General features: G+C 41.2%; 2 protein-coding genes across 2 annotated transcripts; one reads left to right on the top strand and one right to left on the bottom strand.

Annotated features, from left to right (window-relative positions):
- The first annotated feature begins 34015 nt into the window (after positions 1 to 34015).
- On the top strand, positions 34016 to 77861 carry GDI2 (GDP dissociation inhibitor 2). The gene is made up of 11 exons (XM_065873046.1): positions 34016 to 34297; positions 45390 to 45497; positions 49437 to 49536; positions 54709 to 54843; positions 60341 to 60539; positions 60802 to 60933; positions 73072 to 73171; positions 74732 to 74903; positions 76435 to 76579; positions 76764 to 76818; positions 76907 to 77861. Exons 1-11 carry the CDS (start codon positions 34253 to 34255, stop codon positions 77051 to 77053), a joined length of 1338 nt encoding a protein of 445 aa, XP_065729118.1. The 5' UTR covers positions 34016 to 34252; the 3' UTR covers positions 77054 to 77861.
- A 2996-nt stretch (positions 77862 to 80857) lies between these two features.
- On the bottom strand, positions 80858 to 130613 carry TASOR2 (transcription activation suppressor family member 2). The gene is made up of 23 exons (XM_065871787.1): positions 130594 to 130613; positions 128492 to 128625; positions 124207 to 124352; positions 123815 to 123910; positions 122660 to 122732; positions 119632 to 119723; positions 117777 to 117907; positions 117675 to 117694; positions 117475 to 117574; positions 115538 to 115638; positions 111850 to 111953; positions 108635 to 108707; positions 108475 to 108537; positions 104511 to 105215; positions 101336 to 101578; positions 96696 to 97569; positions 95940 to 96369; positions 88946 to 92755; positions 85638 to 85763; positions 84690 to 84843; positions 83627 to 83732; positions 81401 to 81582; positions 80858 to 80976 (listed from the first exon to the last, which is right to left on the bottom strand). The coding sequence occupies exons 1-23, from the start codon at positions 130611 to 130613 to the stop codon at positions 80858 to 80860; spliced, it is 7902 nt and encodes a 2633-aa protein (XP_065727859.1).
- Between the last annotated feature and the right edge of the window lie 4543 nt (positions 130614 to 135156).

Raw genomic sequence — 135156 nt, 5'->3', positions numbered from 1 at the left:
CAAGGCTGCCCCACACTCAACTTGCTCAAAACCTAGCCTCCCCCTAAAATAAAAAATTTTTTTTAAAAATTGTAAATCAATTATACCCTAATATAAAGTAAAAAATTGTAAAAAAAAAAAAAACCCAAAAAACCCTAGCCTCCCCCAAACTGTGTACATTCATTCTGTGCCTGCTGTCTGAGCTGTGACACCGCCCTTCATCCCGCCTCCCTGGGTCCCTTCCTTCTACAGGAGGCCCGGCCAGTCTGGTCAGCTCCATCCTTACGGTGACTCCCTGGTTCAGGCTTCGCATCCAGACCGCTGCTGCCACAGCCCAAGTTCTCCTCCTGCGCCCCCTCAGATGCATTCCCCGCACAGCCGTCGGGGCTCTGATGTGACCAAGGGCGCTGACCGCCGATGCTGGCCGCCACCTTCACCAGGGTTCCCAGCGCCTCATCCATGACCCACGTCCAGAGACCGTGGCCGGTCCTTCCGAGAGCGCAGCTGATCCACGTGAGAGGTCAGAGCAGAAGCCGGAAGGGATACAAAGAATTGCTGTCATTTGAAAATAGCTGGGACCCAACACACATTACCAAAAAAAGTTATACAAGAAAGTATTTACAAGACAAAAGTAGAAAAGGGATTGCAACATGGAAAAGAAAGCACAAAGCTCACACTCGGAAAATGAGAGCTCTGCTGTTGCGGGGCGAGGGGAGCAACACTTTATCCAGCCTGCTGTTCCTAGGTCCGCCAGCAGGTGGCGGCACAGAGCAATGTTCCTTTTATTCGCCCAGGCTTTTTTTTTTTTTATAGAGCCCATTGTAAAATATAAAAAAGTAAAGGAGAAAACAAAACCGATCATTCCGCTGCCCTGAAATGACCACCCTTACTTCTTCCTAGTCTTTGTAAATGTACATAGTTGAGATGATGCTGTATGTGCGGTTTACCCCAACTTTACCTCTCAAGCACATCCTAATACTCTTCAGAATTCTGAGACCTTTTACTTTAATGGCTGTCTAATGCCCCATCGTATGACTGTCCACACTTATTCCTTTATGTTGTCATTTTGGGGTTGTTTTGTCTCGTTAAGATGAGATGTAGATGGGACAACCAGTGAAGCTTTGTCAAATTCGACTGAAAGCAGGTTTAGGGAGCGGGTCCTGCGGCAGGTGGGGGAGGGGGACCGGAAGCCTGTGGAGGCCAAGCTCCAGGTGCACAGGAGAGCGGAGGGAGGGCAAGGAGACAGCTTCAGGTGGACCCACACAAACACCTCAACTGACATCGGTATTTAGAGGGAGTGGTGTTGGTGGAACACGTGTGTTACATTTTCTACCATCGCGAATAGCAATGTGAACTTACATTTGACGGTCTGTAGACTTGTTAAAATTGCTTTCATAAGCCGGCAAGGGTGTGGAGGGTTCAAGACCCAGTTTGAAAGAGGGATGTGATGTTCATCGAGAAAAACGAGGTAGAAGTGGGGCCTGGCCTTTGACCTGAGCCATGACAGTAGGATTTGCTTGGCCTGCATGAGGAAGGCCTATGGGAAAGCATTTGTAACATCCCCCAGAAAGGTGATTGACTTTGTAACATGGACAGGCCAAGGGCTTCCTGAGAAGAGCACTGGGGAATATTTACACTCATCAGCCACCCAGGAGCTGCCACAGGGCCTTTTCTGGCCTGAGAACGTCAACCTCAGGGTGAACGCAGACATTTCAGCCAGCCTCGTGGTGTGAGCTAAACCCCTTTTTCCTTCGTCCCCGTCTCTGGAAGACTCAGAGCATACTTAAGGGTGGGTGGCATCCCGGGGGGCACATGAAACAACATGAAAAACACCGCAGAGTGGTGATTACCTCTTGTTCAGGGTTCACTGCTCCAGGCGTTCCTCGCCCGGTTGCCAGGATGGCCTGAGGACCAGTGGTACTGCTGGCAGGATCAGGGCGCCTCTCCAGGCTCTGCAGTTAGCAGAATCCAACTCACATCCAGAAGTGTGGCTGGAAGGGAGCCCAGGAAACGTGGTTTATAATCTTCCTGGTACTGCAGTGTAGGAAATCCCATAAAGAGGAGGTGGCGTTCGAGTCCACACACCCACCACACTCGGTGTTGCTGGAATACCTTAGCAAATCTACCACCTGGGACCTCCACAGCCCCAGGGGCTAGTCACTAATGCCTGTAAAATAATCCCCCCAAAGGAGAATCATTTCAGTGTTCTTTGGACTTCAAAAGTAGCCAAAGAATTCAAGTGACAGCTTATGGCAGAAAATCTTTTTCAGTTATTGAAATTAGGGCATAACTAAGAACATTCAGAACACCACACACACAGTTTAGGTGGTCTTGGTATAACTGGTAGGGGTGGGACAGCAGTGACTGCAAAATGAAAGTAGTTAGCATGTACATGCTCTGTTAGGGGAGACTAAGGGGAAACAGGTGTTCAACCTAGAAAAACATTCTAGTGGATTTCCTATGAAGTCAATGTGTCCTGAGTTTAATTTTGAAACAAATTAAAAAATTGAAATTAATTAATTAATTAAATAAAATCTACCACCTGGGAAAGTGCCTGATTCCCACACACCATCACCAGAGCTGTGCTACCACATTCTTAATTTCTGCTAACTTGATATACCATCTCACTGTTGTAATCCTGCATTTCTTTAATTATGGATCAGATTGAAGATCTTTAGATTGATTTACTGGCCATTTACATTTTTTCAGTTTTTATCAGCATTCGTTAGCTATGACCTAGTCAACAACAAACTACCACAAAATTCAGTGGCTTAGAAAACAACTGTTGATTTCTCCAGAGGCTTCGGGTCCTCCGGTGGTTTGCTGATCCTACCTGAGCCGAGCGGGTGGCGTCCTGGCGCTTGAGCCAGCCGTGCAGGATGGAGTCGGCTCTGCTTTGTGTGGGTCCCTTCCTCAGTCAGGCTGGCCCAGGCTTGCTCTCCTGACAGCGGCAGGGATTGGACAGAGGAAAAAGAGACTCCAGTGCCCTTCTGTCTCTGCCCTGTGTGTGCAGACACTCCCATCCCATCAGCCAAAGCAAGTCCTCCTGCCAAGCAGAGCATGCGCCAGAGGGCACCACCCAGAGCCTGGATACTGGGAGGCCATTGACTGAGACCACTGGTGAAATCAACGTCTTGCATTATATTTGACCGTTGTTTTGTTTGTCTTGATTTGTGAGAGCCTTTTTTATATTGAGTGAATTAGCTCTACACAAAATTCACGTGGTAACTAAAATTTTTGGTGTGCATTTATAAGTGAAGTAAAAACAGACTACAGCATTGCAGAGAGAATTTCCTATATATCTCCTTTTTTAGAAAACCTCTTTTGAATAGATATGGTCATACATAGAGGCTAACTAAAATTCTTGGAGTGGAAAGACACTGCCTGGATGCAGTGGGGTATGTCTGTTTGGATTAGTCTCTGATAACTTCAGAGCACCTCTCAGATTCTAGAGCATTCACCTGTGCCAGACTACAGCATGCATGGACTTTATTTTTCCCCGTTTTGCTGAAAATCCACAATCAACTAAGATTCAGATGAACATAAAAGACCTAGGAACAAAGTCCAGCTTGCAGGTTACCCTGTCCCTTGGTCCACAGCTCTGGTCTCACTCTCTCCCCATTGTTCCAGCTGACGCGGGCTTAGCTAGCTCAATTTAATCATTTAACATTAGACTGGAACAAAAATCGCTTAGTAAGAAAGGTCCGCAAGTAAAGAAAAACACATACTCCAAAAGCCAAGAAGAATGGGCCTCCATGAGTGTGGATCCCATATTTTCTCAAAAACACCTTCCTGACCTTATACGCATGCATGTGGGGAGGGAAGATCAATAAAACATTTACACACATAACTTTTCCTTCTCAGAGCTTCCATCCACTCTATTCACACCTCCTTTGTTGCCTACATTAGTTACAATATAAATTCTCCCATAGCAAATACCCAAAATAACAGAGACATAAACACAAGTGTATTTCTCTCCCAGGTAAAAGCCTGGGCAAAGCCAACCTAGGGTGGGTTAGGGCAGTTGGGGACAGACAGACCCCCGATGTCAGTGTTCCAGGCCCTAAGACTGCTCACCAGCCTGTAAAGGGAGTTGCACCCCCGTTTTAGGAAAGCAGGTGTAGGGACTTCCCTGGCGGTGCAGTGGTTAAGAATCCGCCTGCCAATGCAGGTGACACGAGTTCAAGCCCTGGTCCGGGACGATCTCACAGGCCGCGGAGCAACTAAGCCCGTGCACCACAACTACTGAGCCTGCACTCTAGAGCCCACGAGCCACAATGACTAAAGCCCGCACGCCTAGAGCCCATGCTCCGTAACAAGAGAAGCCACCGCAATGAGAAGCCTGCGCACTGCAACGAAGAGTGGCCCCTGCTCACCGCAACTAGAGAAAGCCCGCGCGCAGCAATGAAGACCCAACACAGCCAAAAATAAATAAATAAAAATAAATAAATGTTTTAAAAAACCTTTAAAAAATTTTTTTAAATTTTTTTTAAAAATTAAAAACGAAGGCAGGTGTATCATTTCCATTCCCATCCCGCTGGCCACAGCTTAGCCATGATAGCTGGCAGAGAATCAAAGTTGGGGGCAAGATGGGGTCTCTGCCACCTGCCATTTTCAGAGCTGCCTTGATGAGGGCTGTTTGTGTGCAATCACCTGTCCCCCCACCCTGCACGCACACACACACTCACTCCCTAACCCCAGTTTTTAAAGTCCTGAGGAGCAGAGCACAGCCCACTCATTCACAGATGCGTGACGTTGTACAGACACGAGAGGCCACCTGTGTAAACGGTATGGGGGGAGAGGCAGGCTCTGTCCCGCGTGGAGCGGGCACGGGTCCTTGTGCCAGTTACTTCCCCTCTCTGCGCTCGGTTTCCTGGTGGAAGGTGTGGCAGTGGCACTGCCTTCCGTGTTCATTGTGAGGATTCAGTGGGGTCGTGCTTGAGATGACGGGCACATGGTAAGCACATGCATGTCACCTGTGGGCATCTTCTCCGGTAACTGCAGCAGGATAGAGAGTCAGGGCTGATGCCCTATGGAGGCATCATTTGTATTTTGTGTCCCTAATTTTCTTTCTCTTTCCTTCCTTGGGGACATCTCCCCACTTGGCCCTGAGGTGCCTCCATTTTCTTTTTTTTAATCATTCTTTTTTTTAATTAATTAATTAATTTTATTTGGTTGCGCCAGGTCTTAGTTGCGGCAAGCGGGCTCCTCAGTTGCGGCTCGCCAGCTCCTTAGTTGCAGCTCATGGGCTCCTTAGTTGTGGCTTGGCAGCTCCTTAGTTGTGGCTTACAGGCTACTTAGTTGCGGCATGCGAACTCTTAGTTGCAGCATGCGTGTGGGATCTAGTTCCCTGACCAGGGAGCCTACCCGGGCCCCCTGCATTGGGGGCGTGGAGTCTTAACCACTGTGCCACCAGGGAAGTCCCCCTCCATTTTCTTTACTGAAAAGAAAATTTCATCTCAAAATCTTTATCCATGCTAAGATGTTAATAAATGAATGAAAAACTCAAATTTTACCAGTCCCTGAGTAATCTGCATTTTACCAGGGATCAAATTATTAAACTGAATGAATGAAGCTCTCGAGCTGAAATGCATGCACCATTCAAAATGTAAAGAGGGATTTTAAAAATGTGTTCTGGGCTTCCCTGGTGGCGCAGTGGTTGAGAGTCCGCCTGCCGATGTGGGGGGCGCGGGTTCGTGCCCCGGTCTGGGAGGATCCCACATGCCATGGAGCGGCTGGGCCCGTGGGCCGTGGCCGCTGGACCTGCGCGTCCGGAGCCTGTGCTCCGAAATGGGAGAGGCCGCAGCAGTGAGAGGCCCGCATACTACAGTAAAAAAAAAAAAATGTGTTCCATCTGGGCCTTTCCTCCTATCTTCCTACTTGAGACGTTTTCCATCCCTTTCATGACTACGTCTTGTTAACATTGTCTCCTTTCAGCATCTCAGATGGGTCCACTTTTCTCCAGGTCCCCTGCTACCCACCCAAGTTCCAACCAGGATCTTCTTGTTTCAGTTACTATGGCTGCGCAACATTTTACCCCAGAGTCTAACGGTTCAAAGCAACGTTTCCCGTGCTCATGGATGCTGTGGGTCAGGGATTCAGACCAGGCATGGCGGGTGGCTCGTCTGGTGTCCATGTGGCTGGTTGGCGGCCACAAATCTTCGCAGGGGCTTCCACCGGAGGCCTCTCCCTATGGGCTGGTGTGAGCTTCTTCACGGAGTGAGACTGGGGTCCCAGGGGTGAGCATGTGGGGTTGGGGGAGGGCAGGGCGGGCAGAATCCACACTGCCTTTCCCCACCTGCCTGGGAAAGTCACGCAGCATCACCTCCCCACCTGCCATCCGTCAAGGCCGGCTGGGAAAATCTCACCCAGGAGCCAAGGGAGACAGCCTCCACTTCTTGGGGGGAGTCGACAAGTTCCAGAACAGGTGGGACAGCAAGTGAGCCCCTTTCCATATTGCGTCCCCCATGTCTCTCTCACCTGAATTCCTATAATGGCCTCTGAGTGGTCTCGCTTCTTCCACTCTGGTGCTTCGCTTTGTGTAATTCTCACAAGCAGCCCAAAAAGCTTATAACAGATTATATCATGCCCCCACTACCCACCGCTAAATCATCAACTTCACTTGGGGTGGAGCTCGGTCCCATGCCACCCACCGCATAGAAAACCTCTGGGTCCCACTTCCATGTCGAAGGCCTGCCTTCAGTTCCCCAAACTGACCAGATTTTCATACCCCTCAGTGTCTTCTGGAAATTTCTCTTGACTTGTCGCGTGGGTTCCTCCTGTTCATCCTGGCCCCTGAGCACCACCCCCCAGAGAAGCCGTGCAGGACCCCAGCCTCAGAGCAGCCCTTCTGCAGCACTTTGGCCCATCCCTTCACGCAGCTGTTCGTAACTGCCCGGATAATGCCGTGCTTTCCTACGAAACGAAAACCCACGAGATCAGCATCCACATCTGCTTTGCGGTTGGCATAGTGTGGAATGAATGAATTCCACAGTGAGGAGCTGTGGGAAAAGGACCAGCGTCTGCCCTCACAAGTCTGATGTCTGAGAGAGGAGCAAGGCTTGTTCTGTGACTACGTGACAGGCACAGTGTGCTGGGGGCTGGGAGAGGAGACAGTTTCGCAGAAGACGTGTTATCTGGGCTGGGCCTCGAAGGATGGAAAGAATTTTGATTCGTGGGCTTTCTGAGCGGAGTCCACAACAACGATATGATATCGTGAGCTTGGGGCTGCCAGAGAAGATGCAGTTACATCTGAATTTCAGGTAAACCACGGGTACTGTTTAGTATAAATATGTCCCAGATATTTCGCAGGATATAATTATACTAACAAAGTATTCGCGGTTTATCTGAAATTCAGGTTTAAGGGGGTGTCCCGGGTTTTCACTTGCCAGGTCTGGTGACCCTAAGTGAGACTCCAGTTCACAGAGCATCCTTGCCTCTGCTGGGCAGTTTCTGCTGAACAGTGGCCCCTTTGTTTCCCGTCTCACAAACCAGGGACAGAGACAGCGTGAAAAGTCATGTGACTCCTCTGTGGGCATCTCAGCCCCTCGAGATGCCATGTTCAGGTGCCCCCGAGCTCACCCATGCCGAGTCAGAGCAGGTGTGTAGGATGAACGCCAGGAACCAGGCTTGGGCGGCAGAGGACTCTCCCTGCCTGTCACTGGCTGGGAGACTGCACCAAGTGACTCAAGGTTCTCATCTGCACAAAGGCCACAACACCCACCCGGCAAAATCACCAGAGTACAACGCCTGGCACATTGAAGGGGCTGAGTGAAGAGTTGGCACTGTGGCATTGTTATTTTGTAACCCGTCGTTAAAAGCATCTCCATGGCTTACTGTGTGGTGTCAGTTTCCCCAATAGCAACAGGGAACAGTATTGTCAAAATTTTTCAGATCTTAGAGTTTTAAGTCTAAGAACCCATCCAGGGCCTTCCCTGGCAGTCCAGTGGTTAAGACTTTGCCTTCCAGTGCAGGGGGTGTGGGTTCGATCCCTGGTCAGGGAGCTAAGATCCCACATGCCTTGCAGCCAAACAACCGAAACATTAAAAAAACAGAAGCAATATTGTAACAAATTCAATAAAGACATTAAAAACGGTCCACATCAAAAAAAAAAAGCACCCATCCAATCCAGTGGAGGCTCAGCAAAGTTCAATAACTTGTCTGCCCTACAGCCAAGTGTCTGAAAACCCAGCTGGCGCCCTGCCCTCTTAGTCACGGGTGTGATGCTCCCCAAACGTCCAGTCACCAAGGCATTTCTGCATGAAGGCATCAGGCTGCATCGCTACCTCTTTCCAATAGTTGGGAGATTTTCTCTCTTTTAAATATCAGTGAGAGGGAACCTCCCTGGTGGCACAGTTGTTAAGAATCTGCCTGCCAACGCAGGGGACACGGGTTCAATCCCTAGTCCGGGAAGATCCCACATGCCATGGAGCAACAAAGCCCACGTGCCACAACTACTGAAGACTGCGTACTTAGAGCCCATGCTCTGCAAAAAGAAAAGCCAACACAATGAGAAGCCCGTGCACCGCAACAAAGAGTAGCCCCCACTCACTGCAACTAGAGAAAGCCCGCGCGCGGCAACGAAGACCCAATGCAGCCCCCAAAATTAATAAATATTAGTGAGAATTGTGCCGAGGCAGGAATTTCAGTTTCCCACTCCATCTGCCTGAACATAATCCAGAAATTGTCTTTTCTCACTGGCCTGAGCACCGAACTTGTGAGCCTGACTTCTTGGTGGGGTGAATTTCCTGCCCCCTACACACACACACACACACACACACACGTCTTACTCATTTTTTTCAGCGTGTAGGACACCCCCCCATGATAATAACCAAATACTTTTACTATGCAGGTGTCCGAAATAGTAAGTGGATCGAAAGTGGGTTGCTAATGACAGCAGGCAAACAGCCCAACCACATTTCCCCTGCTTTGCCTTTTGGTTTTCACCTCAGTTTTGTTTTGCTAAGTCAAAGGAGCTCACAGGAGAGGCCAGGCTGCCAGGCCCGACAGCAGGGCCTGAGATCGTGTACCTGGGGCTCTTCTACAGTCAGCATCTGCATTGCTTGGGTTAACTGATCTTCACCATATTTTTCCAAATGTCAGGGAAGAATGAGACCAGGGAGAGAGGAGCAACTGATTGTGACATGAGTTTCTCAGATGTCCCAGCTTTGTGACCCAGTGCAACAGCTCGGCTGGTTTACCGTGGGGACCTTGCCCACCTGCCAGTGTCCAAAAATGGAACAGGGGTCCCCAGACCTCAGGGATCAACAATAATCTTCCCTTTTCCCTTAATCCAAAGATGGGGTGGTGCACTCTGTAGGCAAGTAACATCCTTCAAAACGATTAACCCACGAGGAAGTGGGGGGAAGGGGCAGGGACAGGGAAGGACCAAAAAAAAAAACAACCCACAAATCATCTTGAACCCGTTCTTCTTTACAAGTGGTTTTCAAGCGACTAACAAGATCCTATTCTCTAGATATTTTCACGGGGCAAATCACAAGACAGATCATCCCTCTGGCAGATTGGCGAGTAAATACATCCAAGGCTATGTTATAAACAAAATACCCAGTTCTACAGGAAGGCTTGAAAAATACCTCTGAGTAAAATAAGAGGAAGTTATGAGGAGGTTGTGATTTAGAGTGCGTTCAGAGCAAAGATTTGAGAGGGTGCTCCCTGAGAAGCCATCATCACCTGTTCGCTCTGTTTCCCAGGAGGGAAGAAGAGGTTTCCTGAAGGAAGTAGCACCTTTGGGTCGACCCACGTGGGAGATGAGGTGTCAGGAGCCACTGACCCAACTCCCAGGCTCAGAATTGTGAGATTCCTGGACCAACCAAAGACTCACAGCTGACTCTTCTTTAAAAAAAAAAAAAAAGAGAGAGAGAGAGATCTCACGTGATGACTGTTGATAAGACCAATTCCTCTAGTTTATCCCCTCTGAGGTGGTCACCATCCTTCCTGACGGCCAAGTCCAGCTAGACAGCACACACAGCTTCCCCTCAGATAAACAGGAAAGAGAGAGGAGAGGGAGAAGGCAGGTTATGGAAGGAAATTATTATCTACACAGATGAAAATAGCTGGGTGATTCCACATTTTCACCGTGGGAGGAAGGAGTTGCCATTTGATAGAACAGCTGCTCTTCCCATCAGAGAGCCTGGTGCCTTGTGAAAAGCCAAATACAGTGCCGGTTTAGAATTGGGTCTGTGCGGGTCTCAGTGTGAGCACGAGTTTTAAGAATTAGATTTTTTTAAATGCAATTACCAAAGACAGAAAAGGTGTAGCTAAAATGGGTGATTTATTCAACAAGGACCTGCTGTATAGCACAGGGAACTCTAAATATTCTGTAATTACCTATATGGGAAAAGAATCTGAAAAAGAATGGATATATGTATATGTATAACTGAATCACTTAGCTGTACACCTGAAACGAACACAACATTGTAAATCAACTATACTCCAATATAAAATAAAAACTAAATTTTAAAAAAGACTAAAAAAATAAAATGGGTGATTTAAACTTTTTTATTGCTAACTATACAAAATGAATACATGATCAAGTGCAGGAAAACATAAAAGGGCAGAAAAGGCTTAAGATTTTAAATGTTTATTAAAATAAAAGTGTGAGCATGCAAATAACACAAACAATATAGAACTATGAACACAGAAAGTGAACGTTCCCTGTTATCCTTTCCAGAACCAACCAGAGGTAACAGCTTAGTGAGCAGTTTTCCAGATTTTTATCTATATGTATGTAATCAAATACATACATTTGCAGAGGAGGGTACTACAAAAACTATAATCATAATTTAATACTTTCTTTGGGGGGTTCACTTTCTTTTTCTCTCATAACTATATCTTGGACATCCTTCCATGCTAGTACTTTATAGGCACACCTTACACTTCTCAACTGCTACATAGGGTTCTATTGAGTGGGTATAATTGCAGGTGCACATTGTAACCCAAATTTTATCTAATAGCATTATAGTCAAACCAAAAGGCAATTTTTTTTTGAGGCACGCGGGCCTCCCACCGCTGTGGCCTCTCCCGCTGCGGAGCACAGGCTCCTGACGCACAGGCTCAGCGGCCATGGCTCACGGGCCCAACCGCTCCGCGCCATGTGGGATCTTCCCGTACCGGGGCACGAAGCCGTGTCCCCTGCATCGGCAGGCGGACTCTCAACCACTGCGCCACCAGGGAAGCCCCACCAAAAGGCAATTTTAGGGGATTCAATGTAATCATACTCTCATTACACAAATACAGTGTTTCTACTTTTTCATACTTTCTTCCTGCCCTCGTCCATCTGCACACACGTTCTCATCACTCGTTCATTTAACCACGAGCCTCTCACGGAACCCCTGCTCTGAGGGCTGCTAGGTGCTGCCAGGTCCTAGGGACCGGGCATGGCTGGTTTGGGGAGGGAACTGACAAAACAAACAAACGTATCAAGCCCTCCAGTTGCTCTGTAATTTAAAGTTAAATGTAAACAGGCCTTTTGTACAAATGTTACATACCTTCCTGAAAAAGCAAAATACTCTCATTTCTGAGTCCGCCTGCCGATGCAGGGGACACGGGTTCGTGCCCCAGTCCAGGAAGATCCCACATGCCGCGGAGCGGCTGGGCCCGTGAACCATGGCTGCTGAGCCTGCGCGTCCGGAGCCTGTGCTCCGCAACGGGAGAGGCCACAACAGTGAGAGGCCCGCGTACGGCAAAAAACCAAAAACAAACAAAAAGACTCTCATTTCTGTCAGATGCTTTTATCAAAGGCAGAATTCCCTTTCCCTGTCCTGAGTCTGTTTAGTCACAGTGCGTGGGAATCCCGGGGATGGGGTGGGAGGGGCAGTGCTAGGGTTTGGTGTCTGTTTGTTCGTGACAGCGTTTAGCAAGCTGATAACTTTACCTCACTATTCTCACAGTTCCTCTGGGGCCTGACAGGAAGCGGACTGTTTTTTCCTGCAGATCCTCCGGGCCACTGCTACGCTACAAGAAGTGTCAAGTGTAGAAGCTGCAGAGACATCACCTATTCAAACATAAAGATAGACTCGGGGACTTGGATTATTATGAGAACAGAGATGCTAAACTCCTAGTAGGTAATAAGTATTTTATTCTTTTGTGAGAAAATATGTCATATTAAGAAATTAAGTTGTTTATTTAGCAAACTCAACAATGGATATTTAATACTATTAGTATTTATTAAAATGCTTATGAGGCATTTTAAAATATTGTATATCAGACTTGCTAAAAATTGAAATTCAATATCAGACTTGCTAAAAATTGAAATTCAAAAAATTCAAGTAACTAAGTTTATTATGAGTAAAGAGGAATTGTGGAAAGGGGCACAGTGCCTTCTGGAAACTTTCTTTTAAAAACAGCTTTATATAATTCACACGGCATACAACTTACCCATTTAAAATGTGGTTTTTAGGTGTATTTACAGATACTTACAGCTCTCACCGATTTTAGAACATCTTGAGTCGATTTTAGAACACCCTCATTGCTCAAAAAGAAACCCCATGCCTTTTAGCCATCATGACCCTCCTCCCCACTCCCACCGCCAGCCCCTGCAACTGCTAATTTACATTCTACCTCTATGGATTTGCCATTTCTGGACATTTCATATCAACGGAATCATACGTCAAGTGGTCTTTTGTGACTGCTTCTTTCATTGGCTTAATGTTCCCAAGGTTCATCCAGGTTGGAGCATGTATCAGCATTTCATTCCTTTTTATGACCAAATAATATTCCATTGTGTAGATAAACCACACGTTGTTTATCCGTTCATCAGCTGATGGGCATTTGGGTTGTTTTTACCTTTTGGCCATTACGATTAATGCTGCTATGAACATGATTTCATAAGCTTGTGTGGACATGTGTCTTTGTTTCTCTTGGATGTATACCTAAGAGTGCTGGGTCCTATGACAGCTCTGTGTGTACGCAGGTCCAGTGTATAAGTTCACTTGTTTGAGGAGCTGTCAGACTGTGTGACAAAGTGGCTGCTCCGTTTCGAATTCCCCCCAGCAGTGTGTGAGGGTTCCGGTTTCGCCACATCCTCAGTAGCACCTGTTATTGTCTGTCTTTTCAACTCTGGCCATCGTGTCAGATGTGAAGTGGTTTTGGTTTGCATTTCCCTGTTGACTAATGACATTAAACATTTTCACGTGCTTGTTGGCCGTGTGTCCATCTTAGTTGGAGAAATATCTGTTCAAGTCCTTTGCCCGTGTTTTAATTGGCTTGTCTTTTCAGTTGAAGAGTAATTGAGGTGTACAATGTAGTGATTGGATGTTTTTATACATAAAATGATCATCAGTTGGCCTGTCTTTTTATAATGAAATGTAAATAAACCTTCTGGAAACTTTTCTTTCTTCCTCTCTTTCTCCTTTTTCCCACTAAAAGAGCACTGGACAAGATGATTACTTAAATGCAGTCCCTGAGCACAGGATGTCAAGGTCTAGTGGAGGGGATAACACAAAAGGGGTGGGGGTCTGGGGGATTCCTAGGAGACAGAGCACTTGAAGTGAGTTGAGAAGAGCATCCCAGCTTGCCTGTGGCCTTAGGTGAGTCTTACTCTTGATTCTGTTTCCAGCATATATTTAAATTGAGAGGATGGTGAAGAAAGGGCCTCTGTACCTGTGCTCACTCAGAGTCACCTGTTTGTCAATTTAAAGAGCAAATACTGCTATTGAGCCTTTTGTGAAATAAACCTGTTAAGTAGCACGTAGAATAGGCTGTCACATAATTTGGGGATTATAGAAAGACCTCCTCCTCATATAAAATATATGTCCAAATACCTCCCATCTCTCTGCAAATACACTGCTGCTACCACAGAAATCTCATTTTTACTCTGTTGAGACATTATGTCATTTGGGAGGGATAATTTCTCCAATCACTGGTTTACTAGTAGAGGTCAGTTTATTAACATTAAAGTTAGCGCTTGAATCCTATCCTGCCACTAACCAGCTGTTTACCTTGGCCAAATCCCAGTCTCTCTGAGTCTGTTTCCTTATCAGTACAGTGGACTTAGCAATACAGTACCTGCTTTCTGTGCTAATGGCAAGGGTTAAATGAACTGGCTAATGATAAGTACAAGCTAGCTCCTGTCCAAAGCAGAACCACAAAGCAGTGGTTTGAATTTGTGTCACAGACCTTGAAAGAACGGAACAATGGAACAGACGGGTGGAAGGGGATTCTGGAGAAGAGAAGGAGGAGTCTGATGGGTATCAGAAAGGGGGCCTTAGATGGGGAGGAAATGCCCAAAATAAGGGGAAATGGAGGGGGCATGCCAATGCCTTACCTTTTCCCAAGCCGACTGCAGCGTGAAACCTTCAGGGAACATGCATGCATTAACTCCAGAGCCACACCTGCCAACAGGTTCTGTCTGATTCCATCGTCTGATTCCAGGAAGCGGTCCCTAGCCTCCCAAGTCCCCACCCTCCACAGCGCACAGCCCAGACCTGAGTGGACTCCATTGCCCGGGGCCCCTCAGACATGAAATGAGGTGCTCTGCGCAATGGAAAGGAACCTTCCTGCCTTGCAGGGTGGCAATTCACCCCCAGAGGAAAATGTACTTTGTAGCTGCTTCATCCACACAAGGGCCGCTTTGTCCTCCCCAGGATGCTGTGCAGCCGCAGCAATGGGGCAGGGGACGCACGGTCCTTGGAGAACAGCCCTTCCCTCCGTCTCTGAACAAGCAAGCTCTAAACAAGCTCCAGCAAGCACAGCCGGGCTCGGGGCTGACCCTGCAGTGAAGGCCCATCTCCCTGGTGAGAAGCACCAGCCTCCTTGTAAATCAGAAGAAAACGGAACCGTGGGTCCCTGCACACAGCTGCGCTTGCCTCCGTTACTCAAAGCATCTCCCCAGAGGACGTCTGTGCCCAGAACGGCTCTCCTGACCCCACCATGCACTTAATCACCCCTCCTTCTCCAACCTGACTTCTCATATGCTTTGTATAACTTACGGACAACTTCATGGGCACTTTTGTTTTTCATTGAGTGAAATTCACATCACATAAAATTAAACATTTTAAAGTCAGTGCTTCAATGCCATTTAGTACGATCAAAATATTGTGTAACCACCACCTCTATCTACCTCCAAAACATGTTCATCACCCCAGAATAAGCCCCAGTAAGCAGGGGCTTACTCCTCGATCCACCCCCCCCCTCCCCGCTCCCTGAAACCACCAGTCTGTTCCTTGTTTCTGTGGATTTGCTTGTGCTGGATATCTCATACAAATGGAATCATACAACACCTTTGTGTAGCACTGTTTTCACTTAGCACAAAGTTTCACTGCATGTATCAGTGCTTCACTCCTTTTTATGGATGAAGCTTCCGTGGCGTGTATAGACCACAACTTGTTTTACATTCATCCACTGATGGACATCTGGGTTTCCTTTTGGCTCTCGTGAATTGTACTGGTGTGAACACTGGCGTGCAAATATATGTTTGAGTGCCTGCTTACAATTATATTGGGTGTATACCTAGGAGCAGAGTTGCTAGGTCAGAGGGTAATTCTGTTTAACTTTTTGAGGAACCACCAAGCTGTTTTCCACAGTGGCTGCACCATTTTACATTCCTACCAGCAGTGTATGAGGGCCCCTGTTTCTCCACACATCCTTTGTCTTACTTTTCAACGCAGTAGCCACCCTAATGGGTGTGGACTGGTATCTCATGATTTAGATTTGCATCTCCCTCATGACTAGTGACGCTGAGCATCTTTTCATGGGCTTGTTGGCCATGCATGTACCTCCTTTGGAGGAATGTCTATTCAAGTTCTTTGCTCATTTTTTTTATTTTTTAACTGAGTCTTCTGCCTTTTCGTTTTTCAGTGGAAAGCATTGTTTACACATCCTGGAGGCATTCGTGTCCCTTTATCGTTGCTCTTAACACATTCCTATTTCTTACCGGTTTGCCTCCTCTGCCAGGTGGAGAGCACCTGGATGGCAGGGCCTGTGTCTTCAGAAAAAGTCCTCTAGTCCCTGGGCCTGGAACAGCGCTAATTACTGTGTGCTAACGGGTGGTGGAATGAATAAATACCAGTTGTTAGGTGGTCCTATGATAAAACGTGGTTCATCCTTAGCATTCATTCTGTTCTCTTCTTCAGAGTCTTGGCACTTTGGGCCGTGCTGCTTAGTGCAGGGTGGAAGGGCAACTCGACACAGAGAATAGTGGTTAAAAGCCTTGGTGGGCCTGGTTTTGCCTGAGCAGCATCCCTTCCCTCTCTTTTGGCAACAGAAGCCCTTCTTCCTGTGGGGAGCTGATTCCATGCAGTTCAGGTGGGGCTGCTGCCTACCCAAGGGCAGTCTTTGGCCAGGCCTGGGCAATTGGAGGACCTCACCCCCGCCCCCCAGTTGCCTAATGGGTTTAGTGATGGGCATGTGACCAAAGCTATGTCCCCACAGTCCTCTCCAGGCCACCACAGCAGAAGCTCTTTACTGAGGTGACTGGCCTGGGCATGAGCTGGGTGGCCATGAAGTCTGCCACTCGGGAGGGCCTGTCCTATATCTGAAGAGAAGGATGGACCCCTAGTGACATAGCCTCTGGATTAGCCACACTTAAAGCCTACACTTACACTTCTAAATTAGGAGACCCAAATATCCTCTTCTTTGTCGAAGATAGTTTGACTTGGATTTCTGTAATTTGCCACAGAAAGCCAAAAGAGCCCAGATTTGGGTGTCAGAGAGACCTTTGTTCAAATCCCAGCTCTGCCATTTGCTGGGGGTGTGGCGTTGGGCAAAACCTTTAACCTCTCAAGGCTCCGGTTTCTTCATCTGTAAAATGGGGATGACAGTGAAACCCCGTTGTGAGGCTGTGGAGGGTGCAGAGCCTGTGTAGGGGACCTGAATGTGGGCACCCAGCTTCTCTTGCCGTCTGCCTGACACCTGCCCTTCTGTGTAACTCACATCCCATTTCCCCCTACTTGTTCAGTGTCTGTCCTTCATACCAGACTTGACTCCAGGAGGGCAGGGCCTGCGATGTTCACCACTGTTGTGTCCTCATTACAGTACCAGGCACCTCCAGTCACTCAGTATTGGTTGGTCGATTGACTTTTCCACTAATTGACTGAGTTTCTTCAGCAAATCGCTTATTCCCACTGAAGTCAAAGGCTCTAGTGGCCCCATCTACCCATGGCGGGGGGCATGCATCTCACTAAATACCTGGTAGAATCCTAGAGGGTCTAAAATCCAGTTGGTCTGCGTGATGGTTAACATTATGTGTCCACCTGACAGGGCTGAGGGTGCCCAGGTCGCTGGTAACATTTCCAGGTGTGGCTGCAAGGGTGTTTCTGGAAAAGATGAGCATTTGTATCAGTGAACTGAGGAAAGAAGATCACCCTCTCCAACACAGATGCCCGAACAGATCTAAAAGTTGGAGGAGGGGATCTGCTCTCTCTGCTGGACACAGGGTTGGACACTGGTCTTCTCCTGCCCTTGGACTAGGACTTACACATTGGTGCCCTGGTCCTCAGGCCTCTGGACTCCACCTGGAACTTACACCGTCAGCCCTCTCGTTCGCAGGCTGAGTAAAGAAGATCACCCTCATCAATGCGGGGGGCATAATTCAATCCAGAGGAGGGTTAAATTTGCCCTCTGCTTCAGGTGACCTGGGATGTCCATCTCCTCCCGGCCTCACACATCATTGCTCCTGGCTCTCAGACCTTCAAACTCGGACTGAACTACACCCCCGGCTTTCCTGGGCCTCCAGCTTGCAGATAGCAGATTAGGGGACTTCTCAGCCTCCATAAAGCATGAGCTAGTCCCTGTAATAAGTCTCCTCTTGTGTGTATCTCTACATATATCCTGTTGCTTCTGTTCTCTGGAGAGCCCTGACTAACACAGTCTGTTTCCTCCTCGCATCTTTTTCCATGGCAACTTGCAAGCTACCTGTCCTGGAATACACGTGTTTCTCCCAAATCCCTTCTGAAAAAAAAGGATTCATCTCCTATTAGGTTTGTATAATTCCTAAGTTATCTCCCTTTCCTGGGAAGCTCTTGTGGTCACCCACACTCGCTCCCCTAAGTGGCCCCTGCTTTCACAGAGAATCCTTTGCCCTTCTTGGACCGCATGTCCATCCGTGCTTCACCCACAGGCCAAGCACAGGGGCCAGTGCTCGGGGCAGGTGTGAGGGAGGCCTCAGGTGTGGAGACCTCAGATCGGAGCCCAGCCCACCCTGAAGGCCACAAGACCCCTGATTCTCTCACTTATTTGTTCCTCACCAGGGCATGCCCCCAGAATACAGCCAGGTCCCCCCAGCTTCCAGATTGCTTGGAAAATGCACTCCCAGCAGAAGCCTGAAATTCTTTCCTTGAAAGTTAGTCCCTTTGGTAGAATGCATTGATCCCTATCAGGACGTAAATGCTCAGGAGAGGTTTCACCTGGGCCACTCACTTGCTAAATGAAAGAAGGATGAGATGGACAGCAGGGCAGTGGATAGGGGCAGGGCCTGTTTGGACCCTCTTCCTTTCAGCTGATGTCGTCAGCACAAAAACCAGAGACAAGACACACAAGAAGTCTGCCCTGGCTCCACAGGCCCCAGGTGTACTGTCCCAGCCCCAGGACCTCAGGGTCCCTGTCTCTGAGGCCCTGCTTCCTGACCTCTGCACTTTCCCAGTGAGGTGCAGCCCCTGTGCACCTGCATTCACATTGCTTCCCAGCTGAGGACCCAATGGACCCACAGCACCTCAGGGTCTTGATTCCAAAGCGGCCAGAGGGGGATGTGCCTGGTTTAGGTCAGGGGCCCATCCTGGTACAATCAGTTCTCGGAGGGAACAGAGGCAGTGGGGGGAGGGGGCCATGCAGGATCCTGAGGGTCTCTATCTGCAGAGCTCATGCAGTTCTGACCTGGCCTTTGTGGCTTGCGGGGGTTGGGGAGGGGTGTGAAAGAGCGATTTTGTTAGGTTTGGGGTTCTTATTTAATTTGCTTTGCTTCTCTTAATGTTAATTTTCCTTACTAACCTCAAGGGCTGTTGTACTTATAGGTTAGCACTGTTCTGAATGTCTGGAATGAGTTGAAAAGTACATCTAAGTGGGGATTAGCGACACCCTTGCTAAGCAGTCCATGCCATTCCTCTTCGTTTAAACTACAAGGAACTAGTGTCGGTTCATCCACCACGTTTGTTACGCCCAGTCGAAGGCCTGTGAGGAGTCCAGTTCAGAAAGCATGATGTCCACCTCAGGAGACTTAAACCCTGTGAAGAAACAAACGTTAACAGGCGCATGCAGCGAGGGGGGTATCCCGGACCTCCAAGGTCACGGCCCAGCATGCTACCCCCCGCTTCCCCTGGGCCAGACAGCGGGGGCTCCCCGGCAGAGACTAAGTGATGGGGACAGGGTGCTCATGGTGTCCGGGGGTCATGGTTTGTCCACTCAGTAGCACTCTCCTGCCTCTTGTGTTGCCTGGCTGTGGCCCCCCTCTGAACAGGTGAACTGAACACAGACGGCGTTGCTTCTTCCTGAGTCTGGAGCCGCCTGCCCCAGTCAAGGCCAATCAGCGCCTTTTCCCAGCGTCTGCCCTGGGGACAATGTACGGTCAGGCCACTCAAGATGGCTGTTCTCTTGCTCTTCGTGCAACTTCTGCTGGACTAGCCCCTGCTTCACCTACACCCCACTCATCTGACTGACCTGCCTACATACTTGCCATGTCCCAGGTGATGATTGTTCTTGTCAAAGGGGTGGTGAGGGGCGTGCCGTCTGCTAGTATCCCTGGTAACCAAGGAGCCAATCTGATGTAATTCCCCCTATAACTGGCAATTCACAGCACCTGCTACCAGCAAAACCTGCTGCCATGTCCTGCCCACTGTGCTGGGGTGTCGCTCTAGGACCCTGCTTCTGACCCGTAAGCTCCCCCGTCCATTAAACCATTGATGTCTCGTTCGCTGACTCTGGGCTCTCTCTTTGGCCTTAAAGCGGGGCAGGTGCAGGGCTCGCAGGCCTGTGGGGTGCAGCCCAACAGGAAGAGACAGGAGAAGTCTGGCTTCTCTCTGGTGTGAGCGGCCAGTGTGAGGCCAGCGTGGAGCAGGTCTCTGGCCGAACCCCCGATCCAGCCCCTGGTACATGGGTCCCGGGCTGCTGCACTGCTGCTCCACGAATGGTTTGGTTACAGAAGCCAGTAGCTTCCCTGCCCAGGCTGGGATGGAGATGGGGTTTGGCGGGCGCATGGCCCATTAGGGAGTGTCTCGGTGTCAACATCTGTGGTTGGAGGACAGGATTGGGTGGACAGAGGAGCCTCACTGCTACACAGGCAACAGGACAGCCTGGACCGGCCCCCGGGGGCTCTGGACAGCGAGTCTTCCTTCTAAATCTAGGGCGAGACCATGTGCCCCTCAAGGACGTGTCCCTGGACGTGGACCTGGCTTTCTGCAAGGTGTCTCTCCTGTGCTGATGCAGCCCCTTGAGGAGCTGACAGCCCAGGGGTTGCCACGGCACTCCTGGCATTTGAGGTGGAGAGTTATTCATGAAGGGGGATCTAGGTGATGCCACATAACATCCACATGGCTCCCCTTTTCCTAAGCTGTTTTGAATCGTGTTTGTCACCAAAGAGTCCTGACCTTTTGAAGGGAATATTGTTCCTTCTGGTTGGAAACAGTCATGAAGTTTCATGCCAGCACTCGTGGAAAAGCATTAGGTGGCCACGAGGAAAGAAACACTTTGAAAGGAAAGGAGAGAAAAAACCAAGTGGTGGAAAAGGGCAGATACTGGCTCCGTGGCCGGAGCCCGCACGAGGGCATTCTTGATGCATTTGACATAAAAGGAGGCTGGAAAGGCCTGTGTTATAAGTGGTACCTGTAACCTCTTGATCTAAGGGACCAGAAACTGTAACAAATAGTGTTTTGTTTTGTTTTGTTTTGTTTGAGGTACGTGGGCCTACTCACTGTTGTGGCCTCTCCCGTTGCGGAACGCAGGCTCCGGACGCGCAGGCTCAGCGGCCATGGCTCACGGGCCCAGCCGCTCCGCAGCACGTGGGATCTTCCCGGACCGGGGCACGAACCCGTGTCCCCTGCATCGGCAGACGGACTCTCAACCACTGCGCCACTAGGGAAGCCCACAAATAGTGTTTTTTTTCCCCCTAATGTCTTCCCCTTCCCATCTCCCCGCGTCTCCACACTATTAATTCGAGAAGCAGTCCCTGACGCTGTCGGCAGCCTCCCTCCCTGTCCTGCTCAGGTGGGTCTCCTGGTCAGAGTCCCTGCACCTGTCCTCCAGGCCCCCTATCCCCTGCATCTTCTCCATGGCCCCAATGTCTCCTTGCTCATCACTGCAAGTGTCATCCTCCCACTCGGCTCTCCTTGGCAGACTTCTCGATTTTGTCACCTCGGTGAAATAAGCTACCATGCACATATAAACATGGGTTTATGCTTGTATATGTACAGAATGTTTCTGGAAGGACACATAAGAAATAGTGGGGAGTGGAGGTCTGGGGTGGAAGGAACACATGCTACTTTCCACTGTATACTCAAGTTTTATTTGACTATTTTTAAACTATGTGTGTTATCTTGAAATCAAAAATTAATAAAAACATATACCACTGGCTTTTTAAGGGTGAATTGCAGTGTTAGTGTTCTGACACCGTAGAAACATTAGGTTCTAAGGTCGTGAGAACTTGCCCAAGAACTTCTCCTGCCCACCAGCTGAGCTGCAGGTCGAGGCCAGTTTCCCGTATGGCAAGAAGTGTGGGATGGTCTTTGTGCAACACAGGATCCCCAGGTGTCTCCCACAGGAGTGACAATATTTGCAAATTGTGACCCCAATATGCAAATAAAGCTGTTTGATGAGCACGCTAATCTTCAGAGCTGTCTTCCAGGAGGCACTTGGATGAGCAGCAGGAAGGGTGACCATGCAGCGAGGCATGCTCTCCATCCACATCCCAGGCCCTTTTACTCTGCACGTTGAAGTGAGCAAAGCCCCCAGAGAGAGACAGAGCCCCTAGAAACCCATCACCTGATAGTGCTAGGAAGACAGAGACAGAGACATAGACAGAGACAGAGAGACACAAAGACAGAGAGACACACAGAGAGAGACAGAGACAGAGACAGGAGGGGGGACGGGGACCTACTGCACGTTCCAGGGGGTGGAAACAAACATTACATCACACCAACAGCACACACAGGAAGAGATGACCTCATGTCAGTGGCTTGGAAAGTGTCAAAGGTGCCATGGGAAGAAAGACCCAAGAAAGGGGGAGAAATAAGGCAAAAAAAGAGAGGGAGAGAGATAGAGAGAGAAACAGGGAAGAGGGAGAAGAAGAGAAAGCATGGGCAAGAGATGCAGAGCTGACCAGAGGGTGTGTTTTCACAACCTGGGGTGACCAGGGGCTGCTGACCAGCTTCTGAACCCCCAGCCCTCGCTCCTGCTTACAAGAGAGTGTTACTTAAAACAGTGAAAGAAATACTGTTGAGAGATGCACTAGGCATCAAGGATACATTAAGCCCATGCATATTTTTTTAAATTTGCATTTTGGGAGTTCTCCTTCTGTGCTGACCAGTAGGGTAATCAGTGAAGCACAGCCAGTGGGGCAGGGCCTGCTGGCTCAGGCCCCCTGGAAAGCAGAGAGGAAGCACACGGTCAGCTCTGAGTGTGAATCGAACCTCGTAGGTCAGAGGGCTGAAAGGTGAAGAGGTTCCCTGGATCCAAAGTAAAATCTTCACAGCATAAAGCAAGGCTTTCATAAAACACACAATGATGGTGTATGGGGAGGGGCCGGGGGGAAATAAATTAGGAGTTTGGGATTAGCAGATACACACCACTATATATAAAATAGATAAACAAGGACCTACTGTTATAGCACAGGGAACTATATTCAATGTCTTGTAATAACTCATAATGGAAAAGAATCTGAAAAAGAAGATATATACATGGGTGCGTGTATAACTGAATCACTTAGCTGTACACCTGAAGCTAACACACTGTAAGTTAACTATACCTCAAAAAAAAAAAAAAGTGTTAGCACATATACACAATGCTGATGGGATTCTACCAGCAGGGAAATGTAACTTAATTAACTGACAGATGGTGGTTAGAGGTACAAGCCACTGAGACTTTCTTAGGCATGGGTTTCTTCATCCATAAAATGGGGAGATTGAGTGGGGCCTCCAAAATCCTTTTCCGTCTATTCTAGAATCCTGCGGCTCTACACTGTTTGAAGAGAAGTGTGGGGAGGCAGACGGGGACCTGCAGCATCAGAGACCTGAAAGCCTTATGACAGAACAAAAACAAGATAAACATGACGATAAGCTCACCCGAATGTGAATGAAATGGCAAGAATAAAATATCTACAGCTCAGTTCCACAGATTGATACATCAGCACAGAACCCCCGACCCTGTTTGGAAGTTGTTTTTATTGCCACGTAAGAGGAAAGGTCCAGATGTTTGTAGATGTTCATCCGAATAGCCAGTAAACCGCTGCGGCCGTAAACACCTGAGGAACCAGCGAGCCTGCTGCAGGCCCACCGCTGCCGGGATGCAGGGCCGCTGGTCACCTGGAACCAGCGGTGCTGGGGGGGAGGGGAGAGGGGCCCATGCCACGTCTTCCACCCGCCATGTCATCACCAGGGAGATAGTCACTCTCCCTGCATCGCAGTTTTCTCACCTGACAAGCGCCATTTGGATTCCTTTTATTTTCTCAAGTGAAAATGCTATATTTTATTTTCTTAAAATGAGAATCTATCCCAAAGCAGTTTAAAACTCTCTATTTATTATGATTATTATTTTGTTCCTACACTTTTTTTTTTTTTTTTTTTGCGTTACGCGGGCCTCTCACCGTTATGGCCTCTCCCGTTGCGAAACACAGGCTCCGGACGCGCAGGCTTAGCGGCCACGGCTCACAGGCCCAGCCGCTCCGCGGCATGTAAGATCCTCCCAGACCGGGGCACGAACCCGTGTTTCCTGCGTTGGCAGGCGGACGCTCAACCACTGCGCCACCAGGGAAGCCCCTACACTTTACTTTTTAGAGTGGTTTCAGGTTCACAGCAAAACTGAGTGGAAGGTGCGGAGACTTCCCATGTACCTCCTGCTTCCCCCACTATGAGCACCGGGCCCGGCGAATCCCATTTGTTCAGCTGTGAAGTGTTTTTTCTCTGTGTGTCTAGTGCGTCAGAATCAGGACCTTGCTGACTCAACCGCCTGCCTTTGTTGGGGCGGGGGGAGAAGGAGGGATCCAGGAGCCCACTGCTCCTTGTCTGTACCTCCAGCCAGTTCTGTTTTCACCCCTGTGCACGGCCTGGCCTTTGAGGTTCCCCCTAACTTCTGTTTTTCTGGGGTCTTCTAGCTTGAATGCATTTGCTTCTTAATGCCTTACCTCTGTGCAGGCTCTGAAGTTTTGGCTTCCTCTGGTCTGTTAAGTCAGTTAGATTTGACCATCTGCTTTCGATCTTTCAAAAATTCCATCAGCTTCTCTCGATGGCTGATCTCCTTTTCTATTCTCTTTGAACTCACGGGTTTATATCCTTTTTTATTCCCTTATTGCCATTTTAGCAGACTTTGAGGAAGGAGTCAGATTAAAGGCATGTGTTCAGTCTGTGAAACATCATCTTATGTTCCTTCTTTTATTTTATTATTGTGCCCCCCTCCTGCCTCCACTCCCCTGTAACAGAGAAGAACAAACCTGACTCCATATTGGATCTGTTCCTGTAGCTCTAACTTTTGGGCTCTGTTGCCTGTGCTTAGTCATGCTGACTCTGCACCTTTTGTAGAAGAATGTTGCCTGTAGCCTGAAATTTATGTGGTAGCCCATTCTCAAGGCTTTGACCTTTAAAGGTATAACACTTTTCCTTTCATGTAGAGATAAAAGGTTGCAGAACAGAGAATAACAGTTGTCTTGGTGGAGGTTTATAGGAACATTGTGACCAGGCCAACATGGACAGCTGCAAGAACAAAGGATTCTGGCACCAAGAGGTTTGCGGCAACCAGTCACCTCCCCTCCCCTTTTAGCATTAAATAAGTCCGAACGAATTCTAACTCGGGTAAGATGGTCTTTGGGACACGAGTCCACCATCTTCTCTGTCAGCTGGCTTTCTGAATAAAGTTGCTATTCCTTCCCCCAAAACCTCATCCCTCGATTTTTGGGCTTGTTGTGTGGCGAGAAGTACGAGCTTGGACGCGATGACATCCCATACGTGCACCTGCTCTCTAATGAGTGCCGTTGCAATTCAACTTAACATAAGTATTTAAACATAAGTATATTTTGAACAATGTATAAGGTGCATGTGATTTACAGTTTTACAATAATGGCATTGTGCTGGGAATCCCATTTTGTTTTCAGCCTCCCTCACTTGGCTACATTGTAGATTAATCCTTCTGATTGCTGCAGGAAGGTTACCTCCAACTCTTTGCTGCTACATGTTGGTATCCGATGAACATTTTAACACATCTTCTTACACATCAGAAAACTGATTTTTGATACGTACCCAGGAGTAGGGAGATGGGATATAGGGTGTACGCATGTTAAATTTATTAAATACTGCCGATTTCTCTCCTAAATGGCTATGGCAGTGAGAACTCCTTAGAGCCCTACATCCTCGTTGTGGCTCTCCCGAAAGAGGGTATAAAAGGCAGCACTTCAACTTATATGACCTTGGAACTCTCTCCAGGAAAAGCATCTTGAGCGCACTGGGAGATGCTGATGTAGATTACAAGGGATTGGAGGAGCAGCACACTGTTTGGGGTGGTGGGAAGATATTAGTAGCTGTAAGCCTAGCTCATTTTGTTTTTGTATTTTTTTTTGGCTGCGTTGGGTCTTCGTTGCTGCACGCGGGCTTTCTCTAGTTGCGGAAAGCGGGGGCTACTCTTCGTTGTGGTGTGTGGGCTTCTCATTGCAGTGGCTTCTCGTTGCGGAGCACAGGTTCTAGGCGCACGGGATTCAGTAGTTGTAGCACGCAGACTCAGTGGTTGTGGCTTGTGGGCTGTAGAGTGCAGGCTCAGTTGTGGCACACGGGCTTAGTTGCTCTGTGGCATGTGGGATCTTCCCCGACCAGGGCTCGAACCCATGTCCCCTGCATTGGCAGGCGGATTCTTAACCACTGCGCCACCAGGGAAGCCCCAAGCCTAGCTCGTTTTTAATCTAACAGAGTCATTCTATATAGCCATCACTGCATAGTGCATCCTTATTTGCCAGCTAACCCAATAATTAATTTTTCTGTTATCGGAGAAAAGACAAGATGTTCTTCCTAACACTTTGTTATCTTTTTTTTCTGGTAGGAGTCAAGACTGAGCTTGGAATTTTTTCCCAGCGCCATGGGCATCTGAGAGTCAGTGGTCAAACTGTGACTATTCCAGTAAAACACTTCTTGCGTCTGTTCACTAATTGCTGGCAAGAAGACCAAGTCCAGCGTTCCCATCTGACAGGCAGACAGCCCCACTGGTATAAAGAAGAGAATTGATTTTAAAACATTAACATTAAAAATAGTAATTAGATATCAAAGGTTAAATGGCTTTGAAAACGAAAGCAATGCTAATCCAAAGTGGGACTGTACTATTATAACCATTAAATTAGTCTGGAATTAAAATATAACCTCTGAATAGACAGGACCTAATCTAAGCTCAGTAAGGCCTAGCACAGCACCTGCCACAGAGGAGACACAGTAGGTAATTATTGAAGAAATAAATGAAAACAATTAGATATTTTTATTTCAAAGGCCTTCTAGTGGAAGATTAGGGGTTAAACATTAAAGGTATATAGATATCATAAATATATCTCTGAGAAAAATTTCCCCTAAACCACATACAAATATAGTACAGAGAGTCAGGCTAGAACACCTCACTAGGGTTAGGGAAATGTAATGGACACCTCCTGGAATATCTGTCCATCCCTCTTTTCTGGGAATGGAACACCCCTCCCACAGGGGTGGACTCCTGGCAGCCATATTTCTGCCACGTGACCCTATGCCCTGGCTATTGTTAATTGGGTCGAATTGGACACAGACTCGAGCTGGGCCAATCCGATTCTCTCTTCTGGAAATTTGATGCTGAATTATGAAACACTAGATAGTCTGGTTTAGAGGTTCTCACCCGCATTAATTTTTGAACCCCCCGGGGGGACACTGACAATATCTGGAGACATTTTGATTGTCACAGCTGGGATGGGGGTTGGGTGATGCTGGCATCCAGTGGGTAGAGGCCAGGGATGCCGCTAAACACACTGCAACGCACAGGATTGTCCCCACCACAAATTACCTAAGTGTCGGCAGTGTGTGGCTGAGAAACCTTGCTCCAGGTGAGCCCCTGAACAGGCATCGGGTAACTCAGGTGAGTGGGGCTGCCCACCGCCATCTCCCTTCTTCATCCAAGGGAAGCAGAGTGGACCCACAGGGAGAGGACAGCGGAGAAGCCAGACAGAGGGCAGCTGAGCTCAGAGACAGCCTTCCAGTTCCTGATTCCCATTCCTTCCAGACCCCTGACTACATTTTTGCCCCTTTATCCTTCTAACATATTCTCCTTTTATTCTTAAGGTAGATCGACATGGTTTTTGTTATTTGAAACCAAAGTAACTTAAGTTAATACAAGAAACATTCAAGTGAATGTTTTTTTTTTAAATAAATTTATTTATTTTTGGCTGCGTTGGGTCTTTGTTGCTGCATGTGGGTTTTCTCTAGTTGCGGTGAGCAGAGGCTACTCTTCGTTGCAGTGCGCAGGCTTCTCATCACGGTGGTTTCTCTTGTTGTGGAGCACGGGCTCTAGGTCCATGGGCTTCAGTAGTTGTGGCACATGGGCTTCAGTAGTTGTGGCTCGCAGGCTCTAGAGCGCAGGCTCAGTAGTTGTGGCGCACGGGCTTAGTTGCTCCGTGGCATGTGGGATCTTCCCGGACCAGGGCTTCCACCCATGTCCCCTGAATTGGCAGGCAGATTCTTAACCACTGCGCCATCAGGGAAGTCCCCAAATGAATGGTTTTAAAGTGACTTAAGCAACATTAAGGCTTGGGCAGCTTAGAGAACTGTCTAGTCTTTCAGGATGGAACAAATATGTGAAATGAAATAGTTAATTGTCATTACTTCTTCATCCCACGAGGTCTCTACACTTAGGTGCTAGAGTGAGCTGAATCTTCCTGAAGGGCAAAGGGGTCTAGAACATGCCTGCCCTGTGCCTGTGATTCTTCTGGGAATCAGGACACCCGGCTTACCTGTCCTGCCACCACACCTGAGCCCCACCCAGTTCCACCAACTACCAGTCCACATACAAAGCACCTCTGCAGAGCTGCTAATAATTACACTTGCTAATGATTTCTATTTATTTGCATATTATTTTGTATTCCCATGTACATTATCAGTCTTGGTACTGATTTTACTTCTCTATATACAAGAATTCAATAAAATTTATTGAATTTATTGAATTTAAATTCAATAAATTTATTGAATTTATTGAATTTAAATTCAATAAAAGTGATGGAGGCTAAGACACTGAAGTGGTCTTTGATACTCAGTTTCTTCCTGGCAGTTACATTTTTCTTTACATTTTAGGAATATTGTGAGTTCATTCTGTTATCCATACATACAGTTTCTTAAACATTTAGGAGTCGTTGACCCCTTTGGGAATCTGATGGTGGATCCTCTCTCTGGAAAAATTCACATAAGCGCTATATTTTGCATACAAATCTGAGGGCTCACAGACCATTGAGAGGCCATCACAATTATCCCCCAGATTCTGGGCCTTGCATTAAATATTTGTTTACTGCCTACTATGATTTAGGTGCTAAGGAACAAAAGGATGAAAAGGGAGCGTTCTACCCTTGAGAGGAATACAACTTAGTAAGACTACAGAGCAGTAAACACTCAGGTGACAAGTGTCAAGAGAGGGTTGGTAGAACCCTGTAGCCCAGAATAGAGGAGTTTAATCCTGACTGGGCATTAAGAAAGGATTCCTGGAACAGGTGACATCTGCACTGAGCATTCTAACAAGCAGGAGAAAGCAAGGTCAAATAGAAGGAGAAGGAAAGAACATTTCAGATAGAGGGAAAAGTATGTTCAGAAGGGAAAGAGGGGAATTCCCTAGCCGTCCAGCGGTTAAGACTCCACGCTTCCACTGCAGGGGACGCGGGTGAGATCCCTGGTTGGGGAATTAAGATCCTGCATGCTGCATGGCACGGTGCCGCCAAACAGACAAAAAACAGAAGGGAAAGAGCCTGGTGAGTTCACGGAACGCAAAAGCATTTAGCTCTCTGATCAGCTGTCTGGTGGCTCCCGGCTCCATGCCTGCTTTTCTCTATGTTGCAGGAGGCTGAGTCAGCAGAGTGCACCAACCAGATCCCTCTGGCAACTCGCTTCTGGTGCTTCTGGGGAGGTGCTGCCGAGGGGAAGCGCTGGTAGGAGACTGGAGACAGGAGGGAGGGAGGAGCCATGTTCCCTGCCCTTGTAGCATCTGGAGGAGGGGGCAGCAGTAGCATCAGTGAGTGGGGAGCACTCCGGGGTTCCTGGGGCAGTGGTGGCAAAGTGGCCCTGCAGCGGCAGTACCAGCAGTGGGGTCAGCCTGAGCAGCCCAACAATCATGAGCGTTGGGTAACACACTCCCCTTCTGCTCCAGCCTAGTACCCAGGCACTACCTCACTTCTGGGTCACCTGTTTTGCCCCTCCAGCCCTTACAAGTTTTGAAACCAATTCCATATATTTTACTGCCTTTGTTTAAAATACCTAGAGCGGCTCTGATTTTGTGACTGGAAACTAATGACTATAGCAATGGATCAGAAAATACGGTGGAGGAGGGCTGGGGCGAGGATTTGGTTGACTAGGTAATTGAGGCAGATCATTCAGGCTCCTCTTAGGAAATGACCAGGTGTTTGAACTTTATGCTAAGAGCAATGGAGACCCATGAAACACTTTAAAGTCATGGTCAACTCAGTCACTTTCTATGAAGATCATTTGGGCTATAATGTAGAGACCACTAAATGGAAGGAAGCTTTTGCAATGATCTAGGAGAGAATTTGATGGTGGCCGGTACTAGGGTAGTGGCCGTGAGGATGAAGAGAAGGGACTGGAAGGCTTTTTATGAGGTGGAATGGCCAGAACATAATGGGGCATTGTGGCCAATTAAAGGCCGCTACAGATTCATTGGCACTGTTTCCACTGATAGCTGGGTTCTATAGCTCCTCCTTTTGAACTTGGGTGTGCTCTGTAACTGCTTTGACAAAAGAATATGGCACAAGGGACACTGTGGCAGGTTCTGGGCCTTAAGAGGCCTGCAGCTTCTATTTCTGATTTCTTGCTTCTTGGAATCTCCACTATTGGAACACAACTGCCATACTTTGAGAAGTATAGCCAAATGGAGAAGTCACACATATATAGCTGCTCTGGTTGACAGCCCCAGCTAAGCTCCCAGCCGACAGTGGCAACAACTGTCAGCCATGTGGGTGCCATCTTGGACATCCAGATCACTAGAGCCTTCAGATGACCCCAGCCCCAGCCCCAGGCCCAAGCAATTCCCATGCGTCTGAGCCCATTCAACCCACAGAACCGTAAGAGGTAATAGTACACTGTTGTTTTAAGCCACTACGTTTGTTGGTTTGTTTGTTTTAAAGCCACTAAGTTTTAGGGTGGTTTGTTACACAGCAAAAGAAAACAGGAATATATGTGGAAGGAGAGAAAGAAGACAGAATCAGGATGATACCTAGAATTCCGGTTTGGGCCCAGGGTGGAGCCAGTCACTGCTGAGATGGAGACCACAGACAGATGAAGAGTTTGGGGGTCGGGATGGGGGAGTAATCTATCATAAACTAGAAAATATATATTTTTGGAAATTCATTAAAATTTTTTCTAGATCCTATCATGTTTTATCTTCAGCATTAGCCATTCTGATTTTAAACAGATTTATGTTTTGCCAATTCCTACCTTTAAGACCCTCTAAAATATGAACTTTAGTATCTTCTGCTATAAGAAAAGCTGTGCTTTTCAAAAGTACCAAGAGGAGCTGGTACCTATTTCATCACATTTAGTCCTTGTAGATCTAGGGATCAACTTCCAGGTCTCTTATTCATTCATCAGATATTTACTCATCACCTGCCAGGGACTCAGCAGGACTCAGGGAGTTTACATTCTGATCCACAGGCAGACAAAAAACAAGCAAATGATCAATTTATTTAAAAAAAGGAATGAGAGAAGTAAGCAGGGGGATGATGGAGAATAAAAGTTGAGGGGAACCCACTTTAGATAAAGTGGTCAGGGAAGATTTTTAAGCTGAAACTTAAGGAAGTGGAGAGAACTAGCTGTGAGAAGAGGTGCAGGAGGGGAAGTGAGGGTCGGTAGCCACAGGACTGCCAAGAGTGCAGGGCCCTCTGTTGGTTAAAAGCTCCACCAGATTCTAGGAACTGAAAGACTAGTGTGTTTGGAGTGTAGTGAGACAGAAGTATGGCAAGATGGAGCGGGAGAGGGAGAAGAGGCAGATTAAACAATACCTTTTAGGCCCTATTCAAGAATTTGTATTTTACTCTAAGTGCAAAACACAGGCAGAAGGAAGCATGAACGTGCTCTGATTCAAGTTTTAAGAAGATAATGGTCAGAACACCCAGGAGGGGGAATACTGGTTGAGAAACTTGTGGTTTTGGACAGAGAAAGACAGCCTGGACTAAGAAGGTTCACTCTAATTTTCTTTTCCTTGGACTCTGTCTCTTCCTTTGTGAAGTGGAGGCAGAGAAACAGATCAGCAAACAATTATTCCCCAGTGCCAAGTATAAATAAGACTGTCTCTGGACTCCTCTTGCTTTGTGTAAAGATTTGAAACATTTTCAAGGTTGATGGTGTTTTCTACTCCTTTCCACCAACCTACTTCCCCCCAACCTAAGGTTTCACACTCTATCAGGAACTGCCATCTGTGGCCTTTGATACACCGAACCAATTAGTGGCTTTTAAGCCACCGCACCATAAACAGTATTTGTTGTCTGCCAAGTTTGTTGGCAACTGGAATAGGTGGGGTGGAATCTGGATGGACTCAATCTGTTGAAGATTAGTTCTTTTTCTTTTGGTCTTTCTGCAGGGCCATAGGATTTATCTGCCAACAAAACTAAACTTGAGTGTAAGGGATCAGACTGAGGAGCCTTATTAACCTTAAATTCTGTTCTCTTATCTAATACCTTTAAGTTTTTCAGTAACTCCATGTGGGTATTGATGAACTATCCTTCACTTAAGACACGGCAACGTAATTCAGCTGATATGCTTAAAAGCTTCTTCAACATTCAGAGACTGATGGCAATATGTGAAAAAGGTTCTAATTAAAAAACAAATGAGTCAATATTTTCAGTCAGTTTAAAAACATAGGTAACATTATAAAAGCAGCCCCAGAGAGATCCCTTGTCCCTTCCGCCACATAAGGACACAGTGAAAAGACAGGGTGAACCAGGCAACTGGTCCTCACCAGACACAACTTGACCCTGTACTTCCTAGACTCCAGAACTGTAAGAAATAAATTCCTGTTGTTTGTAAACATGTTAGATACACATGACACCTGACTACTTAGAGAGTAACAGCAGGACTTTCTTAAGGCATCATCTGTTTAGCCAAAGAAAAGTCAGTTACACTGTTACACAATCTTTCAGTAGTCTAGTAACTTTGCACTTGATTTTTGTCTACTTGTAAAAATTCATTTGGTCACTAATGTATACAGATCCAATTAAGATTGAATATAGGGACTTCCCTGGTGGCCCAGTGGTTGGGACTTCACCTTCTAACTAGGGGGTACAATCCCTGGTGGGGGAGCTAAGATCCCGCGTGCCTCCTGGCTAAAAACCCAAAACATAAAACAGAAGCAATACTGTAACAAATTCAACACTCTAAAAATGGTCCACATCAAAAACATCTTTAAAAAAATTGTAAATTTAAGCAGCTTTCTTCTCCCTCCCCCCCACCTCCCCAAAAAAGTCCAACTTCCAATATAATATACCTTCTTAACCTCTAGTTAGGAGTGAAGAAACATTGTAAAAAATTGTTACATTCTTTCCTGAATCAGTGATTTAAACATGAAGGAAGGCAGATCTGTCTACCAAGATTTACTTTATGCTATCTATAATAGCACTTATCCAGCTATGTTTGAGAGTAAATCTTGAAGGAAATACCAACTCTTGTCTGCTGAGTATGCAGACCTGTCACAGGCTGAAAACACAGGTTGTCAAGGCCTTTAGGAACATGACTTTTATAGAAGGCCTGTATAGGGTCTACTCTCTGGTTGAGAACACAAGCCACAGCTTACACCTCACCCAGAGCTGGAGATGCCAAATAGAATCCTAAAAAAAGGGGTGTGTGTGTTTGGAGGGCCGGGCGGTCAGTGGTAGAGGGAATGGAAGGCAAACAGGGACTCTTTCCTGCTACACTCATGGCGTAAACCGATGCACATACTGGTCAGCTATTTTACAGCTGGTTTAAGTTATAGCCCTCAGTAGGCTCAGACCTGCTTCCAATCAAATCTGGCCTTCCCCTTTATGCGAAAGGTAACTTTTTAAAAGGAAGATTTTTTGTTCGTTTTTCGTTTTTTAAAATTCTTCTAAATTTCCTAAGGCTGCACAAGGGGCAATGCATCAAGCAAGGACGACATAGGGCGGGAAGAGAAAACAGTGATTTCTAAATTCCTTAAAATATGTTGGGTCCTTTTTCCTTCAGGAAAGGGAGGCAGGATAGAAAGAAAAGCAAGAGAAGTTGCAAAAGACCAGTCTAGGCGCGCCGTAGGGGCGCAGGGGGCTGAGCCGCAGCCAGGGTCAGGCCACATGGCGTCAGCTCCGGGTCTGCGGGGCCCCGGGCGGCCGTCCGCTGTCCTGGCCCAAAGTCCAAGGGCGGCGGCAAGGTTCCCGCTGGGCGGCGGGAGTAACGAACTGGACAGCTGCCTCCCGGCCGCAAGCACGCTCCCGCCCCAGCCCTCGGAGGCCAACACGCGATCGCCTCCGCCCCCAACCACGGTGGCAGCGCGCCGCGTGGAGAGCCGGATTCCACAAGGGGCACGGCCCGCCCTCTTCTCGCGAGAGGTAGGAAAAGAAGAAGGTTGGGCTGGCGACGGGGATCTAGCCAATGAGCGAGCGGGAAGGGCGTGATCGACGGCCTCCTCTGAGCCCCGCCCCGGCTGCAGAGGCCCCAGTCGCCGCCCGCCTCTCCTCTCCCTCCTTGCACTCCCTTCCCTCCCCGCCCCGCTCTTCTCTTTCCGTCTGAGGTGGCGGACGGCTCCCTCCTCGCCAGCTCCGTTTTCCCTCTGCTCCCGCTTCCCTTTTCCCTTGTGCCCGGGCCCGGCCTGAGCGCTTCCTCCGCCTCCTCAGGGTGGCCGCCTAGCTCCCGACCCCTAGAGTACTGCGCCTTTTCTTTTCTCTGGTCTTCCGTCCGCGCCCGGCCCCGCCATGAATGAGGAGTACGACGTGATAGTGCTGGGCACCGGCCTGACGGTGAGGCCCGGCGGGGAGGGGCGGGGGTCCCGGGGCCGGAGGCCGGAGTCCAGGGTCGGGAGGGGGCCGGCCGCACGCCCTGCTCAGCCCCCTTTTCCCCATCCCCGCGGGCCGCGCCGCGCCTCGCCTCCGAGGGTCTCCTCCGAGGGTCTCCGGGTGGGGCCGGTTTCCGCCGCGGTCTCGGGCCGCGCTCTGGAGCGGAGGCGGGTCGGGCCTGCGGCGGGGCCTGCGGGCCGGGCGGCGCATCGGGACGGGGAGGAGACACCGGGGGATGGAAAGCCCCGTCCGGCAGGTGCCTGGGCGGGTCGTGATGGCCGAGTAAGAGTAGGTGGGAAACGAGAGCCCGCTCTGCTGCAGCAGAGGCCGGAAAAGCCCGGATTGGTGTATTGATGCGTCTCCCTTACGGGTTGATGGCCTCTCGCGATTGGAAACAGAAAAGCAGCCGGCGGAGTGGGGGAGGGTGGAGGCCAATCACAGTGGCATTTCCTACTTAGACTTCAGCCGCTACTACTAGTCAGTGTCGGTGACGAGTCACTGGATAATCACTGTTTGGTAGGTAATTAAGTTCAATGAACTTACATTTTTGGAGAAAATTAGATTTCTTATCCTTCTCCCCCACTCCAGGTGAGAAGCATTATCCTTTCCTTTTAACCACCCTCCCATCCCACTTGAGCAACTGTAGAATGGAAATGAGTTTTCTCAAAATTTGTCTAGTCCATTCTCACCTGGCCTTTGCCATCTTTTCCTTTTGTGTGGTCTGTCCTTGCCTACATTGTCTCTTCTGGAGGCTTTCCCCTGAGAAAGAGGTTGGTGATGGGGTGCTAGAGGCCAGGTTCTCTATTACTGCATGGTGTGCGTAATACCATGGTAAATTTATTTTCCTGGCTGTCTGCTTAGAGAACTTTAGATAGTATTCTGCAAATAATACAGGCAGATGTTTTACTTCTTTTTGTGCTTTTAAAAGAAAATGAAGACTATTCATCTTGCAAAAGAATTCCATTTGAAGAGAGGACCATTTCCGTTATCAAAAGTTTTTTGGAAATTTGAAATTCTGACATTGGACTGCTTTGTTTTAAAAGATGAATACTGATTTTGATCTTGTGTATCCCATATAAACTGATCTCAAAGTCCAGAGTCATTTAATGTAAACCACTACAAATTTGTTGAAATGCATTGTAATCTCTGAAGATGGAATTAACATTTTTTTCAGCTAACACTCCAAAGTAACTATTTTAGATTTCTCTGGACAAGAGAAAACTGTCAAACTTGCATTTGGCCAGTTTTTTAGGAAAAGATTGTTGGGAACTAGAATGGCACTTTTCTGGCATGTCATTTTTCTATTTATGGTGATTTATGGTGATTGTTCGATAATACTCATTTCTGAATGCTTCATTATGTTTCAACAGTCCAGAAAAAGAAATGGGACTGGCTAGGAAATAGTACCGAATAGATGAGATTGCTTACCTAGAAAGCTATTTAGTCATTTTGAATGTGAGGTATTGGGTTGAATTTCTTTTTTGATGGTGAGTTGGAAGACTGTTAGATGCCTTAATGAATAGCCTACCCACTGCAGGGTGTTTTTTTTTCATTTTCTAAGTGCTTAATTGGGATTCTGAGCTGAGCTTATTAGTTTGTGGTGGATTTTGCCCACTGGAATGGGCACTGTTGTTGCCAGCATATTGTAAGAGCTAGTTAGTTCCACTGTTTTTCTACGGTTATTGCTGGTCTTTCAGATTTGCTCTTGATTAGGGCAGTTAAACACGGACAAATAAGTGCAAATCCTTTCTCATGCAGGTTTCTATATGCCTAATTCAGAAGTATCACTTTGTCTCAAAGAGGGCACAGTCTTATTGCATAACAACCAAGTTAAGATAATGCATCTTATTTAAATTTTCATTTGGATCAATTGTGACCGTTTTGGTGAATGATAGATGCATACTTAACTAGCAATCAGATAAATTTCTGCTGTCATTTATTATCTTATTTATTTTTGGCTGCATTGGGTCTTCGTTGCTGCACGCCGGTTTTCTCTAGTTGTGGCGGGGCGGGGCTACTCTTCCTTGCGGTGTGCGGGCTTCTCATTGCGGTGGCTTCTTGTTGCGGCGCACGGCTTCAGTAGTTGTGGCGCGTGGGCTTCAGTAGGTGTGGCTCGTGGGCTCTAGAGAGCAGGCTCAGTAGTTGTGGTGCACGGGCTTAGTTGCTCCGCAGCATGTGGGGTCTTTCCGGACCAGGGCTCAAACCCGTGTCCCCTGCGTTGGCAAGTGGATTCTTAACCACTGCGCTACCAGGGAAGTCCCGGGATGATTTTTTTTTTTTTTTCCGGTACGCAGGCTTCTCACTGTTGTGGCCTCTCCCGTTGCGGAGCACAGGCTCCGGACGCGCAGGCTCAGCGGCGGCCATGGCTCACGGGCCCAGCCACTCCGCGGCATGTGGTATCTTTCCGGACCGGGGCACGAACCCGTGTCCCCTGCATTGGCAGGCGGACTCTCAACCACTGCGCCACCAGGGAAGCCCCCCGGGATGATTTTGATAGTGATAAAATCTTATACCCTCATTTTTAGTGATACAGGGACTTTGATTACTTAAATGAAGAGATCACCAAAGTTAAAAAGCCTCAAATTATAATTAACTTTGAGTAATTGGTGTGAACATACCATTTACTTTTCTTAAATTTTGATTTATAAATATTTAGTGCCTGAGATTTAAGAACCTAAAAACAGGTGTGTGCTATCAGTTGTGGGTACCAAATACTGCATGATGCCTGTGTGTCAGTGCATTTTTTAGTGTGATTAACTTGTTACTTTTAATATAAAGTGTAAGGAAGTGTTAGGGTTCTCTGTGTTGCCTAATGTTGTCACTGTTTTGTATCGATTGTTACATCTAAAATAATAGTGCACAAATATTGATAGTAACTTTGATAAAGAAGGCATAAAGCAATTTAGTGTAAACTAGAGCAAAATCTTCATTCTGTCTAGGAGAAATGGAATATTTCATATAATTGAGTTCTTTAAGGAATTGAGGGCTATCCCTTTAAACAACCATAACTTTTAGAGAAAAACCTTTCAAATGGTATCACAACTTCTTTAACAGACTAAGGAACATAGTTAATGTACTGATAACAAAGATTTCACATCAGGAGGATTAATTACTGTTATGCTATAACATAATGAAGCCATTGAGACCTAGGGAGCTTTGTAGGAACTTTGGCCTTCTTAACTAAGCCCTCTTAGACTGCTCAGCTTTGGGAGTTAGTTCTACCGTCTACTTTTCATTTTTTCCTCTTTGCTTACTTTGGTTAGGCTGGTGACTGTCGACAGCCTCTGACCACTTAATTTGCTGTTTCTGATTGACTTTGGGCTTGGCAATAAGTTAATGAGTCTTCTCAGAAATAGTAATAAATAATAAAATAAGGGTAACTAGCGCCACAGCTGCTTGTGCTTCCCAGCAGTATTTTGTTTTGTTTTGTGCTACATGGTAATTTTCGTAAGGAGTTTTGAATCGAAAAGGACACTTTAGTGATATCTAACCAGATTATTCTCAGCAGTATTTGTTTAAAACATTGTTTTATATCCCAGCCATACTTTTCCTCCTTTCTCTTTATTAAAATTTTGTGACTTCAAAGAGGAGTTTTTGTACTGGATTTAAAAATCTTGAATTGCCTTTTATATTTACTCCTTGAAAATCCTTGCCATTGCTATTTGAGTTCTATGGACAAACAACTTTCTGTCCACTGCAGTAGTGATCATAGGACCAGTGTGTTCAAATGTCTTATTTTTGGAAGGTATAAATACTATGTAGGCAGTTTGTATTTTAAATCAGGCTTAAGCATACTGGTCCAGTAGAATAGAAGTAAAATCAGATATATTTCAGCATTTCGAGGTAGTAGTGAGACGTTTGGTTGTGAAGACCGCTAGGTAAACGTTTGGCTCGCATACATGATACCCTGCGGTTACCTTTATGTCCCCTCTCACAGCACCTGATTAAAGACTTACTGGAGTAATGGCCTACTCAATTTCAGTTACCTGTGACTGTTGTGCTCGATTATGGGCAATAAAAAGGCAAACACACCTGTCTGTGAGTAGCTTCTTCTCATGTGGGGGTAACTATAATATGAGTTAATATGAGAAAGTACTAAGTGCCATAAGGGAATTCACACATGTGGGAATTCAGATAGGGGAATCAGAAAAACCTGCATAAAGAAGGAGTTATTGAAGTTGGCTTTTAAAAATAATTGATAAGCAGGGTAGGGGGAAGGGGGTATTAGATGAAGGTAATCAAAAGGAACAAACTTAAGCTATAAGATAAGTACTAGGGATGTAATGTACAACATGATAAAGATAATGAACACTGTTGTATGTTATGAATGAAAGTTAAGAGCGTAAATCACAAGGAAAAGTGTATTTTTTCCATTTCTTTAATGTTGTATCTATGTGAGATGATGGATGTTAACTAAACCTATGTAATCATTTCATGTTGTATGTAAATCAAATCATTATGCTGTACACCTTAAGTCTTTACTGTGCTGTATGTCAGTTATATCTCAATAAAACTGAAAAAGTTTAAAAAAATATTGGTAAGTTTTGAACATGAGGAGGAATGATTTTCTAGGCAGAGAGAGCAGTGTAAGTCAGTATTAAGAAAAGGATATATATTTAGGGGAGAGGGAGTTTATTTTGTGTGAAACAGAAGGTATGAAGAGGTGTAATGGAAACAGTGTTGGAAAGAAGGTATATCACCAAGGATGCTGAAGATAGTAGGTTAAGAAGTTTGAATTTTATCTTCTAGGCCGAGAGAGGGTTTTGATCAGGAATGATCTAATTAGAGCCAAATTTCAAGAAAAGTTATCCTTGACAGCTTTTAATGAGATGCATTAGAGGGACAGAGACATTTAAAGAAACACTTATTCTGCTGAAAACTAACTTCCACTTTTATTGTTGCTGTAAGACGTATACCACTGAGATTAAATGATTTAAAAGTTTTCTAGTTAATACATTTTCTAGATGAGTATAAAGACACTTTTCTTTAAGATGACTTATTAGGTACCTTGTTTTCCTGATCACATTTTTGTGTGCATTTACTTTCTGTTTCTTTTTTTTTTTTTTTAATCACTCCAGAACTTTAAAATGCAGGAGGATTTAGAGTGTTAATAGTGTTTAGTTTGATCACTTGGAAGTTACATCAGAATTTTTTGTTTTACATCAGAATATTAACGTACTCTGGTTCTATTCTCTTCCAAGCCTGAGTTGCCCTCTAAGTAGGAAGGGGGGTGGGCATTAACTTTTCCAGGATACTGGGATACTATTTAGTACCAGTGGCCTTCGCAATTGTGTTTAGGTTTGTCACAGTTCATATATGGGAACACCATACAGGCTGCTTCACTACGTAAGAGGTACTTCGCCTAGTGTGCTTAGGTGCTGTCCGTTTGAGTTAGTTACTCTGATTATTGCAAACCTAGCTCTGTGTGTAGGTGCTGAAGGGAAGTGAGCCTCGGTATCACTGGTTTGGTCCTTCCTGACCATCACCGCACCCACACATCTGCACAGACTAGAATTTTGCTGCAGCTGAACTTCAAACATTTAGTTTAAGCTGGTTACCTCTTTATGTAGGCCAACATGAAGTGCCAGTTGGGTGGCAGATGCCATTATCTTAACTTGGATTCTGGGCCTGAGCTCAGTTTGGATGAAAGACCCACCTGAGATTGCCAGGCATCCTGTGTGCATCATTCATGCATGCATGCATTCACTTATTCATGCTGAGCACCTAATATGCTCTAAGCCCTAAAAATAAAAAATAAATAGGGCATAATAGCAAACGAAACACCAAAAAAAACTTGGATTCTGAAGATGGTTTTACAGTTTTAGTTATTTTGGTTTTGAGTCTGTATATTCTTATCCTGTTCAGGTCAGTTGTGGGTGAGCTTGAAATTAAGTGTGGAGCACTCTCATCTGTTAGTTTTAAAACTAATGTGTTCGTTAATATTCATTCATATATGTTTCCTGGTAAAAGTTATCAGTATTCTTGACACAGATGATGGATGGTCCAGGTTGTCTAGTGTGAAAAAAGGAAATTCACTTAGAGTATTTTCTCTGACTTTGATGTGCTTTGCTTTTTATTCTGTATTCACCAGATAGTAGTAGATTTTAATTTTGAGTTGTTAATTTGGGAAGATACTAAAATTTTGGGATCATTAATATATACCCTATACTCAGATGTGATTGGTTTTATCAGTGAATTAATGACTTCATCCCATGTTGTAAAGTAAAATTTAAAAGTATTATATTTGTGCTTCTATGTATTCTCTTGGCATTGTAAAAGCAATCTTTTATAGATGGGTTTAGAAGAACCAGTGAACCTGCAAATTATTAATTAGCTTTTAATATATTTGCTCCAGGTGATGCCTTTAAAGGTAGTTAGTATCAGCTCTTTGGACTGCTGAATCTTTATATTCCTGGGTCCTTTATTAGGCCTCAGCCTTCAGTGCTTGCTTTGGAGCCATGGTCCAGTGAGTGGGTCATGCTTATTTGCAGTGAAGTATGAAAAGTTATATATAGAAGCTGTGCAACACTCAAAGTTGCTTGCTGTGATTTTGCTTCCAAAAGTTGAACCGTGAAGTCTACTTTTGTCAACTGGAAATGTGACTATTTGGTTTTCCTTTGTTTATGTCATAATCTGTTTTTGAGATTGTAAATATTATTCTACTTTCATATAATATATTGAATCATATGTTAGTGCTTCTTTAGATTTTTTTAAGCAAGTGATTTGCTTTTGATAATATTGGAGTTAATTTTTACAGTTAAAATACTTTCAGTTCTGTTTATCAAGACCTCATTAAGAAAGTTAAAAGTCAAGCTGTGGAATGGATGAAGATATTTTCAATATATATATAACCAATAAAGCACTTTTAAATATCTAGAATATATAAGGAATTTTTGTATAGTAGTAAAAAAAAAAAAAAAGAAAGCCCACTTTAAAAATGGGCAAATAGGGCTTCCCTGGTGGCGCAGTGGTTGAGAGTCCACCTGCCGATGCAGGGGACGTGGGTTCGTGCCCCAGTCCGGGAAGATCCCACATGCAGCGGAGCGGCTAGGCCCATGAGCCGTGGCCGCTGAGCCTGTGCATCTGGAGCCTGTGCTCCGCAATGCGAGAGGCCACAACAGTGAAAGGCCCGCGTACGACAAAAAAAAAAAAAAAAAAAAAAATGGGCAAATAATATGAATAGGCACTTATCAAAAGAAGATACTACAATTATCAGTAAACTGAAAAAGTGCTCAGCCTCATTATTTGTCAGGAAATGTAAATTAAACCACATCCTAACTAGAATGACTAAAATTAAAAGGCCAGAACAAAATGTTGGGCAAGGATTTGAAACAACAGGAACTTTCATATACTGCTGACACAGCTTATGAAATTGGTACAACCATTTTGGAAAGCTGTTTGGCAGTATCTGTACTCTCCTTGATGTCTATCCAACAAGTGCATACATAAAAGACACATTGAGAATGTTTATAGAGCATTATTTGTAACAGCCCCAAACTGGAAACGATCCCAATGTCCACCTGTAATAGAATGGATAAATAAGTTGTGGAATATCTGTGCGGAGTATTCATTCAAAAGACTCCTATGGCTTTGTTACCCGCAGTGTGGTCCATGGATCAACTACTTCTGCAACACCTGAGAACTTACTAGAGATGCAGACAGTTACACCCCTCACCCCAGATACGCTGAATCAAAATCTACAGTTCCCCCAGGTGTTTAATAAGGTTTGAGCAGCACTGCTTTACTAGTGGTTCTTGAAACTGGTCCTGGACCAGCAGTATTCTCACCTGGGAACTGGTGAGAAATGCAGATTCTCAGGCTCCACCGCAGACCTGCTGACTCAGAAGCTCTGGGGGTGGGGCCCTGCGTTCAGGTTTAGCAAGCTGTCCCGGTGATGTGGATGCAAAGTAAAGTTTCAGAATCTGCTTAGAATTTACATTTCTAACAAGTTCACAAGGTGATACCAAATCAGGAGCTCTCTTTGAGATCCACTGTTGGTAGGGCTAGGCAAACCTGTAAAAGTCCACAGCTTTTTCAGGCCACTTGGTCTTTGTCACAGCTACAGTTCCACTGTGGTACAGTGAAAACAGCCAACATGTAAATGAATGGGCATGGGTGTTTACTGGAAAAACTTTATTTACAAATACAGCCTGCAAGCTGGATTTGGCTCCTGTACTTTAGAGACCCCTGCCGTATAGCAGTAAGAGTAAGAAAATTTCTATTGCAAACAAAACATGGATGAATCTTGTAAACATATGTTGACTAAAAGGTGTATACAAGAAGTGTATACTACAAGATTCTATTTATTCAGAGTTCAAAAACAGGTAGAACAAATCTTTGCTCTTAAAAGTCACGAGCGTGGCTGTGGGCTGAGGAGTGGTTATGGCTGGAGGTGGCCTGGAGTGCTCATAATGTTTCTTGATCTAAATAAGAAATGATGCACCCTCTTGGAGTAAAATTTGAACCTGATAGTAACTAATTTAAAATATTTTAAAAATATTAAAATGAATAGTACATTATGGAGGAGAATTTGAGATGTGTATGAATTTTTGAAAATAAAGATTTCAGAGTCAGGCTTCTAGGGGGATGAGCTTGTTCTCTGTTGTCTGGAGTCTTTGATAAATTTGAGAAGCACTAGGATTTATAAAGTTACAGAGAATTTCCTTTGTCATTAAAAAAAATAAAGCTCTTATCACCTAAACTCTGTTATAAGGGTTTTGGGTGAATGAATATCCCATCTCTGTGTTTCTTCTCATTAATCCATTAATTGGATTGACTTTCTTGACTGCTCCCCCACCCCATCTTGATTTGGTATGTCTTAGTATATTCACGCTTTGTTTACCTTTTTACTGAGAGTGATGGTTTATAATCCTCTGTTGATTGTCAGTTGATTAATGGTTATCTTGGATGCTTCATTTAGGGCTCTAGTTCTCAAATTCTTGGTCTCAGGATCTATTTACACTCTTAAAAATTGAGGTCCCTGAAGAGCTTTTGCTTGTAAGAGTATCTGTCAGTATTTATCCTATTAGAAATCAATGCTGAGAAATTAAAAAATGTTTTTTATTCACTTAAAGATAATGGTGATAAACTCATTACATGTTAACATGAATAACAGTTTTTTGAAGTATAACTGTGTTTTCCAAAACAAAAAAATTTATGAGAAGAGTATGGTTGTTTTACATTTTCTGCACATCTCTTTAATATCTAGTTTAAAAGATAGCCGATTCTTATCTGCTTTGGTGTTCAGTCTTTCATAATTTTTGTCATAGCTGAAGTATATGAAGAAAATCAGGCTTTAGACAGATGTGTAGTTGGAAAAAGGAGGAGTATTTTAATAGCCTTTCAGATTGTTGTGCGTATCCTTTTATAATTTACACCTAAACACAAGTGGCAGGGTATTTTTAAAGATTAATTGCAATAGGAAATTTGAAACCACATCAGTGAACATTTCTTATTCCGTTACATTAAAATCCGTTAATCTAGCTTGCACTTTGAATTTCTCTTTTAACCTCCTGTATGATTTTGTAACATCATTCATTGGTCACTTGGGAAAGTACTGTTTTACTTAGTAATGCAGGTCTTCTGAATTGCTGACACATTTTGTTACGCCATGTCAAAAGCTCATATTTGTTAATATCACTGATGTCTGAAAAGTCCTTTAAGTATTGGGGATCTGATGTACCCATGGTGGTGGATATAAGTTTTCCAAAATTCTGATTTTCATTCAAAAATTTTTTTCAATACATTTTATTTATTTTTAATATTTGGCTGTGTTGGGTCTTCATTGCTGCGCGTGGGCCTTCTCTAGTTGTGCCGAGCAGGGGCTACTCTTGCTTGCATTGGCTTCTCATTGCAGTGGCTTCTCTTGTTGCAGAGCATGGGCTCTAGGTGTGTGGGCTTCAGTGGTAGTGGCACATGGGCTCAGTAGTTGCGGCTTGTGGGCTGTAGAGCACAGGCTCAGTAGTTGTGGCACATGGGCTTAGTTGCTCCGTGGCATGTGGGATCTTCCCGGACCAGGGATCGAACCCGTGTCCTCTGCATTGGCAGGCGGATTCTTAACCATTGCGCCACCAGGGAAGTCCCTCATTCAGAATTTTGACTTTTTATTTTTGGCCATAAATACTGTTGGTTATTTTCCTTGACATTCATTTTTGAGAAAATGTCTGCCAAAATCCTAAGTCTGAGTAATCATAGTTAGTCAGTTATTTTTCTACTTAAAAATGATGATCCATGGGGCTTCCCTGGTGGCACAGTGGTTAAGAATCCGCCTGCCGATGCAGGGGACACAGATTCAAGCCCTGGTCCGGGAAGATCCCACATGCTGCAGAGCAACTAAGCCCATGAGCTACAACTACTGAGCCCCCGTGCCACAACTACTTAAGCCCGCATGCCTAGAGCCTGTGCTCCGCAATAAGAGAAGCCACCACAATGAGAAGCCCACGCGCAGCAACAAAGACCCAATGCAGCCAAAAATAAATAAATAAAAATAAGTATATTAAAAAAAAATGATGATCCATGAAAAAAGTAGCTAGGTCAGCTTACAAATCAGTCGCACAAAAGGCTTTCCTTGAGCTAGAATTGCTTTATGTGAACTTCCTGTTTTGCTACATGGGATATTTAAAAGATGGGTGTTCAAGGGTGTTGTTAACAGAGGTGATTTTTAATGCTTCATCAAGGATAGTGTTAAGTGAAAGTGGCCTTGTTTTTTTAAACCATGAGTGCCTTGTGGTGAAGAATATAATGACTAGTGCAGTTAGAGCCAACGCCTTAATTTGCTTTATCCACCATTGATCTTCTGCTGTCAGTGCAAGTATAACACAGTGGGAAAAAATGATGTCTTAGTGTTATTATGAAAATAGTTTAAACCTTGGGACTCAGAACACACTTTGAACCCTGGTTGCTTTAGGGCTTTGTCTTTAAAAATTACATCAAATATTGCATATACATAAGTATTAATTACTAAAAGAATGTTTAATGACAGGCTTGTAAAAATTATCTGTTTGAAACATGCAGTAGCATTTTCCTTCCTTTGAAGATACTTTTGCTTTCCCTGTAGGAATGTATCCTGTCAGGTATAATGTCAGTGAACGGAAAGAAAGTTCTTCACATGGATAGAAACCCATATTATGGAGGAGAGAGTGCATCTATAACACCGCTGGAAGATGTAAGTATTAAAATAAATTAATGTCCCTTTTGTACTTTGAGTCTTTTACTTGTGAATCTCTACTTTTTTATAGATGGTTTTAATTTTGTTTTATTAAATAGATTATCTGTAACATCATAATTTTCAGGAGCTCCTAGTTTGGGGCTTGTAGATATTTAAATTGTGACCTTTGTTGCCATCTGGAGCAGTTATCTGTTCCCTCTTGAAGTTAATAGAGTGTAGACTTGACAGGCTGCATGGAGGGTACCTGTTGATGAAGACCTAACATACGCCAGGCACAGTGCCAGTGCTTTCTACATGGTCTTAGTTATCTTCCCAGTCACTCAAAGAGATTTTATCCCCATTTTTTTAGATTGCAAAATAGTTTCTGTGGGCTTAAGATCACAGAGACGGGCTGATAACCCAGGTTATATGATTCCAAAGCTTAGTTCCTTTTTCTTTTAATTTATTTTATTGAAGTACAGTTGATTTACAATGTTATGTTAATTTCTGCTGTACAGCAGAGTGATTCAGTTACACATATATATATTCTTTTTTAAATTTTATTTTATTTACATTTATTTTTGGCTGCATTGGGTCTTTGTTGGTGCATGCAGGCTTTCTCTAGTTGTGGTGAGCAGGGGCTACTCTTTGTTGTGGAGCATAGGTTTCTCATTGTGGTGGCTTCTCTTGTTGCCGAGCATGGGCTCTAGGTGCACAGGCTTCAGTAGTTGTGGCACGTGGGCTCTGGAGCCCAGGCTCCGTGGTTGTGGCACGCGGGCTTAGTTGCTCTGCGGCATGTGGGATCTTCCCAGACCAGGTCTTGAACCCGTGTCCCCTGCATTGGCAAGTGGATTCTTAACCACTGTGCCACCAGGGAAGCCCCCCATATATATTCTTTTTCATATTATTTTCCATTGTGGTTTTTCACAGGATATTGAATACAGTTCCCTGTGCCATACAGTACCTTATTGTTTGTCTGCTCTAGTTTGTATCTTCTAATCCCAAAGTTGCACTCCATCTATCCTCCAGCTTCCCTCCCCCTTGGCAACCACAAGTCTGTTCTCTGTGTCTGTGAGTCAGTTTCTGTTTTGTAGATAGATTCATTTGTGTCATATTTTAGATACCACATATAAGTGATATCATATGGTATTTCTTCCTCTTTCTGACTTACTTCACTTAGTATGATAATCTCTAGGTCCATCATGTTGCTGCAAATGGCATTATTTCATTCTTTTTTATGGCTGAGTAGTATTGCATTGTATATATGTACCACATCTTCTTTATCCATCCCTCTGTTGATGGATATTTAGGTGTTTCCATGTCAAAGCTTAGTTCCTTTTGCTATACTCTGTGCTTCCTGCTTCTTTAGAAAATGAGCACATGAAGCATTTCCAAAGTGTGTTTTACTAAGTATATTTATTTCTCTGTGTGGGGTTTGTTCGCCATCCACGTGTATGAATCTGAGCTGTACTGTGCTTTATAGGAGATATATAGATATTGTCAGTTACTTTTAAAATAGTGACTTTGATGAAATAAACTTAATGTTTATATCAAAAAGGTTTTTTCTCTATATTCAGGCATATAGGGAAGTTGAAAGAATAATACCAGTGGAATATTTTTTTGCTTCATGTCTGTTTGTGTTATTGGTTTTGAACCATTGAAAGTAATAGACATGATACTTGACCTAAATATTTCAGCATTCATCTGTGAAGAACAACATTCTCCAACATAATCATAATATCATTATCACACTTAAGAAAAGTAACAATAATATCCAGACTATATTCAAATCCCCCATTGAACCCAAGAATGTTGTATATTGCTGTGTAGGAGTGGTTTGTTTTCTTTTTATTTTAAACTAGTTTAAGCATTGCCTTTTGTGTTGTTTCCCTTTATTCTCTTAATCTACAAAAGTCTCGCCACCTCTTTTCTTTTGGCAAGTCTAGGCCAGTTTATAAGAAGGTATTGTTGGGCACTTCATACTGCATCCCATAAGGAGGCACAGTGCCTGCATCAGCATCACTGTTCATGATGCTCAATTTGATCTGATTGAGGTGATGACCACTGACCTCTCCATTGTAAATCATCTGTGGAGCGATGTGCTGGTGTCATTCCTTCTTCACCTAGTATATTTATTAGCTAGTGTTAAGTAAGATGAGCAAGCTGTCCTGTTTCTTTTTTTTTTTTTTTTTTTTTTTTGCGGTACGCGGGCCTCTCACTGTTGTGGCCTCTCCCGTTGCGGAGCGCAGGCTCCAGACGCGCAGGCTCAGCGGCCATGGCTCATGGGCCCAGCTGCTCCGCGGCATGTGGGATCTTCCCGGACCGGGGCACGAACCCCTGTCCCCTGCATCGGCAGGCGGACTCTCAACCCCCGTGCCACCAGAGAAGCCCCCTTTTTTTTTTGATTTAATTTTTATTTTATATTGGAGTATAGTTGATTTATAATGTTGTTAGTTTCAGGTGTATAGCTAAGTGATTTAGTTATATATATACATATATCCATTCTTTTTCAGATTCTTTTCCCATATAGCTTATTATAGAATACTGAGTAGAGTTCCCTGTGCTATATAGTAGGTCCTTGTTGATTATCTGTTTTATATATAGTGGTGTGTGTATGTTAATCACAAACTCCTAGATTATCCATCCCTTGCGTGTTTCTCCTTTGTTAACCATAAGTTTGTTTTTGAAATCTGAGTCTGTTTCTGTGTTTTGAATAAGTTCATTTGTATCATTTTTTCTTTAGATTCCACGTGTAAGTGATATCATATGGTATTTGTCTTCCTCTACTGACTTACTTCACTTAGTATGATAATCTCTAGGTCCACCCATGTTGCTGCAAATGGCATTACTCCATTCTATTTTATGGCTGAATAATATTCCATTGTATATATGTACCATATCTTCTTTATCCATTCCTCTGCTGATGGACATTTAGGTTGCTTCTATGTCTTGGCTATTGTAAATAGTGCTGCAATGAACATTGGGGTGCATGTGTCTTTTTGAATTATGGTTTTCTTCACATATATGCCCAGGAGTGGGATTGCTGGATTATATGGTAGCTCTCTTTTTAGGTTTTTAAGGAAGCTCCATGCTGTTCTCCATAGTGGCTACACCAATTTACATTCCCACCAATAGTGTAGGAGGGTTCCCTTTTCTCCGCACCCTCTCCAGCATTTATTGTTTGTAGACTTTTTGATGATGGCCATTCTTACTGGTGTGAGGTGATTTGCATTTCTCTAATAATTAGTGATGTTGAGCATTTTTTCATGTGTTTTTGGCCATATATATGTCTGTGTAGAAATGTCTGTTTAGATCTTTTGCCCATTTTTTGACTGGGTTGTGTACTCTTTTTTAATATACTCAAGAACTTGGGGGTTTTTATTGAGTGAATATATACCACGTTTGCTTGTTCTGTTCCATCTTAGCAATAGAATTCATGAGTTTGAATGAATATTAAATTTTAAGCTGCAAGCTGCTTTTAGAGCCTCAAACTCTCATGTAAATTATAAATTAACTGGAACTAATTTTAATTGTCTTTTCTGATTTGAATAATCCAAAATTTATTTTTAACTCCCTATGTAACCACAGAAGCAAAATTAAGCCTTTGTTAGCCTTTTATTTAATAGAGAATGAATTTAAATGATTTCTACAAATAGTAAGGGATGTTTCTGCAAAACTGGTACATCATAACAAATAGTTTGTTTTGTATTTCTGCTAGTTAAAAGCAAATACCCACCACCTCTGCAATATTTATTTTGGCATTCATGAGTTGAGTAATATATTTAATTTACACATGTATTGGAATAGTGTTAAATGTTCTGATTAAAAATGAAATGCACTTGTACTTTACCTCATGTTGGTGGTATTTAGTTATACCAAAATCACTTCATCAAAAAATAGTTGTGCAATGAAAGTTAAATTTTGTTACATTATGGGTGTTTTTTGTTTTGGTTTTAGTTATACAAAAGATTTAAAATACCTGGAGCACCACCAGCATCAATGGGGAGAGGAAGAGACTGGAATGTTGACTTAATTCCCAAGTTCCTTATGGCAAATGGTAAAGAATTCCAACTTAAATTTATGATAGTACATTGAATCCAATTTGAAAATAGAAAGTAACTGTTGACAGAGAGTGCTACTCCGGGTATGTGGAAGTGGATTCTGTTGAATGGCAACGGTATGGTGAGTAATAGGGCCCATTAGAGGCATCTAGAGTTGGTAAGTTAAGAATGGAGGGAAGAGGGGGTGACTTCTTAGTAATTGGTTTTGGAGAAACAAAATTATGCTGTGGCATAATATCAGAATCGTAAGCATTTGTAACAGACTTTCCTCTTGATACTTTGGTGACAGTCTTAGGTAACTGGGCCTTCAGAAACAGCCATATTAATGTTTTTTTCTAGTTTGTAAGCTTTCACAATTATTTTTTCATATTAGTTTTTTCTCATTTTTTTTCTTTTTTCCTTCCGTTTTATTGAGATATAATTGACATACAGCACTGTATAAGTTTAAGGTATACAGCATAATGATCTGACTTACATATATTGTGAAGATTACCGTAGTAAATTTAGTGAAAATCCATCATCTCATATAGATACAAAAAAGAAAAAGGAAAAAAATGTTTTTTTTTTCTTGTGATGAGATTTCTTAGGATCCACTCTCTTAACAACCTAGGTCCCCTTTAAATGCTGGAAGATAAGGACTCACTGGCAGCTGCCTCCCTTAGATAAGGCCTCCTGAGCTCTCAGGTTCCCCTCAGCTTCCACCACTTCCTACCTTCCCTTAAGCCCAGTCCACCTTGCTCATTTCTATTACCTGCCTGGCCTCAGTAGGAAATGAGTTTGCAAACTGGTCTGTAACATGCTAGGCTAGATAGAGAGAAAAGGACAGGCAGGTGGGCGGGCAGGGGATGGGGGGCGGTAAGCAAGTAAATGTGAGTGAGTGAACAGTGAGAGACATAAATGCTCACATTCCAGGTAGGTCCCTTAACTCAGTTAAGGAACTGATCCACACACTGTGTACACTTTCCTCACTACACATGGAACTGGGTGGAACAGACATTTCCCAGGACAGTGTCTTCTGTTCATCAACTCCCATGGAACAGCTGGGGCACCTGACAAGGAATAAAAGGGAACTGAAAACAAATGATTGCATAATGTGTTAATGGCATTGCAGTAGTATAAAAAGTGTGACTTTTTTCAAATAATTATCATAATCAAGTTATATTAAAAGAAAAATTCCTACAAAGGCAATAATTTTGGTGTGTGCAGAATTCCAATCTCAAATCTTAACTTTTGGTAAATAAATACTAATAACGTCTTTGTGGCTGCTCTCAAATGTATGCCAGTCAGAAGATCTTCTTGAAGTTCACTCATCAATAGAAACATGGACACATCTCACTGTAATGCAGCAGAAATGGCAGCTATGAAGTCATAACTACGGCCTTAGGTGGCCCCAAGGAACACTGCAGTGGTAGAGTGGATCCACCCTCCTGGTCGGCGACCATGGCTTTCAGCAGGGTTCATATCACAGAACAGAGGGCTCATGCACTGGGGGTACTTGGAGATCATCTGATGATTCACTTTACCTCACAGAACACGAAGAGTAAGAAGAAACTGGATTCAGTATGCTCTAGTGGGCTTTTTCTTTTCTTTTTTTTTGTGGGGGGAGGTCTTTTGTGTGCTTTAAAAATAATGTGAAGTCCCTAGGTAACACCAAAGAGCTCAGTGAAGTCTGAATGATCTGACACTGTTCAATATACATGAAACTTTAAGACAGCTGAGTGGATTTATTTCTGTACATCCTTTTGAGAATCACTAATATTACTGGTTCACACTTGTGGGTCATTTCTGTTAGGAAATTTTTTAAAGGTATATGAAGGCAGGGAGTAGAAAAGGAAATAAGGCCAAGGCAGAGAGAAGGAGGTGGAAGAGGCGAGAAAATGGAGGAAAGTAATGCCTTAAGACTTTGCAAAGTTCAGTTCATGGACTAAGGGGCACTTGGAGCTGGTTGGAAATGCAGAATCTCGGGCGTTACCTACAACTACCCAAGCAAAATTTGTATTTTAATAAGAGCCCCGGGCCATTCCTAAGCAGAATGATGTTAGAGAAGCACTGCCTTAACAGTCCATTGCAGGCTTTTTAATGTCAGAAAAAGGTGACATACGGTGAGAGAACTTCACAAAATGTCTTTACCTGGGTGACCCCAGACCACCTACAAAACCTGTCTGAGCTTCATTTCCTTATCTGTAAAATGGAGATGATAATAATAGTAATGTGATAGGGTGGTTCTGAGGATTGAGGGAGTTGTTAAATAACCCTTTCAAAGGTCTTGGCATAGAATAAGTAATGGATGTTCATTAGATTTTTGTTTTTAAAACGCATCACGGTATTTTCTTAGTTCCTGGTTTAATGGGTATATTATTTTAGAACATTATAATTTTAGCTGTTGAATTTTTTGAAATTTTTTTTCGCTAGGCAAACTAACAAACTAATCCTTAACACAAACTAGAAATTTAAAATATACTCTTTTTCTCATATTTTTAGTTAGAGGAGTATCTTTAAATTGCATCTTGTGATTTTTAGCATCTTTTTCTGAGATGACGTTGAAAAACTAAATTGTAAGTATAAGTCTATTTTATGTCCCATGAAATAAAGTATGTACCACCCTTTCCCCCTTTTTTGAATTTATGTTCTGTAATTTGGGAATATGTTCAGTGGAAAGATCCTATTGGAATTTTCTCTGAAATTTGAAGTTAAATAACTGAATTATCTTGAGGTTAATTGTAAACACAAAGTTTTTATTATATAAATAATAAAATTATTTAATTAAAATTAGAAAACACAGATAAGCAGAAAGGAAATAAAATTTTCATAACCAGAATCTTATTGTTTAGAATCATGGTTAATATTCTGGTGTATCACCTGCCAGTTTCCCCCCCACCTCTTCCCAGTTAACATGTTTTTCAGTCAGTATACTGTGAACATTTAAAAGAGAGAGGGAGGGATGGAACCAGGGGCTGGAGAGGATAATAAATCTCATTGTATACTCCTGGAAGTGTAGTATGGGGATAAAGGCAGTAATTTTCTTTCTTACTTTAAAAATATTTATTTATTTGGTTGTGTCAGGTGTTAGTTGTGGCAGGTGGGCTCCTTAGTTTCATTCATGAGCTCCTTAGTTGTGGCATGTGAACTCTTAGTTGCAGCATGCGTGTGGGATCTAGTTCCCTCACCAGGGATCGAACCCGGGCACCCTGCCTTGGGAGCACGGAGTCTTATCCACTGTGCCTCCAGGGAAGTCCCTAAAGGCAGTAATTTTTAAAGGCTTTTTCCTTTATATTGCCAAATTTTACTTCACCAGTAGACTGAGGCTGCCTCTTTCCCAGTACCTTTACCACTCCCAGATATTATTCATTTTAGTTTTTGTGATTTTGTCATACTAGAAGACAAAATAGTGGATTTTAAAAATATGTCTACTTACTAGAGGGTGAAATGATTTCTAGAGTTACTGGCTTTCATGGTTTTTTTTTGTTTTTTTGTTTTTTTTTTTGCTGTACGCGGGCCTCTCACTGTTGTGGCCTCTCCCGTTGCGGAGCACAGGCTCCGGACGGGCAGGCTCAGCAGCCATGGCTCACAAGCCTAGCCGCTCCGCGGCAATGTGGGATCTTCCCAGACTGGGGCACGAACCCGTGTCACTTGCATCGGCAGGCGGACTCTCAACCACTGCGCCACCAGGGAAGCCCAGCTTTCATGTTCTTTAATGAACTGGCCAGCCTTTCGCTTTGCACATTTTTCTATTGATGTTTTGTGTTTTTCCTTATTTATTTAAAAGAGCTTATTATAACAGCTGTTAAGTGCCCTTTTGAAGTATGTTGAAAATATCTTTTCCAGTTTGTGATTGGCATTATATATAACTCTTATTTTTTCTGTACAAAAGCTTTTATTTTTCACACAGTCATTGGTTGAGCTTTCTTTTATTGGTTTTGATTTGGAAGTATGTTTAAAATTTTTCTCTCTACCTCAAGTTTATAAAAATACTAATATCTGCTTTTAATGGTATTATGGTTTCATTTTTTCACTGTATAAATAAGTTCATCTATTTTGTTTTGTGTTTTTATGTCAGCATCTATCTTATTCCTTCATAGAACTATGAAAATATGTAACAATTTTATTTTATTTTTTAAAAAAACTTTATTGGAGTAGATTTACAATGTTGTGTTAGTTTCAGGTGTACAGCAAAGTGAATTAGTTATAAATACACATATATCACTTTTTTAGATGCTTTTCCCATACAGGCCATTACAGAGTATTGAGTAGAGTTCCCTGTGCTATAGAGTAGGTCCTTATTAGTTATCTATTTTATATATAGTAATGTGTTTCTGTCAATCCCAATCTCCCAAGGTTCATCTGTCTTAACATGAATAAATTTATTTTATTACCTTGTTGTTTGAGAAGTAGAGATAGAAATTTATTTCTTCAAAATGGCTAATCAGTTGTTCCTCAACATCATTTATCTTTTCCACTTTGATTAGAAAACTTTCATCATATATTAAATTCTTTTACATGGGTCTCTGTTTTTCACTGATTTATGGACTAGTTAATGTACAGTATACTGAAACATTTGGCTGCATAAAGGTCTCCTCATTACTCTATTTCTTGTTCTCAAAAGGAATCTTTTTTGAATGTCCTTGTATGTTTATCCTTTCAAATGAGCTTTAAAATAATTTTGTTTGGTTTCTCAAAGAAGTTTACAATTTTTAGTATACCAGAATTTCTTTGGTTTATCCTAGCTTTTTCTTGACCCAAAACTAGTATTCATTTTAATAAATATAAATTGACTTAGAAACTGAAAAGCACAAATTCCTGGAAAATTTTGCCTGTGAGCTGTCTCTCTTTAAAATACAGTAGGAACTTTAAAGAAACCCAAACCCATCTGCAGTTGTACTATAATTCTAAACCTCATACTTCTAATAATTATTGTATAACTTTTACAAAAGCATGTTGAAGTTATTAACCTTGAAGTTGTAACATTTAAAAAAAGTCTAAATATGCTAAGCAATCTGCATTCTGATTGTCCTATTTAAAATATGGCTTTGGAGACTTTTCTAGGAGTTACTGGATGGTGTTAAGAAAAAATTGGAAAGCCATTAGTGTTAGTAAATGTACTTTTATTTCTGCTGATTTTTAAAAGTAGTAAGATTTAAGTAACAGTTTGAATTATGTGACTCTTACAGGTCAGCTGGTTAAGATGCTGCTTTTTACAGAGGTCACTCGCTATCTGGATTTCAAAGTGACTGAAGGGAGCTTTGTTTATAAGGGAGGAAAAATCTACAAGGTTCCTTCCACTGAAGCAGAAGCCCTGGCATCTAGTAAGTAATTCTATTTTATTTTCTCAGAATATTAAGATTTTATAACATAAAGGGATCTTAGAGATAAAATTTAAGGTCCCCTGCATTAGTCATCCATCCATTCATCCAGTCAACAAAGATTTATTGGGTGTCTGTTATGTGCCAGACACTGTTGTAGGCAGTTGAGAGTACTTCAGTAAACAAGATGTTCAGAAATTCCTGCCCTTCTGAAGCCTGGAGAGGTTTTATCTCATGGAGCCTCTTGCTGGTGAAGCTGAGCCTTCCTAGGTCCAGGATACTCTTTTCAGATTAATAATTCGTGAGAGTCACTGTCTCTTGGACTGTTTCCTGTGCTAGGCTCTGTGAGAGACACTTCACATTTGCTTTCTTACTTGACTTGTGAAGCCCTTTGTGAGGTAGGGTTTCCATTTTATAGATGAGGAAACTCAGGCCCAAAATCACATAGGTAATGAGTGGCAGGATGGCATTGAAACCCTGGTGGGATTGCTGCACAGTCCGTGTACTTCATCACCCATCTACGCTGACCTCCTTTGCTACTCTATCCAACATGCTGTTCTGGTGGGACTCATCCTCTAAGTGGTGCTGGTGTCATTATCCACCATCTCTGTTTCTAGGTATTCCCAGTGAATATGGAGTGATTTTGTTTTCTGCCCCAAATTATTTCCTCTACTGGCTCATCAAAGATTTCTGCTTAACATTTTTTATTCTGAGTCTTTTAAATAGCAAACACCCCGAGAAAAGACCTTCCATCCTTTAAGGTGTTTTTGTTGCCATGCAGAGCAGTTTAAGGAAGGATAAATTTGTATAACTAAAGGGTAGATAAGTTTTGTAGGTGCTGTAGGAGTTCAGAGGAGGGAAAGGTTTGCATTGGGAGAATAGGAAGAGTGTCAGTAAATTCTCCAGTAATTATTTTGGCATTAAGATTGGAAAAGATTTCTCACCTAGGGGTCGTCCCTGGTGGCACAGTGGTTAAGAATCTGCCTGCCAATGCAGGGGACACGGGTTCGAGCCCTGGTCCGGGAAGATCCCACAGGCCGCGGAGCAACTAAGCCCATGCACCACAGCTACTGAGCCTGCGCTCTAGAGCCCATGAGCCACAACTACTGAAGCCCATGAGCCACAACTACTGAAGCCCACACACCTAGAGCCTGTGCTCTGCAGCAAGAGAAGCCACCGCAATGAGAAGCCCACTCACCACAACGAAGAGTAGCCCCCGCTCGCCATAACTAGAGAAAGCCCGTGCACAACAGTGAAGACCCAATGCAGCCAAAAAAAAAAAAATTTCTCACCTAAAAACCTAGTTTAAGGGCTTCCCTGGTGGCGCAGTGGTTGAGAGTCCGCCTGCCGATGCAGAGGACACAGGTTCGTGCCCCGGTCCGGGAAGATCCCACATGCTGCGGAGCGGCTGGGCCCGTGAGCCTTGGCCGCTGAGCCTGCGCGTCCGGAGCCTGTGCTCCGCAACGGGAGAGGCCACAACAGTGGGAGGCCCGCGTACCGCAAAAAAACAAAAAAAACAAAAACCTAGTTTAAGTTATTTTGGCAGTTTTTCTAATTCCACTTATTTACTTCTTGCTATTAGTGGAGAAAATATTGGGCATAAAACGTTGAAAACCACTAAAGCCAGAAAGTAAAAAATAGCACTAATGATTGCAGCCAGGTTGGGAGTGACAGTTGGGTAAGGGAAGGGATAGCTTCTGAATGAATGGAGGGGAGTCCATGGTGTGATCATGGGTTAGAAATCATTTAAAGTCTTTTCAGTGCCAGTGCATCTAATTTAAATAAAGTGTTTTCATAGAAATAAGAGTTCAGCAGTTTGAGTAGAACTCTTTTGAACAAAGTTTGTGGTTTTTTAATTTAAAATTTTTATTCTCTCTTTGAGCTCTTATCTATATTAATAGCTTCAACCACTTCATTTAATAAAAATTGAAGGACTTAACAGTTTTATGTTTCTGTTTTTGATTTAATATTTTCAAATATGTAAAACATTTACATGACTTGAAAGTCAAAATTATATTAAAAGATATATTTAGAGTCTTATCTTTGCCACCCCATTCTTTGCACCCTGATAGGTGGTCATTTTTACTTATTTCTGATTTACCCTCCTTATGTTTCTTTTTGCAAAAATAAGCAAATATATTAATGTATGTATTTCTTAAGGTTAGATTTATTGAGGTTTAATTTACATACACTAGGATTTACCTATTTTAGTATACAGTTTCATGAATTTTTACCAATCACTACCTTATCAGCAACTATTTTTATATTAATAGGATTTTGAAGTTGGAATGGCAGGCAAGACAATTCTAGGCAGAATGAATGAATGGGGTAGGAAAAGTATAGAGGGTGGGAAGTTCAAGAGAAAGATAAATAAAAAGAATTATTTTATGCTTTTAATAATAGCTAACATTTTTTAACATTATGTGCAGGCATTTATATACTAATTATTTTATGTGTATAGTCGAAGTTTATTTTATATAGTCCTTCACTACAACCCTCTGAGACGTGGTGCTATTATCTATATTGACAGATGGGAACACCGAGGTATACAGGTGTGAAAGAGCCCAAAGTAGCATAGTTCATGACTAGTAAAACTAGTTTGAAGCCAGATTTGTCAGACTCAAGAACCCCACACTCTTAACCGCTGAACTATCTAGTATATAAATGTAGCTTCTCAGATATTTTAACAACTGTCACGTACACTGGAATTCCTTTTTTCTCCGTGCTACATATTTCCAGTTCCTGTGGTTGTTTCTCATATGATATGCCGTCTAGGTCCCTTGGCCACTTTTCTTTGGAAATTCTCTGATTTGCCAAGATTATCTTATATAATAGAATTAGAGCCAGACCAGACCTGATACTCCAAGTGTTGTCTGCCCACTCAGTGTCCTTGGGACTTTTACTTTCCTAGGACAATATATTTCTATTAATGTAGCCTAAGTTTACATTGGCTTTTTTAGGAGCTGTATATACTGTTGGTTCTTGTGGTAGGTCATGATGCCAGCTAAAACCTCAAGGTTCCAATAAATATTTGTTCATTGGTCACATGTTATTTTAGTCAAATAAATGAGAAGTATATTTGGCCTCTAGAGTAATGTTGAACACAGATACTATGTTCAGAGAAGTTTGAGACATTTTCATGAATACCTTTGAAACGTGCCCAGCAAAATCTTGTATCCTCGGTTGAATCTTTAGCTTGCTTGTTTGTTCTCACTCTGACCGCGGTGAGGCATCTGTTTGTCAGGAGCACCTTTGACATCTCAGGGCTTGTGGCTGTCAGGAGTTCGTGTGCCTGCTGCAAAGCCCAGCTGTGAACTGGGGTGAGGCTGTTTAGGTCCACTGTTGGAATGACATGTTGTGTGCCATGTTTTAGTGCTTTTCTTGTGACGTTAATTCTACTCTGATTTTTCTATTTTTTAATTCACTTGTCAAATCTTATGCCTGTTAGTTAATTGGAACGCTTTTTTCTGTTCTCTTATTGAAACTGCTCTGGATTTTGTAGCTTTATTCTGTTTTAAAAGTCTTGACATAAGTGTCTTTTTTGGTAAATAACCCTCAGTGTGCGAGTGAATGAAGGAAAAGTAAAACCATTTGAAATGAGTGAAGGTACACCTCGACTAATTGTGAAAAAGATTTTTTCTAGTCCTTTTATCATATAATTTGAGTATTTTATTTATATATTGTATGTCCAGTATATGAATAAGTCAACTTCTTTTATATTCAGTCCCATCAGATGTTAATTATATGGATTGAATATTTATTGAGCACTTGCTATATGCCAGGTACCCTTCTAGGTTTGGGGGTAGGGAGGGTGCAACAGAAGGAAAAAAGTAAACAAAAATGCTTTCCCTTTTGGAGCTTCCATTAGTGGGAGACTGGCTATAGATAAATAAGGAGAAGCATTTCAGATGGTGATATAATCTGATATAAAAACGTATCAGATGGATATGGAGATGAAAGGAGGGAGTGAGGGTGGGGCTACTAGTTTAAATAGGGTGACCAGGGAAGGCATCGTCATATAGAAGTAGCTGTTATAAAAATTACGTGGTAGGAAATAATATTTGAATTCGTTAAATTAGGACTTTTTCAGAATGAGCACCGGATCTCTCACATGTTGGTAATTGAACTGGTATCTGGTTCCGACATAAAGGGATGGAGGAGCAGCTTAGAGCATCTCCTCTGTGCTGGGAGACAGGAGTCCACTGTGCTGGGAGAGTGTCCCTGTCAGGCTCAAGGCTTGGAGGAGGGAGGGAGATGAAAAGAGGGAAAGAGTGGGGAATTTAAGAATACACATTTTCATTTTTATTTTAAGAGAAGTTATGCGATAACTCAACAATAAACTGTTGGTAAGAGCTTTAGGTTCCAACAGGCAGTGTCCGCCAGATTGACCCCCAAGTTGTAAGTGCGTTGCAGTGGTGACTCGTGTTTCCTTTGGCTGTTTTACACCTTCCCCTGAAACTACACTTGTGTCTTAAGTAGGGGGCTGTGTGGTAATAGAATATTCCTTTTTAGCCTTATGCTTTTACTGTGTATGCAGTCTGTCCATTTTTTTAAAGCTACGTTGTAAATATTAATTTAAAAAGTTAAATGTAGTCAGCTGTCATGAATAGCCTCATGATCCTTTTAATTTTCAGTTTTATTGATTTCAGCTATAGTCTTGGGGGAAATAATGTTTAAATTATCAAAATATTCAGCTGTCAACAGATATAAAAGAATGGTTAAGCATTTATTTTTAAAGCTATAGTTGTTTTTAAAGTAGCCGTATGGTTTAAGAAAAGGGAAGAAGGAGATGGAACCAGAAATTTTTCTTTTCCTTTGACCTTGTCTTTCTGCCAGCTATCTACGGTAGTAGGGATCCTGAGTAGTAGGAAGAACTGAGGGTTTCTTAGGTGGTAGTTCATAGCTTTCTCCTGATCTACTTTTTAGTGTAAAAAGCAGTGAACTGCTTATCTAGGACTTCATTAAAGTGACTGGCAGCATAATCAGCATCTAAATTTCTTTGAGGTCAGAGATTGTTCTTGGTATCTAAGCTGCTTTTCTATTAAATACCAGAGTGTATCTTAGCATACAGAAAAAGAAAAAAAGAATGAAGTGCATTGAGAATTTTAGGCAGTTGCTGGAGTACAGATCAGAGTTCTCAAAAAAACATTCAGATAGATGCCTTCATGAATAATAGTTTTTCAAAGTCTTATTTATCTTGTACCTAATAAGAGGTATAATTATACATATTGCATTTAATTAATTACTGGTTATAATTACTTGTAATTGTAGTGTAAAATTGAAGGCTTAATAGCTGATCTATTGTAATTATGACAGTTTATTTTAAAGTGTTACGAAACTGTCAGTTTATTTTAAAGCAATGTCCAAACTCCCATATTTTAAATTGCACATTGCCTTAGAAGAGCCTCAGATAACATAAAATATTTAAACTTTATTTTCACATTTTCTTTTCCTCAGTGTCCTATTGTGAGTGTGTGCTTTTTGAAAAATTATTTTTTAGGCCTAATGGGGCTGTTTGAAAAACGTCGATTCAGAAAATTCCTGGTGTATGTTGCCAACTTTGATGAGAGTGATCCTAGAACTTTTGAGGGCATTGATCCTAAGAAGACGGCAATGCGAGAGGTGTATAAGAAATTTGACCTGGGCCAAGATGTTATAGATTTTACTGGTCATGCCCTGGCACTTTACAGAACTGATGAGTAAGTTTTTTGGTTTTTAGATTTACATTTTTCTTGGAATTCTTCACTGAATTTCCCAATTCTGCAGAGTGGAAATTCTAACAAAACAAATATATAGCTCTACTATACTACTAAAGAAGAAGTTCTGACTGCACATTAGAGTTAGAGCCTTTTAAATAAAATATGGAGATGTTGAATTAAAATCCATTCAGAAAAAGATTTTAAATTGAATATAAGCATGCAAACCAAAGCCCTTTTCTAATGGTCATTTCCTTTTGTCTAGCTATTTAGATCAACCATGTTGTGAAACCATTAATAGGATTAAACTTTACAGTGAGTCTTTGGCAAGATATGGCAAAAGCCCATACCTTTATCCACTCTACGGCCTTGGAGAACTGCCACAAGGATTTGCACGGTGAGACCCCATGTTTAATCTTTGTGCTAAAACCTCACTGATCCTGAACCTCGTCTTGAACGGTAGTTTATGATATGGTTGTGGTTGTGAATAATGAGACAAGATTTGTCTGTGAGTGGTGAGGTGCCTTTTGTTTTTATTGACGTAAAATTTATATACAGTGAAACCACAGATCTGTGGTTAAAACAAAAATGAGTTGGACATATATATATAGACCTTTGTAACCCAAACTCCAATCTAGATGTAGAACATTTTCCTTACTCCAGAAGTTCCCTTGTATCCCCTCATAATCACCACCACCCTTGCACTGTAACAGCTACATTTGTGATTCCTATCATCATAGAGCACTTTTGCCTGTTTTTGAAGTTTTATTACATAAAAGGAATAATATGTGCTTACTTAAAAAAATTATTTATTTATTTTTGGCTGTGTTGGGTCTTTGTTGCTGTGCGCAGGCTTTCTCTAGTTGCGGTGAGCGGGGGCTGCTCTTCGTTGTGGTGCACGGGCTTCTCATTGCAGTGGCTTCTCTTGTTGCGGAGCATGGGCTCTAGGCGCGCGGGCTTCAGTAGTTGTGGCACACGGGCTCAGTAGTTGTGGCTCATGGGCTCTAGAGCGCATGCTCAGTAGCTGTGGCGCACAGGCTTAGTTGCTCTGTGGCATGTGGGATCTTCCCGGACCAGGGATGGAACCCGTGTCCCCTGCATTGGCAGGCGGATTCTTTACTGCGCCACCAGGGAAGTCCCTATGTACTCATTTTTATCTGGCTTTTGCTTAACAATATATTTGAGATTCAGCCATGTTGATGCACATGCTGTTAAATTCATTTAAAAAATACTGAGTAATGTTTCATTATGTGAATTACGTGAATATACCACATTGTCCTGTTGATGGACATCTGGGTAGTTTTCAAAATGTTTTGGGGTATTATGAATGAAGCTACTATGAACTTTTGTGTAAAAGTGTGTATGGACATCAGTTGTCATTCTTTTGGGTACATATCCAGGAGTGGAATTGCTGGCTGATATGGCAAGTATATGTTTAACTTGATAATACTGCTCAACAACTTTCCAGAGTGGTGGTTGTACCATTTTACATTCACTTAGCAGCATGTGAGAGTTGTGGTTGCTCCACATACCTGCCAACCTTTAGTATTGTCAGTCTTCTTAATTTTAACGACCCAAGTAGGTGTGAAATGCTATCTCATTATGGTTTTAATTTACATTTCCTGAGGACTAATGTTGATCACCTTTTCATGAGCTTGTTTTGTATAATTTTGTGGTGTGAGTGTTCATTTCTTTTGCACATTTTTAAAGATTGGGCTTTTTGTTTTTGATTTGTAGGCAATCTTGACGTATCCTGACTGCAAGTCTTCTGTCAGTATATGTATTATAAATGTTTCTCTTAGTCTGTGGCTTGTCTTCTGATAAGCAGAAGTTTTAAATTTTGCTAATATACCAAAGGGTTTTTTTTTTAATGTTTAGTATTTTTTGGTTTCTAAGAAGCTTTGCCTACCTCAGGAGCACAAAGATACTCCTATGTCTTTTTCTAGAAGCTTTATAGTTTTAGCTTTGTGTTTAAATCTGTGATTCATCCTGAAATCATGTTGGTGTGTGAGGTGAGGCTTGAGGTTCACTTTTTTCTGTACTGATATTTAGTTCTAGCACCATTTGTTGTAAAGTTGTCTTGGTGCCTTTGTGAAAAATCAGTTGGCCATATACACATGCCTATTTTGTTCCAATGATCTATTTATTTTTCCTATTCCATTACTACACCATCCTGATTATCACAGTTTTTTGTAATAAGTCTTGAAATCAGGTAATATAAATCCTTCAACTTTGTTCTTTTTCAAAATTGGTTTGTCTATTCTAGGTCCTTGCATTTCTACATAGATTTTAGAAGGTGTCAGTGTGTTGAAAAAAATATTTGGTGTGATTTTAGTTGGGATTGAGTTAAACCTATAGATCAATTAGGGAGAGAATTATCTTAATAACATTGAGTTTTCCAGTCCCTGAACGCTGTCTCTCACCATGTATTTAGGTTTTCTTTGGTTCAGCAATATTTTATAGCTTTCATTGCAGAGATCCAGCACTGTTTTGGTTCAAACTTATTCATAAGTATTATATGTTATTTTGATGCTGCTGTTAATGAAAGTTTCAATTTTATTTAAAGTTGTTTGCTGCTTATATACAGAAGTACAATTGATTTTTGTACTTCCTGTGACTTTGCACTTATTCTATTAGTTTTATAGATTTCTTAGAATTTTCCTTGTACACAGTTACATCATCAGTGAATAGAGAGATTAGCTTCTTCCTATACAACCTTTGTGTTTTTACCCTCTTGACTTTATGAACTGGCTAGTACTTCCAGAAGAATGAGGAATAGAAGCAATGAAGATGGACATTCTTGCTTTGTTTCCAGCCTTCAGGGGAATGTTTTCAGTATTTTATTATTAAATATGTTTTCTGTATGTTTCTTATAATAGGCAGTTTTGTCAGATTAAATTCCATCTTCATAGCTTGCTGAGAATTTTTATTATGAATGGGTGTTGACATTGAGTTAATAATGCAGATTTTCTTTATGCTATTGTGAATTTTATAGATTGATTTTTGGATATTAAATTAACCTTGCATTCTTAGAGCAAACACTACTTATTCATGATGTATTTTCCTTTTAATTTATTGTTGGATTTAATTTGCATATATGTATGTGTGTGTATGTATGCGTTTGTGTGTGCCTGTTTGTATGTGTACATTCACACACGAGTTCTTGTGCCTATGTTCATGATAGATACTGGTTTATAATTCCTGTAATATTCTTGTCTGTTTTTTTGTATCAGGGCTTAATAGACTCATAACATGAGTTGGAAGAGTTTCCTCCTACTCTGTCTTCTGAAAGAGGTTGTGAAAAATGGTATTGTGCTTAAAGGTTTGATAGAATTGACCAATGAAGCCATCTGGACCTGTAGAATTTTTTTTATGGGAAGGCTTTTGAGTGTTAATTCATTTTCTTTTAATAGAAATAAGACTGTTGAAATGTACTATTTCTTATTTTCAGTTGTGTTTTTCAAGGAATTTGACTATTTCAAATAAGTTCTTGAACTTTTTGACAAAAAGTTGTTCATAATATTTCTTTATTATGTTTTTGATGTCTATAGGATCTTTAGTGAGGTTCCCATCTTCATTCTTGTGTTGGATAGTTTATAATTTCTCTTTTCTTGATGGGATTTCATCAATTTTATTAATCTTTTCAAAGTGCCAAATTTTTAGCTTTGTTAATTTCCTTTGTAGTTATTTTTAATTTTACTGATTTCTGATCTTAATTTTTTCCTTATTTGGGGTTTTTTTTCTTTTAGATTTTAGGGTTGAAACAGATAATTGATTTTATACTTTTCTTCTCTGACATAAACATTTGAAGGTCTAAATTTCCCTCTAAATATGTACCATCTAATATGGTACCCTATCTTTCCTATGATTTTTTTTTTTTCTTTGACCCTTGGGTTATTTGAAAGTATAGTGTTTAATTCCTAAACATTTGAGGATTTCCCTAAATACTGTACTGACATCTAATTTAATTCCATTATGGTCAGAGAACAAACTTGTAAATTTTCAGTCTTTGAAATTAATTAAGGCATAATTTATGGCCAAATATATGATGTTGTAGTGAATATGCCCTTGAAAGAATTCTGCATGCATGTTTTAGAAAGGTAGCTCATAGAGTTGTTCAAATGTATATTCTTACTAAGATTCTTTTTCTAGTTCTGTTGCTGAGAGAGGGTCTTCTACCACGATTGTGGATTTATCTGTTTCCTACTTTAGTTCTGTCAGTTTGTACTTCAGACATTTAAAGCTCTTTTACTAGGTGATACTAATTTCTGATTACACCAAGTCTTTGTCTCATACTAATATAACCATACCAACTTGTTTACTGTTTGAACAATTTTTTTTTATCCTTTTGATTTTAAACCCTCTGTGTCTTTATATTTAAAGTGAGTCTCTTACAGCATATAGTTGAATATTGCTTTTTTATCCCATGTGACAACCTTGGCCTTTTAATGGACTTTTTTAGTCATTTATGTTTAATATAATTATTGATGTGGCTGGGATTAGATCTGTTGTTTTGCTGTTTTCCCCCCCCTCCCCCTGACTCCCCCCCCCAGGTTCCTCTTCCCTTTTTTGGAATTAATCAAATATTTTCATCTTAATTTTTAGCTGTGCCTTTTCATTTCTAATTTTTTAGTGCTCCATAAATTATAATATCGTCCTTCATTTATCACAGTTATTTGGAGTTAATACTGTCCTTCTTTACATAAACTGTAAGAACTTTGCAACAATCTCATCCCATTTACTATTCCTTTGTGCTGTTGTTGCCTATATTTTATGTCTACATACTTCATTAAACCCCACAATACAACATTATAATTTCTGCATTAAACAGTCAGTTTAAAGAAATGAAGGGAAGGAAAAATGTAATCATTTGTCCACAATTTTACCATTTTTGATGCTATTCATTTTTTCTTAAATCCTTGTTTCCATCTGTTGTCATTTCTCTTCAGCTTTTCATTGGCATTCTTGTAGTTACTGTTGATGATTTCTCTCAGCTTTTATTTTTATCTGAAAGTGTTACGTCACCCTCATTTTTGAAGGACTTTTGTTGGCTTAAGATTTTTTTTATTCAGCATTTTATAGCTGTTGTTCCCTTCACTTGTGGCCTGCTTTATTTATGAGAAGTTAGCTGTCAACTGTAATAAATAGTTGTTTCTGTGTTTTTGTTTGCTTTTTGTTCTTCTGGTTGCTTTCAAAATTTTCTTTGTGTTTTTGGGAGTATAACTAGGATTTGCCAAGGTGTGGTTTTGCTTGGGATTTGCTGAACTGCTTGGATGTGTAAGTTAATTTTTTAGATGAAGCTGGGAATTTTAAAATCGTTATCCTCTTCAGATATTCTGTCTCATTTTCTCTCTTGTCCCCTGGGACACTGATTGCTTGTATGTTAGATACTTGGTATTATTCCATAGTTCAGGGGTCTCCAACCCCTGGTAAAGGTCCTCAGCCTGTTAAGAACCAGGCCACACGGCAGGAGGTGATTGGTGGGTGAGCGAAGCTTCATCTGCCGCTCCTCATTGCTCGCATTACCGCCTGAATGATCCCCCCCATCACTCACATTACCACCTGAACAAACTCTACCCCCGCTCCCCCTACCCCTGGTCTGTGGAAACATTGTCTTCAATGAAACTGGTCTCTGGTGCCAAAAGGGTTGGGGACCGCTGCCATAGGTCACTGAGGCTCTGCTCATTTTTTTCTTTGTTTTATCTCTTTATGTTTCGTATCGGGTAATGCGTGTTCATTTAAGTTCACTAGTTCCTTTTTCTGTTATTTCCAGTAAGCTGTTAATCACATTGAGTTTTAATTTTTTAAAAAATATTTTTTCAACTGATCTAGAATTTTCATTTTTTAAATATAGTTTTCATTTTTCTTGTGAGATTTTCTGTTTATTCATTTTGACTTTCACGAATATATAACGTTCTTTTTTTAAAATCTTTATTGGAGTATAATTGCTTCACAATAGTGTGTTAGTTTCTTTTGCACAACAAAGCAAATCAGCCATAGGCATACACATGTCCCCATATCCCCTCCCTCTTGAGTCTCCCTTCCATCCTCCCTACCCCACCCCTCTAGGTCATCGCAAAGCACCAAGCCGATCTCCCTGTGCTATGCTGTTGCTTCCCATCAGCTAACTATTTTACATTCGGTAGTGTATATATGTTGATGCTACTCTCACTTAGCCCCAGCTTCACCCTCCGACCCCATGTCGTCAAGTCCATTCTCTATGTCTACCTCTTTATTCCTGCCCTGCAGCTAGGTTCATCAGTACCTTTTTATTTTTGTTTTTGATTCCATATATATGTGTTAGCATACGGTATTTGTTTTTCTCTTTCTGACTTACTTCACCCTGTATGACAGACTCTGGGTCCATCCACCTCACTACAAATAACTCAATTTCGTTTCTTTTTATGGAGTAATATTCCATTGTATATATGTGCCACATTTTCTTTATCCATTCATCTGTCGATGGATGTTTAAGTTGGTTCCATGTCCTGGCTATTGTAAATAGTGTTGCAGTGAACATTGTGGTGCATGTCTCTTTTTGAATTATGGTTTTCTTACGGTATATGCCCATTAGTGGGATTGCTGGGTCATATGGTAGTTCTATTTTTAGTTTTCTAAGGACCCTCCATACTGTTTCCCATAGTGGTTGTATCAGTTTACATTCCCATCAACAGTGTAGGAGGGTTCCCTTTTCACCACACCCTTTCCAGCATTTATTGTTTCTAGCTTTTTTGATAATGGCCATTATGACTGGTGTGAGGTGATACCTCATTTTAGTTTTGATTTGCATTTATCTAATAATTAGTGATGTTGAGCATCTTTTCATGTGCCTCTTGGCCATCTGTATGTCTTCCTTGGTGAAATGTCTATTTAGGTCTTTTGCCCATTTTATAACTGGACTGTTTTTTTGATATTGAGTTCCATGAGCTATTTGTATATTTTGGAGATTAATCCTTTGTTGTTTCATTTGCAAATATTTTCTCCTATTCTGAAAGTTGTCTTTTTGTCTTGTTTATGGTTTCCTTTGCTGTTCAAAAGCTTTTAAGTTTAATTAAGTCCCATTTATTTATTTTTGTTTTTACTTCTGTTACTCTAGGAGGTGGGTCAAAAAAAGATCTTGCTGTGGTTTATGTCAAAGAGTGTTTTTCCTATGTTTTCCTCTAAAAGTTTTATAGTGTCTGGTCTTATACTTAAGTCTATAATCCATTTTGAGTTTATTTTTGTGTTTGGTGTTAGGGAGTGTTCTAATTTCCTTCTTTTACATGTAGCTGTCCAGTTTTCCCAGCACCACTTACTGAAGAGGCTGTCTTTTCTCCATTGTATGTTCTTGCCTCCCTTGTCGTAAATTAGGTGCCCATATGTGTGTGGGTTTATCTCTGGGCAATCTATCCTGTACCATTAATCTATATTTCTGTCTTTGTGCCAGTACCATACTGTCTAGATTATTGTAGCTTTGTGGTATAGTTTGAGGTCGGGGAGCCTGATTCCTCCAGCTTCCAATCCATAACATGGTATGTTTCTCCATCTGTTTGTGTAATCTTTGATTTCTTTCATCAGTGTTTTATAGTTTTCTGAGTACAAGTCTTTCACCTCCTTAGGCAGGTTTATTCCTAGGTATTTTATTCTTTTTGTTGCAGTGGTAAATGGGAGTGTTTCCTTAATTTCTCTTTCTGATTTTTTGTTGTTGGAATGCCAACAACATGCCAGAGATTTCTGTGCATTAATTTTGTATCCTGCAACCTTACCAAATTCATTGATTAGTTCTAATAGTTTTCTGGTGGCATCTTTAGGATTTTCTATGTATAGTATCATGTCATTGGCAAATAGTGACAGTTTTACTTCTTTTCCAATTTGTATTCCTTTTGTTTCTTTTTCTCCTCTGATTGCTGTTGCTTGGACTTCCAAAACTATGTTGATTAAGAGTGGCAAGAGTGGACATCCTTGTCATGTTCCTGATCCTAGTGGAAATGCTTTGTTTTCCACCACTGAGTATGATGCTTGCTGAGGGTTTGTCATATATGGCCTTTATTATGTTGAAGTAGGTTCCCTCTATGCCCATTTTCTCGAGAGTTTTTGATCATGAATTTTGTTAAAAGCTTTTTCTGCATCTATTGAGATGATCATATGGTTTTTATTCCTTAATTTGTTAATGTTGTGTATCACCTTGATTGATTTGTGTATATTGAAGAATCCTTGCATCCCTGGGATAAATCCAACTTTATCATGGTGTATGATCCTTTTAATGTGCTGTTGGATTCTGTTTGCTAGTATTTTGTTGAGGATTTTTGCATCTATGTTCATCAGTGATATTAGTCTATAATTTTGTGATATCTTTTTCTGGTTTTGGTATCAGGGTGATGGTGGCTTTGTAGAATGAATTTGGGAGTGTTTCTCCATCTGCAGTTTTTTGGAAGAGTTTGAGAAGGATCGGTGTTAGCTCTTCTCTAAATGATTGATAGAATCCACCTGTGAATCCATCTGGTCCTGGACTTTTGTTTGTTTGAAGATTTTTAATTACGGTTTCAATTTAATTACTTGTGATAGGTCTGTTTATATTTTCTAATTCTTCCTGGTTCAGTCTTGGAAAACTGTACCTTTCCAAGAATTTGTCCATTTCTTCGTGTTGTCTATTTTATTAGCATATACTTGTTTGTAGTAGTCTCTTATAATCCTTTGTATTTCTGCCGTGTCAGTTGTGTGATTTTTCCTTTTTCATTTCTAATTTTATTGATTTGCATCTTCTCCCTCTTTTTCTTGATGAGTCTGCCTAAGGGTTTATCAATTTTGTTTATCCTCTCAAAGAACCAGCTTTTAGTTTTATTGATATTTGCTATTGTTTTCTTCATTTCTATTTCATTTATTTCTGCTCCGATCTTTATGATTTCTTTCCTTCTACTGACTTTGGGTTTTCTTTGTTCTTCTTTCTCTAGTTGTTTTAAGTGTAGGGTTAGATTGTTGAGATTTTTCTTGTTTCTTGAGATGAGATTGAATTGCTATAAACTTCCCTCTTAGAACTGCTTTGCTGCATCCCTTAGGTGTTGGGTCATTGTATTTTCATTGTCATTCATTTCTATGTGTCTTTTTATTTCTTCTTTGATTTCTTCAGTGACCTCTTGGTCATTTAGTAGTACACTGTTTAGCCTCCATGTATTTGTGTTTTTTACTTTTTTTTTCCTGTAATTGATTTCCAGTAGCATTGTGGTCAGAAAAGATGCTTGATACGATTTCAGTTTTCTTAAATTTTCTGTGGCTTGATTTGTGACCCAAGGTGTGATCTGTCCTGGAGAATATTCCATGTGCACTTGAGGAGAAAGAGTATTCTGCCACTTTTGGATGGAATGTTCTATAAATATCAATTAAGTCTGTCTGGTCTGTTGTGTTATTTAAAGCTGTGTTTCCTTATTTATTTTCATTTTGGATGATCTGTCCATTTGTAAGTGGGTTGTTAAAGTCCCCTACTGTTGTTGTGTTACTGTCGATTTCTCCTTTCATGGTTGTTAGTATTTGCCTTATGTATTGAGGTGCTCCTATGTTGGGTGCATAAACATTTATAATTGTTATATCTTCTTCTTGGATTGATCCTTTGATCATTATGTAGTGTCCCTCCTTATCTCTTGTAACAGTGTTTATTTTAAAGTCTATTTTATCTGATCCCGAGTATTGCTACTCCAGTTTTCTTGTTAATTTTTGTTTGTTTGATTAGTATGTGTCTTGGTGTGTCTTTCTGAGGGTTTATCCTGTATGGGACTCTCTGTGCTTCCTGGACTTGAATGACTATGTCCTTTCCCATGTTAGGGAAGTTTTCCACTATAATCTCTTCAAATATTTTCTCAGTCCCTTTCTTTTTCTCTTCTTCTTCTGGGACCCCTATAATTCGAATGTTGGTGCGTTTAGTGTTGTCCCAGAGGCCTCTGAGATTGTCCTCAATTCTTTTCTTTTCTCTTTATTCTGCTCCTCCGCAGTTATTTCCACCATTGTCTTCCAGCTCACTTTTTCGTTCTTCTGCCTCAGTTATTCTGTTATTTATTCCTTCTAGTGTATTTTTCATTTCAGTTACTGTGTTCATCTCTCTTAGTTTATTCTTTAGTTCTTCTAGATCTTTGTCAAACATTTCTTGTATTTTCTCAATCCGTGCTTCCATTTTATTTCCGAGATTCTGGATCATCTTTACTATCGTTACTCTGAATTCTTTTCAGGTAGATTGCCTATTTCCTCTTTATTTATTTGGTCTTGTAGGTTTTTACCTTGCTTCTTCATCTGTGACATTTTTTTGCCATCTCCCTTTTTTTTTTTTTTTATGAGTGGGATTGTGTTCCTGTTTTACTAGTTGTTTGGCCAGAGGCTTCCAACACTGGAGTTTGTAGGCTATTGGGTAGAGCTGGGTCTTGGTGCTGAGATGAGGAACTCTGTGAGACCTCGCTCCAGTGAATATTCCCTGGGGCCTGAGGGTCTCTGTTAGTCCAGTGGTTCGGACTCACAGCTCCCACCACAGGAGCTTCCACCCGACCCCAGGCTCATGAATCAAGCCATGTGGGGTGGCAAAAAAAAAATAAAGTAAAAAGTAAAATTAGACTAGGAAACTAACAGATGTATTATAAAGAATGTAAAAATAAAAATATAGATGAATCAACAACCAGAAGGTACATCAGTTCCACAATAGTAAAAAAAGAGGAGGAGGGAAAAGAAAAAAAAAAGCGGGGGGCAGGGGGAAGGTCCTTGGCTGTGGAGAGCAGGGCCTAAGCAAGGGTGAGGTTTGGGTGGTAGGTGGGGCCAATGCTTAGGACCCACAGGGCTGGAAAAGGCCCTGGGGGCTGTGAGGGGTGGGGCTTAGGCTCAAGGAACAGAAGGGGCCCAAGTGTGCTCCCCACCCCTGGTCTCAGAGGGCAGGGGACCTTACCTGGGAGCTCAGCAGGCTCCCTGTGCCTGAGTGCACATGGTGACAGTAACCCTCTGCTCCTCACCCACTCCTCCGGAGGGCCCCTCCCACTTGCCTCTCAGATACTCCCCTTGGCCTCCTTTCTGTGCCCCCCAGGACACATGTGGCCCGGATGGTGCTTTGGAGGTGGGGGAACCGGCTTGGGAGCTCCCCATGCCCGAGTAGGTGGGGCAGTCGCCCTCCACTGCTCTCCCGCTCTTCCTGGAGACTCCTTCCCACCTGCCTCTCCTGATCTCCCCAGCCTCAGGGGCTGATCTTGTCTGGCCTCCACTTCTCCTCCCCCCTCGGTCCCCTTACATCCTACTCGTTCATTATGGAGTTCCTTCTGTCTCCTTGGGGGTCAGAGTCCCCCACCAGCGCCCGGCAGCCGCCCTAGTTCTGGGGAGACGTTAACTCCGTGTCTTCCCACATCGCCCTCTTGACTTCTCTCCTATAACGTTCTTGAACATAGATCTTTGAACAAGGATGTTTGTCCTCGTACATATTCGTAGTAGCTGCATTTAACTCCCTGCGTATTTTAGCATCAGTAATCTGGGCATGTTTGTTTTGATCACTCTTCTTCTTTACTTTTTTCCATTTTCTTTTTTTTGCATGTGTCCAGTAATTTTTGATTGTATGTTGGACATAACTGGTATATTGTAGAGATGGTGGATTCTTTCTGTGATGAGTGTTGATTTTAGTTTTGAGTTGGCAGTGAAACTATTGGCCGTTCGCCTTGAACTTTTGGAGACTTGATTTTATACTTTGTAGGTGGGGGGTCTTTTGTCTTTGGCTGAATCCTTCATGAGGTGTGGTCCTCTGGGGTTTCATTGGAAAGCCCAAGGTATGTACCAAGTTCCTCTAATATGGCAGTTTCAAACTTCAAACTTATTTGTCCTTAAGGCCTGTAGCTGTAGTTTCTCCTCAAGTCTTTTTGCAGTTTAGCTTTTGCTTTTTCCTGGGTTCCTTGGAGTCTCTCTCCTGTGTACAAGCATTTCTGGAGTTAGTTAAGGATTTGAAGAGATTTTATAATTTGGTTGCTCCCCGTTTTGGAAGACTTTCTCCCACAATTTTTATCTCCTCATACAGCCCCAAACTCTATCTTATGGCATGTTAAATCAGTAAGACTGCAGGTTTTTTGCTTCTGTTCTAGCTGTCCCATGTTACAAGGACTGGGTAGGTCATTCTGTCAGGGGAAGAGCCATACAAACCACATGAAGATCTCATCCAATTGCTTCCTTCAAGTCTCTTGTCTAGTTTCTGCCTGCTTTTACTCACTGTCCAGTGTGCTTTCTGATAGACTTTTGGTTGTTCAGAGTCTTAATTTTTAATATGCAGGAGGATTAGACTTACAAGCTGTTATTCCATTACTGGTCAGTGTGGTTTGTTTGCACTTGATAACTACGAATGTGAGACATCGTTACATGGTTTTGACTGTTTTAGAATTGATGCTTTTATGACTTAAACTAATGCCTTCTGGAAGGAAACTGAACAAATACATGTTTCCTGTAACTCATTAAAATCTAAGAAAGGAGACTTTAGTAGTTGAAATAATTATAAATTACTGATTGATTATAATTACAATTATAATTACTAATTATAGTTTAAATACTTTGCTAGGCTAAGTGCTATTTATGGAGGTACCTACATGCTGAATAAACCAATTGAAGAAATCATTATGCAAAATGGAAAAGTGATTGGTGTAAAATCTGAAGGAGAGGTGAGTAGCTTTTACAATTTAAGAAATATTATATTTTTGTAAAGAAAACTTTGTTTAATAAGTACTAAATTTGGTATGGACATCGATCCTAGATTTCACACTATATGTTTTCTTTATGGTAACTTGGTATTCATAATGACTGAAAACTTATAATGTTTAATATTTTCTGTTGTGTTGATTGTTGCTTAAGACTAAAACAAATTATGAATGAGCTCTAAATGGTAAGTATTATATATGTAGTGTGGGTTGGTGTCTGTCTCCCAAATTTTCATTTAAATTTAGCTTTATATGTACCACTTATAACTTATTGGTTGAATTGGGGCTTGGCCAATACTATTTTATTATTTAATTTATTATTATTAAATATTAGTAATGTTAATCATTACTGTTAACATTATTTTATTTTGGGTTTAGCCAAGGAACTGGCCGGGTGGAGTTTTGAGCAGTGTTTCTCAAATTTGAATTGAATGTAAATTGTTAATTTTGTCAGAGTACACGTTTCTCATTCAGTAGGTCTGTGGTGGGTCTGCATTTTCTTGCAGGCTCTCAGATGGTGCCAGTGCTGTTGGTCTGCAAGCCAGACCACATTTCATGAACCATCAACTTTTACAAATGGAACCGTTCAAAAAAGAAACTGAAAAACTATGTTTAAAAAAGTATTTTGGGGGCTTCCCTGGTGGTGTAGTGGTTGAGGGTCCACCTGCCAATGCAGGGGACATGGTTCATGTCCCGGTCTGGGAAATCCCACGTGCTGTGGAGTGGTTGGGCTTGTGAGCCGTGGCCGCTGGGCCTGAGCATCCAGAGCCTGTGCTCTGCCCTGTGTACCGCAAAAAAAAAAATATATATATTTGGGGATTCCTGATGGTATTCTATGGGTTCAGACAATATAATCTATACTCACTAGCTGGCCATCTGACCATCTATTGTTGTAGGTCTTTTGTAACTACCTTGTGCTTCCAGCATACACATAATAGATGTTTAGGAATAGGGATAAACGTCTTAATCTGATATCTCAAAGTTCTTTTTATTCATTCCATTTTTCTTTGCTTCAGGCAACTGCTTCCTCTTAGGACATTTCAGGGCTTTGATAGAAAGAGAAGATGATAATATAATAATACATAATTTATCTTGCAACTTAAGTTTTACTTAGTAAGGATAGTCTTAAAAGGAAAGATTATGGTCTGTTTTTAATATTAGAAAGAACTATTTATAGACCATTTACTTTTCACTGGGTCCATTTACATATAATGACATTCCTTAAATACACTGTTTCATTTAATCCTAACAACAACCTCTTTGAGGTTGGGTAGAGCCAGGATTTTAACCCTCTTCTGCCCAGTTTTAAAACTTATGTGTCTGAAAACCATGCAACACACTTTTCCTAATATTTCAATAAGATTTAGAATTTATAGATTTGCTCCAGGAGACTTTATAGGGATTGTCGGCAAAGCTAGTTTTAATAGTTATCTATAATTCACTAATTATCTACAGTTAACTTGAAGATAACAGGCGATGTTCAAGAACGATGGCATCATTATACCCATTAATGTTTTATTACAGATTGCTCGCTGTAAGCAGCTCATCTGTGATCCCAGCTACGTGAAAGATCGAGTCGAAAAAGTGGGCCAGGTGATCAGAGTCATCTGTATCCTCAGCCACCCCATCAAGAACACCAACGATGCCAACTCCTGCCAGATCATTATTCCACAGAACCAAGTCAATCGGAAGTCAGGTCAGTTTTGAAGATAAGCAGATGTGTGTAGAAATTACAAATTTTATCTGCTCTATTACAGTGAAGAGACTTTAGTTTACATATGGAAAATAAAATGTGATGTATCCCTTTTAGCTCGTAGAGATCCTAAGTCATCACTTTGAAATAGAAACGTTTGCCTAGGAGCCCTGCCTTGGACTTGTACCCCCCTCTTTGGGCCTCCATTTCTTCTGTAGAACTGAGAGGCTGGACTGGATGAGCAGGCAGTCTTGCCTGGTTTGAACATTGTGTGCCTTGTGGAGGTTTATGCTTATTAGTTGACCTGATTTCACTGTTACTTTGAGCTGATGACAGCACTGCTTTTGTGTCATGATTTGTCAACTTAATACTTGTATTTGATTTTAGCAGTGTGCTAGAAAACAACTTTGATTTCTCTGATTGAGATCAGGACTTAGCAGGGCTTCCCTGGTGGCGCAGTGGTTAAGAATCCGCCTGCCAATGCGGGGGACACGGGTTTGATCCCTGGTCTGGGAAGATCCCACATGCCGCGGAGCAACTAAGCCCGTGCGCCACAACTACTGAGCCTGCCCTCCAGAGCCCGCGAGCCACAACTACTGAGCCCATGTGCCGCAACTACTGAAGCCCACGCACCTAGAGCCTGTGCTCTGCAACAAGAGAAGCCACCACAATGAGAAGCCTGTGAAATGCAACGAAGAGTAGCCCCTGCTCGCCACAAATAGAGAAAGCCCGCATGCAGCAATGAAGACCCAATGCAGACAAAAATAAATAATAAATAAATTTTAAAAAAAAGATCAGGACTTAGCTCTGAAATCGTAATTCCTAATCTGTTTGCTTTAACCAGTTTTCTTTCATCCACTAGCTTTTCCCATCTTCCTTTCAGTTAGAAGCCCTAAAGCTTTTAATTTTTTTTTCCATGTAAGAGACGAAATCACAGAAGATTATTATGAGAACTAAGAGACACAGACGAAAGTAATCTTTCAAGGGTTCCCAAGTAGATCTCAGGGTCAGGGAGAGTGTAAAAAGAGTAAAGGGAACCCAGTAATTATCTCTTATATTGGAAATTATGTAGTTAACTAGTAGTATACAGACAAGTAGAATCTATGGAATTATTATGAGCCTATGCCAACTCAAGAATAGCTTATTGTGTTTGCAATTTTATATTGCTTAAAAAATGAGAAATCAGTAGTTAAATAAATCCTATCTTAGCTATTCAAAACCTTTCTAAATGCAGGGTTCAGAGAGGAAGACAGGTTTCCACAGTGAGCTGTTACATCTGGGAAGAGACTGTCATCTCCCCGTCCACTGTTCACTGCCACATAAATCCTTCATCTCCAGTAGGCTAAGAGTTGCTGAATATTTGTATATTTTATGTATGACCTTGTTTGTCTCCATATAGAACTTAATCTTAGAATATCCAGTCTGTTCCAAGTAATTTTAACTCACAGCTCAGTGAAGTATGGGTGAAACTGAGTGCACACACAGGCCCAAGGTTTAAAGACCCTGGCAGTGAGGTGGCTTTGCTTGCTTGCAGATATCTATGTCTGCATGATCTCCTCCGCACACAATGTGGCCGCACAGGGCAAGTACATTGCCATCGCCAGCACAACCGTGGAGACCAAGGAGCCCGAGAAAGAAATCAGACCAGCTCTGGAACTCTTGGAACCAATTGAGCAGAAGTAAGTGATGTGTTCATTTATAGCAGCTCAAACCCAGGATTGCCTTTGGCTCCATGGTGAACAGAACCCCATGAGAACAATGAGAGCAGCCATCATCTCTTACCAGCCTGGGTTTTGAATTTCAGGCAAAGCGGTGAGTGGGCGTGTCAACTTCCCTGCTTACTTAATTCTTTTTCCCCTCCAGATTCGTAAGCATCAGTGACCTCCTTGTACCAAAAGATTTGGGAACAGAAAGCCAGGTGAGTGGCAATGTGAAAAGGGTAATTACCAGGCTTTATTGGGAGACATCACTAAATAGTCTGAAGTCTTTGTGACTTTCATTTCCAGATCTTTATATCCCGTACATATGATGCGACAACTCACTTTGAGACAACCTGTGATGACATTAAGGACATCTATAAGAGGATGATGGGATCCGAGTTTGACTTTGAGGAAATGAAGCGCAAGAAAAATGACATCTATGGGGAAGACTAACAGCAGTACATGTTATCATCTAATTAGGACAAACTTAAAATTTGGCAAATGATGCATATTGTATGAAATCAATATTGTAAGGCCTGCTTTTGTAATCAAAGCTGAGAGATTGCAGAGCACTGTACCAGTAAATATTCTTCCCCTTTCTAATATCATGTATTAACTTGTTTTCATGGAGTGGCTCTTCAGAATTGGCAGGTTCCCACATTCTGTTCAATTTAACCAATACTGGCTTGTTTTTTCTAGTGAAGGATCAGTTTTAAAACATTGTGATACTGATACAGAGAACTTGATACAGTATTTGTATCTTTTAATCAGTGTAGCCTTTGCAGTTACGAGCTTCTGCTGCTCAAGAGCTGTGCCAGTACAGTTTGCGTGCCATCTGTCCTCTTGACATTAAGGAGATACGGAATCGAACGTTCCATCTTTGGGGACAGTATCCCTCACTCCTCCCCACCCCTTTACATTTACATCAAGTGTTAGAACAGTGCCCAGGCAGCATAGCCACAAGCTGGGTTTATGTGGGCCTCCAATTCTAACCAAACTCCAGACTTTGAGAGTCATTTTGGAGGAAGCCTGTGTGCGGTGTTTTAATCTAATAAATTTGATGAGAGCAGAGGGGAAAGAAACTATCATAAAGCAGGTAAACGTAGAAGCTGCTTTTGTATCCCAGGTGTGGCTTCTTCAATGGACCAAGCTGCTGCAACGCAGTATTGATTTGACAGAGCCTCTGCTTCAATGATGTCTGTCTCACAATGGCTCCAAATGATTTCTGTACTGCAAAATAAAGCCAAACTCTGGAAACCAGCTCCCTCTTGTTGGTCTTTTGTGTCCTGACAATTCAGAGCTAGTAAGTATTGTACTGGCCTTGACACAGCTGCTCATTTCCTTCACTAGAGCTGAAAACGGATGCTGGGGAAGAGTGCTGAAGACCCTAGTGGTTGGTGGAGTGCTGCCATCTGGCTTCACTGTGAGTAGACCCCGAATTACTTCTTGGTACAATATAATTATTAGACTCTCTTAGATATCCTTAGTAGTGGTGTAGAACAAGGATTCGTTCCCATCAGAGAGTAAGTGACATCCGGTGGAATGGGTGCGTTAATATATTTATTTAATAAGTTAATTAATTTTATTTTTGGCTGTGTTGGGTCTTCCTTGCTGTTCACGGGCTTTCTCTCGTTGTGGTGAGTGGGGGCTACTCTTCGTTGTGGTGAGTGGGGGCTACTCTTCGTTGTGGTGTCTGGGCTTCTTGTTGCGGAGCATGGACTCTAGGCACGTGGTCTTCAGTAGTTGTGGCACGTGGGCTCAGTAGTTGTGGCACACGGGCTTAGTTGCTCTGTGGCATGTGGGATCTTCCCGGACCAGGGATCGAACCCGTGTCCCCTGCATTGGCAGGTGGATTCTTAACCACTGTGCCACGAGGGAAGTCCCAGTATTTTCATTTAATTCAGATTGTAGACAGACAGTTTTTAGTGGTACCTCCTTTCCCCTTGATTGTTACAAGCCTCACTGTATGTGCTGTCATTTACATCGAGGACATTGTATTCTCTTTTATAGTTGAGTCTGTCATTTATGTCGGAGGAATGAGGACATTGTAACTGTATTCTCTTTTAAAGTTGAGTCTGAAGGACGCAGACTAAGGTAGGCAATCTGTTAAAGGATTTAGGGTAATAATAACTTCGATTATCCAAGTGATTACTTTAGCTTTCTCAATCTCATACTATCCGTTTTTGGCCGAAGAATTTTTTGTTGTAGGTGGGCTGTCCTGCACATTGTATGCACCTCCCTGGCGTGACAACCCCAGATCACCCCGGTTGAAAACAATTGCTTCCTTTTCATAAGAAAGATTATCTAAAATTCCAGGAGGCCTTTCCCCTCTTTTCCTGCAATATTTCGCATTGTGAACCGTTAACGCAGGTGGAGGCACAAGCTGGGTTAGTAGTACGAAGGAAGTACCAGGATGCCTTCATATTCTGCATTCGGCATATTTATTGGAACAACTAACATCTCTGTGCCAGGCCAACGGGGCACAAAGGTGACGAGGGCAGAGTCTCTGCAGAAGCTCAGTCTGGAGGCGCCTGCTCCTCTGTGGCCTGGCTAAGCCTTCAGTTACAGAACGGGCGGCCTCGTGGGTGCTGGAAGGTTCTTCAGGGGAGGAGCACGGCTGGCAGGTGCGCTGTACTTTCCTTTTCCGTAGTAATTTCAGATTAATTCAGTGTACCAAATACAGTTAGTTATGGTCCTATTAGATTCTTATCCCTGGGGTAAAAATCAGCTGAGTGGGTCTCTAAGCAAGAGCTAGGGTAAGAATTAAAACTCAGTCATTCTTCCTCCTCCTAAGAACATACCGAGGGGAAAGGAACACTTTCGGTTCTGTAGGGGGAGTTTAAAAGCAGATAAATGGCTTTTGAGGGAAGTTCCTGTGCAGGCTGACATGACCCCCTGGAAGGGCCAGTTGGAGAGTTGTGAAGTGTCCTCTTGCTGGAGCCTGCTGCTCGGCATCGCATGAGGGAGGGGAAAGCACCGGGCAGGCCTGCGGGGATGAGGCTTGACAGATGGCGGCCAAAGTGAGGTAAGTGGTAGGATTCTTTTGGAAGCTACTTATTCTGCTAAATGGCCTAAAAAATTTAAAGTGCTGTAGAACATTCTCTTACAAATTTAATATTTGCTATAAAATCACTGCAGAAGCAGTTGAATGATGTTTAGTTGTCTTTATTAAAATGAAACAAATTAGGTAAAAAAACCTTTGTTCCAAATAGATACTATGTATCTTACCAATGTTTTTGCTTGGTTTTGAGTTTTAAAGATTGGTGTAGAAATTATTTCTAATACAAATAAATGATTATTTCTTCCTCAGAGGGTTGATTTTTGTAGTACGCTGTTTATAAAAACTGAGTAAGTGAAAATGACAGTTTATAAATTTGTACCATTTAGGAAAAAAATGTTTATGTAGTGTAGCATGAATAACAGCAGATAAAACCATTGAAGATGTTAGTTTTTACACAGGTGGTAAAACCTTTAAAACAGACTACAACATGCATTACATGTGCATTTCTGACCTTAACGTGCAAAAACAAAGCTACTGGTTAAAATACTTAGTTTTGCTACAATTGAGTACACTTGTAAAATTCTTATTTTTATCATTAATTTCAATGAATAGCTTTGAAGCTATTCTGCTTAAAATGAGAATAATTTAAAACAATAATATCGAACACTGTAACCCAAAACTAATGGAAAACTACAGTGCTGCTGTGAACAAAGCCAGACAACAAAGTCAGACATTCTGGCAATGTGTAAAACACGAAGAAAAATGTTCCCCCAAGTTGTAGAACACTGAGATACACAGAACAGTCTTCTCATATAAATCAAAGGTTTTCAAAGAAAAGGGAAAATACTCATTTGTTGTTGGCATCACCGATGTCTAGGTAAGCTGTAGTTAAATCACCTGGACAAATACAAAATTGATAATTCCGTCTTTAAAATAAAATAACCAAGAACTATTCCATAAATAGGATGCTACCTACTGGGAAAATGTCTATGCATGTAGGCTACATTGTCTTCCGTCCTGGCAGCAGATGGACTGCAGGTGAAAACACTCATAGAATGGAGGTTAGTTATTTCATTAGTGATACTTGAGAAAGTCCCATTTATGCCAAACTAGCAGCACCCCTAAATAAACAAAACTTAAAATTTACAGCATGACGTATAAGGTACAAAAGTTTTTGAGCAACTGGTTTCCCGCAGACACAGATGTCAGCATCTGCTGTCAGTTCCAGCTAACGTGGGAGAGAGTCACAAGTGTTCTTACCAGTAGCTACTCCTGAATGGAGCTGCTACTTTCTGTATATTTTCCATAAAGTCATTTACATCTGTAACAAGGATGCCACTGTTTTCAAAGACATCTCTGGAGACAACAGGCTTTTCTGTAAAAAGAAAAATAAGCTTTTTTGGTGAAAAAATTCATTAATACATTTTAAAAGTAGCAAAATCCCTTTTATTGAAAAAAAAAGACTCATACACGTGAAGGAAAAAGCGAGCCTGTTTCAAGTGAGGAATGAGGTTGGAGCTCTGGGAGCAGCCGCCTCCATGGGCGGTGGTGGGAGGGAGGGAGCTGAAACCACTGATGGGCACTTTTTTAAAAGCTTAGATGGTTACACTTAACAGATCTAGTACAGGTTTTTTTTTTTTTCTATTAACAGGACAAAACCCACAATACCTGCTGCCCCAGCCTCGTGTGTGTTTATTCCTGGCCGCCAATGACTCCACTTGGATGGAAGGACGTTTCTAGAGTGGACCTACTGGGCGTTAACTGGTTGATGAAAATTAGAACTAAGGCTATGAATTTACCTGTAAGGAAGACGGCAAACCTCGCGTGGACGTGCTGAATTTGCAGGTTTAGCAGACATTTCAGGTGCTCAGCTTTTGTTGATGATCGCGAGTCACACTGGTGATAATGAAGCAGCTCAAAGATATTTGCACTCTGATACGATTTCAATATTAAGTTCTTTTTATATGCAATTGAATCCACTCTGAAAAAGACACAAAAATGTTAAATTTAGATAAGTCTAAGTTTGTGAAAGATTTTCTGTATCTTAATTTTCAGTTGCTTTATTCCTGGACGTTTTCTGGCCTTCACTATACTTAGTCAAACTCCTTTTCCCTTCTGTGTTCTTTTGTACGACACACTTGGCTTCCCAGACGTCACCATCCTGTCGAATTCCCTCAAAACATTCCGAGTGTACTTACTCCTCATCCCGTCAGGAAGGACAGCGCATGGCCATCGAACACTGCTTCCAGCCATGTGGCTGGCAGCCTCCCACTCATTCCCAGCCGGCCCCTTCCTGTCTCATACAACAGTGCTTCCCGTGCTTTGGCTCTCCAAAACCACTCTACTTCTTTTTGGTTAGATAGTCACCAACTTCATTAAGATCATCTAACAGCTAGAATTTTCTCACCTCACTTTAAATCTTGTTTCTACCTTTTATTCTTCCTTTTAGAGGAAAGTGTTCCATCCTGCAGCCCCCTCCAGTACTCACACCCTCGCTCCTGCTTGCTGGAGAAAACCCAAAGCCTGCGTATTTCCAAAGCTCTAGTCACACCATGAACTGCATCACGATGAACTTCCTTCCAGGTTTTATCCTTTATATGTGTAAATTTATATGCCTGGCATCATACTGTACATAGTTTATCACTGTGAACAGAAATTTTTTATATGCTTCTAGTTACTATTTTATGCTATGTGTGGCATTATTTTGCATATTTAAAAAATTATGTATCTATTTAGTCCTGTATCTGCCTAGAGATGAATTAGAGGATGGTTTTATAGCTACTGATTACCACGCATGGTTTTTGTTCTGTTTTGTTTTAGTTTTGGACAAATTCTCCCCACCTCCAAGGGCAAAAGGATATGATAAGTTTCTGAAAAGTTCTCACTATTCGAGACTGGCCTGATGTGAAGAGATTCCAGTGACATAAGTGTCTCTGTTTACGCAAAGTCCTATGCATGCTGAATTAATTTACACTGACGGATCTTAACAGGTGTGCTCTGCCACCTCAGCTTTCATCTGCTTCTGTACTTACTCCTGAAGTTGAACCTTCCCTCTGAAGTGCTGTGTTAACTAAGCCCTGTGAGGGCCCCTTGGAGCCCCTTCCTCCCTGACAGTCTCAGCTCTCAGTTCCGCTCCCTCTTTTCCTCCTGTACAAGTTCCTCTCCTAAGTGCAAGCCTTTCCCCAACTGCTATTCTCGGCCATCTTTCGAGATCCCGTGCACATCCACAATTTCAGTTGTCTTCCTCGGAGAAAGCAGTGCGGTCAAACAGAAGGTAACTGTCAGGTTGGAGACGAACATTCCGGGTCAAAGCCCAGCTTCCTGACTTCCTCCTTGTCTGCCTGGGTCAGGTCTGGCATCCTCTGTGCCTCAACTTCCACATCATTAAAGTGGGTTTGTACTGTCTGCTTCCTATGTGTGAACTTATTAGGACAGTCCTGTGACAGATGACCCGTCCCATCTATAGACTCCCCCAGTCCACCTCTGCATTCCCACACTCCTTTTCTCGTCTCATTACAACCTGCAGGCCCATCTTTGATACGGAAGGGCCTCCCGCAGGCCCCAAGTCTCTTCATTTAAGGGAGTCTGCCTGTTTCTAGTCTATTATTTAAGAGTTAAATTAAGGCTACACGCTGGTCTCAATTTTTCTGTCCTTATAACTGGAGCAACCTAATTTATGAATAAATGTCCAAAAACCCATAGGTGAATTTATTCTTTTTACATTTTAGGATTCCTGTGTGTGTCTGACTTGGTCACTGTTGGTCTGGAGAAGGCAACTCAGACCCTGGATTATGGTCACAACACAGCTTCCTGCACTGAAAGCCTTGCTATAAAAACAAAACCCGAAAAACAGTCCACAGACCTAAACACTGCCTTCAGTGACATAGACGATTTATGTTCTTGCAAAGTGACCTTCTGGCAACACGTGGATGACACTGGTCCAGAGCTCAGGGAGCCTTTCTGGGTGAACCCGGGTGTCTCCACCCTCCCCCACACCCAGGCCTCAAATTCCATAAAGGTCTCACCTCACATCTTCTTTTAGCTTTTTAGTTTCCCTGTAGTGAAGCAACCATTTCCATCTTCCATTTTCATTTAGTTTCTCCAGGATTTTGATAATTTCCTTCAGTTGTACTACAGAATGAACAAGTTTGACAAGAGAAGATGTATTTTAGGATTTTTGGCTTGTCTAGTCAAAGCCCAGGGATGATTATTTGTGAGAATAAGGCCCCATGTTTGAGTGTTGACCATCACTGCCACTCCTGTAGCTGGGCAGGAAGGATGCTGTGCTGCTCTTTAACCCGTGGTCCCTCAACCCAGCCCCACCTTCTCATACTAGCAGGAGAGAAGAGCACTGCAGTCATTAGCAGTTAAAAGCTCTGAGTGTGTATAAATCTATGGATGGAACGAAAGTGGGGTCCTGTTGCAAGCTGAACAGGTCCTGTTGCAACAGAGATAAGATAGGTCTAGGCTTCTAAATACAGAATCTACAAATATTTTCATCTCCACTTTATATGCAACATTCATGCTTGTTAAGGTACGTCGTCCTCCTCTTCAATGGAGAAGTGGTATCCATGTTTACTTCTAATGTGCTATCAGAGCTGGGCAGGTTTTGATTGTACATAAAGTGTCTGCCCTGTGCTCTAACATTCTTTGACGTCAAATTCATTGCCCCGAGAGAAACTATTTATATATGAGTGTTTAAAAGCAGATAACTGAGAAGACTTCCAGTAGCCATTTTTTAGATTTCCATGATACCGACAAAATGGTAGGGGTGATGGCAACAGAAATGGAGGAAAGAGGGCTGATTTTAAACAAATATGTAGCTGATTTGATTTGGCAAAGGGAAGAATTGAATATAACAAACTCTGAAATGTGTATGAGTAGTTTAGCCACATTACGGAGTGGTTTTAATACAAAAGAGGTCAAGAGCAAAGTGCTTATTTAGCACAGCATATGACAGAAATTAAGCCCTCAACAGATGGTGACATATTGAGTTACTACTGATTTCTTTTTGATGAAATAATATTTGAATCACTGGGCAAGGAGAAATTGATTTGACTAGATATGAAAGGAAAATGAGAGACAAACCTAATGTTAAAGATTCTAGTATTCTGTCATCTGACACCACAAAGCCTCCTGTCTGGAACAGCTCTTGGTAGGTGTAACTGAGGACGTCTTCAGGGCTGTCGATTCCGGCAAAGATGACACTGGGCAAGTGCTTCAGCTTCAGCAGAGAAGGAATCTGAAACATAAAAAGGTACCCCGGTGAAGACAGGTTCATTGGGTCAGTTTTGTCACTTCTATCCAAGGGTGTCCAAACTCAGGAACAGCTGGAAATACCTTTAACCTTGACGACTGACTGGTAATTCTGTCAGTTAATAACGACTTTTAACTCCATCAGCAATGCTGCAAACTCATTAAGATTAGTTACAAAGTGGTCTCTCAACTCCAAAGGTGGAAGACGGAATGAGAGGAGAACACCTGAGGTTTGGGACCTGTAATCAGGCAGGTGGCAAGCTCACCACCACCCTAGTCTCCCGCTTCACGTGGCGTCCGTGCTGTGGGTTCAGTTCCTGCCTCCTGAGGCAGGACCATAAGCCCAGGCTAAGCCTCGATGTCAGAGCTTTTTGGGATAAGCAATTACTTTTATTTAACTGATAGGTAAATATGGTAAAAAACAGAGTTAAGAAAATTTTCAAAAGTCCTTTTAAAGCAAGATTTATTACTGTTAGACACCAACAAGTGTAGATTTATATCTCAGGTGAGAAAATTTTACCAGTCTCTTCATCGAAGTTCTCCTTTAGTTACTATGAAAATGTTCTTAACTCTGAGACATAATTTGCCTTATAAATACCTTGGTAAATTACAACGTTAGTATCAGCAGTACAGTATCTCAACCCCATTATCTTTAGATTCAATGGTATTGTGCTTTAACTTCTTCCCTAAATAAAAAGGCAGTGATGAGCCTGATAATTATAGAATACCATAAAATGCCCAGAATACATTTCTCTGTAAGAAAGTTACTTCCAAACCTACCTGATGCAAATGTGACGATATATCTTCATTTCTGATGATGACTATGAGCATATCCTTCTCCCTGTAAAATGCTTGACAGAAATGCTGAGGTTCAATTTCTGTGTAGCCTCCTTTCCTTAGAATATGCTGAAAGATTTACAAATAGACATGATTTAAAAACGGATACTTGCACAGAACTACTTTTACAGTTTACTAAAAATATCAAAGACCACATCCTGTTTACTAAATTACGTTCTAATAAGGCAACATAAATGGCAGTTTATCTTATTACTAGATGTCAGCTTTCACATATAAAATGACTCCTGGGTATCACTGACAACTGGACTTAGAAGTTTATTTCAAAGGCAAAGCACTTTATAATGAATCTTTCATGTTCATAAAGTATCAAAGGTGGATTCTTCTGAAACCTCAGACTAATATACATACATGAACCTCACCCTATTCAAGGGAGTTACCTTGGGAAGGCAGATATTTACTTTAAAAATGCCATCTCCAGTCAAAATGTTTCTACGACTTTTGACAATACCCATGATGCCTATGCATTACTTTGAGTATCGATAACAAGGACGGATTCTGGAAGCTGGCAGTGGCTTGGACCCAGGCTTTGAAGAGTGGCGGGAGCCGGGTGTTACACTGTGCCTGGTTATGGGGTGCGGCTGTGTTCCACAGAGCAGTTCTGCAATAAGCCTCACTGGGAGGATAAGTTCGTGTAGTTAAAGAAGTTAACCTTTAGGAGTTAACCTAAGGTTAAGAAGTTAACCTTAACCTTGTCCTCCTTTGTGATTTTGACATTGTTTCTGTCTGAAGGATTCTGGAGGTTTACCAAAAACACCATCACTTGTCATTTCCTTTCTAAAATAAGGTGTTACTTTGGTCAGTCTCCCCGCCAGATCTCAAGACAACTCAAATTTTGACTTCAAGTTTTCACTCAAAATATATGGCAATGCTAACACAACATAATGAATCAACTATACTCCAATAAAAATTTAAAAACAAAATGAGAAAAAAAGTATGGTGATGTATCTTCAAAAGACATTCCTACAGACAAGATATCTTTGAACAAAGAGCTCCTTAAAATATCTAAATATAAATCCTTATAAATCCTCACCTATTTTACTAATGAACGATTTGAATTAATACAGTTTCTGATAGGTTCAACCTTTTCATCAGCTCCTGTGGAATTCTGGGCCATCCTGTCACACCCTGAATCACCTTATGAGTAAACAGGGCCTGACACCCCATCACTGGTGAATGCTCCAGGACAGACAGATTCTCCACCATAGCTTTCTGAGCTTTTTAAAAACACTTTGCTCTTGATCACACTTTATTCTCAAATGTACTTTATACTATGTCCTCTCTCACTTGAAGTTGTTTTCAAGGTGCACACGATGTTATTTTCTGTTGTAAATAGTGGCCACGTGATAAAATATTACCATGAAATGATACAGTCACTACCGAAACAAGCATGTTATCTAGAAGTACCATGAAATGATACAGTCACTACCGAAACAAGCATGTTATCTACAAGTGTTACTTCGATAAACATCACTGTGACTGCCTCCTTATGAAAACCAGTGTCACCTGTGCTCTGTAAAAGACATGAGAACTAAGATAGTGCATTGTTGCTTTTGAGATGGAAGCAAAAAGAAATCAAGTATTTTGCTCAATGTGGTAAAACAAGGACATGGCCATGGTGCTCAGTTGATCCCTGACTTATTTCAGCGCAGGTCAGGGTGTGGCGTGTCTACTCAGCCAGAGAAAATCAACTTTAATTCAAGGTTAAAATAAATAAATAATTTCCAGGTTACTTTTGGAGGCTAATCACCTTCCAAAGACTGAAGGCCACTTAATGCTTTATTTTTTCAACTAAAATCTTACCAAAATGGCACAGAAATTGCAACAAAGACAATGGGGAGGGGGGCGGGCGGAGGGCAGACCAGATGTGGCAGCCATTTGTGAAGAACGTTGGACAACAAGAGGATCCTTGATTCCACAAATTTGGAAAACACTAAAAATCATATTAAATGATACAAAACAGGAGCCATCAGCCGCCTCACAGGAGAACGTACTGCTGACTCGGGCGACACGGGGAAGCCTCGCGTTGAGGCCGGTTGCCTCGCTTTTCTAATCCACTCTCCGTGCTGTGGTGGAGGGACCACTCTGTCAAGTGCAAACGTGCTGCTCCTCATCTTTCAGAAACATTTCTCGGTGCTCTGCAGGGACCTCAGGAGAGTCCAAGTGCCCCCGCGTGACGTCCACGTGGCCCTTTTACCCCTGACGGTGATCGCCGTGCCCCCGACCGCCCCCCACCCTTCAGGAAGCCTCCTTAGGCCCCGTGCTTCCCCCCCGGGGCAGCGCTGAGCCTCGGCCCGCAGGTGCCTGATGACCGCGACGTCCACACTGACCGATGCGGGGCAGGACTTGCCAGGAGGCGCAAGGCGCAGTCTGGGGCCTTTCGCTCCTCCGCAGCGGCCCTGGCATCTACACGCCGCGCACCCATCATGGCGACCGTCACGCTCGTCACTCAGCCCAGATGTTGCAAACATCTGCAGGCGCTCTGTGCTCCTCAGCAGCTTGGCGCTGGCAGGGGTCTCCTGGGACACGTCATCCCGGGGCAGCCACCCTGACTTAACCCAGGACTCAGCACGAGGGCTGACACGCGTGGACCTGAAACAAATCTCATCGGGCATCGGGACCCGAACCCTTACTGGTCTACCCGTCCACACCTGGTGAGAGGCCGGCGTCCTCTCCTGAAGGAGAAAGTCCCTGGGCCCCTGACCAGGTCTGCCACCCTCAGAATGACATCTTCGCACCTGCTCCGCCACACCTGCCACAGCTGCACAGTTATTTTACCATGTTTCTCACGTCCCGTTAGACCGAGAGGATCAGGAGAGGCAACATTCCCCTCACCTGCGCACGTGGGGCTCCAACACGCACACCTAAGAAGGACCCTGGATCTCCCTCACTCTCCACACTAGTGGAGGTACACAGGTAAGTTTTTTTTTAAAGCTGAATCTTAACCTTTGGCCTGTGCTTGTGTGTACAATTGAATACGCCTCCACTGGACTGTTTTATGAAAAGAACTCACTGCACTAATCCTGGGTAATCATACAAATCTTCAAATATAGTACAAACGGCAGATCCCTGTGGCCAAACCTTTAGTCTGCAGGGAAAGACTGAGCTGAGAAGCTGAAACACCACTTCGTATCAATGGCTTCTTTCTGAAGCTGAGAATCCTGTATTACTTACAAAAAACTTAGACAGCAATCAAAATAATATAGACTGTTAAGGAAAATCTGGCACTTTACCTTTGTTCTTACAAAGAATGACTTGTCCTCTGTCTCCACGAGGTGGAAGAGGAAGGTCCTGGTACAAGCCTCCTTCACAACCCTCTCCAATTTGATGTGCAGACTGGTGCACAGGTCTGCAACCACGTCATCGTAGGAGGCTGGCCGAGGGATGGAGGGACACAACTCTCGGGGTTCGGCTTCTCCAGAAGCAGCGTGTGGCTCTTTCTCCTGGAAGATGACCGGGTGGCTGTTCATCACCTTGTTGAATTCGGCGTATTCGTTGAGAATGAGGGAAATGTCATTCCGGGACTCTTTCAATGTACTGTTATATTTCAGTTTGTTGAGGTGGTATGAAACAGTTGAATTTCGTTCAGAGTTTGGGAGATGATTTCTATCGTGGCTACACCTCTCCTTCCAGGAGGAGGAGGAACGGCCCACACAGCTGGGTGTCTGCCTTCTCGCCTGCTGACCCTGGTGTCTGGGGCCTGAGTGCACTACTGTCACCATGAGGGGACTCCTGCTACGGGAGGAAGGAGGCAGCCCTGGGGACTCGGGCACTTTTGTCGCAGGGAAAGCCCCCATGGCGCCCTGGAGAGGGGGCTCCTTAGGAAAGACGGCGGTGGAAGGGGCGGAACACGGAACAACTCCCGTCTTCACAATTTGCTTTAGTTTATGTGCAAAACGCAGATACTCCAGATCTAAAGTGTTCTGGGTGAGGTCGTCTGCCACCTGCCAAGTGTCTGTCCAGGAGCTGAGCAAGCCGCCCTTGGCCGTGAGGCCGGGGTGCCTGCACAGGCTATGCAGGGTTCTCGTGGTGTCTCTCAGCTCTTTAGTGACAGTGAAGTTAGCGTAGGTCCTGGGGATCCCACGGAGATCTCGGATTTGGACATAAGAGGGCACACACTTATCTTCCTTCTTTAATCCCACGTGCCGGCTTCTGGGAGGAATGCCCGTCTCCAGCCCTGGAACCTGGCTCGAGTAGCCCCTGTCATCATAATCACTATTGTTTAGGTTCAGGAAAGAGTCAAAACCATCTTTAGAAGTACGTTGTTTTTTCTCGGTGTGACCGTATCGCAAAGTACAGGACTCTTCCGTATCTAATCTGGGGTTTCCACACTCACCAAAAGAGTCTTGATCCGAGTCTCCAGAAAGTGGTTCATAATGGATGTCAGAGTTCACACTGATATCCAGGCCTCCACCTCGGGTCACAGAGCCCCACTCAGCCCTCTGCCCCTCATCAGCACTCTTATCTTCCACCTGCTCTTCAAAGAGCCCACAAACAAGAGGGGCACAAGATTTGGGAACAAAGGAAGAAGGCTCTGTATCGATAGTTTCACCTGTTGCGGCTGTACTCTGGTAAGAATCAGCATGTAAATAGACGGGGAAAAGCCCACCATTCAGCAGAGCTCTTGCTGCACACGGTGACCCATCTTGCAGCATGTGGGCCGGTTTGTGTCTGCCTTCTGAAGAGGTGATATGCAGCTGAGAGCCGACACCTCCTACATCTATAGCTGTTTCACATAACTCAGCTCCAGTTTCATTATTCTTGAGCAGACTGGCCATTCTGACGATCATTTCCTGTGTTTCAAACTCCATCCCTGCATCGCTGGGTCCTGCCCTGTGGGTTAGGGTGGCCTCTCCCGAGAAGAGGGTGGGCTTGGGGAGCTCCAGGTACCCGCGGGCCGGCACAGCCTCAGCTCCGGCAACTGGGTCAAGGCACAAGGACTTAACCAGGATGTAACAGAGTTCGTTTGTTTGCAAATCAATGCTCGAGTCATTTTCCGTAAGGCTCTTAGAGCTGGTCTGCTGTTTTAATGACACATTCACACCACCTGGTGTGGTTGTAGAAACAAACGTGTCAGCAAAAGACTTATTTTCAAGGATCTTCTGAGGGCTAAACGGAGGCTCACTGGTCTCCACGACAAGATGACTTAGGTGGGGATTTCTGTTCTCTACACTCATTGGTTGCAGTGGATTTCTTGATGTTACCAGGTTTTCTAGAGAATCTCTGCATGTGGCAGCTGAGGCAGGCTGGTTTAACTCTGCATCATGGTGTGGCACCTTTTCTGAGAAAGAGTAACCCTCACCACACTCACTTGGGACAATATCCTCAGTGACCTCACCAGGAAGGGTTAAAAATCTATCTTTTCTTCCTGGGTGATTTTTTAGTATTAGAGGCATTTCAGCAGAAAGCTGCATTTGCTGTATCTGAGTTAAGTTATCTTGTCCCACTGGATGGGTGGGACCAACAAAAGAATTTTCTTTTTCTGTTATGGCCAAATCTACTGCTTCAACCTGGGAGGATCTGTCAGTTTTCTCACAGTGTGCATCACAGAGTTTAAAACTACTTGGAGATACAGGCCAAGCTGGCTTTGCTTCTTCACCTGGTACCTGGCAGTCAGGGCTAGAAGCTGGTGACACTTCTTCAATTAAAGAACTGAAGGAGAAGTCTGAACCAACATGAACTTCCTCTGCAACCTCAAGGGCACAGGTTTCTTTCGAAAGTATGAAAGCCACTGTCTGTAAGTTATCACCTTTTCTCTCACTTTCTCGTGGTTTCATTGACGTGTGAGCAGCAGAGTTCACAGCAGGCACCTCTTCAGGCTCAATTATTTCTTCCGCTGTCTCCTGAAGCTCTAAGCAGGGGAACGGGGCCTCCTGCAGCTGCTCCATTTCACCAGCGGATGCTTCTTCCCAGGGACTCGTGGGCGGTGATATGGTGAGAGTGAGGTCAAGGTCAGAATCCTCCTCTGATAACTGGAGGCTGACTTCCTCTCTATTCACAGATAGGCTGGTTTGTTTGGTAAATGCAGAATTACATGTTTCAAAACTCATATTTTCACTGTTTAGACCACTCTTGTCATTCTTTAGTTCTGAAGAGCCATCCGAAGCATTCCTCATTGATGGGATGCAGTCAAGTGAATCTTTTTCTTCCAAGGGATCAGAGGCTGACGATGAGAATACTTCTTCAAGCTGGGACGACTCTACAGTCTCTTCCGAAGAGATGCTAAAGAGACTCTGAGTCGACAGAAAACATTCTTGAGAGCGCTTCATTTCTTCTCTGGGTAACAAATAACTAGAACTTTTAACTAGTGATAATGCCTCTGTTACAAGGGAATTATTAGACGGCGATGGTGAGCCTGCAACAGCCTGCCCTTTCTGTAATGAACACATTTCTTTAGCAAGTATCTCTCTACTTACTGAGGAGGCACAAAGGTACTTAGTGCCTTGTTGTCCTGACATTGCCAGAGAGGGAACATCCCTAAGACACTGTGTCTTTTCAAATGCGGACACAGGATGTCTAAGGCTTGTAGCAGGTGATACTTGTTTAATCAACTCCACATTAAAGGGTGTAGGTTTATCAGCTCTGTTTACAACTTCTGTCTGTATTGGTGCATAGGCATTTTTTTCAAAAGTGAATGTAACTGGTTCCAGATTAATCACTACATACTCCGTATCATCCTCCCCTTCCAACGATGACTGACATTCTTTGTTTATAGAGCTGCTATGCCGGATAAGGCCCTGCAAAGCACCTGTTTTTGTTTGCATTTTTGCATGAAAAACATCAACTTTGCTTTCAAGGGTGCTGTACACAGACTTTTGAAAAATCACTGACGGATTGCTGATCCCATCGTAAGTCCTGGCGAATGTGGACTGTGTGACAGTATCATTATAAGATGTCACCTGTGTGCCATCAAGTGGCTCAAAGGTTTTATCTTCAGCAGGAATAGGAGATCCATTAGTTTGGGTACTTCCAATGCTAGAAAGCACCAGATTAGAGGTCTCTAGTTTATCTGATGACTCTTGTTCGGCTTTCCCCCCAATTATCTGAAACGATAAAAGCAAAAGAAATAAATTAATTAAAAAAATCAAGAGCCAAATAGATCTTTTTTTCAAGCATTTACATATGTGAAGAACAGAACAAAGATCAATTTTAGTTTGCTCTGTTCCTTTGAATCTTCATAGGGTAGAGATCAAGCAAATCCCTCTCTTCTTAGGCTTAAAATACCCCCCAAATAGGAATTTGTTTTATCTAAATACACACACATGAGAACTCCAAAACTTTCTTAGTTGCACAGCCTTTTTTTTTTTTTTTTTTTTAATGGACTTTTGGGAAGAAAAGTGGCTAGACCACTGGCAATTTAAAGACTTGAAAATGCAGACTGTTTGCTAAATAGCATCACTTACTTCAGAAATGCAGCAGTAGAGGAAAAAGTGCTCAATTAATTTAAATTATTTTTAGTAAGATTAAAAGATAATCTTTAAAGCAAAGAATAACTTATTTTAAACACCAGCTTTCAATTAGACTATAAATGCACTGTCCTCTGGAATGTTCCCATGAGGAAACACTAATTATTATCTCTTGTACTCAGAATACACTGATAAGCAGCTTTCCCGAGGTATCAATCTCTATCCTGTTAAATAAAAGTCCCTTACCCCTTAGCTGTCTTCTTAGCTTATAATTGGACATAATCTCTCTCTCATTTTAATACCTCCCTATTCAACAAAGCAGTAGAAAACACAGTGCAGCTTGCATTAATAAACTCAACTAAAAGGACTGATTTAAACAGTACCAGAAAGGATTTAGCATAAACAGTAACAGAAATACCTCTGGACAATTTTGATAACCTCATAAAAAGGCTGTTTCTTTTCTTTTTTTTTTTTTTAAAGGCTGAAGAATGGTCTTGTTCAGAATATGGTAAAGTGGATTGACCATACAGTTGACCTACACCTGTAGCTCTGGAACACTACGGCCACAGATTTCCTGCCAGATTTTGAAGCAGTCGTGTTGTAAGTCAGGACCTGTGTTTCAAATCTCTTGTTAAAAACATCTCTGCCTTAGTCAAAGAAAGACACTGACCCGAGCAATTGGCAGGGAGGAGCTGAGACTTGGTTTTAAGAGGACACGACTGGCCAGATACAAAGCATAGAAAACTCTTGATGGTACACTCACTCTGAGAACAGTTCTATGACCCTCCCAATCATACTGTGGCTGATAATGTTGGGCCATAGTCGTGAATCTCACCATGCCTGTGCTCTTAGTGAAATGAAAACTTTGATAATCCTAGTTTGCCCTAGAATAGGGAGTGGTACAGGATGTGTGTGCACCTTTAAAGTATGGGTACAGTATTCAAGAAGATGACGGAAACATATTTCGAAGTATATGCTATAGAAAGTGTTAGGAATCGTTAATTTTAACATTCTACTTTCTACTTAATACTCTTTCATGTTTGCAAGAAAATCATTCCTAAGTGGACATTACTAAAGTAAGTTAATATATATTACCACAACCAAAAATACTTTATAAGAAACTAGTGTGTGTATAAATATATATGTAATAATTAAAATCTGCCTGACTAAACATAAATACTTTCTTATTCTAAGGTAGTGATTTTATGTATCTCTTTGAGAATAAGATGAAATTTATGAACCCCATCCTCAGGAAAAAAACGCATACACACGTAACATATATTTTATGTGTACACATATAAACACACACATATGTGCATATATATACATAAATACATCCACAGTATTAGACATTGAGAAACAGCTAGAGTGTCCAGATCTGAGTCTTGGCCGGACAATTTACTATGTGCCTCCAGTCCATTCTGTACTTCTCCATCCTCAGTCTTCTCACCTATAAGATGGGTGGCACGGTCCTTACCTCACCTGGCCGTGTGAGAATTAACTGAGCTAATGCAAGTGAAGGGCTCAGACCAGTCTCTGGCCCACAGCGTTCCACCAGTCTTCATTCTGATGAAGATGAGCATCTGCAGACACTCACAGACCCTCTGAGGCTCACCCCTGGACCTGCAAATCCCCACGGAAGCCCAGGTACAGAAACTCAATGTTAACACAGGCACTGAAGGTGCCCAAACCCATGTAAAATTATTCTGTAATAAATCTGCTCTGAAAGCTTAAAAAGGCAGGTATTTTGTCAATCCATTTACTTAGAATCTTGATACAACTTTTTAATTTGCTCCAATTAAAATTCGATTATCAGGCTTCCCTGGTGGCGCAGTGGTTAGGAGCCTGCCTGCCGATGCAGGGAATACAGGTTCGTGCCCCAGTACGGGAAGATCCCACATGCCGTGGAGCGGCTGGGCCCATGAGCCATGGCCGCTGAACCTGAGCATCTGGAGCCTGTGCTCCGCAAAGGAAGAGGCCACAACAGTGAGAGGCCCGCGTACCGCAAAAAAAAAAAAAAAAAAAAAAATTCGATCATCTGTCCTATCAGTTGAGAACAGTGAAATGAAACAAAGTGTATTTTTCATATTTACAAACAGTTATCTGCAGACCTATGAGAGGTCTGGCATTTTATTTACTGTCTCAGGATTTGTTTTTTGTTTTGGTGGTATGCGGGCCTATCACCGTTGTGGCCTCTCCCGTTGCGGAGCACAGGCTCCGGACGCGCAGCCTCAGCGGCCACGGCTCACGGGCCCAGCCGCTCCGCGGCATGTGGGATCTTCCCAGACCGGGGCACGAACCCGTGTCCCCTGCATCAGCAGGCGGACTCTCAACCACTGCGCCACCAGGGAAGCCCTCAGGATTTGTTTTTAAAAATATTTTTTAATATATTCAATTTTAGTTTCCTTTAAGGTTTATCAAAGATTTTTTATATTTATTATTACTGCATTTGATCCATAAACACTATTATAGGTAAACAGAATAAGTATTATTCACCTCTTTTAAAAGATAATAAGCTCAGAGAACAAGTAATTTGCCCCAAATCATACAACTAAAGTTACATAATTATGGTTGGCTCCCAGATCACCTGAGGCGTACGATTTTTTCCCTACTTTTGTTTCTTCAATCGGGGTGGTAGATAAGCTCTACCTGCAGACAATCCAGACTTTGTAAACTAAGTTTCTGGCATTCTAATCCTTTACATAGCTAGAGAATCCACTTTCCTAAAAGAAACCAATGCCTTGTTATGAATGTGATTTTACGTACAAAACAAATTTCTTCAAAACTAACACCAGCATTTACAGTATTCAGCTTTACCTACCTCATTATTACAAGAATAGATGAACTTCTGGCTTTCTGGGGTCTCTGGATGACCTGCTGTTGCAAACATTTCTTTCTGTTCATTCTGCACCCAAAGCTCCAAGCCTCTCATGGGCGGTGGTTTCATGAAAGGAAGCAGGGGGTCAGTGTCTGGGAAGGACACTTTGGCAGGAGGACCTCTGGGAGCCTCATTAGTCTCCAACAGAGGGTCTACGGAGCACCTTCCCACACCGGAGGACTCTTCAATTTCACTGAATTCAAACGATTCTAACGTGCTATTTATGCACACGTATTTTGCTGGGTTGCTGTGTTCTACTACTTTTCGGGATGATTGTATGACTTTGTTTTGATTGCTATAAAACAGAGCTACCCACATATGAAGTAAAAGCTTCACTTCTTCCATGTTATCTGGTAAATCAGTATTCCAAGGCCTGAGATTTTAAAGAAAGAAGAAACCAAAATCATTGAAAATGACTATTTTAGTTGATTATCTTATAAGTAAGTGCCTTAATTATTAACCTTAGTTTTTGTGTTCATTTTTATTTTAAAAATTACATGAACATGAAACAATGAGTAAAATAAAAATGAAGTTGATTTAACAAATAAGTACAGTGAATCTGCTTGGTATTATTCCCAAGTTACTGGATTTTACACACTTCCTTCTCCCTCCCCAGAGTTTAGCACAAGTATCCCTTCTCGCTACATTTATCTCAACAGAAAAGTTCATCCATTTTCATCCAGTGTCACTCCTACTCACCCGTGTAGTGCTCTGACTACAGTCTTCTCCAGGGGGTTGTTGGTATACTTGCTGTCTAAGCTGAACACGTAATCTGCTTCCCATATGAAGGTGACCTGAAAGGAGCCGTCACAGCCGAATACGGTACGAGAGCGGCAGAAGTCCTGCAGGCTGGAGGGCGGCACCCTGCTCCTGCGCCTGAGCGCTGGGGCCTCGGAAAGCTGCTGCAGTGGGGAGGTGACCTGCTGATGCCGAAATGGCATCACTTTCCCCACTGGGGTTCCCGCTTCAGGGCCTTTTGTGCCATTCTTGGCAAACGCAGGGCCTGGGGCCCCTCTCTGCTGTAGATGCTTCTTTGAATGTTCTGCAAGGAGCAGGGCATAGGAATGCTCCACAGCAACGATAGAGCTTTGGCTTGCGTCGGAACTTTCTAGGGTTTCCTCGGGCAGTGCTGACTGGGCTTCTGCAGGGGCCTGAATGCCAGCAACCAAGCTTTCTTCCTCCTGGCTGACCGTGGGGTCTGATGTCAGATTACTCTTATCAGAGGAGGGCTTGGATAACGGTCCACCTTTTTGACTTTTAACTCCTCTATGATATTCATGGTCTGATGTACCGCGCAAAGAATGTTCTTTAGAAAGCAAAACATCGTTCTGTGGCAATTCAGAGGAGCAGGGCAAGTTTCTGGGCTCAGAGGATGGTGTGGTAGAGGTAGCAGCGCTTAGTGCAAGATCAGCCAACATATTTAGGGCCTGGGAGTCACAGTTGACAATGGAGTTTTCAGGTGGGTCTTCTGAAGCCACTGTGATATTTTCTGGCTGAGCTGTACTTATGCTAATAACATCTTCTTGACCATCTGACATTTCTGATTGAAGCTGTGAAGAAGTTTCTCCTTTGGCTTCAGCATAAAAGAAAAAAAGACACATAACACTTGATTTCCATAGAATTAATTCTTTGTCATATTACTGTGGTTCAGTGAAAATCAACAGTTAAGTCAACATATTCAAGAAAAACCTCTTGATATGTTGCATAAATTGTATGTTAAATTTTTATTACCAGAGTGAGGTCTTGTCCAACTTCCTGATGTATTATAATGTATTTACCAGAGGAACAAGTCTTAAGGAATGTGCATATTAATTTAAAAAGAAATCACCCTTCAAAACTGCATGTACTCAGGCTTCCCTGGTGGCGCAGTGGTTAAGAGTCTGCCTGCCGATGCAGGGGATACGGGTTCGTGCCCCGGTCCAGGAAGATCCCACATGCCACGGAGTGGCTGGACCCGTGAGCCGTGGCCACTGAACCTGCGCATCCGGAGCCTGTGCTCCGCAACGGAAAAGGCCACAACAGTGAGAGGCCCACGTACCCCAAAAAAAAAATAAAAAAAAAAAAAGCAAAAAACCTGCATGTACTGACCTACACACAAGGCATACTGCTCAGCTAAAGAAATACACAAAGAGAAAAAAACAAAAACAAGAAAACAAGACTCCTGCCCTCAGAGAGCTTACAATCTAGTGAGAATCTATGAATTTCTAAGTTTAAAGTGTATATTATAGAAGGTTAATGTACTTTCTTAGAAATCATTTCCCTTGGCAAGTTATTAGAGAAATCACCTAAGTTCAAAATAGAGATGATTTTTAACCATACTGATGTTTAATTATAATACGTTATGATACAAATAAAAAAGGAGGAAAGTAAGAATATTCTGAATCGCCAATTAATTTCAAGTTTTTAAACTTCAGTTTATGCATTAAAAACATTTCCTCTCTGTTCTATCTGCAAAAAAGCAAATCTCCTCATCTACTGATAATTCTCCTTACAGCAGGTACTCAAATCTACCCACTGGCATTCGGTCAGAAAACTAACATTCTCAGGTGGTTTACTTGCCTTCTCAGCACTTTGATTCAGCCTTTTAAAATGTGATTATCACGAAGGACAAAGTTCTCAACGATACTGGGCAGTGAGTCCCTGTGGCAGGTGGCTGGATGGACAGAAAAGCCAACTGTGCTCCTCTTTATAATTAGCAGTAGCAGGTCAGAAATAAATTACTAACCTGTCTGCAAAGCCCAATGACAGTACATTTACAGAGAAAACTCTGGCCTATGAGGTCATCAAACAGAATGACAAGAGTGTGTGTATGGTGAGGAGGGTAAAATTAATCAACCACTGCCCAGTTCTTATTTAAAATATCAAAGCCCAACGGGGTGAGGTACGAGAAAGTGGCCCAAAGAGGGCTGTCTCATGAACCCTCCGGGTGTACTGGAAACACATTCATTTTAGGATCTGATGTGTTTACTGACACTAAGTTCATTCTATCCTTAAATACTACGGTTCTTACACTGAGTATCACTATGAGGAAGGTCGAATATAGAGAACACTGTATTGAGTCAAGAAAAAGGGTTCATTTTAATATGTGTCATTTCAGGTAAATCATTTAATAACTGACTTGTTAGAGGTTTTCAATTAATTAAAAATACAATACTGATAATCTATCTCTTTTCAGAAATACAGATAAAATGATGCCAAATAAATTATAAAAAATTAAAGAGTTCAGTAAATAAAAACTATATTGAAAACTTTAAAAAGGACAGAAAACCATTAGTTTCAGTAACAAAATGATTGAGCCTTCTTAAACTCTGATATTTCAAGTAAAAGAAATGAAGTGGATTAGCATGGGTGATTAAGAAATAAAAGAAAAATTAACACATTATTTAAAAGGTGGTAATCTTAAAATTTTAACTTGGAATGTGGCTGCACAATATATACAGACACTTGCAATACAAATCGCCCTATTTCTGAATACCCATTCTGGAAACTTTTCATTTTCTGGGCTCACTTTTCTGCCAATGCCCAGTTGCACACCTCCTCCCACTAATCGATTAGCCTACAAGTATATAAAAGCCAATTCAGCACAAGGAATTCTGATGACAAGGCTGGGAATACAATGCATTATGTATGTATCTATACTCATCCTGTTTACAAACTAATTGGAAAGACAGGACCAAGACACACCAGATGATTGGAAAATAGTATGAATTAACTCTTTAATGTTCTCAAAAACCCAAAAAAGAAATAAAAAAAAAAAAGGAGAAATGAGTGCAGATCAGAGCATCAGGAAATGACTCCGTGTGGACTTAGCTGAGCAGAGGGGACCGCACAGGAGTGACAACAGGCGTGGTTCGTGTGGGTGGCACCACGTGCCAGGCAGGGAAGGCACGCATTGGGAAACGGCAGGAGAGAAATGTGGACCCGTGGGTAAGACCACCTCATAACTGCCTGGGGAGACAAGCAGAGAGTCTGTGTTGGGTATGACTCACTACAGGTTGTACGGTGATATGACTGAGGAGCTTTCAGAAAAATCTTCAGCCATAAACAACATTAACGAAACTGAGGAAAGGGACTTCCCTGTGGTCCAGTGGTTAAGACTCTGCGCTTCCAATGCAGGCAGTGTGGGTTCGATCCCTGGTCAGGGAACCGAGATCCCACATGCTGCAAGGTGTGGCCGAAAAAATTTTTTTAAAAAATGAGGAAAGAAAAAACCAAGCTCATCCATAATACCATCACCCCAACAAAACAAGAGTTTCTTTCCCTGAATTCCACTGAATTTGAGGCTTTTAAAAAACCTAAAGGTAGATGAGAGAAAGTAGAATCATGAGATTAGACAGAAAACTGATGGAAATACAGAGATATGAGGAAATGAAGGTTTTTCTAAACAAAAAACACCACCACACATACAACACAGTAGGACTCAATACCGAAGATACTGTAAAATGTATAGATTTTGCAGCTTGGTGGAGCTGCACTCTACTCAGAGAGACGGGTGTGAAGAGGGACATGGAGCTGGGAGAAAAGTGAGGTCCGCGGTGATGAGGGAATGTGCCAGCAACGAGGAGGTTCCAGCAGGTGGAACACGGAACTAGCAGTCAGCTGCTGGCTCACAGAAGGAGACTTGGTTATTCACTTCCCCACAAGTAGAAGTAGAAAAGCAAAACTGCTTTTAAAATTAATTTAATGCCTTTTAAAACCAAATACAGGGGCTTTCCTGGTGGCGCAGTGGTTGAGAGTCCGCCTGCTGATGCAGGGGACACGGGTTCGTGCCCCGGTCCGGGAAGATCCCACATGCCGCGGAGCGGCTGGACCCGTGAGCCATGGCTGCTGAGCCTGCGCGTCTGGATCCTGTGCTCCGCAACGGGAGAGGCCACAGCAGTGAGAGGCCCACGTACCGAAAAACAAGAAAAAATACAACTGAAATACAGGATTCGAGATTACTGACTGCTTTGAACCATGTCTTTACAGTTCCCTCTGGACAAACTTATAATATCCTTTTAATAACTGATTATGGTCCAGAAAAATACTGCCAGATGCTACTTGCTTGTGAATTTAGTCATTAAAAAAGGCCATTTATACTTTAACTCTGCTAAACAGTTCATGTTCAGGCTTTCTGCAGAATGAAAAGTAGGGTCTATTTAGTGAAGGTATGAATCTTTGCACTTTCTAATTTATTCACAATGGGAAACCAAGTTACTTGTCCTGTCAGTGTCTGAACTAAAGAAGACCACAAGAACGTGACAGATTTCAACTGATCTTATACTGTTTCAATATACTACTTTATAATCTTGATTAGTCTGTATTACGGTGCTGAAATTTACAGGAAGAGGACTTCTTACCAGGTTGTGGCTGCTTTCTGATTCTGGGATTCTGATTGCCTTTTACTATATTTTCCCTCTGTTTTTGTGGAGATTTCTTCACAGGTGGCTCAGCCCTTGGAACAGTTTTGACTGGAGACGTCTCTCGTTTCCTTGCCCTTTTAGCATTCGTTGACACTGGAACATCTTTAGAAATAGGAGCTTCTTGGTTTTTCCAATCCAATTTGGTTGTCTGTACAAACTGTGCAGTCAGCACTTCAGCACCTTATGCAGAAAAGACACCGCTTTTTAAGGGGTAGGGGGCGCACATATTTATCAGCATAGCTTTCCTTTGATTTGTTTTGGGGGGGAAACTTTAATAATGGGGAATAAAATATAAAATTTGGGGTACTTCATTAAAAGATTTTTGAACTTGCTAAGTGTTGGTCTATATCCCTAATTAGGATTAGGAGAAGAATATCAGAGTATTAACTTTATAAAAACAAGGCATGACTTAATTTTTTAAAACGATTCCATAATCTTTGCTGACTGATGTGGCAGGTAAGGCTGAACATGCTAGTTCACAGCACAGGGTGACAGATAATTCAATTTACACAAAAGCGACACAGCTCCCATAAAGCCATATGGTTAAAACCATGATCACACTGTAGAGAAGAGACTGTAGGTTCACAAAGAGCCATCTTACATATTTTCCTTCACTACACCTAAATATCAAAGCTTTAACACTGCCTGAAAAATCATCTCTTAAGAGAAGATAGAGGAAGGTACATTGAAGAAAGTCCTCTTCTGATTTAACTTCCTATAAATCTATTATAATTGCTCATTTCTCTTACAAAATGCTCAGCTTTACTTCTCGCAGGGAAGGAAGGAAAGAACTAAAGGTGGAGGCACATGAGGAGAAAAAACTATTAACAACCTGCTTGTATCACACGCAGAAAGTGTTTCCATCCTTTAAGAGTTAAAAAAAAATGTTAATAAATGTTCCCTGTGAAAACGTTTTCCCCATTGACTATATAAAATAATCACACATGTGAATGTTAGCAAATATTTTAAAATTACGTTATATGGAAAATACTATTTCTAACTGATTGAGAACAGAAAACATATTAAACAGTTTCAGAATGTGATGGTTATTAGCGAAATGTAGAAAAGAGACCAATTTCATTTTATTCTTTTGAAGGTTAGAAAAATTAATGGTTTTTTAAAAAAGCTTTTAGACTCTCTTAATGTTGTACATTTCCCTGGGTCTAATTATTTTCTTCCCTACTAAACTATCAAAGGCAATAAAGCAGCAGTTTTGTTTTTAGAGTAAGACTTCTGATTTTATACTGGTTACAATTTCTAAAATTTTTAGCATAAAAAAAGGCAAAATATAAGTCAAGCAGGAAAACTGTTAAGACTAAATTAAGAGGAGAAAGAAAATAAGATGAGATGATCAAGACGAGGGGAAGCGTAACATCTGCACGGGCAGGAGGGGAACATCTCTCACAACCTAGGTCCTGCGAGGAAAAGGAGAAACACGAAACAGGTGATCCTGCAGGGACTGCCCTGCTTATTTGCATCACTCAGTGACATGTTTCTCAAACTGCATGCAATAACCCATGGGTGTATTATAAAATAAACTTAATGGGCTGCAACCAGAATTCTTTATTAAATGAAACAGAAGATATCAGATTGTATTACACATAGTTAGGGTAAATGCTTCCTGAAATTTCTGTTTCAGTAATGTATGAATTTGTGTGTACTGGACTACAATATACAACGTATTTCTTTTCTTTTTTTTTTTTTTGAGCTTTTGTGGTATTATATTTAGTCATCTTGGCTGGTTTAATCACATCGTTGTTGTTGTTCATTTTTTGGCCACACTCTGTGGCATGTTGTGTCTTAGTTCCCTGACCAGGGATCAAACCCGTGCCCTGTGCACTGGAAGTGTGGAGTTGTAACCACTGTACTGCCAGGGACATCCCTCAAACATATTTCTTATAGTGGATGAAATTAGCACACTTGAGAAACAGTGACAACATATATGTTGAATTACAGGTAATTTATTTAATACCTTTAAAATGGTTCATATAGAGAGAAACCCAATATGGTTGGCCTGGAATTTGTGAGGAAATGTAGAGTGTGAGTTGCTGCTTCATACTGCCGTTCTTTCTACCACCCTCCTAAACACACACATACACACACAATTTCTCAAACTATAGTTGGCCAGAAATAACTACTTGTTAAACCACAGGGTAAAATCTTAATTATCTAGGATCCTGGGGATCCACACACCTCCAGTGTTTCTTCTTTAGGCATCAGAATTTTAAAATTCAAAATACTATAGATAGGGTTGGCAAATTTTTTCTGTGAAGGGCCAGACCTCAGTCACAGCCGCCCACCTGTGCCAGCACACTGAAGTACAGAGACAACAGGTAATGCATGAGGGGCCCTTCGGCCCAAGTCTGCTCACCTCTTCGCTAAGGGGTCATAGAGCATAAGTTCCTTAGTTTTAAACAAAATACACCACACGTAATCTGAGATGACTCTAAGCCAAAATTGTGTTATTTGTTGTGCTCTGTTCACTGAAGTGCATTTGACTAACATTAAATGGCTCTGGACGCTGATTCTCCCTCAGTTTTCAGGGGGCAACAAAACCACTTGAGGAACTGTTTAATATATATGTCTCGAGGCCACTGGACCTTGTTTCAGTAGGTCTGTAGTAGGATCCAGACGACCACTTTTAAAACACACAAAGGATTAGAAATTCTGCCCCAGGATGCTCTAGTTCTGGGAGAGTCCAGGCACTTTCCCCCCTCTTTAAACATGTTCAGGCTATCACTTATCAGTTTTTGCCATCTGTTCTTAGTGTGCCTGAGTTTAGCAGATCCTCTTCTTCCACTTGAATTTGTCCGAGGACAGTTCAGAAACTGAATGACCTTATTTCTTACACAGGTAAGTAAATAACTGAGTGATGATTTGAGCAGTTTTACAAGTGAAATACAAGCTTCTGGTGGGTGGGCTTTTGTCCAATTTCTTGATTTTCATGTTATCTAGATTAGTGCTTCTCCAACTTTAGCATGCACACAGATCACCTGGAGAGAGCTAACGGACACTATCAAGCTACAGTCCAGGATCGTCACACAGGAACAGGGTTAACAGACAACAGTTATTACTAATTGCTCATCTGAAAATCCATACAGACCATGCTTACCGTTTTCTCTTTTCTCACGAAACTTGAGAGTTCTGCGACAGTCTGGACGCTTGTTTGCTCCAGCAGGAGTTCTTCTGGGAAAGGGACGGCACAACTTCACCCTTTTACTCCGTACCACGGGCAGCGTGCCTGCTTTTCTCTTACGCTGAACTCTCAGATTTGATGCTGGACTTAATGGGACCAGAGCTCCCTGCCTTGCTTTAAACATCTCTTCAGAATTCTTTTGTGTTTCTGTTTCTTTTCTTACTTCTGCCTCTGAGTCGTGAAATTCAGCATCTGGAGTTATAACTAAAGAAAATCCAGCATCACAAATTCCATCTGAAATACAAGGAGACTGAGCACACTCTGCCAATAAGTCTAGTGCAGTAGATACTTCCAAAATGTACCCATTAGGATTTGAAAAATAAGATCTCAACTGAGTTAAAGACTGTAAAGGGCACTTTTCAGCTGGAGGAGTCAAGTCAAAAGCACTGGACACTTTGCCAAAGAATGCAGTCTCTTTAATTCCATCCTGAGAAGCAGCAGTCAATGAAGGACTTTTGTCCACCTTGTACAGTTCTTGGAGATTATGCTTTACTAATGTGTTTGGACAGATTCCTTTTTCAGAAAATGATTTCTTTGCTTCCAGCAGGGCACAATTAAGGGCAGGTAAAATAGGTACCACCTTCAATGAGATGTCATCTTCAACTTTCAAGTCTTTCAGCCCTAAAATATATACACATGTATTAAAAACCCAAAGTTCTTGTTTTTTCAAAAACATGCAGGAAAAAACGCTTTAGATTACAAAATTACACGATGGTTAAATATGATACAGTGTTTCAAATGGTAATCTGAATAGCAATTAATAGAAGACTTATGGATGCACTTAATGAACATACATTATCTCCATATATATGAAAACACGCACACACAGAACCAAAAAAGAGTCACTCAGATGGGATCATCAGGTGAGAATGAAGGAGGCAGGCCCGCCTGCAGCTCCATCTCATCTGACCAGGAGCCCAGTGTGGGCTCAATGCACCGGCATTTAGAGTTGGCAGAATTACTTTTCTATTCTCATTTTCTGCTTTTAAAATATATCTAATCTGTACCTTATATGACCTACTTCAAATTCTCTTAAGAAGGTAGTCACAGGTGCAAACTTTCAGTTATAGGATAAATAAGTACTAAAGATGTAATGTACAACATAATAAAAAATAATTAACACTGCTGACGTTACATATGAAAGTTAAGAAAGTAAATACTGGGACTTCCCTGGTGGCGCAGTGGTTGAGAATCCACCTGCCTTTGCAGGGTACATGGGCTCGAGCTCTGGTCTGGGAAGATCCCACATGCCATGGAGCAACAAAGCCCATGCACCACAACTACTGAGCCTGCGCTCTAGAGACTGCGAGCCACAACTACTGAGCTTGCATGCCACAACTACCGAAGCCCGCGTGCCTAGAGCCAGTGCTCTGCAGCAATAGAAGCTACCACAACGAGAAGCACGTGCACTGCAATGAAGAGTAGCCCCTGCTAGCCGCAACTAGAGAAAGCCTGCAGCAACGAGGACCCAACGCAGCCAAAGAAGGAAAAAGAAAGGAAATACTAATAGTTCTCATCACAAGGGAAAAATTTTTTTTTCTATTTTCTTTGATTTTGTATCTATATGATATGATGGATGTTCACTAGAATTACTGTGGTAGTTGTTTCATAATGTATGTAAGTCAAATCTTTATGCTGGTAAACCCTAAACTTATATAGTGCTGTATGTCAATTATATAATACCTCAATAAAACTGGAAGAAACTAGAGTTACAACACAAACCAGTTGAACTAAAAGAAAGTAAACCCTAAGTAACCCCCAACTCTCATGGTTCCTACTGGTATATATTTCATCACCTTCTCTATCAAATGAAAATTTTTAATATTATGTAACTAGACTGACTAGTCTGTATTTTACTTCCTCTCCCTGGTTCACTCTCTGACTGAAATGCTAATTTTTCAGCAACTCAATAACCTAAAGGAAAATAGTACAGGGAAAAAAGAGAAAAGGTCAGGTCACTGAGAAATAGGTAATAAAATCCTAGAAAATGTAATTTATCAGTAATAAAAAACCCACAGATAATAAAGACCTTTGGTGCCTACTAAACTGAAGTATGAATTATACCATTCTTTTTAACGAAAAAGTAACTGCAAAATTAAGAAACACCTAGCTGAATACATTTATACTTGAGCAGGTATCAGGAAAAGAATGGCAAATAAGAATAAATAGGAAAATGTGGCTAGCCATTAAAATAAAAATTCCTTTCTCTGCAGTTCATTTAGATAGTAACAAGGAAAAATAAAACATGACAAAGTTCTTATGTACTACTAACAGTTCACAATAAAGCAGCACTTTTCTAGACAACTTCATTATTTCAAGAATTTGGAAAGGCAGAAGTCAGAACGATTTGTAACAGGCTATTATGAAATCTAAGAAAAAGAACTTTTTAAGTCTGCTAAGCGAAGAGTCACTCAATTTAAGACAAATAACCACAGCACTGAACATTTCTGAGTGACCAGAAATAGAAAAGTGTCTTAATGAACTAGAGGAGGCTGTGAACATTGAACACAACAATCCAATGTTTACTCAAAAAGAAATCCTGTGCTGTTCAACACCAAATGGTACAGGAACTAATGTTTCTTATTCAGGTGGTAGTGTACACCTAAAAATAAGAATAAAGGCAGAGCTCCTGCATACGGAGGGAGGCAGTGTGGGAACAGAGCTGGAAGCCAGCTCAGACTCAGCTGTTTGACCTTGGGCAAGTTTAAGTTTCAGTTTCCTCATCTTTGAAATGGTCACAATAAAAATACCTATTAAGGGCTGTGAAATCAATTGTGCCTAGCAGAATATCAATGTAGTAAATGCTTGAAAAATGCAAGCGGCTATTGCCATTATGTTATTATAATTGGTAATATTTTGCTTATTCCAAACAGGTAATGCCAGTAGTTCTCTGCTTTGAGTAGCTGAATACAATTTAAAAACATCAATTAAAAAATGTTTTTGGATTGGTTGTAGCTTTATAAATACCATATACTATATATAAGTTATGTTTAAACATACACAGTGTGATTATAAAACAATGAGGAAAATTTCCTCATATGACAAAAAGAAATGACTCATTTACTTTATTTATTTGCTCAGCAAGCACTTATTATTTTTTAGGTGCCTGACATTGCTAAGCAGTAGGGATGCAGTAGAATACAAGAAAGGCAGGCATTAAATAATTATAAAAATAAATATTTAAATTATATTGGTGAAAAGCCTAGGGGTCCTCATTGAAGGAAGAGTGGTGATGGGAATAAATAAAGTGATATTTAAACTGACACCTGACAGCTATGGGTAAGTGGCTAGACCAGCACTTCTCCTCCAATTTTATTCATTATCTACCCCCACCAAAGAGAGGCTTTCTAGACTTTGTTTCCTAACTGCCCTCTGAAATTCTAATACCACAGATATACTGTATATCTATTTACAGACTGCAGGAGCAATATTTTTTGCCCCTAACAGGCAATTCCTGGTCCTGGCTTGGGGGGTGATCAACATCATCTGATCAGGGGGAAGGAGACAAGTAGTCCAGACAGAGGGAAGTGCTTCTGTGAGGACCTTAAGTCCTACTGACGGGGAGACTATGATAAAACCAACTCCCAGCTCTTGTTGTTCAATAACAAATGAATCCAGTTTTGGACATGCTGAATGTGAGGACCATCTGAGACAGTTAAGTAGAAAGAAATGTCCATAGGCAGGTGGATATCTGAGCATGGAGCAGACAGGAAAGGATAAGCCTACAAAGAAAGGAGATGAAGGATTAACCAGGGAGAGTAAAGGAAGAAAGTTATTTAAGAGAAGAAAAGAGTTACCAGGGTCATATGCTGCTGAGAGTTTAAGATGAGGACTGAAAAATGGCCCACAGGTGCAGTGAACTGCCAGTCCTGGTCCTTACCTGCTGACGGGGATGAATGGAATAAATGCAACCCGTGAAGACCCATCTGCTCCTCTCCAAAACCTACACAGAATGAGAATCAGAAGAAAAGTGAGGTTGCTGATCTTATACAATAAAAGTAAACATACTGAAAAACATTTATTCAAAAAGTTGTTCTTACTTGTTTCTGACATTAAGGCTGACGACGTAAGTAAAATGAAAAATTCTCGATCTTCTAAGCATTTGACGATTGCCTTAAACATAAAATAGCAAGAAAGAAGATTCAATTCCTCTCTCCTTCTCCCTCTACCACATTCTTCAGTGATTTTTAAGCTCATGAAAAGTTAAAGAAAAAAATTCTTGAAATGTCAGTATTTATGGGAATCAGGACAATTTTGTCCCCAGTATCAGAAACTGCAAGTTCCTTAGCATTCAAGTAATCTTGGCCTTGTTATGGCTACATATATTAAATAACTAGAACATCATGGGTTAGTTTTAGGATAGTGTTCAATTACATAACAAATCAATCAGAAACAACGTCTTTCATTTTTTTTCATTGACATGTTGGACATTTCATACTGCTAAGTAGCCGCTCTGTTCCCATTTAGCCACTACAAATTCAAGGTCAATCAGACCTATGATTAACATGTTAAGCTCATTTTAATACAAAACATATCACAGAATCCTGGGACTAGAAAAACTGGAAGATACCATCCATTAAAAGAATCCTTTCTACAGCTTCCTAAAAGATGAGTAATAAAAGGAAATAACATCATTAGGTCCCCTGGTTATAAGAAATGCAGATGAAAATAAATACTTCTATTTTCCCTCTACCACAGTCTTCAGTGGCATCTTCTGTCATTCTAAATCACAGAGATAACAGCTCTTCTTCCCCATTAGTCACCATTTCAAAAGCCTATATACCCTTAACAAAGATAAAATTCAATGTCATACGATAATTTGTCAGTTAAAAAAACAGAATAAAAGATACCACTTTATAAAGTGATAAAACATACTTCAAACATTGACAGGTCATAAGCCTACAAATACGATAAATCAATAAATTATTCAACAACTCAAGTATGAAAAAAAGACTTCTTTTCTAATTATTTATTGGAACTAATTATGAGACTGAAACTTCACCCACAGGAACAATCACTATTGTGAGTCTCCAAACATTTCTATCACAGCCCCTATGCATTGGTTGGTTTACATTTTTGTCTCCTATAGTCTTGTAAGTTCCTTGATGGCAGGGACAATTTGTCTTTTTGCTTCTGGCACACAGTAAGCACTCAAGAAAGAATTACTGAATAAATGTATCAACAGTTATATATACCCATATCTTTGGTATTTATCAGCAAACAAATGTAATTCTTGTTTTATTTTTTATCGGTGTAAAGAGTAAAAGTGACAATAATTAGCTACATTATTCTGAATTTTAGTTTTGTAATATAGATGAAAGTAAAATCCTATATCTGCTTAAAACTGTACATTTTTTTATTCCAAAATACGTGCAAGTAAAACAAATATGTAGTGTATCTTATTAGTCTCTCAAATTATGCGCTGAAAGGGCTATATAAAATTCCTATTTTAACCTTTGTGGGGAAAAAAAATCACAGAATCTTTGAAATATCTACTTCTAGCCTTTTCCATTCACACACAGAAAAATCCAGCCATACATGTCTTTACCACCTTTTAAAGAAGAGACCTTCCTCAGTACTGTTCTTGAAGTCCAGTGTTGTAGGTACAAGGGACATTTACTGCTCGTCCACTATACACCAGGCACCAAGGTGTCAAAGATGCTTAAGACATGATACCTACCCTCAAGGAGCTCAATGTCTAGGTAGGGAGACCGATATGTAAAGATTATTCATTATAAAATGAGGCAGGAAAAGCAGCCTGGAGCACTGAGAGCGAAGGACCTTATGTGATAAGTAATTTCTGTTAAGTAATTAACACACAAACTGTGAAGTAAAGCTGGGCACCGAGTCTCCTGAGTTCAATACCGGAACTACTCACAAGTAGACCCTTCACTAATGCATTTTCTGAAAGTATCTTTGAACTTCCTTCCTTTGAATTTCCAAATATAAAATGAACTACACTACTTCAAAAACACATAGCCTATAATCCCAGTCGATATTCAGTGGTTATCTGCTCAGCATCCTGTGTCACCCACTGCACCTCCTCACTGCAGAATGGGGGGCACTGACCTCGCACCCAGTTCTGGAAGGTGGGCTCTGAGTGGCCTGAACTAATCAGTGTGGGCCATTCCCTTTCTAGTTACTGCTGAGAGACATGCAGATGATGGAACTGGTCTAAGGACATAAGCCATGGTTTGGAGGACGGGTTCTCTCTGGATGCAAAAAGGAAGCACGCAGCCCTGACTGGCAGCCTAGGACAGAACTATTGCACAGAGGAGGGAGAAGCTGAAAGAAAAAGAGTCCTGAGCAAACAGCACTTGAACTTGCTTTACCATCTAAAACTGAAAAGTAAGCCTATCAAAACTCTTTATTGTTTAAGCCAGTTTGAATTTCTGTTACATGCAACTCAAGCATCTTACCTGACACTACCCACAAGGCAGCTCACCTATCTATTCTGTTAATTTACTGGTTTCATACTGTCTACTATGGGGATAAGTCCGTTGTGCCACTAAAGGGCTGAGCAGACTTGTTTGGTCACTTCCATCATGCACACTGTTTCCTTTGGGATGTTTGGGAATCACTCACTATAAGGTCAGCACCGACTCCTATCCTCAGACCGAGGAGCCCTGGTTAACACAGTGGAGAGGTCTTTGGATGTTACATATTTCTTAGTGGAATCGTGCTTTTCTACGCTATGAAAACAACAGAAGCAGCAACTTTTTCTTCTTTATACACCTAGGTGTTGACAAGGGTCACTTTTAAAGAAATATCCCACAAATCAATCTCCTTTGATTAATGCAGAAATACTAGGGATCTACTCAATTCTTCCATCATAAAACAAAAACAACAACAAAAGAGGATTTGAGAAAAACTGTCCTCCTATACTTAAAACCAGGAGTATGAACTGACTAGTGAGACACAGAAAAAGTAAACTAAGATACAAAGGGGATGAACATGTTAGCCAATAAATATCATGTCAAAAAATATTAAATGATAAATATCCTCTTAAGGGAATTTCCTGGCGGTCCAGTGGTTAGGACTTGGCACTTTCATTGTTGTGGGCCCGGGTGTGACCCCTGGTCAGGGAACTAAGATCCTACAAGCTGTGTGGTGTGACCAAAAAAAAAAAAAAAAAAAAAAATCCTTTTAAGCAAGCTAAAACAATTCAATCTAGGCAGAGCCAACTAATAAATAGATATCAATTTCTCAATTTAAGGAAAACATAATAATAATATTTTAAACTGATGATTCTTACCAATTGCTCCCTTTTAATGTACTCTGTTAGTTTATCTACTTTTTCCCCTTGTTTGTTGGACAGTTTCACCTCATACATATTGAAGCACATATCTTGGCAACAGACTGTGGAGAAAATCAGAAACACAGAACATTTCCTATTTTAAAATGCTATTGTGAAAAATTCCGTTTCTCCCTAGACCCACCGTGTGGCTGACATGGTTGGTCTTGGTGCTCCGGCCTGGTGTCAGGCCTGAGCCTCTGAGGTGGGAGAGCCGAGTTCAGGACACTGCACCACCAGAGACCACCCGGCTCCATGTAATATCAACCGGCAAGAGCTCTCCCAGACATCTCTGTCTCAACGCTAAGATCCAGCTCCACCCAATGGCCAGCAAACTCCAGGGCTGGACGCCCCATGCCAAACAACCAGCAAGACAGGAACACAACCCCACCCATTAGCAGAGAAGCTACCTAAAATCATACTAAATTCAGAGACACCCCAAAACACACCACTGGACGCAGCCCTGCCCACCAGAAAGACAAGATCCAGCCCCAGCCACCAGAACACAGGCATCAGTCCTCTCCACCAGGAAGGCTACACAAGCCACTGAACCAACCTTACCCACTAGGGGCAGACACCAAAACAAAGGGAACTACGAACCTGCAGCTTGCGAAAGGAGATCCCAAACACAGTAAGTTAAGCACAATGGGAAAACAGAGAAATATGTAGCAGATGAAGGAGCAAGGTAAAAAGCCCTCAGACCAAACAAAGAGGAAATAGGCAGTCTACCTGAAAAAGAATTCAGAGTAATGATAGGAAAGATGATCCAAAATCTTGGAAATAGGGTGGAGAAAATACAAGAAACGTTTAACAAGGACCTAGAAGAACTAAAGAGCAAACAAACAATGATGAACAACACAATAAATGAAAATAAAAATTCTCAGGAAGGAAGCAATAGCAGAATAACTGAGGCAGAAGAACGGATAACTGACCGGGAAGATAAAACAGTGGAAGTAACTACCGCAGAGCAAAATAGAGAAAAAAGAATGAAAAGAACTGAGGACAGTCTCAGAGACCTCTGGGACAACATTAAAAGCACCAATGTTTGAATTATAAGGATCCCAGAAGAAGAAGAGAAAAAGAAAGGGTTTGAGAAAATATTTGAAGAGATTATAGTTGAAAACTTCCCTAACATGGGAAAAGAAATAGTCAAGTCCAGGAAGTGCAGAGAGTCCCATACAGGATAAATCCAAGGAGAAACATGCCAAGACACATATTATTCAAACTATCAAAAATTAAATACAAAGAAAAAAATCCTAAAAGCAGCAAGGGAAAAGCAACAAATAACACACAAGGGAATCCCCGTAAGGTTAACAGCTGATCATTCAGCAGAAACTCTGCAGGCCAGAAGGGAGTGGCAGGACATATTTAAAGTGATGAAAGGGAAAAACCTACAACCAAGATTACTCTACCAGCAAGGATCTCATTCAGGTTCGATGGAGAAATTAAAACCTTTACAGACAAGCAAAAGCTAAGAGAATTCAGCACCACCAAACCAGCTTTACAACAAATGCTAAAGGAACTTCTCTAGGCAGGGAACACAAGAGAAGGAAAACACCTATAAAAACAAACCCAAAACAATTAAGAAAATGGTACTAGGAACATACATAGCGATAATTACCTTAAATGTAAATGGATTAAATGCTCCAACAAAAAGACACAGACTGGCTGAAGGGATACTAAAACAAGACCTGTGTATATGCTGTCTACAAGAGACCCACTTCTGACCCAGGGACACATACAGACTGATAGTGAGGGGATGGAAAAAGAAACTCCATGCAAATGGAAATTGAAAGAAAGCTGGAGCAGCAATTCTCGTATCAGACAAAATAAACTTTAAAATAAAGACTATTACAAGAGACAAAGAAGGACACTACATAATGATCAAGGGATCAATCCAAGAAGATATAACAACTGTAAATATTATGCATCTGACATAGGAGCACCTCAATATACAAGACAAATGCTGACAGCCATAAAAGGGGAAATCAATAGTAACACAATAATAGTAGGGGACTTTAACACTCCACTTTCACCAACAGACAAATCATCTAAAATGAAAATAAATAAGGAAACACAAGCTTTAAATAACACCTTAAACAAGATGGACTTCACTGATATTTATAGGACATTCCATCCAACAACAACAGAATACACTTTCTTCTCAAGTGCTCATGGAACACTCCCCAGGATACATCATATCTTGGGTCACAAATCAAGCCTTGGGAAATTTAAGAAAATTGAAATCGTATCCAGTATCTTTTCTGACCACAACTTTATGAGACTAGATATCAATTACAGGAAAAAAAAACTAAAAAATACAAACACATGGAGGCTAAACAACACGCTACTAAATAACCAAGAAATCACTGAAGAAATCAAAGAGGAAATAAAAAAATACCTAGAGACAAATGACAATGAAAACACGACCCAAAACCTATGGGATGCAGCAAAAGTTCTAAGAGGGAAGTTTACAGCAATACAATCCTACCTCAAGAAACAAGACAAATCTCAAATAAACAACCTAACCTTACACCTAAAGCAATTAGAGAAAGAAGAACAAAAAAACCCCCAAAGTTAGCAGATGGAAAGAAATCATAAAGATCAGATCAGAAATAAATGAAAAAGAAATGAAGGAAACAATAGCAAAGATCAATCAAACTAAAAGCTGGTTCTTTGAGAAGATAAACAAAATTGATAAACCATTAGCCGGATTCATCAAGAAAAAAAGGGAGAAGACTCAAACCAACAGAATTAGAAATGAAAAAAGGAGAAGTAACAACTGACACTGCAGAAATACAAAGGATCATAAGAGACTACTGCAAGCAACTGTATGCCAATAAAATGGACAACCTTGTAAGAAACGGACAAGTTCTCAGAAAAGCACAACCTTCCGAGACTGAACCAGGAAGAAACAGAAAATATAAACAGACCAATCACAAGCAGTGAAATTGAAACTGTGATTAAAATTCTTCCAACAAACAAAAGGCCAGGACCAGATGGCTTCACAGGCAAATTCTATCAAACATTTAGAGAAGAGCTAACACCTATCCTTCTCAAACTCTTCCAAAATATAGCAGAGGGAGGGACACTGCCAACCTCATTCTACGAGGCCACCACCATCCTGATACCAAAACCAGACAAAGATGTCACAAAGAAAGAAAACTACAGGCCAATATCACTAATGAACATAGATGCAAAAATCCTCAACAAAATACTAGCAAACAGAATCCAAGAACACATTAAAAGGATCATACACCATGATCAAGTGGGGTTTATCCCAGGAATGCAAGGATTCTTCAATATACGCAAATCAATCAATGTGATACACCATATTAACAAATTGGAGGATAAAAACCATATGATAATCTCAATGGATGCAGAAAAAGCTTTTGAGAAAATTCAGCACCCATTTACGATATAAACTCTCCAGAAAGTAGGTAGAGAGGGAACCTCCCAAGAATTGAATCACAGAGCTACTCTACACCTTTCACAAAAGACCCTTTTAAGAATTACTTAAGGGAAAACAGAAGTAAGAGGGCGAGAGAGAGAGTACACATGCACGCGTGCATGTTTGTATGAAAGAGAGGGTGGAAAAGAACTGGAACAGAGCTCAGGACATGCAGTGTACCATGACATCTGAACAGACCTTTGTGCTCCACGTAATTCTGTTTTCTAAAAGCAGCTTCTGGTAGTCTGTTTTTCAAAGACGACACTTTCATTACATACTTAAAGTCTAGTTCATGTGGTCTAAAAAACAAAATAACAATATTATGTAATGTAATAAACACTGAAACTACAGCTTCATAAGTTTTGGTTTTCTAATATAAAGCAAACAAAAATATTATAACCACAAAAAATTCTTAAATCTATAAACGCCAGATCAAATAATGTACATATTCATAAATATTATAGATTTTTGAGTATGTGACCTCATAAACCATGGTCTGCAAATGTGTTCCCATTTTCTGAATGCATGCATTTCTGTTATAACCAAAATATCCAGACATGTGGAAGAATTATGCATATTGGAATGAGAATCTTCTAGGAATTACACTACGTAAGAACTTTTGATAATATGGAACTGCCGACCATGCAGTGCCACAGGATGAACCGCAGCCAGACTTGCATCGTTTCCCCTGACTACCTTTTCCTTCTTTAAAACTCATTTTTAAATACTTGCAGACTTACAGATGCCTCCTTTCCCCCCAAATAATTCTTAATATGTACCCTTAAGAAAAATATTTCCTTATATAGCCACAAAACAATTAGCAAAAATCAAGAAATTAACAATGATACAGGACAATTTTTTAACCTACAGACCTCATTCAAATGTTGCCAACTGTCTCACTAAGGTCCCTTGTAACAAAAGAAGGTACTTTTTTCTGGTTCGGGATCCAATCCAGGATGCCACATTGCATTTACGTTATGTCTCTTTAGTCTCCTTCAGTCTGCAACAATCTCTTAGTCTCTACCTTCAGTGACCTTGATATTTTTGAATAATATAGACCATTTATTTTGCAGAATGTCCCTCCATCTGGGCATGTCTAAGATTTCTTCCTGATTAGATTGGCAGGAGCACCACAGACTGATATCCTGTTATTCTCTGTGCATCATATCAGGAAGCACATGATGTTTATTCCTCTCCTGGTGACATTAACTTAACCACTTAGTTAAGATGGTATCTGTAGCTTCTTCCATTGTAAAGTCTTTATTTTTTCCTTTGCGAGATATGTAAATACCATCAAACTTTCACCTCCTACATCAAGCCTCCATTGATTATTATGATGTTGCCAAAATGTGATTTCCAAATTCCATCACTCTTTCTATACCTATTAGTTGCACTCTATAGTGAGAAAGAACTTTCCCTTCTCTCCCATTTATTTATTCACAGAATCCTTAATTTATTCTATGGGCTATAAATTCCCTCTCTCTTCTTAAAAAAGGCCAGTAGAAAGTAAATGATTTCTAATAGCACACCAGTTTTCATTTTATTTTTCAATTAAAGCATGTCTAACTTTCAACAGTTTTGGGTGCAAACTAAGAATAGATTAAACAAAAAGATATCACAAGATGCCCTTCACAGTTCTCTCTGCAGAAGCAAATACTGTAATTCATCATAATGTAAATACATGTAAAGGCTACTCTACTCTAGGAAAATCGAGTGAAAATTAAAAAACTAGATACTGCAAACCTTATAAAGATTCTAATAGAATTCAGCGGCTAGAATCTGTTGCATCTGTTATCTAGGCAAGTCCAAGTTGTTTCTTGGGGAAAGTCAAACTTCTAGCATCAAGTAAATTAATTTAGCCTGAGAGATCATTTTCCCATAAATGGATTAAGATACTAAAATATAAAAAGTGATTTGTCAAAGATTATAAAACTAACTTATTTCAAGGCAACGGTCAGATTTATATCTGAATTTAGGTCTCCTGTGTCATGGCCCTGTGCTCTATACATCTCCCCAAGAGTAATCTAAAACCAAGTACAGTTGCTGCATTTCACACCAGTGCCAACAAGCAAGACCTCAAAATGAGAATCAAAAAATTATACAAGCATCAGTAAAGGCACTTATTCAATACTTACAGTTGTTTTGGAACCAATGTACCATAAGAGGACCAAAGAGTTATATCACACATCAGACAGCCTTGAATAATTAATTTCCCTTTCCATGGATAGATGAGAACTGTAAGAAATGAGGGTAAGAAAGAAACTGATTATTTAATTTATGAACAAAACATTTACTTAAAGAAACAGCTAAAAGAACCAATTAAATAATTTCTTACCATCTTCTTTGAGTTCAAGTCTAGGGGGAAAAAAAAGAAGCATATTTTATAAGAGCAAAGGAAAGAAATCCAGTAAAACAAAGTATGTACATAATTACTTACTTGCTTTTATGATTATGAGCTGGTGCTGCCATCTTTTTAGGTTCCCTGTACTGAAAAGCTACAATCACATAAGGACAGATCTGTCTGGGTCGCTCAATAACAGTGCTGCCTGAAAGTTCATAGAGGTAATACTGAAAGAAGCAAAATAAGTATTATCAGGGTAATACTACAGAATTCCACGTGCAGCAAGTTTATTTCAACCCCACCCAACCCCAAAATTTAACTCATTAGATTTAGAAATGATTTATTCCCAGGTGACTATACCTGATTCAGTTCAAAGGTGCGAAAATGACTCGTCTTGTGAGAAAACTTGTTAGTATTTACAGCCACGTGGCAATCATAGCCAGAAGATGGGCTGGTATAGTTAGTTGTATAATTCTCAGACACAAACTTGACTCTTCCCTAGAATGAAAATATTAAGACTAATCAAATGTTTTCAAATAGCAATAATCTTACTCTAGGATTTATTTAAAAGTAGCCTAATAAAGAACATATACACATGTTTGCTGTCAAGGTCCCGCCTCTTCATCAACAGGACCACCAAAGGCAATACTAAGAAGACAAATAATATAAATGTACTTCAGTGAGCAATCAAAACCTGTATTCTCTCCCCATCAAACAGCTTATGATGTTGGGCAGGGCTGGCTTCTAAGCAGTAAAGTAAGGAAGACTGAGAGCACATAGGCAAAAACTAAACAGCAGTATCCACCAGACAGGGTGGGATATGGGGGCACGAAACCAATGGCGAGGCACAATCTGACATAAGCAAAAAATGTCTGTTACCTGAGCTGCCAGGCACGTTGTCTGCGGCAGAACTACAGCACTTATCACAGAGAAGGAGAGGGAAGAGTAAGGGAGGGAAGCAGTGACTATGAACCAATGCAATGCTACTTTCCCTCCAGTTCTTGGGGACAAGTTTTGGAATGTGAAGAGTTCACACTCTTAAAAAAATCAGGGCTTCCCTGGTGGCACAGTGGTTGAGAGTCCGCCTGCCGATGCAGGGGACACGGGTTCATGACCCGGTCCGGGAAGATCCCACATGCTGCGGAGCAGCTGGGCCCGTGAGCCATGGCCGCTGAGCCTGTGCATCCAGAGCCTGTGCTCCGCAACGGGAGAGGCCACAGCAGTGAGAGGCCCACGTACCACAAAAAACAAAAAACAAAAAACAAAAAAAAAAAAATCAGTAGTGTTAGGTTTATAACCAAAGAACTTAAGATAGTAGGAAAGCTAAAACAAAAGCAAAAACAAAACAAGACCACAGAATATGTCCTCAAAAAGCCCCCCAATCTCTAAAATTAGAGTTTTCCTACTATTTGAGTGAAAATTCTAATTGCGTGATTCATTTATACTGGACTATTTAAGGGCATTTAAAAATTTCTGAGATCATCAGTTGCAGGTGCCCCATGAAACTGTGAACAAGGTCTCAATGTTTTAGGGGTTAAAAAAATATATAAAGGTTTCTCATTTTGACAATTTAAATCAATGAATGTTGCTTTCTAAATTCATCTCTTATAACTGAAATCACACTGCTTTATAAGCAGCTACTTGTTTTCTGTTATTTACTATTTAAAAAGTGGCATTGTGGGACAGGGTGAGAGGAAAGCTTTTCACTGAATACCTGTTGTATTATTTTGAAGCTTTTTTTAAAAAAACATATTCATAGATCATCTACAAAATGAATTTAAAAAAAGCTTTGTCCGTAAAGGAAAGCAAAAAGCAGTTATTTTTTCTGACTTTAGATAGCTGTCTTTGGCAAGGACTATGTGTAGCAAATGATCTGCAAAGAACATTATCACAGACTGATAATCTTTCATTTTTAAAAGAAAAATTACATAGAAGCACATTTAGTCTTTACCTTAATTAGATTAAAAATTACAACATAACCAGACTTCCCATGATACCAAGGTCTTGCATGAAGATAGTCTGAGTATTTGGAAATGTATACACCTATAAAAGTATAAAAATAGATTAATTTACACTTTAAAAAGATTATTTACACATGGGTTACCTTTAACTGAACAAGACAACACAAAAGACAAATAAATGCTAACATTAAAAAACTATTTTGAAACTGCTTACCTTTTACAAACTATCTGAGATATTCTAAAGGTATGGAAACATTAGAGCTAAGATACAATACATCTGTTCGACAACCAATTTTCTATTTGGGTATGGTAAGTGAAAAGGGATAAGAGTATCACATTTTTGGAAAAGTCTTCGTGAGTCTGTTTTTTCTCCATGCAATCATTCAGTGAAAAGGCCTATAGTAATCTGATTCTCAAGTTAATTTTTGCAAAAGATCTCAGTAAGTACTCATATTTAAGAATGTGTGCTGAGGTCTACTACACTGCAGCTGTGTGCCAGGCAGCAGTGCCACAAAGGGAAATACAACGAGGTCCTGCCTTCAAGCAGCTTATTCTGCCCGGCTGTGAATTCCAGGGAGGCGGGGGTTATATCTGTTTTGTTCACCACTGTAGCCACATCACAGCCCACTGCAGCTTAATAGAGAAGTGAGTCTCAAGAGGGGAGAGACTCCTTTAAGTTACGACAGGAGAAGAGGATCCCCACACGGCAGCAGCAGTGAGAATGAGGAGGAAAGGACATATTTCAGAGATATTCCTGAAATATCTCTTTTGAAATATAAAAGACAATGGTGAGGACATGGATATAGCAGACAGAGCAATAAACTTGTGGCCAGAAGATTGGGTTCCAGCTCCAGGTTTTTCACTTACTGCTAATAACCATGTGACTGAGGAGTACGTCACTTAAGCGGGCAGGGTGGGCATGAGTATAGATACATAAATCACAGGGTTCTCAGGAAGATTTAAAAAGATCCATAAACTTTTAAAACTATAATACACTACAGTAATATAAAGGATTATTTTCATACACAGAACTATCCATTTCTATTTGAGCCCAAAACTACAGAACACACACAGGCAGTAGTGCTATTTTATTATTACCCCCAGTACATGTGATGAAGAAGATTGTGTATTTATAGGAGCAATCCAGCCTCTATCTACTCCACCACCCTACTGAAGCCAGCCTCTCAAACATCAACAATAAACTCATGTGATTGCAGTAAAGCACAAAAATGGCCTTAATTTTTAGAGATGTAAGCTGAGGTGTTTGCTTGTAATTCACTTTCACAATTTTCAGAAAAAAAAAAAACTTTTTTAAACAAATGAAGAGAATAATGCAAAACATTATCTGTTAAACGTAGGTGGTAGGTATATTATACTATGCTCTCTACTTTTTCTGTTAGCATTTTTCATAATGAAAAGAAAGGGGGGTTAAAAAGAGTAGGGGAGAAGAAAAAAAGGTTTTAGGTAAACTGTTATTGGGGTTATGAACTTATCCCCTTTCATGTCCTTTAGAAGAGCTGAATATAAGTTTAAAAAAGCATTTGTTTTACACAGAGTTACCATATAAGCCAGCAATTCCACTCCTAGGTATAAACCCAACAGAAATGAAAAATCATGTCCACATAAAGACCTGTACAAGAATGTACATAGTAGCATTTTTTATAATAGCCAAAAAGTAGAAACAACCAAATGTCCATCAAGTGCTGAATGGATAAAGAAAATGTGGTACAGTGGAATATTATTCAGTCAAAAAAGGAATGAAGTATATGCTACAACATGGATGAATCTCAAAAACACTAAGCTAAGTAAAAAAGCTGGTCACAAAAGGTCATATACGATTCCATCTACATGGAATGTCTGGAATAGGCCAATCCATAGGGGCAAAAAGTAGAGTACTGGTTGCTTAGGCTGGTGGGAGTGGGGAGTGACTGATGAAAATGGTCTAAAATTGATTGTGCTGATGGCTGCATATTCATTTTAGTGAATATGCTAAAAAAAAATTGTATACTTTAAACCATGAAGCCCAGTAATCCTTCTCAGTGCTGATCTCCAACTTCTGTAGCATCTGACACTGCTAACACCCCTCCTTACAGCCTTCTGTTCTCTGTGAAACTCCCCCTCCTGATTCCTCATCCCCTGGACTGCTCTCAACTCCCTCTTCCTAGCCTTGCCCCATGGCCCCATCCCTTGCTCCCATAACCACCTGAAAGTTCTGCTCTTGCCATCTTTGCTGCCCCATGTAACAATGTTTTTGGCTTCAATTAACACCCACCCGCTGCCACCTTGAACCCCAACCTCCAGTTCTAATCCCTTTTCCAACTATTTTTACCACCAGCAGGACAGCTTTCAGAAACACTTATGACCACTTCAATATTTCTCAAATTTAGCTCACTGAAGTGGTAGTGTTCATTTAGGTGTAAGCTCCAAGCTAAGCACTTGACACAGTCTCATGTAATCCTCAGAGCAAATCTAGATGATAGTTTTATCTATTTTACAGATGAGGAAAGTGAAGCTTAAAGAAAATAGTGCTAATCCACATTCTTGACAATAAGATTACCTTTCTCTTTTAACTCAACAGCTTCCCTACAATTTCCTCTCCTCCGTGTCTCTCTTCTACTGACAATATCAGTGCAGTGTAAGTTACCTTACATTTGATTCTTTCTGTTACTCCTCACATTCCACAGTTGCCAAGGTGTGTCAGTTCCATCTATTATGTGTTCCTACTGCCATTATGATAATTCAGAAGAAATCCTCACTAGCCCCAGATGACTGCACTAAACTCTTGGCACTGAAAGATACCTTCAGTACCTTTTCTAGTCCAACCATCCTTTTAAAAAAGATAACTCCTATTAGAAAACCTTAAGTCTTAGACTCAAAGCTCATTTATATGTTGAAAGGTCTGCTTCCAAAGATTACTATTTATCATCAATGAGACTAGCATTTAACATAGGTATCTTATGTAACTAACTAAACCCCACTTCACCTTGTAAAAGAGATTCCTTTTCCTTACAGACGTACCTTTCCCTGGGTCACCCAGAGTGGTGATAGCACTGCTGCCAACACAGAGTCCACGCTGACATACCAACTTTGCCTTAAACAAAAGATCGTACTTTGCTTATCATATCGTTCTTGGGAGGGTCAATGAAATAACTCTATAATCTATATACAAACTTTCAATACAGAATCTGTACATTGTATGCATTCATGGCACAAAGCAAGCTTATGTAAGGCAATTGTGTTTTAGTTAATATTAACAGTACAAACTTTTTCGTGAAATTTTATTATTTCTGTTAACAAAAATGTCACCAGCAAAACCAAATTAAACAAGCTCACAGATAAGTCCTCTCTTGAAGATTTCTTTTTCAATTACAGCTTGGGAATCACTAAGTTTGAAAATGTCTTACCCGCAAATGCTTTTTTTTTTTTTTTTAGTATGAATCCATAACATATCTTATTTGGAAGTTAAATAAACTCTCTAGTATTACTATATAATCCATAAGTTATATGGTAATGTTAATTATTCTTTAGCAAATCTATCCCTGTTCTTTAAAAACCATGACCTCAACCGAAATACTACCTTTGAATTACTTTAAGTTGGATTATAGATCTCTAGCATTGCTGAACTGTATCTAGAAGCCACACACATCTCTGGAGACATACCTGCACACAGTAGTTTCCTTCTCCACAATTTAGGTACAACCAACAATATGGATGTTCAATTTTCAAAATAAGGCATGAAACAATTCCAAGTAACTAGAATGCTGAACGTGTTCATCTTGTCCCCAAAATCATGTAATTTAAACTTGAAAAACCTCCACAAGAAATAGAAAATATCTATCTAAACAATGATCGAGAATAGAAAATATCCATTCACTCCATTAAAAGTCATTATTAATACTTAAGAAATCTGTATTAATCAAAATCTCACCACGAGCTTACAAATGTATTCAAGATAAAACTAAAGAAAACCTATGGAAAGTTGTAGAACTCCAATCTCTTTCATGACAAGCTTTCACTGTCATTTACAATGCCACCAAACTAACAAAAAAGACTGATGAACTGGTAATCTTACAAACTTTATAGACCTAAAATACCAATATTTAACTTTAATGATATAATTAATTTTGTACATTAACATCACAAAATTACTTTTCTACGATCAAATTCCCTTACCTGATTTTCAGTTTCAAACAGAAGAAACCCGTAAGTTTCTTGAAGTTCTTCGTGAGTATAGTTACTTGCTTTTTTTTCTTGGTAAAAAGTTTTGTACTGTATAAGGAGAGAATAATCAAATGTTATAAACATGTTATTTTGCCTTGAAAATTAATTTTTAAAAATGCATCATCTGAATTCCTCCTGCTAAAAGACTAATGAAATTTATTATTTTTCTATTCCCTAGAATATATTATAATTACCTTTCAAGTGACTATTTCCAAGGATCTTTTATTTCAGCTGAAATGTGATAGCTAAAAAGAACTAGGCTTATATATCAAAAATAATGCGTCTATTTCTTTAAAACTAAAATCAAACAAACACACAGACACAGTGTGTACCAAGCACCTCACCTCATTTAAGAAAATGTCATTTTTCACCAAAGTCACTTGACTGTACTGAAAACCATGCTCAGATGCAGAGTCCAAGTAAGAAGTATGGAGAATTGAAACTGCCCTCTGGAAGAGAGAGTCTGAACTCAAGGACACTGTCTCAAAAACTGTAAAACACAAACAAAAATAATGCAACTGTTTAAGATAACCAAAGGATGGGGAAAAGTGGCACACTAAATACCACTGAATACTGATACAGGAAATATATCATCTATGATAATAGGAAATAATCATCTATTTCCTTCCTGTATAATTAAGACATTTACAATGTGCTTTGGCTACCATATCTGGACTATCTTAAAAGATCTCACATGTGAAAATAACCTCAATGGATTATAACTGAGGGTGAATTACTTTTAATGAAAGAATAAATCCCTTTTGGTTTAAAGCTGGGTGCTGTAACCATACTGGGTAAAAGCAGATGCAACTGTAGTGTCAAGTTGGTGGTCAGCAACTGCTTAGACCAATGCTTCTCACTCTTACATTTTTTTAAACCTAAGCCACATTTTGATAAACTTACCCTTCCTGTCTTCTCACCAAATCCCCAAGGAAGTCTGTTAGGTTCCTTGGAAGGAGCCTACTACTGCACACTCAGCAAACACATTAGAAATCATGTTTCTTTGGGGCTTCCTCACCAGCCTGTACATGTCTATTAAAATTTACTTCTTATGGGCTGTATTATAAAATCATCATTTTACAAAAATAAAACTTCATTACTTTTTTTGAAAGTGCTTTTTTCAAACCATACCCATGTGTTATCCCAAAGATGCTGGTATACCCCTCCCATGAGAGGCATGCTTCCTAATTGAGAACTACTGACTCAATCCAGTAATTCTCTTGATTGAGCCCTTGTGTTTTTTGATTTTACCAGTCCTCACTTAGCAAGAACTGAGCCTAATGAGTTCTCATAACATTTAACTATTTGATTTGTTTACTCCTTTCTATTTACAGCCTCTCTATTCTCTTTAACAAGGTTGGGGGGAGGATACACACTGATTATTTGTAAATAATAGAGAGAATAATTTATGTAAGACTGGAAGTTTGGGCCTTACAGTATAAATAAGTACATTAATATGGCTTCCTACTTATACCAGGACTCTGCCAATTACACTAAAGTTCAAAAGCTAAAGAAAACATAAGCTTTTTAATTAAAATTAATTTATGAACAACAGATTTAAAAACCCTAGACTATTACAGAAATCAAAACAAACATTTCAGTATAATTCATTTGGACTAAACTGTCCTAATGCTTCAATTCCCAAGGTAATCTAAAAATGATTTTGATAATAATACTTCATAGTATCAAAAATAAAAGATTATAAATAGCAAGGAAAGAAAGAAAAGAGGATGAAACACTTAAGAATATTCTGAAGTTGGCACATCTGATCTATACCGATTGTATCTTACTTTTATTTTTCCTCAGTTTCACCTTCTCTCTTTCAATATCAGTATACCAGTGCTGTGAAAAATATGGATATTCTAAAGAGATTCAAATAGCAAAACACCAGTGATAACAATTAAAAAATTATGGCTTTCTTTAGCTACTTCCTCAAAACAAACTGGGAAGCCTATGCACTTGCAAACTCCTTTTACAAATAATCTGTACAGCTAGCTCAAATGCAAGTCAGGATTCCTTTAAAAATTATAATTTTGGAAACCTAGTATTTAATTTTTTTAAAAGGCAATATAATATTATACTATGAGGCTCAATATTTGTGAAAGATGTTGCTTACAAGTGAAAGAAATAAAAGTTGTCATAGCTTTGGAAATGACCAATCTATGATTATCAACTTCCCTAAATTCTGCAAGATGTTAATAGATTATAAGTTTCAGAAGTACTGAATACTACATATATCCCCAATTTTGAGCGTCAACGCACAATAATAAACTGAAAACTGTGAGAAATAATGCAATTTAAAAGACCCTATCTAATACAATGTGGGGAGTACTGCTCCCAATAAAGCTAGGACTAATGGTAATGATTTAAAATAAACAAGGAGGAACAAGTAAGAAATGACTTATTTTGTACTTTTATACTGTAACTTCTAAAACTATTTATTTATGGTTAAAAATGCTTCCTTTTTATGTCAGCACTCTCCAAATAGCCATATGTTAGAAAAGTAATAATATTACTGTTGGCAGAAGGAAAAGCATATCAAAAGAGAAGTTAATGGAAGACCACAGTAAACCCTGAATCTTTCATGACTTCATAATAAATGACCTCAATTATACTCTCAAGAAAGCACAAGTTTCCTGCTCTATAAGTAAGGACATAATGAGAATTTTATTGATAAATCATTTGACATTGCCTCTTCCCACACAATGCGCTTTCATTTAACCACCTAAAACAAGTGTACAAAACGAGGAGCATCAAATAAATGGATAGTTTCATTTTTTGCTGAGCAATGCACATGCTCTAATTAAACAATCAAGATGATGAGAATATTAAGAGAAAGAAGAGGGGGCTATTCCACAAAGAAATCTAAAGCAACATCTAAGAAGGTAACTTGAAAAGTACCTGTCTGTAAAGCATAAAGAGTATCCCTTATGGTTTAAGCGATCAACAAAGAGCACATGGAAAAAACTGAAGTTGAATCAAACTGGCTCTGAAAACTGAGTTAATATTCTTTCCTGTAGCACCTGGCTTTGGGCACGTTTCTCTGCCATTTGTGGATTGGATCTTAAAAGTAGGTCAAGCTTGGGTTTCCCTGGTGGCACAGTGGTTGAGAGTCCGCCTGCCGATGCAGGAGACACGGGTTCGTGCCCCAGTCTGGGTAGATCCCACATGCCGCGGAGCGGCTGGGCCCGTGAGCCATGGCCGCTGAGCCTGTGCGTCCGGAGCCTGTGCTCCGCAATGGGAGAGGCCACAACAGTGAGAGGCCTGCGTACCGCCAAAAAAAAAAAAAAAGTTAGGTCAAGCTTGACACAACAAGTTGGATTCTGCTCAAAGCGCCCTGCATCAATCTCCCCCATCTCAAAATCCATGACAGGGATACTGAGTGTCTGATTTTGGGACACTTTTTTCTCTCTTTATAACTTCTAATAAGAGAGATAAAAAAATTATAAACCAGTTTCTGATGCTATACCACAGGTATCTATTTTCCATTCTATAAGCATCTGGTCTGAGAGCAAATAATGAGATGAACAAACGTCAACAACTTAGGTGTCACAGTAATCTAACAGAATCTAGCCACTTCTACATCTCCCCCAGACTTACATGACCACAACTCCTGTTTGTGAATTAAGCAATAGCACTTATCAAAGACAGAAACACTAAGAACCCAACAATATGTGCCATTAAAGGCCCTTATTAGTAGAAGGCAACCTACACCTTTTAATACTCTCCATGCCTATATACTTTATCTCCTCTAAGTAGGTCATTTGACAGTTGTTGAAGGAACAGCCCATTCTTTAATCACCTAATCCTAAAATGTACTGCCAGTTTAAGATATATACAACTTTTTTAGAACACAATTTGGCAGAAAGTAACAAAAACTTAAATGGGCATACCAAATAACCATTCCATTTCTGGGAATCTATTCCTCAGAAATATTAGCATAAGTGCAGGGGTTATTATGTCCAAGGGTGTTCCATGCACCAACACCTGTAACAGCAAAAACACTGGAGACAACCTAAATTGCCATCAATAGGGAAACACCTTGCAATTACTAAATAAAAACAAAGTAAATCTGTATATACTGACGTACAAAGATATCTATTGTATACTACTGAGTGAATAATATGTATTATCTGTCATTTTGGTAAAAAAAACATAAAAAATTATGTGTTTGGAAGTATACAGAAAAAGATGTAGAAAAGATGGGAAATCCAACCGTTAACAGTATATACACCAATGGTGATTGGGGAGTGGACAAAAAGGAGAACTTATACTTTTGCCTTATATATATCACTACAATTTAGATTTTTCTTACATAAGCATGTATTACTTCTACTATTTAAAATATCTCAATTTAAAATCAAGTAAAATAAATCATAATTTCAAAGAAATACAAATAGAGGAGTGTGACAATTTCTCTTGAACATATACACCTTTTCTGATGCAATTTGCAAACTTAATCACCTATCAATTTTGGACTAATAATTATAAGAAATCTGTAGCTACTGGAAGTTATAATTTTTAAAAAAGTCCTTTCATTTTACATGATCTAAATTAAAATCTAAAAAACTGTACTGTGCAACTTTGGATTCATTAGTAATAGCTTATAGCATTTAGTTTAATACCCACTCTTCTCTGATATGAACCTTGTCTCGGTCTCCTCTACCAGGGAATGTAGCTGGGAGGGTGGTCTTAATTCATTTTCACCAAGTATACCCCCAGAATTCTTGACATAGTCCTGTTCTCTGCTAATGTCATAAATGCTAAAATGAAAAAAGAAAAAATTAAATCATAAAGTGAATAGTTCTATTTCAGGCATATCTACTATATAAATAAATGTTTACTGAGCATCTAGTTTGCATTAGGTACAATTTTGTAATGTTTCCCTTCTTTGTCAAGTCTCCAGAGCTAAAGGCTAAATTTGCTGTATAAGAAGTAGTAACACACATAAATTGAAGTGGTTTTCCCCCAATTCTTTAATTTCTAAAGAAAATTTTCTTCACAGAGATAAACAGGAATCAATTTTGCCTCATTGAAAAAAAACTTTCAAAATGCACAGATTATAGAACCACACCCATGTTCTACTGGCTGGAAATAATAAAATCAAATAGAACACAAATAAAACCTCTTCCCACCCCTAAATAAGTAATATTTGATTCACCCTTCATTAAACAAAACTATTAGTGATGACTATTATGTATCTAGTACTATGCTATACCCTGGATTTTATCAAGACAAACGAGAAAAAGGCTCTATGATGAAAGTGTCCGGGTGGCCTGGAGATCTTAGAATGTGCTCACAAAATACTCCTAGAGTGAGCGTGTGACCTTTGGAAAGCAAGGGCTGTATCTCCTGGTGACAGTGGTCTCAAAGAGGAAAGCAGAGCTGGAAGTAAAGACCCTCCCAAACCAGATTACACTTGCAACTTAGAAAAGGAGTAGCAACAAAGGCACCATATTTTTAAAAACAATCCTCAGCTTCAGGAGCAGAGGAGGGAGCCCTTAAGCCTGAAAACTGCTCTGTTGCATCCGTACACTGGGCTCAAACACATCTTCAGAGCTAGAATAAGATGAAGCCAGGGAGAGTGCATCTTTTCCTTTGTCCTTGGTGAGAAAGCTTTCCCAGAATTCTCTCTGCAGGCACCCCATTCTCACCTCATTGGCCAGAACTGAGTCACACGTTTATTCCTAAAACAATCACTAACCAAAGAGAGTGGAATTACCATAATGAGCTTAGAGTAACTAATAGTCACACAGCCCCCCACTCTCACCCACCCAAGCTGCTCCTGAAGCATGGGATCACCCCAAAAGCTAGACAAAATTGTGGTTTGGGGGAAGGGAAGAAAAAGGGAGGTGATTACTGGGAAGGCAGTCAACAACATTATCACCCTAAGGTCTCAACAAGTTAGTGGTAGGTCTGCACTAGAATCCTGGTCTCCTGAATCCCAATTTAATTCTCCCCTCTTGACATAATGAATGATATAATCAATATTGCTACTTTTTCTAAAGAATCTTAAATATATTCACACAGTTCTACCTCAAATCCTTTTTGAAAAAAGGTGTACTATTATAAAACTATACATGCTATTTTTTGTAAAGTATACTGAATTTCTCAAATAATGAACTGCTTGCAGTTCCTCATGTGTATCGTGTTTCCACCTCTGCATTTGCTATTTCTATTGCCCTGAAAATGTATACACTAGTGTCCTTTTTTGGCTTATCATTTGAATACTTACTTAGATTTCAGGTATCAGTACCTCTCTGAAACCTTTCATGACATATCCCATCTCAATGACACTGGCTGTTGGTATCACTGGGTACCCACTGTTCCAGATTCTCCCACATATTTATAGTACTGATTTCGTTATAGATTTTTCTTCCTACCACTAGATTAGATGAAAAACTTTCTTGACTGGATCTTTATTTTCTAAATACTTTCTCACTCTTTTTGTCTAATTGTTATGGCTATTCTATTTTTTAGGAGAGTTCTTCAGCTTTATTAACTAATCCTTTCCTGCTTCCTGAATAATTTCTCTTCCTTTTTAAAAAAAAGAATCTCTTCTTTTACGTAAGTTGTATTTTCTCTTTTCTTTTTAAAGATACCACAGTTTACAGATACTTCTATTTCTATTCAACCCATATTCCTGCCCTGAGAAGTACTTGGTACCTCTAAATCCTGAGCCTTTTCCAGATTCTGTGGAGGGAATCGGCTTGCTTCTCTTGTTGGCTTACCTCTCTTCAGCCTTCAGCATTCTCTAATCCACTAAATCATTTAGTAATTGACCACCTTCTTTTGTAGTTTCCCAAATATTGATTTCATTTATCTTCTCCTTTCTCACTCTCTTGATCTTTGTGGATTTATATCTTTACTCTTTTACTATAATCTTAGTGGAATTTCCAGAGGAGTGTACAACTGGAGGTGTCACAGACATAACTGAAGTGTCTACTTAATGTAAGTCTTAATTTCTTCAATCAAAAAATGTGCAATATACCACCTACCATGGTAGCTACTATCACCATTATTTTTATTTTAACTTTTATAATTATGAAGCCCTCATTTTATTTACTTATGTATTTATCACAGAACTAATTACATATCAAATCTTCAACAAATATTAATTTTAAAAGAATTAATTTTTAGTGTGTATTAACGCAATAACCATTTACTCAAATACATGAAAAGAACAGTCAAAGTAGATCTTCAATGATTTCTTTCAGAGTATTTATCATGGTTTATAATTACATAATCATAACTATTTCACTAATGTCTATTTACCTAATAAACCAAGCCTTATGAGGACAGGAATCATGTCTGTTTTGTCTACTTGTGATTACCCAGCATCAGCCCAATGCCTGGCACGCAGTGAATGTTCAGTAAATATGTATTTGATAATTAAATGAAAGAATAATACTTATGCAATTTAATCTGTTCCAAAACTCAGAAAAAGAGCTTCCCGATTTTTTTATAAAGCAGTCAAATGCTAACACCAAAATCTGACAAAGAAAATACTAAGAAAGGAAACTATAGATCTCATGAATATTGATACTAAAATCCTAAAATATATGTATTGGCAAAGGGAATCCATCAGGACACTGATATAATAACAGAAGTCAATTAAGGTACATTTTAGGAATGTATGAATTGGTTCAATAAATAGGAAATCCATAAATTTAACTAACCACATTAACAGGTCAAAGTTATCATGAGGGGCTGCTGGAACATGGGATGAGGTAGGAGAGCCACATGTCAGACTGTCCAAAGGAAGTTACTATATACTTCTTTCCAAACAGATGACTTAGATAAGTTTTTGTTGCTGCACAGTATTTTTTTCATTTATGTAGTATTATTTTGGCCATACTTAATCTACAAAACAAATTGATGCTTCCAAATAAAAGAAAGCTGTTCATTTAATGTAACACAGAAAAAATCCTACCATAAGTTGTTTAGGGGAAAGAAAAGCTGATAACAAAGGAGAAGTATGTATATATATACACAGTCTTAAGAACATATACTATGATTTAAACAATGGTCATCACCTGTATAATGCTTATCTGATGTTTTTCTTGTTTATTTGATTATGCTCCCACCACTAGATTATTAGCTTCATGAATACAGGAATTTATCCTTTTCCATGCTGTACCCCAGTGCCCAGAACAGTGCCTGGTACACAGTAAGGTTTCAATAAACATTCATGTATTGAATGAATCAATCCATATTCCAAATCACTTCACTTCTCTACTTAAACCCTTAGCGGCTTCTCGTTGCCCCCAGAATACAACACACACTCCCTGCCATGGCCCTGTGAAATCTGACCCCTGCTTGCTTCCTCCACCTCACCTGATCCTCCCTCCTCTGGCTTACTACTATGGTCCAGCTACCCTGGTCTTTCCATTCAAGCTCTTTGCTCTTTTCAGGCCTTTGCACTTGCTGTTATTTCTTTTTTTTTTTTTTTTTTAAAACATCTTTATTGGGGTATAATTGCTTTACAATGGTGTGTTAGTTTCTGCTTTATAACAAAGTGAATCAGCTATACATATACATATGTTCCCATATGTCTTCCCTCTTGCGTCTCCCTCCCTCCCACTCTCCCCATCCCACCCCTCCAGGCTGTCACAAAGCCCCGAGCTAATATCCCTGTGCCTTGCTGACTGAAACTGCTCGCTCTCCTGTTTTGCCCTTGGCTTAGCTCCCTCTCTTCTTTTAGTGAAATCTCAAGTTATTCCCTCAGATAAACCTCCTCTGATCACCCCACCTAAAGTAGGTATTTTCTTTAAATCACTCATTACAACATACAGCTATTTTGTCAATTTACTTTTGGGTGTGTGTGTGTCCATCTTCCCCAGCAGAATGTAAGGTCCACAGAGGCAGATACTCTTTGTCTTGCTCACAAAGCCCTTCAGTACCCAGCAGAGCTCCTAGCACCACAGTACTCAACGCTCTACCAAGTTATCTTTGGGTAGGTCAAGTACAGGTAATTCCTGTTTCATTCTTTTTACAGCTTTACGTATTATCTGAAATTTTACGTAAGCATAAATATAATCTGGGGAACTAAAGCTATTTTCATTTTGGAAAAAAAGATCTTCCATGGCCCTAAGTAGTAGCAAGTTAGTTTTTAAAATGAACACAAAGTAGATGAATGGAAATAGCATTTCCCATAAGCCAAATCAGTAAGAGACCCATAAGATAAAGCTTCTCTATTAAAAAATAGAAAATACTACAGAATGAGAAATGTATGATTTTTATAACAATTTTTAAGTTCTTAAAAATTTTTTAACTTTAAAAATTTCTTAAATTAAAAAAAGTCTACCATGTACAAAAGTTTAAATGTTTTCTAATGTCAAGATAATCACCCACAGAAAGAATAAAAACCAAGATACCCTTGCTATTATTTGAAGTGCAAAAGTCCATTTGGAATCACTGCTTTACAATTCAAAAGATTTCCTAAAATACTGTAAGTCTACACACACAGAAGAGTTGTAAAGAGTGATGCCATCTCTCTGGCAGTTCGGCAAGGGTTTCTCCACTCCACGCTCGCAGAATCCCATGAGTCAGGAGGCAAAGGCGCTCCGTAAACCCTTAAGTACATAGAACCGTTTGTTCACCACCTACCTCGGCGGCCCCACCAAAGCTTCACTCCCCAAAGCCCCCTGAAGGTGGGACACCTAGTCCGTCCCTTCTCCCAGTCTCCTCGTCACCCAGTTGTCTGGCAGGCAGCTCACCGGCCAGGTGGGAGGCCCCAGACGCAGGTGTCTCCAGGAGCCCCTGGAGGGTGGGGGTTAGGGCCGGCCCCTCCTCCTCACCTCATGGTGTGTGGCGGAGGGGGCTGTCCCTCTGCCCAGATGGCCCCTCCGGCCCCCTCCCGCCAGCGAAAGCCAGTGTGGCGGGGGCGGCGCGGGCTGTGCCTTTAAAAGTCAACGAGGGCGGGTGGCGAACCGCGAGCCGCGCACACGCGCACAGCCAGGCTACCTGGCTGTGCGCCGGGTCGGGGAGCCGCAGTCTGGTCCGAGGGCTGGACAAGCAGAGTGTCCTCAGTTCCCTGTTTCTGACGTCTCCCAATACTCTTAGGTGGACAGTTTTATTGTTATTTTACAACGATCGCTCCAAGCTTCAATTCCCTCGAAGGTCTTGCCTGCAGGTTATTCAGTAACCATTCTGGATTGCAAATCCTAGACCTAAACCGAAATCCATGTCTTTTCACCACAGTGACCCCAAGTTATTCTAACTCATCGCTGCTATAAAGCTTTCCCATTATTGTCTAGTAAACTCGCTGATTATAGTTTCATGGGGCTTTGCTGTGTAATTTACAAAAATAAAAGGTCTACTGAATATGGTTTTGGATACTCCATATGCCCAGGAGATGCTGATACCAGCACCCAGGGTTGGGATGGGGTGCTTGTTCCTCCCACTAAGCCACACAGCCCTAACAAAACTCATGAAAAATAAAGTTGGAGTGTGTGTGTGCGTGTGTGCGTGTGTGTGTGTGTGTGGTGTTTGGCCTGATCTAAGGACGTCTTTCCTTTTGGCTTATGTTTTAACCAAGTAATCTAAGACATCCATATGCATTTCCTGGACCGTATCTGCACTTGCTAGCGGAAAACTAATCAGGAGCTCCTAGAGAATCATTGCCGCTATGGCATTGTACAAATAGAAAACATACAGGAAAACCTTAACTCACAAAGGAAATTACTTAAATTCATAAAGAATCACGTAGATTAATTACTATTTAAAATAGCAAAATCACTTTGCATATTTAACATATGCAATGGGAGAGCAACTGCCTTCTTTTTAAAAACTTTAAAAAATTATTTCCATTGCTAGGGGGAAAACTGGCTGCGGGTGGTAGTGGTGTGATGAATTGGGAGATTGGGATTGACATGTATACACTAATATGTATAAAATGGATAACTAATAAGAACCTGCTATATAAAAATATAAAGAAAATTCAAAAGTAAAAGAAAAATTATTTCCATTGCTAAAAATCCCTTTGTACTATGATTTTTTCATTTAACTGTGGCTTACTTTTAGACTTAATATTCAATTTTTGAAGACTGTTTTAACATTTTCAAAATCCATTTCTACTATAAAAAAGATTTCTATATATCAGACAGATGCTTATAATCTTATATCATATTTTGTTTTCTTTCTTGCTATGCTGTGTAAAAAGTCAACAGATTCTTTGGAGAACATACTTTCCATATTCAAGATTATGCACTTTTTATTAGAATCACTTCGAAGTTGATATGGTGCCATTTTCAGACATCTGTATAAAGGAACCGGCCTTTGCTCTGGCTCAT

Source organism: Phocoena phocoena, chromosome 2 (assembly GCF_963924675.1).
Source record: "Phocoena phocoena chromosome 2, mPhoPho1.1, whole genome shotgun sequence".
NCBI classification, from domain to species: Eukaryota; Metazoa; Chordata; class Mammalia; order Artiodactyla; family Phocoenidae; genus Phocoena; species Phocoena phocoena.
The sequence above is the reverse complement of the archived record's forward strand: the minus strand, read 5'-3'. Positions and strand labels throughout refer to the sequence as shown.

Excerpts from the sequence above, each read along its gene's own strand:
- GDI2 (XM_065873046.1), top strand. The coding sequence starts at position 34,253 with ATGAATGAGGAGTACGACGTGATAGTGCTGGGCACCGGCCTGACG. Across the intron at positions 45,498-49,436 it reads CTATAACACCGCTGGAAGAT|TTATACAAAAGATTTAAAAT; the intron begins GTAAGTATTAAA and ends TTTTGGTTTTAG. Across the intron at positions 49,537-54,708 it reads CAAGTTCCTTATGGCAAATG|GTCAGCTGGTTAAGATGCTG; the intron begins GTAAAGAATTCC and ends TGACTCTTACAG.
- TASOR2 (XM_065871787.1), bottom strand. The coding sequence starts at position 130,613 with ATGCTGAAGGCTGAAGAGAG. Across the intron at positions 117,908-119,631 it reads TAATTTTTAATCTAATTAAG|TATTACCTCTATGAACTTTC; the intron begins GTAAAGACTAAA and ends TGCTTCTTTCAG. Across the intron at positions 80,977-81,400 it reads GTTTGCCGTCTTCCTTACAG|AAAAGCCTGTTGTCTCCAGA; the intron begins GTAAATTCATAG and ends TTCTTTTTACAG.